Source organism: Triturus cristatus, chromosome 6 (assembly GCF_964204655.1).
Source record: "Triturus cristatus chromosome 6, aTriCri1.1, whole genome shotgun sequence".
Taxonomy (NCBI): Eukaryota; Metazoa; Chordata; class Amphibia; order Caudata; family Salamandridae; genus Triturus; species Triturus cristatus.
In genome coordinates, this window is record NC_140589.1 from 305,445,771 (window position 1) to 305,589,949 (window position 144,179).

General features: G+C 41.1%; 1 protein-coding gene across 1 annotated transcript; it reads right to left on the reverse strand.

Annotated features, from left to right (window-relative positions):
- Nucleotides 1–1,255: 1,255 nt before the first annotated feature.
- LOC146816783 (protein FAM204A-like) lies at nucleotides 1,256–120,025 on the reverse strand. The gene is made up of 3 exons (XM_085609569.1): nucleotides 119,905–120,025; nucleotides 105,822–106,260; nucleotides 1,256–1,406 (listed from the first exon to the last, which is right to left on the reverse strand). Exons 1-3 carry the CDS (start codon nucleotides 120,023–120,025, stop codon nucleotides 1,256–1,258), a joined length of 711 nt encoding a protein of 236 aa, XP_085465695.1.
- Nucleotides 120,026–144,179: the final 24,154 nt, after the last annotated feature.

The window sequence follows — 144,179 nt, forward strand, 5'->3', positions numbered from 1 at the left end:
TACCGACTTTTAGGGCCTCATTAATGAGGAATTGGCTTAGGGCAACGCATCAAGCCTTCTTGCTGTGCTGCCTTACGCCAATGTGAAAGGGCAGGAATGCACTGTATTCCTATGCTTTCCTCCAACACTGACACACCGTGTATGCACCTTTGTACCCTGCAAGGATGCCTATGTTGCAGGAGGGATTGTTTTTGTGCCGTAAGAGGCACCTTCCTGCACAAAAGCAATTCAGAGGGACACGGAGCTCTTTTTATGTGTGCAGCAGAAAGTAGCACACATGAAAACAGGAGAAACTGAGGAGAAATAAAAATATGTTCCCTCATTAAGCCTACTCTGTGGAGGCATAAGGTTTTGGCACTGCCCCAGGTTTATGTCAATCTGGGGCAGCATCAAAATCCATGGGTGTTGCATGGAAAACCCCACTGCAATGCCCATGGAATGCTTCCTTGGCACAGAGTAAGCAATACAGTGACTTGTGCTGCTTTGTCTTACTACATATCTATGAGGCCATGCAAAGCCACGCAGTCTAGCTTTGCGTGGCCTCATAGATATGACTGAGAGGATTGCGCCACAAGTTGCGCTCTGGCAGTGCAAGCGTCTCATAAATAAGCCACTGTGTGCATTTGAATTACAGTCTTGAAATGGGATCGTGTGTACAGATCTCTGAATTCCTTTATTTGTCTGCAACCTGCCATGTAGAGTTTGCTATTCTTCAAAATGTTGTTTTCTAGAGGTCAGCAGAAGGGCAGTACTTACACAAGATGCCATTGTTTTCTAGAATAAAGCCTTTAATCTCTTTTATGTAGGTTTCTATAGCTCCGTATATGAAACAAGTTTAACAATGCTGATAATAATTTAAGGTGGTGTTTTATCTGATCTCTTCTAGATGATAAGCCAAGTCTCTAATTTGATACGAGAGAAAACCTCCACTAATTATATGTGGGCTTGAGTTATCTATGTAAGTAAATTAATTTTATTTCGATTAATTGAAACCATAAGCATTTACAACACAATACAAAATAAAATTTGAAACGATTAAAAACATCAAAAAATAGACATCATTAAAAAAGTGGCTTCTTAAAGGTCCCATTATGAGTGCAACGCCAGCGTTTAATGTTATCATTCCTGGTTTTCCGTACCAAAATACAGAGATAATGATGGAAAGCACAGTATAAAGTGCAAAAGTAAAATAGTCATAAGGGCCTGACACCGCTAGCCGTGAGGCTACCTTATATTCTAACTGCTTAGTGATATGTCAGTTGGGTATATCACTGCATCTTTTATTGTCGCTTCCATAGTAAAGTGCAAAGGTGTTGGTGCAAGCCACACTATAAAGTGCAGAATTAAAGTTATAATACACTTGTGCAGATAACATTGCCACAACCATGTATTCAAGCTCCCTTTTCCTGAGGTAAGATACAGAGATATTAGTACAGACTGCATTCAGGTATGCATATATTAAAGAAGGTAACCAACCTGTATAGACAACTCAAATTGTTCATTATGCTGATTGCTGAAAAGCCATTGAACCTTCCACTGTCATCAGCCTGCTTACTTTTATAACACACTTTATAAAACATGCAATCACTTGAGGGGTTTCGCCCTTCAGGAAGAAGTGTAGATGGAGCAGATTGACTTTATTAGTTGTTAGACTGTTAAATACGATTATAGGAGTTAATAGACATGCATGCATGGCTGCTTTTGTTGAAATGTTGTTTCTCTCTATCCACTAAGTCCCCTTTATTTGTTTGTTTAGGGCTGATTTACAAGAATTATGAGGTAGGGACTGATCCCATAGCTATTTAGCTTTTAAGTCTTTCAGGGCCTACTCAAAGTCCTGGGTCCAGCTGTTTGTATTTGTTCGAAAACCTGTTTGTATTTCTTTCCATATCAGGAAGCACAATGTTGCCTGATCTGACAGTCTTAGTAGTGAACATGCAGTTGAGTATGGAGCTATTTTGTACTAGTGCTTGTTCGATTAGGCCAAATTCCAACTCGATCTGAGCTGAGGATGCGTTTGGGGAGAAGTTCAAGGAGACAGAAACCCTTGCTTTATACAGAGTTGAGAAAGAGCCCAAACCTTCCCGGGAAAAATTCTATTTCTAAGCTAATTTTTTTAAATTAACTTGGCCTTTATAACTGTGAGAAGAGGAGACAGAGTTGGGCTTTGCAACTTGCGTTGTAGGGACTGAAACGCTGCAATCAGAGAGGAGATCCTTGGCTTTATTGAATTTTGATGCAGACGATAAGAGATACTCTCTTGCAGCCAAACCACGAGGTATATGTAGCTTGTACTTTTAGAGACTGGGGTGCACCCAAAGACCGTTTTTTTCTTTTTGAACCTCCTTCCAAACACTACAACCTGAGTTTTTGCAAGGTTGACAGCAATTTATTTTTCAATGCAGTAGGTGTGACATTTGTTCAATAACCTCTGCAGACTGGTCCTAGTCAGATTCATGAGCACTACTTCACCTGCATATTACAGCGTAGATCTGAGATAAAAAGATTGGAAAGTGTAGGGGCAAGGACACAACCTTGCTTCAAGCCCCTCTTGATTGATATTTTAAACAACAGGCCTTTGTTCAGGCCAAGTTTGGTGTGTCCCTGTTTATTTGAATGTAATTGTTGGGTGGCACGAAGCAAATTTCTGGGTATATTCCAGCTGGGCAACTTTCTCTAGAAATGGTTTCTGTTAACGTGATCAAAGGCCTTAGAAAAATCCACAAAGCAGGTGTACAACAGTTGTTTTTTAAAGGGGGATTTCTCCATAATCATGAAATGCGCAAACAAATTGTCTTTAGAGCTAGATTTGACTCTGAATCCTTTTTGGTTGAACGGGATTAAACCATGGGTTCTCTTGCAGCCCATTCTTCCAAATTGGACAATCATAGACCGTCATAGTATTTTGAATCTATGTCCACGAAGGCAATCATACGATAACTGTCTGGGGTAGCGTAAGGACCTTTCTTGTAGATCGGTAAGAAGCGGGACTCGCTTCATGATTCAGGTATGGCCTCCGCAGATAGACAGAAATTAAACAGAGTGTGAAATCTGCCACTCAAGAAGTCACAGTCTTCTTTGAATGTGGCAGCTGGAAGCTCATCAAGATCCATCACCTCTACCTTTCTCAATCATCTCCATTATTTTCCCTGAGAGAAGGACAAAGTAGTTGTAAGTTGAACTTTAGATCCTTACTATGGCCGGTGAGAGAGTGTTCCACCTGACCCTTTGCCAGTGGCTGCCTAAGTCTTGTGTGCCAATGGTTCTCTCTGCTTGCACTCTATCATTGGATTTGTTTAGGCTGATGATCTACTGTGAGTGGTTTCTACTATATTCTAATCCACAACTTTGTTAGAAAGCTGGAGGGATACAACAGTTCAGTCCAGATTCTGCTTTGGGAGATATTGGAGAATCCCCCTGGCTACGCCTGTTGAGTGACTGGAGCCCAAATGCCTCGAAAGTGCATAGGAATTTGTGGTCTCATTTATTAATAGAGTTGAATTTAGAAATTTGGGATGCCCCAACTCATGTCTGCTCTGCTTAGACTAGCACTTCTTCTCAGATGACTGGCAAAGTTAAGATTAAAATCTCCAGTAAGTATTTATGGGATTTCTCAGTGTGAGGCTTCTAATTCTAAAAGGAGATTTCCTAACATCTTATATTACAAAGTTTTTGAGAGGAGTTTGGGTTAATGTATTCATTTAGAATGATAATTGGACCTGTAATGCTACCAAAATTCCAGTTATGTATTATTACACCGTGCATGTATGGCAACTGAAAATCCAAGCAGCTTAAATTGAAGGTCTTGTCCTGCGTCACATAAATCGAATGACCACTATTTGGATGTCCATTTGTCTTAGCTTTTTTGGCTCGAGTGAAGAATTTCATTTTTGCCCACAGTGTCAGCTCCTCCTCTTTCCAGGTTTCTTGAATACAGGCCACATCAAAACTCCCTAGAAGGTATTCCAATTCAGGATATTATTGTTGTAATGGACATAGACAGGGGTTTCTTATGAGGGGACTTGCCACTATGAGAGTTTATGGTTTGGGGGGCCCCACTCTTTGAAAGACTGTTGTACTGACTGCTTTATTTTGGTGATTGAGGCAGAAAATTGACTCGGGCAGCATCAGTCAATTTTGTTTTGATTCAAGCTGGAGGATGACCAGTTTCAGTCAGCTATTTGGGGGTTTGAGGGTTTGGATAGCCTGCAACAGCGACCATGAGATTTGTTCAATACTAATGTTACAGAGTCTATTGGCCGAGCGTGATTAGTTCTGCAAGCTCTTATTGCATTGCATTGTGGACGCTGTTGCCTGGCTCTGCTCTGCCTACCTGCATGACTGTCTTTCTCTGATTGAATCAGATTGTCTTCCTCAGCTAATAATACTGTGTGCTAATTCTCCTTAGCCACATATAATATCAATATTCCCAAGTCTGAGAAGCCTCTGTGCCTGATTTAGATCTTGGCATATTTGGTCCCGCCATCGTTTTACTGTCGGAGTCCTTGTCCGCCAGCTAAGTGGTCCTCTGGCATTATTTAAATGCTGGCAGGTCCATGTGCCAAAGACCATCGGAGTGCCACTGTCTCTGTCGGAATTTTCTACCCACGTTGACGGTGTCATAGGCAAAGTCGACTGTCAGAGGTAGTACAGCCAGTTGGTCCATTGGGGCAATCCCGATATGCCTTCCCTCCAACTCAGCTGTGGCGCGGAAACCTTAACACCTAAGATGGCAGATTGGAAGGGATGTAAGGCCGAAACCTATTTTCTCTCTGTTTCACGCTTCCTGTTCCATCATGACCCAGTTACAGCCCTGCCACTGCTGCTGATACTTGACCATGATGCAAATAAATCCCATTGTCACTGGAATCAAAGGTAAGCTGCTACTTTTAACTTATAAACCGGCAAGTCAAAAGACAACATTTGCACAGGGCTTGCTCATTTAAAAATCTCTCCCACAAGCAATAACATACCAATGTGTAAAACATATGTGTGTAGTGTTGATGTTTAAGAAATTTTAAGAAACACACCTGTAAAATATGAATGCATTATAACATTTGTTGCAATCTGCCTTCATGAAAATGGGCGCTTACACAAAATAGGACAACAATCGAAAAATCAAAAAGTGACCATACAGGTGTGTTTAATTAATTTTCGCAAACTATCAAATTAAAAACATATGCATTACACATTACTGGGCTAAGTCAAGTGTAATAAAATGTAGAAATTGCACTAGACAATGTGTAACATTTGTTTTGAAATAACTGTAAAATCACTGTCAGTCAAAAACGTAAATCAGATAATATATTAATTACTGCAACTTGTCCCCTTGTCTAGTGCATTTCCTGTATTGTATTATATTTCAATCCTCACTTTATTTTTTAAGGTTTCATTCATATGTGTTCATTATTAAAAAAAGTTTCAACATCTATTTGTTAGTGTAAGTGTCCATTATAATGATCAATTCTTGCACCAAAATGAAATGTCCATCACATACTATTTAAACTAGTGTATGGACTTTAACAAAATGTTATATTTCCTGTCCTAATCGTATGCAAAATATGTACTTCACATATTAATCAGTAACAGTTCTAGGAATCAAAGAATTGCAAATGAAAAATAATGTCACGACAAACTTGGTGAAATGAAAATATTTGTTTTATTGCAAAAGGAGATACTACTCACATGACTTAAATTTATGAGAATAAAAGAATAAATAGAACAACAAAAAATGTCCATAGCTGCACTGTTGTGCTGTTGCAGCAAGCTTGGGTGGGTTTGTGTTTGGAAGGGGTCAAGGAAAGGCCTGATAAAAATTATTCTGAACGAAGGGAAAAGGCAGGATGGGTGGGAGAGGATTGGGTTTGGGAGGTAGTGGAGGCTTCAGTGGGCAATGTGCATGTGTCTGTTGTTTTTGCAGTTGCATGTGGGTCTGGTCTATGTTGTCTACATTTGGGTGTGTGTTTCTTGGCAGGTATGTGTTGTTCGGGCATTTGGGTTTGGTGGATTTTTTTTTGTGTGTAGGAGTGCTGGTGTTTTAGGGTGTTGGTTTGGATGACGGTGCTGTTGAGGTGGTTTGTGTGGATGTGGTGCATGTGGGTGTATGTTTTGCAGTTGCATGTTTATGTTTGGATGTGTGTGATTTCTCAGGTGTTTTGTATTCAGGTGAGTGTGTGTGCATTTGTGTTTGGTAGGCATTGGTATCAGTCTGCTGTTGAGGTGGTTGGTGTGGTTGGTTTAGTGCTTGTGGGTGTGCTGGATGTTGTGAGTGTGGTGGTGGTTGTGGTACCTATGGATGTGACGGTGGTTGTGGGTGAGGTTGTGTTGCCTGTGGGTATAGTAGTGGGTGTTGTGCTGGTGTTTGTGTATTTACTTGTGTTTCTTTGTGTGTTTCTGTTTATGTGTGTGGGTGGGAATTTGGAACTGAGATGAGGAAGGGACCTGAGTAAGGGCACAAGGTAGGGCTGGTTCAAATGCTGCAGTCAGTGAGAAGGCTAGTCCTGTAAATGATTTCTGAAGGTAAGACATAGAACTATGAATGCCTTCTAGGTATGCTACCATTTGTTGCATTTGGTAACATTGGCACTGGATTAGTGGTGGGCAGTGAACTCTGCTCCGCCAGCTGAGTTCGCAGAATTTTTCTCACTCTGCGCTTCACTTGGAGCCCCACGTTCAGCAAAAACTCTGCCATCCACACACAGAGTGGAGTTCACCAGCACTTTCCACTCATCTCAGCTGATAATTGGTTTAATTCCTTATTCCCCACTGTGACTCTTCACTGACATTCCACCCAGCACGTAGCCCAAGTTGCATGTGCCACAGCATCTAGGTTGCCTTGAAGACTATATGGCCATGTCTCCCTCTTCTGTGCCTCTTTGCACAACATAGGTCCTGGAATGCATCTGCTCCATGTCTCGGTATGACTCACACTGACGTAGCGGGGAAGATAGATCCTCTTGCACGCATGACATCACTGCGGGCGCGAACTGTCGCGAGACAGCGCAAATGGCTAAAAACAATACAACATCTCATGGAGAACGCGACCGGATCAAGAAAACTTGTCGGCGAACGCAGGGATTCAGGTAAGGCGATCGCACGCGCACGAGAATGTATTAATTTACAGCGCGAGCAAGAAACAAATTATCGCCAAGCTGCGGAAACTGGAAATTTTGACATTTTCGCGCTCTCCGCGAAACGCGAAAATGTCAAATTATCGCAATTTCCGCTACCGGAACGTCATTTTCGCCCAGGCCTAGTTTTTATGCAACACCACGGAATACCACGTAATGCAACTCCACAAGCTCCCACCTCCCATACTCTGGATGGCAGTCATGAGTGTAGTCTGGCCTACAGAGATGCTGTGTAAGAGGTCAATAGCCTACTTACTCAGCCCTTTTAGGGGATCAAGTTAGGCCAACTAGGAGGTAGCAAGCGAGAGGGTGGAGATTGTACTCTGGGTTGTGGACAAGGATGCAGTTGGTACAGTTTCTGTAGGGTCTGCCACCAATAGGGAATGCTCCTCCGAAGATGATGTTGATGAGCTGGTGGCCTCCATTACAGTACCCTCACCCTACATGCCCCTGGGTTTGTGGTGTCTGTTGTTTCAGCACCAAAACCACAGTGACCAGCTGCTTCCCCACCTACGTGGCCAATGTCTCCTTTGCCTGGTCTTGAAAATGATGTAACTACATATGCAATGGTTTAATTGTTTCTGTGTAAATAAAAGTAATCAACAAGTTTTTTATTTAAACATTTTCCAGTTTCTCAGATTTCACCTGCTTCCAGGCTTTCAAACTCTTGTTGATTTTTATCATTATCTCATGCATGTAGGGAACTTCTTCAAAAAACATTTGGTTTCAGTTTTGTAATTTATGATCTTTTCACTTAACCATTGTCAAGTCTCTCCAGGAACTGTTTAAAACCTCTGAATGGTCCTGATTTGTTGACTATAATAGTAAATGTATGTCACCAAAAATGATACAAAGCAAAAATAAAATTGTGCAGTTTATGTACAAGGCAAAAAATAGCTGAATAATATTGATATATTGCATACAAATTAAACTATGAATCTATGTTTGTCAACAAATACTGCTATGTTGTTCCACTATTTGTATAAACTGACAGCCTTCACAATGGTAACACTTACTTAAAGTAACCTAAATATATTTCAAATGCTCAAAATATTATATGGATGCAGTGCAGAAGTTGCTTATCAATGTATCACACAATATGTACATACCTATGCTGTTGAAGACATGAAGAATTTTTTGGGGCGATTGACAAATGATTTCCACAAGATAAATAAATACATAGGTCTTGATACATTTATAATTCACTGTAGTACAGAGCAAAAACATTTGGATATCAGACTCCAAAATATCTGAACTTATTTCCAGTTTGTTTTACCATAGTGATTTCTATTGTAAATATACTGGCATTCACTTTAGGCCAAAATTGGTGCAACATTACAGTAAATATTGAATACACTGATTCATATATAATGTTTACTTCAAAAATAAAAATTGCAAAGCACATTATGCAACAGATTACACCTTGATGCATTTCCACAATTTTCGAATGCGTCATGTGTTGTGTCTGATTGTGATGTATCCAGACGGGATACTCCAACATTTATGTGACATAACATTTTATCTGCAAAAATCCCTTTAAGTATTCTATTTTTCTTCATCATTGATTATTTGTCTGAGCATAACAAAGGTCAGTTTACAAATGTTTGTGGGTATGTGTTACTTTGCCACCAATGTGTACACATACCTGTCTGTTGTTTCCAAAAATTGGATGCCTATCAAAATATTTTACCAACAAATAGAATGGATTACATGCATATCTGTGAAGGAGTAAGACATCATGCAAATCTGTCACTTTGAACATGAATTAAGTTTAATTTCTGATTCTGGGATATGTTTAAAATCCAAATTGTAGCCATTTATTTATATGTTTCTAGTCATATTGGCTCACATGCTAACTCTTGTTTAGCAATAATACCAACTCATCACTGCAATGTTTGGAGCATCCACGGTATCATGAGTGAATTTTATGATATGTCACCTGTAATAGGGCTAATGTAACATCATTCACAATAGTGAAGGAGCTTCACACCTGACACAATAATAACTTGTGGCTTGTTTGGTACACTGTCGCTTATCACATCAAAGAAACTCATGTATATTGTGGTATAGTTGCTCCAAACTGTCCTTTTGTAGTGATCTGAAATCAGGTGTCATCTTTGTTCACAATATAATATACAAAACACATCACCATAAACCTTGTACAATATGTGGCCTGTTTGGTACAACTGTCATTTATCAGATCAAAGAAACTCATTAGGCCGGCATAAGTGCTCAAAACTGTCCTTTTGCAGTGATCTGAGATCAGGTTTCATCTCTGAACACAATTTAATATACAAAACACATGATCATACATCATACATTATTGTTTACTGGGCTCAAAATGGGTTGGCAGCGGGATATAACACTACAGAATAATTTAGCCAGATGTAAGTCTAAAATAAATTTAGAATTGAGTAAAGAGATTGCTATTAAATATCAAACTTTTAGAAAAGAGTGCCATGAATATGGAGAGGCTACTGGACGATGCTTAGCCCAGAAATTGCGAATAAAAGAGGCTGAACACAGAATAACGGGGATTAAAAACGCGGCTGGGTTTATTGTGTCTGATCCCCAGGAAATTCTTAAAGTCTTTTTTGAATTCTATACAGAATTATATACAGGGCACGATACTGGGGGCTCTTTGGTTGATATGGGACTATCAGCCTCATTGTGGGGCCGATTGGCTCAGGTGGACGCTGCAATGCTTGATGAGCCTATTACTTTGGGGGAACTAGAACAGGCCATAAATTCTCTTGCACCAGGGAAAGCTGCTGGACCGGATAGACTCCCCCTGGAAATCTTTAATACCTTTTTCCAAGATATTAAAATTGATATGCTCAAAGTCTTTCAACCGGCACAAAAAGGGGACATGCCATTAACCTGGGCCGAGGACAATATTTGCATTTTTAAGAAAAAGGGCAAAAAATCTGAACTACCCGGGTCTTACCATCCAATTTCTCTTCTTAATGCTGACGATAAAATCTGCTCAAAAATTTTGGCTACACGCCAGGAACGATTTAAGATCCCTGTACTCTCTTTGTACACTTCTACTAATGCCACTGGAGAGCTGCCTTGGGTCTTTTGGGACCAGGTCGTCTCAGTTTGGGGAAGGAAGGGGATTACCCGACTTGGCGATATGTATCAGGCCGATGGGAGATTATATCTATTTGCTGAGTTGGCAGAGAAATACCATCTTGCCTCAACCCAATTTTACAAATACTAGCAAGTAAGGGACTTCTCACCACAAAGTTCAAAATTGTAGAAGTTATTAGAAGACAGGGAAACATCTGGGTAATTTATAAAACACTGCTAGAGAGTAGAACTGATGACCTTTAAAAGTGTAACATTAAATGGAGAACCAGGTTGGGGAATTCAGAAATTTCATTGGAGAAATTTATTGACTTGGCGGGGAGGATTTTTATGGCAGCTAATTTAAAAAGTCAACATTATAAAATGTTATTCAACCTGTATCATATCCCTGTTAAGATGATGGGAAATGTTTTTGTTGTGGAATAGACAGTGCAGACACCTTGCATGTGTTTTTTTACATGTACGGCATTGGACTCTCTTATAAGATCTATAGAGAGGCTTTTATCAGAAATTACGGGGGTTCCTGTTAAAATGTCTCAATCTATGATGTTGCTTGGAACTGGGGAAGACCTCCACCAGGGGAAGATATTGTATAAATATCGTTATTTAATTTTTATGGCCAAAGCGGTGGCTCAGTTAGCAATAGCGTCACTTTGGAGATATCAATAGGCCCCGTCTTTTGAGATGTGGCGTGCCAAGTTTTTCATTGTGTACAACATGAAATACAGTCTATATGCTGTCAAAGGTTATAGAAAAAGGAAACTAGGGTTATTGATCTGGGGGCTTTGAGGGAGTACTTGGCAGGTTAATGAATTTTTTTTATGTGTAACTCAGTTGGTATTTCATGCTATCTTGATGTCAGGGGACACTAGTTAGGACCTTGGTTTATTAATCAAATTAATGATGGATGTTTTGATGTACATCTTCACTTATGCATTATGCATTTCACTGCTATGGATCTCAAATAAAAAATGTTTTTAAAAAAATGTTAAACTCAAACAAGATGCTGCTGTTGGGCTCTCATCTGCCCATTAAGCTCCTTATAAGCCACCGTAAGTATGTGTGCCATTAGGGGGGTCAGTGTGTAGCACATGCACTTCCCAAGTTGGGTGGACTGTCCAAGCTGGACATCAGATGACTTTTTGGTCCTGCGTCATATGTTGTCCCACCTCTTACAACAATGTATGCTGCGCAACTTGTAGACCCCCCAGGGTCCACACCTTCTAGGCGATGACCTTCCATGTGGTCTTCTTCTGATGGGTTTTGACCAGAATGGATACAAGAAATGAAAAAAACAAAATGTTTTCTGTGAATTTTTGCTTGTCTGTAATGACGTAATACAATTTTTAGAAATCAATCACAAGCTTAGGCGAAAGTTACAACACAATATTTAGTTTTTATCATTCTGATAAAGTAAAAAATCACATTATAGTAACCTGTTGAGTACCCCAAGTCCCTTGTCATGTCCTAAATTTACTAACCAGGCCAGCCATATCGTATAGGCCCGGGGTCTTCAACATCTTCTTCAGTGAGAGCTACTTCTTATCAGTGAAAATGATTGTGAGCTACTGAAGGCTAAACAACTTGTGCATTGTTACCAGACACTTCCATGCACAGTTTCATAGACTTTAAGCCTAATGTCCATAGAGCCAGATACTATGGCTTTATCTAAATACTATGATTAAAATCACTATGAAAGGGCTGTCATGTGTGTGAATGGGAGCACTGTCTTTTTGGGGATGGATGGACATGTGAGCATATGAATGGGATATATTTGTACGTGTGACTGAGAGCCAGTATTGTATGTCCTTGCTGAACAGGACATACCTTTTGCCATATGTGACACACTTACATGTACAACACAAACATACAATAATTTCTTTAATGGGAGAAATTTAAAGTGGAGACAAATATTCAGCCAAATGTTAATAATAGAGAACATTTCTATGCACTTTAAATTTCTCTCATTATTAAAAAGAAGGCTGTGTTTTTCCATTACACTTATGGCGCAGTGTCTTCAGAGAGTAAGGGTCCTGCTGTTTGTAAATATGACACTCAGAAATGGTAGGTAACATTCTATGGTCATTTTCTACCATTTAAAGCATTTAGAAACATAATTTTGTTCACGGCTCCAAGATTCATTTGACAAGGACTTTTATTAAAGAATAAATTACATCTGTACTTTACTTGTTCAAAATCTGACTGAGCACTGCTCATTATCAGGCCTTGCTATCTGCAGACTAATGATAATAATTTAAAATGAACAAAGCCTTCCCTTAACTTTAAAAGTAAAACATGACCTTGTGCTTACTTGAACATTTACCGAAGGCTATGAGCTAATCTGAAGGTGTCTGGGAGTTACTGGTAGGTCACAAACTGCTGTTTGAAGAAACCTGATCCTGGCTGTGTGAATTGTGGGATAACACAAATAACAAATCCAACTTTTATTTGGAGTATATTTTACCTGCTGGCGGTCGCCAGTAGGTAGTTATAGTTAGGACCAAGTTTCCATAGGAAGAGCATTTTTTGTTTTGCTTAGAACTTTGGCGTCGTTTCATGAATCTTCATGAAATTTTCCAAACGAATTCTTTGTTCATATCAGCTCCTATGTGGGAAGTGTGGGGGTGATTCGTCAAGGGGGGGCTGAGAAAAAAGGGGGGTCCCAAAACATGTTTTCACACCTATGCACACAGTCTGATGTACCCCATCCCTCCCACAGCACTGCGCTCAACACGTGTCTGTAGGGCAGCGCTGCCCGCTGGCTCAGGCCTACAGTACGGTCCAGCAGGTCCTTAAAATGAGACAGATATGTGACTGAATGAGGTCAGAGAACACATTATTAAGCAGGGCAATATTGCTTGTTTGTACCTGCACACCCAGGCTGATGCACCCCAACCCTCCTGCAGCATCGTGCTCAAATGCAGCCCCTGTGCACCCAGGCCCCACTGCTCACCTGCTGTCATTGTTGTGTGTCCAAACACGACGGGCAGCAGTGTTCACAATTCAGGTGCATTGTTGATTGTGACAATGGTGTACGCCTTACGGATCCCTTTTTTTATTGTGCATTGTGAAATGCGAAGTGGATGCGGCCATATCATCTGAGGCAGTGTAGAAGAACTGGGACATGTGGCGTCGTCCTTATCCTATTTATACGTACGCAAAGTGGGCTGGGCTTGCATACGCCAGGCGAGCGTAGGGGTGTGAATAATGGTTACGGGGACCTGGGCGTTGTTCACTTCCTGCCTGGCCAGGAAGTATATTTATGTGTGTTTCTGTTGAAGTTTTGACATCGCAGAATTTGCAATTTACATTAATGCAGCATGTACCGGGAGGGCGGCAACTATCGCTAATGAGATGCTGTTCGAAAACATTGAATGGCCAACATCACATGTCATTGTCAAGGTTGTGGATATGCGCAGACACTCATGTCAATGGTGTGCGGTATTATTGAAAGGGTTGCTGTCGCGAAGTGCACACATGTGAATGTGCTCGGATGGAGGGAGGATCAGCAGTGAGGCTACGTCATAAATAGTGATAACTTTCATTATAGTCAAGCAATGCATGCCAAACCTGAATCTGAAAGTCTCACATATGACACACTCCTATACTGGTAAAGCCTGAAAACAGAGAATACAGCAATACAAATGTACACATTACTGTTTACTATTTGTCACATGTGATCTAGGATGTGCACTCTGCCCAGGGCTGATGATACCCCTTTGGGCCAGCAATACCCAGGCCGAAAGGCAGCACAATAATGTGCACACACACACACACCAGGGGCATTGTGTAACACACATTTGATTTTTGATGTAACGTTTGAGATGCATGGCCATCACACGTGGAAGGCTAATGTACAGACCATGAATATTGATCAAGATGATCGGTGTATGTTGTGTGTAGTAGAAGACATGTGTACACAGTAAAAAAACTTTTCAAAAAAGCTCTCTAAGCAGAAGGGGTGTGTCTCATCAAACGCTGTAGAGAGAATGACTAAAATGGGTGGGGTCCTCCAACTGTTACAATGGGAAATGTTATGAACTAATCAAATGCTTTTTTTTAAGGTCACATGGCAATCGCGCATCGAGGGCGCAAGGAGGCCGCACCCGACAAGATTTTGACAAAATATATTTATCCTAATATAAGTTTATTACTGTTAGAAATATATAAATGTTTAAAATATTTTAGATTATCGCTTGCTCTCATATACAGTTTAAAGTTATTTAGATATAGTTTTGAGACATAAAAAAACTGAGGGAATGACATACCCGGGGCGACACCATACGTCTATGATGTAACACAGGGCCTGGCAGCGTGCACTCGTCACATACACAACACGCAGCGGGCGCGACCCCATAAATACATGACGAAACGCATGGCTTGGTACTGCGTACCTGCCGGATACCTATGTAGCAGCTGGCGCAAACTCATACGTATATGATGTTACGCGGGACGTGGTGCCACAAATCCGTTGGATACGAAATGTGCATCCTTTACGAGTTAGCAATATGGCGGATAGGATTCACGTGGTGATGGAGCTTGGTACACTACTGGTATGGGAGTGCAGTTTTCATAAAAAAAAGATATACCTATTTTTTGGGGAGATAGAAAACATTACTTAATTTTTTAAGATAAAAAATGAAGTATAATAGAGTTCCAAAATATTACAAAAAAATAGAAAAAATATAGGTTTTATAAACATTAAAATATGAAATTAACATTTAAAAAACCTTCGAAATTCACTGCAAAAAAACATAGGTTTTACAGACATTATAGTTAGGAATTAGCATTTAAAAAACCTTTGAAATTCACAAAAGAAAACATAGGTTTCAGGGACGTTATAGTTAGTTGGACATTTGACTCGTATAAAACCAGAGAAATTCACCTGTTATAGTTAGTTGAGCTAACTATAACTCGCACGCCCGTAATGCACTACTGATGATGTCACATATTACATCACTCATGACATGGTCAATGACTTCACTGATGACATCACTGATGACATCTCAAATGACATCACTGATGGCATCACTGATGACATCATCCACGTGATAATCTGATGCACATACTGATGCCCTAATATAAACTTTGATACACCCATTCTAAATGTTTTAAACTATACACACAAGAATGCCATATACTACATACCATTCACTGTTTCCTAGGTCTACAAACATCCAGTCACTCATACATGTAGTTACTCATCAATACAGTAGTATAATATGCACCCATACATCTATACATGCAGTCACACTCTGCCGCTCATTCATAGAGTTACTCAGACACCTAGTCAGTATTGCAAAGAATCAATCACATATCCATTTACTCATGTATACAGTTATACACACCAAGTCCGTTATTTATAGACACACCATATCACTTATTTATAGAGATACTAACACATATTTACTGTCTTATACAATTACTGATACAAGCAGACACTCATTTATACACAAACTCTTCAAATAACTTACTCTCATGTATAGTCATTTATATACTCCAACACTCACATATAGTGGCTTAAAACATATGTAGCTAGTCACACATATACCACTGAGAAATTCATTCACTCACCAACACACCCATACACACAGTAATTTATCCATACAGCCCTTCCCAGATGCGCTTTTGAATCCATACAACTAGTGAATCACCCACTCAGACATCTCTGCACAGAGTCATGCACCCCCCCACCCACCCATACAGACATTCAGGGATGCATACAGATACTCAGACAGCAAATCAATAACCCATATAGATACTCATGTAGCTATTCAGCAATCCATTCAGTTGCTTACACACCAACTGAGAGACTAATACAGACTTTCACATAGTGTAGTCACTAACCCATGCATTCAGTAAGACACGTTCAATCACTCACATATACAGTCAGTCACGCAACTACTAAATAATTACTTCAGGCACTTGTAAATACATTCATTCTTCAATACTCCTTGGCATAGATATATATGAAAAATAGTTAAACTTTACAGAAACACACATTCACTGGATGATGTCATCAGTGATGTCATTTGAGATGTCATCAGTGATGTCACTGACCATGTCATGAGTGATGTAATATGTGACATCATCAGCAGTGCATTGCGGGCGCGCGAGTTATAGTTAGCTCAACTAACTATAGCAGGCAAATTTCTCTGGTTTTATATGAGTCAAATGTCCAACTAACTATAACGTCCCTAAAACCCATGTTTTTTTTTGTGAATTTTTTTTTTTTTATTTTTTTTTTTATTAAAGTTTCATCGCAGCAAGATAATAACAAACACTAATACAGCCAATAGCACTTATATCAAGACAACCATCATTATTACAGATTTAGGCCCCAATCCTAACCAATGTCCTCCACTTAGAATTGGATCAGAGATCCACTGTATTATACATGACAAACAAAATTACCGCGCCTTATACTCCCTCACCACCCCTATATCAATAATCCGAATTTCCTTTGCCTAAATCCCTTCACAGCGTATAAACTATATTCTAAATTATAAACATTGAGAAACTTAACACGCTACAGCTCAAAAGGCAGGGCCTCTTGCTGTAACCACAAAGAAGCAATTGTCAGCCGAGCAATCGCCGTGGCCATAAAGATTAAATACCGGTGCTTATATAATGGCTGCCCCTCCCCGACCTCCTCCCCTATACCAAGCAACATCATGGATTGAGAGATTTTAACCCCATCGCCGGTTATTTCTGTCAAAAACTTCTCTATAGATTTTATCAGAGGGTCCAGACCCTCACATGTATAAAATACGTGGACGATATCAGCACTGTCTTTAGCACAACGAAAACACTTCCCATCTTGCTGACCCCCCACATCATCATTTTACACGGGGTATGATATAGATTGAATATCATTTTATAATGTTGACTTTTAACATTAGCTGTGCACAAAGTCCTTCTTGCCAGGTCAATGGTTTTTTCAAGTGAGATTCCGGGGTTCCCCAACCAAGTTCTCCATTTCGAATTATATTTTTCTAGATCATCCAATCTACCCTCTAGCAATACTTTATATATAACCGCGATCTTATCATGCCATCTAATAGATTCTACAATTTTAACCTTCGTAGTACAAATAGGGTGTTTCCCCAGAAAATCCCTGATTTGTAAATACTTAAAAAAGTCCATAGAGGGTAGATGGAATTTATCCACCATCTCAGCAAATGCATAAACTCGCCCATCGTCATGATATAAGTCATCAAGTCGGGTTATCCCCCTCCTCTCCAGCCAATTGCCACCTGGTCCCAAAAAATCGAGGGGAGGTCTCCCACAGAGTTGATAGGGGTATACATAGAAAGTACAGGAATCTCACAGCTCTTCCGTACAGTATTCCACACTTTAAACAAAGCATTCAATACCTTAAAGCGTGTTCTTTTGAAATAGCTACCATCCACTCTATTAAAAAGACAGTGCTTTACCTCTGGTCCTAGAATCATCTGGTAGATTGAGGGGGCTTCAGCTAAGTTTCTAACCTCCTCTCCAGTAAGCATTAACCAAAATACATGAGTAATAATACAACGCAAAATTCGGTATGGACCATCCTCCCCTTTCTCGGGAGAGAGTCATAAATTGAGCCGCTCTACAAGGTTTCCCCGGGGGCCCACATAAACCTAGAACAAAGTGATTGAATCTGTTTATGGGGAACCTCCAGCGGCACTGCCCTGAAAAAATACATAACACGTGGTAGAATGTTCATTTTCAGGACATTCGCTCTGCATACTAATGACAAATGGAGATTCTCCCACCTTTCAAATTACCTTTTCAATCCAGAGATGATATCCCTCCAATTAACCTCAATAATCTCTTGAACAGAGGTGCGGATCTTAATACCCAAATAAGTGGTTTCCTTAGTACACCTGACATCCCCATCCATTACGTGGCTTGTGCATAATATTTGGGTTTTTGCAGTATTAAGTTTATACCCAGAGGCTGCCCCAAAGGTCTGCGCCAAAGATTCTATTTCAGATATAGCAAGCCTAGGATTAGAGGTGACAATTGCTATATCGTCGGCGTAGGCCAATACAGAATTGCATTCTTGTTGTACTATACAGGGCAAAATCTTTCTACTTTGTTCTAACATAAGAATAATATACAACGCAAATAAAAGTGGTGAGCAGGGACATCCTTGTCGTGCACCTCTGGAGATTGCGATGGCCTGAGAATAATGTCCCATTGAGCAGATTTTCGCCGACTGAAGATAATAGAGGGCATTTAGGGCGTGTATATAGCTTTGTCCAAAGCCCATTTGTTTCAGTCCCCACCAGAGGAAATTCCACGAAACCCGGTCGAATGCCTTTTTAGCATCGAGTAAGATCAAGCCAAGTTCACGAGATTCTACCTGTGCGATGTCAAAGAGAGTTATTACTCTATGCACATGATCTACCTTCCCTCTCCCAGGTATAAAACCATGCTGTTTTAGCGATACTATAGATGGTATAATTTTTGCCAACCGCCTGGCCAAAATTTTCACATAGATTTTACCGTCAGCATTGAGGAGAGAAATTGGGCGGCAAGACCCAGGTACTTCTGATGGTTTCCCCTTTTTCTTAAACACACAAATATTAGGCTCGGAACATGTTTGTGGAATCTCCCCTTTCTACATGGGTTGATACACTGCGAGCATATCATTTTTAATTTCATGAAAGAAAGTCTTGAATACTTCCAAGGGGAGCCTGTCTCGTCCTGCAGCTTTCCCTGCTACCAGTGAACTAATGGCCAGCTCTAATTCAAGCATTGAGATTGGCTCCTCAAGTCTTTTAACATCCGTTTGGTCAAACTGGCCCCATAAAGCAGCTGGCAGTCCCATATCGATTAGAGACGGGTCTCCAATCTGGTTCTTGGTATATAATTCTCAATAAAAGTCATGAAATACTTTAAGAATTTCCTGGGGATCAGATACGATAGCCTCCTCTGTATTTTGAATCCCCTTTATTCTTTGGTCGGACTTTTTAATTCACAATTTCTCGGCTAAGCACTGCCTGGTGGATTCGCCGTACTCATAACATTCTTTTCTGTATGTTTGATATTTTATGGCGATCTCCTTACTCCATTCAAGATTAATTTTGGCCTTACATCTCGCTTAATTAATCAGAGGTACAGTGGTATTATCTCCTACAGCTAGAGCAGTGGCTAGTTCCTCCTCGGCGGTCTTGAGGTCTTCATAAAGAGCCTGCAGTATCTGTTTCGCCATTTTACATTTTAAAAACCCAAAGCTCTGCGCTTCCCCTCTGAATCCAGCTTTAAATGTATCCCATATGACCCCCAGGATGCCGAATATCTATTAATTTGGAAAAATTCCTTTATCCACACTCTCATATGCTCAGTAAATTTTTCCTCCATCAAATGCTTCCTGTCAAATGTAAACATTCTCCGGGCTAAGCACCTAGCGATCATCGACATTTCAACTAACACAGTTGCATGGTCCAAGGTCACCCTTGGATATATACTAATTTTCAGTCCAGTAAACACTGCTGACGGAAAAAAACAATAGTCAAGCCTAACAAGCCAATTATGAGGATGTGAATAAAATGTAAAACCTGGGTTTTGTCTATGCAAACTGCTCCACACATCCAATAACCCATGATCAATTAATAATTGAAATAGGGCCCTATTATCCCAAGGATTCCTACCTTTATAGTTTCGCCCCTCATTTTGAAAATCTTCCATGTTCAAATTAATATTAAAGTCCCCACATAAAAAAAAGGGGTGGGGCATGTAGCAAGCTCCCCATTCAGATATTCCAATATTAGGGCTTCATCCAAATTAGACTCGTAAACTGTACAAAGAGTAAATGATGCCCCCCCTCGCCTACATTCCTCAATAGCCCAGCGTCTAAAGTATCAGCCAAGGTGTGCCCGGTAGCTTGGATATAGGGTCTTGCCAATATCGCCACCCCTCTTATCATACTTGACTGCCTTGAGGTTACTAATACCGTATAACCCAATTCTTCTAAGACCTTGCATTTAACCCACGGAATATGTGTCTCCTGTAGACACACCATATCGGGCCTATGGTTTTTTTAGTGAATTTCAAAGATTTTATAAATGCCAATTCCAAACTGTAATGTCTGTAAAACCTATGTTTTTTCAGTGAATATATATATATATATATATATTCACTGAAAAAACCATAGGTTTCAGGCACGTTATAGTTAGGAATTAGCATTTAAAAACCTTAGAAATTCACTGAAAAAACCATAGGTTCCAGGGGCGTTATAGTTAGCTGGACTTTTCACTCGTACAAAACTATTGAAATTCCCTCTTTATAGTTAGTTCAGCTAACTATAACTCACGCGCCCGCAATGTACTGCTGATGACGTCACATATTACATCACTCATGACATGGTCAGTGACATCACTCATGACATCACTGATGACATCTCAAATGACATCACTGATGACATCACTGATGACATCATCCAGTGAATGTATGTTTTTCTGAAAATTACATATGTTTTATATATTTATATCTCAAGGTCGATCGAAGAATAAATGGGTATATAACATAAGTGCCTAAATGGATGATTTGTTTTTGAAAAATTGATTGTATAACTGACTGAATAAGTGTATCTTAGTGAATACATGGCGTTGTGAGTAATGTTTAAATATGTAAATATCTCTATCAGTCTCTCACTTTGTGTAAAAGTGGCTACATGGGTTAGTGCGCAGCTACATGAGTGTCTATATGGGTTATTAGTTGTTTTTTTGAGCATCAGTATGAGTGTCTGAGTGTCTGTATGGTTCTGTGGGGGGTATTATGTAGTGCATAGGTGCATGATTGAGTGACTCACTGTTTATATATGTTGAAGACAGCATGTGTGCAGGACTGTATGGGTGGATGAGTGTGTGCTTGGGTGTGTTAGTGAGTAAATGACTGTCTCAATAGTGTCTTTATGAGTAACTACATATGTTTTAAACTAGTATATGTGACTATTGGTGTACATAAGTGATTATATGTGAAAGTGAGAGATTGAAAGAGTTCCTGTATGAATAAGTATGTGTTTCTATAAGTGATTGTTTAAAAGACTAAGCATGTGTAAGTTTCTGTAGAAGTAAGTGTGGTGGTGTGTGTATAACTGTATATGCAAGTAAATGGATGTTTGATTCTTTATTAGCATGAGTGACTATGTGTGTGAGTAACTCTATGGATGAGTGGCATTGTGTGACAGGATGTATAGGTGTATGAGTACATATGATGAGTGACTGTATAGGACTGTTGGTGAATGAGTGGATGTTATGTGGATGCTAGAATTACTGAATAGGTTGTTGTAACTGGTATTGGTATGTCCATTGTTTTGAAAATTTTAGTTTCTATTTTTAAATGTGTGTTTCAAAGGTTATATTAGGGTAGAGGAGGTCTGCCACTCTATCACAAGGATGATGTCATCAGTGATGTCATCAGTGATGTCATTTGAGATATCATCAGTGATGTCATGAGTGATGTCACTGACCATGTCATGAGTGATGTAATATGTGACGTCATCAGCAGTGCATTACGTGCGCGCGAGTTAAAGTTAGCTGAACTAACGGGGGAATTTCAATGGATTTGTACGAGTGAAAAGTCCAGCTTACTATAACGCCCCTGAAACCTATGTTTTTTTCAGTAAATTTCTAAGGTTTTTTAAATTCTAATTCCTAACTATAACGTGCCTGAGACCTATGGTTTTTTCACTGAATTTCAAAGGTTTTTTAAATGCTAATTTCTAACTCTGCCTACAGAGATAGGACATGTGAAGAAAGAAGAAAAAATGCACAGAAAGAAAAAAAAGAAATGTAGAAAGAAGCAACAGAAGTCATCAAAGACAAAGAAAAGTGCAGGAAAAAGGATAACGTGCAGGAAGAACAAACAGAAGAGCAGAAAGAAACCTTGTTGCAAAATCATCCTGTACCCTCAACTTTTTCAGACGGATACTGGTGGTAACTGAGTCTGACTAACCAGTCCTAGAGCCAGTGCTATGTTAAAAGACACTCAGAATACAGTGAAAACACCTACATACACTAGGGAACACTATGCGTTGGGGTCCCCCTGTGATTAGCATGACCTCCTCTGTAAGCCCTTAGTATATAATAGGGCACGGGATTAAAACTACCTCTTAAAACGCGCCACAGGGCGTGTTTGCACACGTCACCTCAGGCCCCGTCCCCTCACTTCCCCACTGTGTAAACATGCCCTGTGGCCGTTTTAAGTTGGGAGATTAAGTCCCCTTCAACCCTGAGGGACCCTAGGGTCCAACTAGACCACTAGGTACCTCCAGTAAGCGCCACAGAGCTGCGTTGCAGAGAGATGTAAAAAGGGGCACGGCCTAGACCACCTCTCTGCAACGCAGCACAGTGGCGCTTACTGGAAGCCCCTGGTGAGCTAGTTGGCCCCCAGGGTCCCTCAGGATTGAAGGGGAATTATTTCCCCAACTTAAAACGCGCCACAGGGTTTGTTTGCACACGTTAACTCAGGGCCCGTCCCCTCCCTTCCCCACTGTGTAAACATGCCCTGTGGCCGTTTTTTAAGTTGGGAGATTAAGTCCACTTGAATCCTGAGGGTCCCTAGGGGCAAAATAGCCCACTAGGTACGTCCAGTAAGTGCCATTGCAGAGAGGTGTAAAAAGGGGCACGACCTGCACCACCTCTCTGCAACACAGAGCAGTGGAGCTTACTGGAAGCACCTGGTGGGCTAGTTAGCCCCCAGGGTCCCTCAGGATTGAAAGGAAATTATTTCCCCAACTTAAAAAGCGCCACAAAGCGTGTTTGCACACGTCACCTCAGGACCCGTCCCCTCCCTTCACCACTGTGTAAACAAGCCCTGTGGCCATTCTAAGTTGAGAGATTAAGTCCCCTTGAATCCTAAGAGTCCCTAGGGTCAAACTAGCCCACTAGGTACCTTCAGTAAGCGCCACAGAGCTGCGTTCATTCTCACATGACTGAGAAAGATAATGTGAATTTACAGAAAATATGCTCTCAGTTTAGCTTATAGATCACCTTCCAAACCTCTGTGAGAAAAGTATGACAAAATAGTTTTCTCTCAAACATGATTCATGATATCACAGCAGAAGGCTTTTTCACATGGTAAAATCACCTCAGAACACACCACAATTCCTAAAATGAGTATGGTACCATCAACAAATGATTTATAATGTAACTAAAGTCTTAAAACCTTCTATTAACTGCAATGCTTTTTAATGAGGTGCTATCATGTATATTGGTCCCAAGATGGCTGCCAACACTTCTTGGATCAAGTACTGATAGCCAATCAGATCTCACGATGAGATGTGTGGTTAGGCTCCGCCCAGATATATCTATCTATTTAACTCTAATTTTCTCAGGAACTACTGAACGGATTTACACCATTTAAACAAAAGGCACGAGTCTGAACTGAAGACTACCTCTTTGCCAAATTTGGTGTAATTCCGTTCAGCAGTTCAGGCTGTAGCTGCATCAACAGGTCCTATGGGAAAATGCATGGGGAAAATGCGTTTTGGGACGCCCCATTTTTCTCAGCCCCCGCTTGATGAAACACTGTGAAATTTTGAGGATAGGAGCGGACCGGAGCTGGCCAAAAGTTTGGAAAATTTCGCGAAGATTCGTCAATCGGTGCCAACGTTATATATATATATATTCAGTGAAAAAACCATAGGTTTCACACACGTTATAGTTAGGAATTAGCATTTAAAAAACCTTAGAAATTCAGTGAAAAAACCATAGGTTTCACACATGTTATAGTTAGCTGGACATTTTACTCGTAAAAAACCAATGAAATTGCCCCGTTATAGTTAGTTCAGCTAACTATAACTCGCGCGCCCGCAATGCACTGCTGATGACGTCACATATTACATCACTCATGACATGGTCAGTGACATCACTCATGACATCACTGATGACATCTCAAATGACATCACTGATGACATCACTGATGACATCATCCAGTGAATGTGGGTTTTTCTAAAAATTAAATATGTTTTATATATGTATATCTCAAGGTCGATGGAAGAATAAATGGGTATATAAGTGTCTAAATGGATGATTTTTTTTTGAAAAATTGATTGTTTAACTGACTGATTAAGTGTATCATAGTGAATACATGTTTTAGTGAGTAATGTTTAAATATGTATATATCTGTATCAGTCTCTCACTTTGTGTATAAGTGGCTGCATGGGTTGGTGAGTAGCTACATGGGTGTCTATATAGGTTATTAGTTGGTTTTTTGAGTATCAGTCTGAGTGTCTGCATGGTTCGGTGGGGGGTATTACGTAGTGCATAGGTGCATGAATGAGTGACTCACTGTTTGTATGTGTTGAACAGACCATGTGTGCAGGACTGCATGGGTGGATGAGTGTGTGTATGGGTGTGTTAGTGAGTGAATGACTGTCTCAATAGTGTCTTTATGAGTAACTACATATGTTTAAAACTAGTATATGTGACTATTGGTGTATATATGTGAGTATATGCAAGGGTGAGAGATTGGAAGAGTTCCTGTATGAATAAGTATGTGTTTCTATAAGTGATTGTTTAAAAGACTAAGTATGTGTAAGTTTCCGTAGAAGTAAGTATGGTGGTGTGTGTATAACTGTATATGCAAGTAAATGTATGTTTGATTCTTTATTAGTACGAGTGACTATGTGTGTGAGTAACTCTATGGATGAGTGGCATTGTGTAACAGGATGTATAGGTGTATGAGTACATATGATGAGTGAGTACATGTATGAGTGACTGTATTGGACTGTTGGTGAATGAGTGGATGTGTATGTGGATCTTAGAATTACTGAAGAGGTTGTTGTAACTGGTATTGGTATGTCCATTGTTTTGAAAATGTTAGTCTCTATTTTTGAATGTGTGTGTCAAAGGTTATATTAGGGTGAGAGGAGGTCTGCCACTCTATCACAAGGATGATGTCATCAGTGATGTCATCAGTGATGTCATTTGAGATGTCATCAGTGATGTCATGAGTGATGTCACTGACCATGTCATGAGTGATGTAATATGTGACGTCATCAGCAGTGCATTGCGGGCGCGCGAGTTATAGTTAGCTGAACTAACTATAACGGGGCAATTTCATTGGTTTTTTACGAGTAAAATGTCCAGCTAACTATAACATGTGTGAAACCTATGGTTTTTTCACTGAATTTCTAAGGTTTTTTAAATGCTAATTCCTAACTATAACGTGTGTGAAACCTATGGTTTTTTCACTGAATTTCTAAGGTTTTTTAAATGCTAATTCCTAACTATAACGTGTGTGAAACCCATGGTTTTTTCAGTGAATTTGCAAGGTTTTTTTAAATGCAAATTATTATTTTTTTTTTTTTTTTTTTCTAACATATTTTTAATTTAATTATCTTACCTTTTATAAAGACTATGATTAAATTTTTAAAATTCTTTAATATGTTTTTTTAAATATATTTTTTAAAGTAAACATGTAAAATTTATTTGCAGTACTTTTTTTAAAAAAAAAAATATTTTTTTAGTACGCGTACCGTAAGCTCACGGTAAGCGTACGGTTTACGCAACGTCCGTAATCTATCTACGCTGCTTGCGTATAGTTACGCACTTTGCGTAGCCGCGCGTACTGCGCGTGGGACGCGTGCGCGCTTACGCTACACGCGCACGTTACGTGGAAGTGTCGGGTAGTGACTGTTATGCGCATTTACCACAACAACTTGCGTTATGACATGCAAGACATTTATAGAGGAGATGGTGTGCACTTCAATGATGAAGGGAACAGAGTCTTCCTCTTGAACCTTAGACTCTGCATCGGTACTTACTTGTAGGTACCACTAAAAAAATGACTTCATAAACACAACAGCTCTTTTTAGAGCTCCCTAATATCTAAACTCTTAAATCTGCTTTTCATTTATTTATTTTTATTTTTTTTACCGTACGCTTACCGTAAGCTTACCGTACGCGTACCCCGTGATTTTTTTTAAAATCAATAAATGTTTTTTTTGTACTTTTCTGTCCTTCTTTGACCCCCTTACAAATGTTAGGGGGTCTGTAACTCTCCTCATTGCCCCCTTTCCTTGTTTTCACTCTTTTTTTTCAGAGTGAAATACACAAAATGGCGGCCGCCGCTTCCTGGTTTCGACCGATTCGAATGTTTACTAAGATCTAAGAGCCAATCAGAATCGCGCTCGCGCACGCCACCGTACGCTTACCGTAAGCGTACGGTAAGCGTACCGTAAGCGGGCTCAGATATATATATATTGATTTAAAGGCTATTTTCTCAGAATCTACTGAACAGATTTACACCAAACCTACAAAAGGCACTTCCTTGACCTAGGGACTACCTCTCTGCCAAATTTTGAGTAATTCTGTTCAGCCGTTCGGGCTGTAGCTCGTTCTAAAGGTCCTATGGAAAAATGCATGGGAAAAACGCGTTTTGGGACCCCCCTTTTATCTCAGCCCCCGCTTGACGGATCCCCCCGAGACTTTCAGGGTAGGAGCGGAGCGTAGCGCCCCACCTATTTTGAGAAATTCGCGAGGATTCGTCGACCGGCGCCAAAGTTATTCGAAATAGAATGTTGAGGTTTTCCTATGGAAACGTGGTCCTAACTATAACTACCTACTGGCGACCGCCAGTAGGTAATATATATATATATTTATTTATATATATATATTACCTACTGGCGGTCGCCAGTAGGTAGTTATAGTTAGGACCCTGTTTCTATAGGAAAACCGCAACATTCTATTTTGAATAACTTTGGCGCCGGTTGACGAATCCTCGCGAATTTTTCAAAATAGGTGGGGCGCTACGCTCCGCTCCTACCCTCAAAGTCTCGGGGGGATTCGTCAAGCGGGGGCTGAGATAAAAGGGGGTCCCAAAACGCGTTTTTCCCATGCATTTTTCCATAGGACCTTTAGACACAGCTACAGCCTGAACGGCTGAACACAGTTACTTGAAATTTGGCAGAGAGGTTGTCCTCAGGTCAAGGAAGTGCCTTTTGTAAGTCTGGTGTAAATCTGTTCAGTAGTTCCTGAGAAAATAGCATTTAAATCAATATATATATCTGTGGCAGCTTACGGTGCGCTTACCGTGCGCTTACGGTAAGCTTACCGTACGCGTACGGTGACGTGCGCGAGCGCGATTCTGATTGGCTGTTAGATCTTAGTAAACATTCGAATCGGTCGAAATCAGGAAGCGGCGGCCGCCATTTTGTGTGTTTCACAAAGAAAAAAAAAGGGTGATAACTTGAAAAGGGGGCAAGGAGGAGAGTTACAGACCCCCTAACATTTGAAAGGGGGTCAAAGAAGGACAGAAAAGTACAAAAAAAACATTTATTAATTTTTTTTAAAAAAACGCGTGGTACGCGTACGGTAAGCTTACGGTAAGCTTACCGTACGCGTACGGTAGAAAAAAAAAATAAAAAAAAAAATAAAATTCAGATTTAAGTGTTTAGATATTAGGGGGCTCTAAAAAGAGCCGTTGTGTTTATGAAGTGATTTTTTAGTGTTACCTACAAGTAAGTACCGATGCAGAGTCTAAGGTTCAAGAGGAAGACTCTGTTCCCTTCATCATTGAAGTGCACACCATCTCCTCTATAAATGTCTTGCATGTCGTAACGCAAGTTGTTGTGGTAAATGGAACCCATACCATAGTCTCGGAGGAAAGCAGAAACAGATTTGTTGACGTGCTTTCTTGCTTTGTCAATCTGTCGACAGAAATGATTGGACCAGTTCCATTTTTGCCTTTGGCATATGTTAGAAAACACAAAGGCAGTTTTAGGGAAAAGTGAAAACTGTTGTGCAAAGGTCTCCTTCATAAGCATTTCCAGACCTACCCCAGTCAAAGTGCCTAGGTCATTGCCACCACAGTGCACTATTATGAGGTCAGGGTGTTGGATTTGCATGAAGGATTTCACCAATGGCATCAACTGGTGCCACTTTAACCCTCTCTGACCAATCCATTTAATGTCTACATTTGGTAAAGCAAGGTCTCTCACCATATCTGTTTTCTCTGCATACTTTTCACTCCAGAAGACATAGCTGTGCCCTACAATCTACACTGTGAACATCTTCAAAGGAGAACTGGATGCACTCAGGAGGTGTAATTCAGTAGAATGGTAAAAAGAAATGAAAGACAGTTTGGAAATGGAGGCATACATATTTTTTTTTTTTTAACTGATTGGCTGTTTCATACCATTCTAGAATAAAAACTAGGCTGTATGTGTAAATTTATAGAAGCATGTTTTGTATTGGTACAGAAAAATGTGTTACCAAAGAACAGTACTATGGATTTGCTGTTAGGTTTGAAAAGTCAAGCACTCCTGCTCTTTGGAAATGAAACATTGTTTGGTGAATTTCTGACCTGACTCTACACAGCAGTGTTTCAAGAGCTGTTGCTATGGTAGCAGGCAGAAGTCAAGTTGGGGGAAGGGTACTAGGCAGAAGTCAAGTTGGGGGAAGGGTACTTTTGGAAAAGGGTTGGTTTTCAACCAATAGAAATGTGTGATTACATTTGAAAAAAAGGGGGAAGCACTGAGATTTGAAATTAACATGTATATGTGTGGAAAAAGAGAGGGAAAGTTTGCCATTATCTGGTTCTGCTTAGAGGAGAGAGGTGTACAGAAGAGAGATCCTGGCTCTGATAATCTGCTGTTTGAGTGCCACATTTCTTTCACAACTAACTAATTTTAAAGGTGAGTTTAGAGTTTGAGAGGGGATGTATATGGTAAATTAAGAAATGAATAATGGAATTGGAATTCCTTTTGTTGAAGTTGTGTTTATTATTTTCTGTTTTGGGAGAAATTTAAATGTGAGGAACATGTAAAATAATATGGACTATGTTTTCACGAAAATTTAAGGTGTACTGGTAAAAATAAGGAATACTTTAAGGGTTTGAGGTTGCACTCAGTAATGCAAATACATTCAGCATCAGTGAGGCTGGTTGCCCTTGCTGGAGTGTAGTGAGTCACCCAGGTTACACATGTTGCTGGTCTCAGAAAGCTGTTTGGTATTGCTCTGGTGATTTTACATTTGCATTAGATGGAAAGGGGGAGGTTTTTTTTATGCAGAAGCAGACTCTTAGCACACAGCCAGCTGGTTATCCTGTGGAATCATGGATAGTATTCACAACCGAGTGGGGTTTGAGGTTTCAGTTAGTAATGCAAATACATTCAGCAATACTAAGGCTGGTTGCCCTTGCTGGAGTGTAGTCAGTCACCCAGGTTACACATGGTGCTGATTTCAAAAAGCAGTTTGGACATGTGCTGTTTTCAGAATCTGAAAAGTGGATTCAAAATGTGTCAGTCTGTAAAAGTGTTTATCACTTGCCAAAAAAAAGAGTAGTAAGTGTGCTTTCAAATTGGCAAAGAAATTTCGTTTTGTGACTAATATGAAAACATGACTCTGTGTGCAAATAGGAATTACAGGCAGAGATTTATTGCGTATTGCTCTGGTGATTTTACATTTGCATTAGATGGAAAGGGGAAGCCATTTTTTTGTATGCAGAAGCAGACTCTTAGCACACAGCCAGCTGCTTATCCTGTGGAATCATGCATAGTATTCACAACCGAGTGGGGTTTGAGGTTTCAGTCAGTATTGCAAATACATTCAGCATCACTAAGGCTGGTTGCCCTTGCTGGAGTGTAGTCAGTCGCCCAGGTTACACATGGTGCTGGTCTGAAAAAGCAGTTTGGACATGTGCTTTTATCAGAATCTGAAAAGTGGATTCATAATGTGTCAGTCTGTAAAAGTGTTTATCACTTGCCAAAAAAAAGAGTAGTAAGTGTGCTTTCAAATTGGCAAAGAAATTTCGTTTTGTGACTATTGTGAAAACATGACCCTGTGTGCAAATAGGAATTACAGGCAGAGATTTATTGCGTATTGCTCTGGTGATTTTACATTTGCATTAGATGTAAAGGGGGAGCCATTTTTTTGTATGCAGAAGCAGACTCTTAGCACACAGCCAGCTGCTTATCCTGTGGAATCATGCATAGTATTTACAACCGAGTGGGGTTTGAGGTTTCAGTCAGTAATGCAAATACATTCAGCATCACTAAGGCTGGTTGCCCTTGCTGGAGTGTAGTCAGTCACCCAGGTTACACATGGTGCTGGTCTGAAAAAAGCAGTTTGGACATGTGCTTTTATCAGAATCTGAAAAGTGGATTCATAATGTGTCAGTCTGTAAAAGTGTTTATCACTTACCAAAAAAAAGAGTAGTAAGTGTGCTTTCAAATTGGCAAAGAAACTTCGTTTTGTGACTAATGTGAAAACATGACTCTGTGTGTAAATAGGAATTACAGGCAGAGATTTATTGCGTATTGCTCTGGTGATTTTACATTTGTATTAGATGGAAAGGGGGAGCCATTTTTTTGTGCAGAAGCAGACTCTTAGCACACAGCCAGCTGGTTATCCTGTGGAATCATGGATAGTATTCACAACCGAGTGGGGTTTGAGGTTTCAGTCAGTAATGCAAATACATTCAGCATCACTAAGGCTGGTTGCCCTTGCTGGAGTGTAGTCAGTCACCCAGGTTACATATGGTGCTGGTCTGAAAAAGCAGTTTGGACATGTGCTTTTATCAGAATCTGAAAAGTGGATTCATAATGTGTCAGTCTGTAAAAGTGTTTATCACTTGCCAAAAAAAAGAGTAGTAAGTGTGCTTTCAAATTGGCAAAGAAATTTCGTTTTGTGACTAATGTGAAAACATGACTCTGTGTGTAAATAGGAATTACAGGCAGAGATTTATTGCGTATTGCTCTGGTGATTTTACATTTGTATTAGATGTAAAGGGGGAGCCATTTTTTTGTATGCAGAAGCAGACTCTTAGCACACAGCCAGCTGGTTATCCTGTGGAATCATGCACAGTATTCACAACCGAGTGGGGTTTGAGGTTTCAGTCAGTAATGCAAATACATTCAGCATCACTAAGGCTGGTTGCCCTTGCTGGAGTGTAGTCAGTCACCCAGGTTACACATGGTGCTGGTCTTAAAAAGCAGTTTGGACATGTGCTTTTATCAGAATCTGAAAAGTGGATTCATAATGTGTCAGTCTGTAAAAGTGTTTATCACTTGCCAAAAAAAAAGAGTAGTAAGTGTGCTTTCAAATTGGCAAAGAAATTTCGTTTTGTGACTAATGTGAAAACATGACTGTGTGTAAATAGGAATTACAGGCAGAGATTTATTGCGTATTGCTCTGGTGATTTTACATTTGCATTAGATGGAAAGGGGGAGCCATTTTTTTGTGCAGAAGCAGACTCTTAGCACACACCCAGCTGCTTATCCTGTGGAATCATGCACAGTATTCACAACCGAGTGGGGTTTGAGGTTTCAGTCAGTAATGCAAATACATTCAGCATCACTAAGGCTGGTTGCCCTTGCTGGAGTGTAGTCAGTCACCCAGGTTACACATGGTGCTGGTCTGAAAAAGCAGTTTGGACATGTGCTTTTATCAGAATCTGAAAAGTGGATTCATAATGTGTCAGTCTGTAAAAGTGTTTATCACTTGCCAAAAAAAAGAGTAGTAAGTGTGCTTTCAAATTGGCAAAGAAATTTAGTTTTGTGACTAATGTGAAAACATGACTCTGTGTGCAAATAGGAATTACAGGCAGAGATTTATTGCGTATTGCTCTGGTGATTTTACATTTGCATTAGATGGAAAGGGGGAGCCATTTTTTTGTATGCAGAAGCAGACTCTTATCACACACCCAGCTGCTTATCCTGTGGAATCATGCACAGTATTCACAACCGAGAGGGGTTTGAGGTTTCAGTCAGTAATGCAAATACATTCAGCATCACTAAGGCTGGTTGCCCTTGCTGGAGTGTAGTCAGTCACCCAGGTTACACATGGTGCTGGTCTGAAAAAGCAGTTTGGACATGTGCTTTTTTAAGAATCTGAAAAGTGGATTCAAAATATGTCAGTCTGTAAAAGTGTTTATCACTTGCCAAAAAAAAGAGTAGTAAGTGTGCTTTCAAATTGGCAAAGAAATTTCGTTTTGTGACTAATATGAAAACATGACTCTGTGTGCAAATAGGAATTACAGGCAGAGATTTATTGCGTATTGTTTTGGTGAATTTACATTTGCATTAGATGTAAAGGGGGAGCCATTTTTTTGTGCAGAGGCAGACTCTTAGCACACAGCCAGCTGCTTATCCTGTGGAATCATGCATAGTAATGACAACCGAGTGGGGTTTGAGGTTTCAGTCAGTAATGCAAATACATTCAGCATCAGTAAGGCTGGTTGCCCTTGCTGGAGTGTAGTCAGTCACCCAGGTTACACATGTTGCTGGTCTCAAAAAGCTGTTTGGACATGTGCTGTTTTCAGAATCTGAAAAGTGGATTCAAAATGTGTCAGACTGTAAAAGTACTTATCACTTGCCAAAAAAGTAGTAGAAAGTATGCTTTGCAATTGGCAAAGAAATTTCGTTTTCTGCCTAATTTCAAACCATGACTCTGTGTGCACACAGGAATTGTTTTTAGATATTTAATTTGTGATGGTGTTATTGTGATTTTCACTTGTAGGAAAGGGGTACATAGTATTTTAAGATTTGAAAAGATCATAAAAAATGTAGTAATATATTTAAATAAAATAAAGGATTTTTTTTTAGTTTTTTTCAGGTATTGCTGAAGAGCAGTGAACAAAATTTAAGATGCCTACAAAATCCAGACTAAAGAAAGACCACAAAAAAAACCTATATTTGAAGACAACTGGAGGACCTAAGTTAGTTGGAGATGCTCATGTTGGGAAAAAGAACAAATCTTCTGGTAAGCAGACAAAAGATTTTTTAAAGAACATCTTCAAAAAAAGGAAAAATGTACAAAATGTCTGTACTGGAAAGAATGTTTTCAATAGAAAAAAACAGGAAAAAATTGAGAAATTAGTTAATGCAAATATACCTTCTGCAACAACAAAGATTAACTTAAACAGAAAAACAGCGTTTAAAGAGATACATAGAAAAATGTTTCAGAGAAGAGTTATGTCCAATTTGATAAAGGATGTGAAGAAATATAAGCAAAAGGCAAAATATTACAAGAGAAAAAACAGAAATTGAAGCCATTGCAGCAAAGGCATTAGAATTAAAAAGGAAACTATTCATTTTAATTTTGAATAGGATGCGTACATTAGATAAAATGGTTAATGTACTGAAATCACAAAGCAAAAGGAAAAGAGTAGTGAACAGAACAAACTTTTGTAAAGTGTTTTTAGGAAAATGGATGCATAGTTCAAGTAGTGAACCTTTTTTTAATGAAGAGAGTTATTTTCAAAGTAATAGTTTGCTGCATGCAGTTGACACCAGAGGTCGTGCTTATGAAGTGAAAAATGGTTGCATAATGGAGAAGGAGATAATGGTTCCAAGAGATGAGGTACAAGTGATGGCGGATGAGGCTATGGGGAGACGTCCTAAAGCCCCAGTGTACACTTGGAATTGTAGTAGTATTTGCACTGTGCGTCAGGAATCTATTGATAAATTTCGTGAGTTTCTAAGAGAATATAGTAAAATAAGTGTAAAACAGAAGATTAAGGTGCTTCAAAGTCTAGATCCATGCAGAGTGAGAGAGAATACTGGTTTGCAGGGTCATTCTCTGGCTTGTCTATCTAGAAAAGTGTGTAATAGTGTTTTCCATCATTTTAGGATGCTGGCTGTTCATCATACTGAAATGAGAAAGTTTGTGAGACGGTTGTATTTTGCTAAAAGTCCAGCAATAAAGTTAGATGAATTGAATAGGGCTCTGTTCCGTGGATCGGTATCAGATGTAGAGAAGGTTGTTGATGAAATTCAGTTTTGTTACTTTGGTCCTGAACAAAACAGTGCAGAAAAGGACACAGTAAATGAGGAAGAAGTGGAAGAGAATGTAGAACCCTCTGTAAGTAAGACATTTAATGATCACATAACAAAATTTGAAAAAATCTCTAATGAAAGACCAAATATTACTTGTATTTGTTGCCGCAGAACTCATTATAGAAAACAAACTAGGAATGTTGATCTCTACAGAAAGAGTGAAAATGAAGATAATTATAAGTGGAAAGATTTTGCCACATATATATTTCTAGAAAATTGTTTTGAATTGGGTGAAGATCAGCGTATTTGTAAATACTGTTACAACAAGTTAGAGGAAAATAGAATGCCGACCAGAGCTGTACATAATAATTTAGAATTGGATGCTATTCCTGCTGAACTTTCTGAATTAAATACATATGAGTCTATACTTATTCAATGTGTTCATCCGTTCCAGACCATAGTACGTATGGAGCCCAAAACTGGTAAATTACCTCCTTCAGATTTACTGAGAGGTTTAAAAGGTAGAGTGGTGTATTTGCCCTTGGATTTGAAAAAAAATATGGAAACTATTGATGCGGATACTTTGGAAACTGAACCATTAGTTATTCTGGTTAATGGTGTACCTACAAAGAATAAGAAGATTTGGCAGGAGCTGGTAGATGTACGGAAAGTACAAAGAGCAAATTTGTATTTGAAAAGGAATAACAAATGGTATGAATCAATTTATATAGAAGAAGAAGAAGAAGATTTACAAGAAGACACAGAAACATCAACTGGACAAATTGAAAAAGTGGACAAGTCAAAGGAAGAAGAAATTTATGAACATTTTAGCATACATCCTCTTCATTCAAAAGAAGTTATGGGAGACAATATTGATCTGTTTCAGATGAAGAAAGCAAAAGGAACTCCCGTGAGTGTATGGGAGGAGAGCTTGGAAGCTCGATGTTTTCCTCAGCTGTTTCCTAAAGGAAAAGGAGGACGATACGATGAACGTCCAGAACAGATTCCAGCTTCTGAGTATCGGACTACAAGACTATATGCTGAAGATCCCAGATTTCGACAAAGTATTCCTTATTTGTTCCATCTTTTATTTGAAAGCGACTTGTCTGCACTGTCTTATGCAGTAAATCACATTTTAAAAAGTGGAGTACATTTACAAAATGTGTCTGCTAAGGATTTTATGGAGAAAGTGCAGCACCGAGATGATCATTTGGAAACACAACTGATCAATCTGATGGCTTGTCAGCGTGGGACAAATGAAAATTGGTACCGACGCCATGGTGAATTAAAATGCATGTTACAGAATTTAGGAACACCAATATGGTTCCTTACCCTAAGCTGTGCTGAGTACGCTTGGGATGATTTACTGGATTTTCTACGAGAGGCAAATTCAAACATTAAAAACATCGAACACAAAACAGAAGGAGAACTGTGCTCATTGGATCCGGTTAATGTTTGCAGATATTTCAATCATAGATTTGAGGCTATGATGTCCTTCATCTGCAATAAAAAAAATCCACCTCTAGGAGAAGTAGTGGATTTCTTTTGGAGAAAAGAGTACCAGGCAAGAGGTGCTCCTCATATTCATATGCTGTTGTGGATCAAGGATGCCCCAAAGTTTGGAACAGATGCTGATGAAGCAGTGTTATCTTACATTGAAGAATATGCAACATGTGCTATACCAAAAAGCACAGAAGAGAAAAAGTTAAAGGAGCAAGTTTTACGTTTCCAAAGTCATCGGTGTGGAAAATACTGTCGACGGAAATACAAGAGCAAAGAAAAATACTACACTAAATGTCGATTTGGATTTCCTAGACCTGTTCTTTCAAATGGAAGAGTAAACAGTTTTATGTCATCTGTGAGACATACTATCACAAGAAAATCACCTAAGAATACCTACAACCTAAAAAGAAAAGAAGAATCAAAAAATATAAATGACTACAACCCAGTCATTTTATCCATGTGGAATGCTAACATGGATATACAGTATGTAGCTGACAATTCCATTGCTGTTGCTCGATATGTAACGTCTTACATTACTAAATCTGAAAAAACTGAATTGAAAGAAATGTGGGAAGAGATTTCTCACGAGAAGACTGTCAGTAAGAAGCTGTACAGTTTCAGTTTAAAGATGTTATCGCATCGAGAAATTGGATCCTACGAATGTTCAGATAGGTTATCTTCTGCAAGTCTCTACTCGAAATCAAGAAGAATAATTTGGGCAAGTTTAGGCCTTGTAGCAATGAGAAATCGGGTACTGAAATCTGTTGGAGAAATTGAATATTTGGCCGAGAATGACCCAGAAAGTACAGATATTTTGAAATCAAACATGTTGGACACATATTATCCAAAAAGAAGTCATCATCTGGAGAACATGTGTCTCTATGAAGTGCTGCAGAACTACATTTATTCACGGAAAGCCGCAGAAGACATCAACAATGGAAAATATAAAGTCATTGGTGAGGAAGGATGTTTGGTGAAGCAAACAAAAGGAAGTTTTATAAATCACAGGAAGCTGAGTTGCGACACTACTGACAAAAAGGAATTTTACTACTTGGCTCTTTTACAGCTGTTTAAACCATGGCGTACAGAGGATGAACTACTGGGAGAATTTCAAAGCTATGAAGATTCATTTAATGCTTGCAAAGACAGCATACAATGCAGTACATTCACAACTTATCTGCAAATGTTAAATGAAGAAATTGAACAGGAAACTACAATTGCAGCAGAAGTAGCTAGAGACAGTTCTCAAGACAGCCAAAGTTCAGGAACACTCAGTCAAGATCCCCTAGGACAACCAATCGTTGAAAATGAAGCATCAATAGCCATGAATGAAGTGGAAACGGCTATGAATCAAGCTCAAGAAGAATTTATAGACTTACAAAATTTGGAAAGACAACTGAATGAAGAGCAGCAACAAATTTATGAAGAGATCAGAAACAAAATTGATCACGGATTTCTACATGAAAAAAAAGAGTGCTCATGCACATCATTTCATCCAATCAGGATGTATGTAAGCGGACAAGCTGGAACTGGAAAAAGTTTCCTAATAAAAGTCATCAGAAGCTACCTACAGCAAAAAACGGATTCTACTTTGTCTTGTGTGGTTACTGCTCCAACTGGGTTAGCAGCCTATACCATAAAAGGAATTACCTTACATCGCTTGCTAATGTTACCAGTGGAGCATGAGAACAAAATACAATACAACAAGCTAACTGGAGAAGCATGCTTGGAAGTTTCAAGAGTATTGAAGAAGATGCAAGTTCTCATTATTGATGAGGTGATCATGGTATCAAACTTAATGCTTGCCTTTGTGCATTTAAGAATGCAGCAAATTCTAAGTACAGACTATGACGTGTTATTTGGTGGAAAACATGTCATAGTTTTTGGGGATCTTCTACAACTTACTCCAGTTAAAGGACAACCAGTGTTTAATACTGTGACACATGAAGACACAAAGAAGTCATTGGGAAGCATCGGTAATGCAAATATTTGGTCCTTCTTTGAGTACAAGGAACTAACTACTAATATGAGGCAAGCAAACGATGAAGAATATGGAAGTATTCTGAAAGATATCAGAATTGGACTACTCACAGAAGTTGGCAAAAAAGCATTACAGAGTCGGCTGCTACATAATTTATTTCCAAAGGAAGAAATAGTTGCAGAGAAGATATACAAGAACTTTGCAGAAAAGAAAAGTGTCATCTGCTTAATGCCAACTCTAAGTGAATGCTCAATATTCAATGAGGAGCTTTTAAAATTGGAAAAGGAAGATATCAGGAAATTGGAAGCAGTGGACAAAATTGAGGATGGAAGAATTACTATCACATTAACAGGCACACTGAAAAATAAATTGGATTCACTAGAGAAGAACATTTCCAAAACAGCTGGATTAGAAAAAAATCTATATGTTTGCATGAACTGTAGAGTATTTTTAAGGAGAAATTTGGATGTTGAAAAAGGTTTAGTTAATGGAGCTATGGGAAGAGTTGTGGGTTTTATTAATTATCAGAAAAAGATGGAATTGAATGTTTAAAAATAAAATTTGATCAGATAGAAGAAGTTAAAGACATTTGTCGTTGTTCAGTTCGTTTCATGCTTGTGAAAGACTTATATGTACGTAGGAAGCAGTTTCCGTTTTCGCTAGCATATGCTGTAACTATTCACAAGTCTCAAGGATTGACTGTAGATTGTGCTTTTGTGAACATTGGTTCAACTGTGTTCAAAGAAGGTATGGCTTATGTAGCTTTGTCACAAGTGAAAACATTATCTGGTTTATTCATGATAGACTTTGATGACTCAAAAGTTAGTGCTGATACAAATTGTGTAAAGGAGTATAATAGATTAAGAAGAACCTATGCTCCTCATTTAGGTCAGTATCCTGTGTTGGAGAAACGCGTAGTTTCTCGTAAAAGGAGAAATGAGAATATCTGTAATGAAGATGTAGAGAGGAGGAAAAAAAAGAGGAGTGATGTAATTGCAAGCAAAACGAAAAAGGAAAATGAAGAACAGGGTGTAGGATGTCATTTTGAAAATAGCTCTGGTGTCAACTGCTACGCTAATGTAGTGCTGAATGTTGCATTTTATCTGGAAAGTGTGCAAGAGCAGATAATAGTAAATCAGGGAAAAAGATTCTGTTCTGAGTTGAGTCTCCTTTTTCAAAAGCTGAGTAATGATAACACTCAAATAGAAAGTGCTACTGAAATTAGAAAACTTTTAGATGTATGTTCAGGACGAACACAGTTTTCTCAAAATGTACAGCAAGACGCACAGGAATTCTTGATGTTTTTTCTTCAGGTACTGGAAGAAGAAGGGGTTCCTATTGAAAATTTGTTTGGTCTCTCTTATAAATGGGAACATAGTTGTGAAAACTGTTACAATATATGTGGCTCTAATGTTGATTCTGAAAGGTTTATTTATTTAACATTGCCAGAAAGTAAAACAGTCACTTTTGCTAAATTAGTTAAAGATGCTAATCATAGCATGGAATGCAGTGAGTGTAAATCTGAAATGTTTTCAACGTTAATTTTAAAGGAATACGGACAATATGTAATTTTAATGATGCAACGATGTAAAGCTGATGGTTCAAAATTAGATACTTTAATAAAGAAGTTTACAGGACAGCAATTATCAATTTCAGGAAAAACTTTTGTAACAGTTGCAATAATTTTCCATGAAGGACCTACTGTTACTTCTGGACATTACACAGTTTATCTTAAATGTGAAAAAGGCTGGACACTGTGTAATGATTCCCAATTGATTTTCAAGCAACGTTTGCCTTTTGATTTAGCAAATTCCTATCTAATCTTCCTGAAACCTAAATTTTAGAGAGACTTGGCAAGATGTGTACAAAACTATTTTACCATTTTATTGGATTACCATTGGAATTTAAAAAAAAAATGATTTTTCAAATTATCATTTGGCCTAATGGAAAGGTAACCAATTGTAATGTGGACTTTTTAAATTTTTAATGAAACTTTGGAAAACCAAAAATTTAGACAAAATCTGTAACATCTGCACAATTTAAATTTTGGAATGTTATTGGATTGCCATTGGAAATTTATTCAAAAAAGATTTTTAAAATTACTATTTGGCCATGAGGAAAGGTAAACAATTGTATTGTGGACTTATTTAATTATTAATTAATATTTCGGAAACCAAAATGTTACAGAGAATCGGTGAGATCGGTACAATTTAAACTTTTGAATTTTATTGGATTACCATTGGAAATTTAATCAAAAAAGAATTTTAAAATTACTATTTGGCCTAAAGGAAATGGAACCAGATGTATTGTGGAGTTATTTGAGATATATTGTTGTGATTATACTTCTGAAATAAAAATGTCAGACGGTATTTTAAAGAAATAAGTATTGATATTAGTTGATATTTTTTTAGAATATTATGCATTTCTATAATGTTATGTTTAAGTTAAAAGAGATTCTGGGCTTTTTTTATACAATCTTTGAGATTGTTATTTTTTTTTTGCCCGCTGTTAAATGATGAATGCAATTGCTTTCACAATTTATAGTGAAATGCAATATATTCTGAAAACAGCAAAAAAAAGGCAAACATTTTTTGGGGAAAAACATGTAAATACGTGTACTGTGTAATATATTGATTTATTAAATATTAATACTTTTTTCTTTTTTTTCAGATTGTGAAAGAAAATTTTCAAAAAAAACCAACCATTTTTTCAAGTAATTTCAATTACATTTTAATTAAAAATTAAATTGTTGGGTGGGACAGGTAACTGAGAAATTAGAAGGTCTCTTTCTTCCACTTTATCTCAAAAAGAGTTTTAGTATTTAGTTATTAATTCCTCAAGGATCTTGAGATGTGGTAATTGATTTTTAGTGTTTTTAAAAAAAAAAAAAAGTTTTAAAGAAAAAATAAAAAAAAGTTGAGAGGTAAGGTTGCCTCTTAAAAGAGCCGTTGTGTTCATGCAGGGACAGAGGAAAGGAAGTATGGGAACATTATCTGGTTGGACATTTGTGCTGATCTATTTTGTTGTTAATGAGGGAAACACTGGTCTCCCTATGAACAATTAGATCATGGCAAAATGAACACCGCATAGTAACCCTACCAAACCGAGGGTTCATTTCCAGAGGTTCAGAAAAAGGTGAATGTGCCCCCACAGATGAAGGGCTCTGCTGAGCTTCCGAAGAAGGACTCGGCTGAGCTGCTGTGGATGTGCTTGCTCGACTTACTGAAGGGTTGCCCCTAGTGTGTCGTGCATGTGTCCTAGGATGCACATCCTCAAGGTGTCTCAACATAGTGTGATTCCCGAAGGAATACTTCTTGTTGGGATTACCTCGCGAAAGTACACGCTGGCACAGCTTGCAAGTCACCAAGGCAGCATTGACTTTTTTCTCACCCTCTGGAAAACTGAAATACTCCCATATGAAAGAGCTCTTCTGTTTCCTCTTTCTCTGCCTGATGGTGGTGCTGCTAGCCTCACTCTCAGCAGAAGAGTGCTGTTCTGCCATCGTATCACAAAGAAAAGTCAGCTCCTTCTCCTAAGGGATCACAAGCAGAAATGAGGGGAATGGGTGTGGTGTAGGAGAGTTCTAGAACTGAAAGTAGTTTCAACCAATCAAAAGTTGTGTTTCATGATCACATGACCCACCGTGCGCGTACGTTACGCTTACGTTACGCTTACGGTGCGCTTACGGTAAAAGTGCGCATGCGCGTAAAAAAGACACGCGCTCGCGCGCTTGCGCAAAACAGTCACTCTACAACACTTCCGCGTAACGTGCGCGTGTAGCGTACACGCCTACGCGCCCCACGCACAGTACGTGCGGCTACGCAAATTGCGTAACTATACGCAAACAGAGTAGATAAATTACGGACATTGCGTAAACCGTACGCTTACCGTACGCGCAATAAAAAAAAAATATATATTTTCTATGTTATACTAATATATCTTACCTTTTTGGTAAAAAAAAAAGAGAAAACTTGATATATTGCATATTTTTTTTTAAAAAAACATAGTGTTTTAAGAGAATAAAAAGTTTAAAAAAACTTGTTTTTTTTTAAAAAAACACATTTAAGATAAGAATTTATAATAAAAAAATCATTCAAAATCAATAAAAAAAAATATGGGAATCACATATGTTATAGGTAAGAATTAGCATTTAAAAAACCATACAAATTCACCTGAAAAAACCATGGGTTTCACACACGTTATAGTTAGAAATTAGCATTTAAAAACCCTTGCAAATTCACTGAAAAAACCATAGGTTTCACACATGTTATAGTTAGGGATTAGCATTTAAAAAACCTTGCAAATTCACTGAAAAAAACATAGGTTTCACACATGTTATAGTTAGGAATTAGCATTTAAAAAACCTTGCAAATTCAGTGAAAAAACCATAGGTTTCACACACGTTATAGTTAGCTGGACATTTCACTTGTAAAAATCCAATGAAATTTCCCCGTTATAGTTAGTTAAGCTAACTATAACTCGCGCGCCCGCAATGCACTGCTGATGACGTCACATATTACATCACTCATGACATGGTCAGTGACATCACTGATGACATCACTGATGACATCTCAAATGACATCACTGATGACATCACTCATGACTTCATCCATGTGATGGAGTGGCAGATCTCCTCTCACCCTAATATAACCTTTGATACACACATTCAAAAATAGAGACTGAAATTTAAAAAAAAAAGGACATACCAATACCAATTACAACAACCTCTTCAATAATTCTAAGAACCACATAAACATCCACTCATTCACCAACAGTCCTGTACAGTCACTCATTCGTGTACTCACACATCATATGTACTCATACACCAATACATCCTGTTACACAATGCCACTCATCCACAGAGTTACTGACACATATAGTCACTCATGAAAAAAAGAAAGAAACATACATTTACTTGCATATACAGTTATACACACACCACCACACTTACTTCTACAGAAACTTACACATACTTAGTCTTTTAAACAATCACTTATAGAAACACATACTTATTCATACAGGAACTCTTTCAATCTCTCACTCTCACATATACTCACTTATATACACCAATAGTCACATATACTAGTTTAAAACATTTGTAGTTACTCATAAAGACACGATTGAGACAGCCATTCACTCACTAACACACCCATACATACACTCTTCCACCCATACAGTCCTGCACATATGCTGTCTTCAACACATACAAACAGTGAGTCACTCATTCATGCACCTATGCACTACGTAATACCCCCCACCGAACCATATAGACACTGATACTCAAAAAACCAACTAATAACCTATATAGACACTCATGTAGCTACTCACCAACCCATGCAGCCACTTATACACAAAGTGAGAGACTGATACAGATATTTACATATTTAAACATTACTCACTAAGCCATGTATTCACTATGATACACTTAATCAGTCAGTTACACAATCAATTTTTCAAAAACAAATAATCCATTTAGACACTTATATACCCATTTATTCTTCCATCGACCTTGAGATATACATATATAAAACATATTTAATTTTCAGAAAAACACACATTCACTGGATGATGTCATCAGTGATGTCATCAGTGATGTCATTTGAGATGTCATCAGTGATGTCATCAGTGATGTCACTGACCATGTCATAAGTGATGTAATATGTGACGTCATCAGCAGTGCATTGCGGGCGCGCGAGTTATAGTTAGCTTAACTAACTATAACGGGGAAATTTCATTGGTTTTTTACGAGTGAAATGTCCAGCTAACTATAACGTGTGTGAAACCTATGGTTTTTTCACTGAATTTGCAAGGTTTTTTAAATGCTAATTCCTAACTATAACATGTGTGAAACCTATGGTTTTTTCAGTGAATATATATATATGCCAGTAGATAATATTATATACATCTTCAAGTTTCCCCACGCATCACCGGCCCAGAGATGATGTATTCTGGGAGTTGTAGGACTTATTCAACTACATCAGGTGAGCAATCACATGGCAGGGGAGGTGTGCCTTTCCAATCAAGGGAGGACTGCAGAAGCATTTAAAAGTGGTGGCTTGAGGCCGATTCAGTGTAGCAGTGGCATCTGAGGAAGACATTAAAGTCGAAATGCATTATGCCAGAATTGCTTTCCAGTTAAAGATCTTCTCCTTGATTCCCTGTGTGGCCTCTTCCTTCTGCTTGCTGGAGGTTTTGTGTGGTATGTTATCACATCAGCCAGAGACGCATTAAGGGGCCCCGTTCTATCAAGCTGGCTGGTGTTATTAATGGTGTCTGCGCAAGCAGTTGTTCGTCGCCCAAGGTATTGGATTGCTCCAGCTCTCCTCCTGAGGACGGGTCAAGCAAGGGACGCTACCAGCTGGCAGCTTGTGACTTCACAAGGAGTTTTGGTTTATTAAATCAGCTCACGACCCGGTGGACTTGTGCCTGGGGGGGGTTGAACATATGCGGGGACCCAGGGAGGTCTGAGGATTGAATTCACACTGGATACAGCGCGCTCTGCTCTGCAGCACACCGAAGCCACATGGATTTTACATCATCAAGTTTCCACCACGCATCACCCGCCCGGAGATGATGTATTCTGGAAGTTGTAGGACTTATTCAACTACATCAGGTGAGTGATCACATGGCAGGGGAGGTGAGCCTTTCCAATCAAGGGAGGACTGCAGAAGCATTTAGTGGCTGATGTAATTACTGGTGTCTGCCCAAGCAGTTGTTCATCACCCAAGGTTTTGGATTGCTCCAGCCCACCTCCCGAGTATGGTTCAATCAAGGGACGCTGCCAGCTGACAGCTTGTGACATCACAAGGAGTTTTGGTTTATTAAATCAGCTCAAGACCCAGCAGACTTGTGCCTGGGGGTTAGAACGTATGCGGGGACCCAGGGAGGTCTGAGGATTGAATTCACACTGGATACAGCGCACCCTGCTCTGCAGCACACCGAGTCCACATGGATTTTACATCATCAAGTTTCCCCACGCATCACCCGCCAAGAGGTGATGTATTCTGGGAATGTAGGACTTATTCAACTACATCAGGTGAGCGATCACATGGCAGGGGATGTGTGCCTTTCCAATCAAGGGAGGACTGCAGAAGCATTTAAAAGTGGTGGCGCTAGGCCAATTCAGTGCAGCAGCGGAATCTGAGGAAGACATTAAAGTCAAAATGCATTATGCCAGAATTGCTTTCCAATTAAAGATCTTCTACTGGATTCTCCGTGATGCCTCTTCCTTCTGCTTGCTGGAGATTTAGTGTGGTATATATATATAAGATAAGATCAATGTTTTGGGATTTTATCCATGTTTACGCTGTAAGGCTTGTAAATTCAGTAAACAAACTACTACTTACATGGGAAGGCCAGGGGATTTTAGACCGATCAGAGTAATTAAAAAGCTTCTTAATTGTAACTCAGACTATGTGGTATACTGTCTAGAATGCCATGTCATAAACGCTACATTGGTAGTACGATTAATCCAGCCAAGAAGCGTATCCTTGAGCATATGTGCGCAATAACAAACAAAGATGCGAGCTATGCAGTGGCACGTCACTTCGAACAATTCCATCACAGTGACTGAGACCTCCTAAAATACTACTGTATAGATCAGATAGAGAGTGGGGAAAGAGGGGGTAATAGGACTAAAAGGCTACGTGTACTGGAGTCCAGGTACATCATAGATCTTCAAACAAAGGCCCCTATTGGGCTCAACAATGACAAAGAGCTTTGGGTGCATTTGGAAGTATAGGACATGAATTGAGAATGAATACCACTGTTGAAAAGATATTTCCGTAGAGAAGAATGTGGCTTATGATTGATTGTTTGATTAAAGCAGAACATTGTGGCCATTAAATCGCTGCTTGGTAAATGCCCATTGAGGGCGCAATTATGGGATTCCTGAATAATGTATTTTGCATAAAGATACATACTGTTTTATTTGCATAATGAATTTTTCATTTAGACATAACTTGGCGATGTAAATATCTGGGAACTTACATAAATTAAGATGGATCCCAATACATGACGATTTTAAAGTTTTATTAATTTTTATTATTTGGCACTTACTCACTATTTTGCTTGAAAGAGGCAGTATGAGATTCACACACTAAATACTATGCTACAAGATAGCCACCAATTGTTTAGCCTGTTGTAGTAGAATTATAGTGCAACATTTGTGTCAAGGACAAATCATGTGACACGCTGCTGTGTGAAATACTGCCAAGCCGGCACAGGGTAACTGACATCGAAAAAGCCGTAAGGGGAAAGGCGTTGGTCGGGGGGGGGGGGTCTGCACTAATAAAGTATTGGATACTTTAATCAACTGCTCCTGTGTGTGCTTTCCACTTGGTGTCGAAGATTTTCCGATACTTGTTGTTGCAATATATATATAGTGAACAAGGCATCACGCCGAAACGTTGGGCAAATGGAAGCGGGCGCCTGAAAATTCTGAAATAAAGCACTTCAATTGTATTGGGCCTCACTTTGTGTGTTTTCGATTGAGAGAAAGTAATGGGCTTCCCCATGCCCATCTGTGAGGCCGCCCCGAAGAGCCAGAAGCTCCGGTAACTGGGGAACGCCTTTGCGCTTCTTTAGAATGTTAATTGAGGAGCTAGGCTCACTCGCACCTCCCAGCCTACAAAGGATCGCCACTGGAGCAAACAAGGTTGGTGCGTGGAAGGGATTCTGGCAGCATTACAGGCTGTCGAGATCGTGCAATTTGAAGATGTCTTTTTCAAATTTTTAATATCTACTTGAGAAAAAGCGGCGAAATCACCCTTACCTGACTGTTCAAGAAAATAATTCCACTGTAACATTGTGCGTGTGCAAAGGAAGATTACCACCAAGGATTGGAACTTTGTAACTTTTACCGTGTATCATACCAACATGCACAGCACTATGGGAGTAGTAGTTCGATAATCACAGTCACGTGCTGCATCATTTTAAAAGCATACTCAATCGCACCTGGGCGCTTGTGTTTCCAGTCCGTGAACAAGGCATCACGCCGAAACGTTGGGCAAATGGAAGCGGGCGCCTGAAAATTCTGAAATAAAGCACTTCAATTGTATTGGGCCTCACTTTGTGTGTTTTTGATTGAGAGAAAGTAATGGGCTTCCCCATGCCCATCTGTGAGGCCGCCCCGAAGAGCCAGAAGCTCCGGTAACTGGGGAACGCCTTTGCGCTTCTTTAGAATGTTAATTGAGGAGCTAGGCTCACTCGCACCTCCCAGCCTACAAAGGATCGCCACTGGAGCAAACAAGGTTGGTGCGTGGAAGGGATTCTGGCAGCATTACAGGCTGTCGAGATCGTGCAATTTGAAGATGTCTTTTTCAAATTTTTAATATCTACTTGAGAAAAAGCGGCGAAATCACCCTTACCTGACTGTTCAAGAAAATAATTCCACTGTAACATTGTGCGTGTGCAAAGGAAGATTACCACCAAGGATTGGAACTTTGTAACTTTTACCGTGTATCATACCAACATGCACAGCACTATGGGAGTAGTAGTTCGATAATCACAGTCACGTGCTGCATCATTTTAAAAGCATACTCAAGCGCACCTGGGCGCTTGTGTTTCCAGTCCGTGAACAAGGCATCACGCCGAAACGTTGGGCAAATGGAAGCGGGCGCCTGAAAATTCTGAAATAAAGCACTTCAATTGTATTGGGCCTCACTTTGTGTGTTTTCGATTGAGAGAAAGTAATGGGCTTCCCCATGCCCATCTGTGAGGCCGCCCCGAAGAGCCAGAAGCTCCGGTAACTGGGGAACGCCTTTGCGCTTCTTTAGAATGTTAATTGAGGAGCTAGGCTCACTCGCACCTCCCAGCCTACAAAGGATCGCCACTGGAGCAAACAAGGTTGGTGCGTGGAAGGGATTCTGGCAGCATTACAGGCTGTCGAGATCGTGCAATTTGAAGATGTCTTTTTCAAATTTTTAATATCTACTTGAGAAAAAGCGGCGAAATCACCCTTACCTGACTGTTCAAGAAAATAATTCCACTGTAACATTGTGCGTGTGCAAAGGAAGATTACCACCAAGGATTGGAACTTTGTAACTTTTACCGTGTATCATACCAACATGCACAGCACTATGGGAGTAGTAGTTCGATAATCACAGTCACGTGCTGCATCATTTTAAAAGCATACTCAAGCGCACCTGGGCGCTTGTGTTTCCAGTCCGTGAACAAGGCATCACGCCGAAACGTTGGGCAAATGGAAGCGGGCGCCTGAAAATTCTGAAATAAAGCACTTCAATTGTATTGGGCCTCACTTTGTGTGTTTTCGATTGAGAGAAAGTAATGGGCTTCCCCATGCCCATCTGTGAGGCCGCCCCGAAGAGCCAGAAGCTCCGGTAACTGGGGAACGCCTTTGCGCTTCTTTAGAATGTTAATTGAGGAGCTAGGCTCACTCGCACCTCCCAGCCTACAAAGGATCGCCACTGGAGCACACAAGGTTGGTGCGTGGAAGGGATTCTGGCAGCATTACAGGCTGTCGAGATCGTGCAATTTGAAGATGTCTTTTTCAAATTTTTAATATCTACTTGAGAAAAAGCGGCGAAATCACCCTTACCTGACTGTTCAAGAAAATAATTCCACTGTAACATTGTGCGTGTGCAAAGGAAGATTACCACCAAGGATTGGAACTTTGTAACTTTTACCGTGTATCATACCAACATGCACAGCACTATGGGAGTAGTAGTTCGATAATCACAGTCACGTGCTGCATCATTTTAAAAGCATACTCAAGCGCACCTGGGCGCTTGTGTTTCCAGTCCGTGAACAAGGCATCACGCCGAAACGTTGGGCAAATGGAAGCGGGCGCCTGAAAATTCTGAAATAAAGCACTTCAATTGTATTGGGCCTCACTTTGTGTGTTTTCGATTGAGAGAAAGTAATGGGCTTCCCCATGCCCATCTGTGAGGCCGCCCCGAAGAGCCAGAAGCTCCGGTAACTGGGGAACGCCTTTGCGCTTCTTTAGAATATATATACATATATATATATATATATATCCACTGAAAAAACCATAGGTTTCACACATGTTATAGTTAGCTGGACATTTCACTCGTGAAAAACCAATGAAATTCCCCCGTTATAGTTAGTTCAGCTAACTATAACTCGCGCCCCCGCAATGCACTGCTGATGACGTCACATATTACATCACTCATGACATGGTCAGTGACATCACTCATGACATCACTGATGACATCTCAAATGACATCACTGATGACATCATCAAGTGAATGTGTGTTTTTCTGAAAATTAAATATGTTTTATATATGTATATCTCACGGACGATGGAAGAATAAATGGGTATATAAGTGTCTAAATGGATGATTTCTTTTTGAAAAATTGATTGTATAACTGACTGATTAAGTGTATCTTAGTGAATACATGGCTTACTGAGTAATGTTTAAATATGTAAATATCTTTATCAGTCTCTCACTTTGTGTATAAGTGGCTGCATGGGTTGGTGAGTAGCTACATGGGTGTTTATATATGTTATTAGTTGTTTTTTTTAGTATTAGTGTGAGTGTGTGTATGGTTCGGTGGGGGGTATTACGTACTGCATAGGTACATGAATGAGTGACTCACTGTTTGTATGTGTTGAAGACAGCATGTCTGCAGGACTGTATGGGTGGATGAGTGTGTGCATGGATGTGTTAGTGAGTGAATGACTGTCTCAATAGTGTCTCTATGAGTAACTACATATTTTTTAAACTAGTATATGTGACTATTGGTGTATATAACTGAGTATATGTGAGAGTGAGAGATTGAAAGAGTTCCTGTATGAATAAGTATGTGTTTCAATAAGTGATTGTTTAAAAGACTAAGTATGTGTAAGTCCCCGTAGAAGTAAGTGTGGTGGTGTGTGTATAAATGTATATGCAAGTAAATGTATGTTTCTTTCTTTATTTTCATGAGTGACTATGTGTGTCAGTAACTCTGTGGATGAGTGGCATTGTGTAACAGGATGTATAGGTGTATGAGTACATATGATGAGTGAGTACATGTATGAGTGACTGTATAGGACTGTTGGTGAATGAGTGGATGTGTATGTGGATCTTAGAATTACTGAAGAGGTTGTTGTAACTGGTATTGGTATGTCCATTTTTTCGAAAATGTTAGTCTCTATTTTTGAATGTGTGTATCAAAGGTTATATTAGGGTGAGAGGAGGTCTGCCACTCTGTCACAAGGATGATGTCATCAGTGATGTCATTTGAGATGTCATCAGTGATGTCATGAGTGATGTCACTGACCATGTCATGAGTGATGTAATATGTGACGTCATCAGCAGTGCATTGTGGGGGCGCGAGTTATAGTTAGCTGAACTAACTATAACAGGGGAATTTCATTGGTTTTTCACGAGTGAAATGTCCAGCTAACTATAACATGTGTGAAACCTATGGTTTTTTTAGTGAATTTGCAAGGTTTTTAAAATGCTAATTCCTAACTATAACATGTGTGAAACCTTTGGTTTTTTCAGTGAATTTGTACGGTTTTTCAAATGCTAATTTTTGTATTATTTAATTTAAAAAAAATAAATTTATATTAAAAATAAAATTCCTATGTATTCATTTATATATTATCTGTATCTTTTTATTTGTTTTTGCTTTTTTTTAAAAATTTCAATTAGGATAAAGTTTGCAATTAATTTTTCTCCACTTTTTTTTTTTATATATAAATTCTTGGGGTGCGCGCTCTGAGCGCGCTCCTAGTACAATTTCGTAAGTTTTTTATGAATACCGCCGTACGTTATTTACGTACGCAAATATACGTTCTAGTGCGCGCTGGGAGCGCGCACCCAGTACGTATGCGTACGTACGTACGCATGCGTGCGTGCGTCCTATGCGCTCCACGCGGTTTACTTCCGCATACGCTAAAATTACGCGCAATAACGGTCGCGTATAAGCGTGTTCAACGTATGCGCGCTACGTACGCGCATATGACGTATGCACATGCGCTCCTACGGTTTCGCACATACGTAATCACGAGGTGCGCGCTCGGAGCTTGCGCAGTGCGCGCACCTCGGGTATATGCATAATAAAACAGCACTTCTCATTGGTTATCATTACTTTCATTTTCTGATTGTTTCAACACCACACCCAATCCCCTCATGGCAAGTCATGTGATCAACAATCATCACTTTTGATTGGTTTGAAGTACTTTCAGTTCCAGATTCTTCCCAAACCACACCTACTCCCCTCATTATTAGTTCTGATTCCTTTGGAGAAGGAGCTATTCTGTTGTTGAGATACAATGGCTGAACAGCAACCATCTTCAGACAGTGACCAGGACACTCTTGAGAGGCAGAGGAACAGGAAGCAGAAAGACAGCTTTATATGGCAGTTTTTCACTTTTCCAGAGGGACAAAAAAAGGTAAATGCACCTAAAGTTACATGTGTACTTTGTCAAAAAGTCTTGTCACGTGGGAATCCTAACAAGAAATATTCTTTTAGCATTCACACTATGTTAAGGCATGTTGGCAAAATGCATCCAGTGACTTTTCGTCGAGCTTCTGGAGCAAACCCTCCACCTGCTCTCCCGACGACATCTGCAGCAGCTCAGCCGAGCACATCTTCGGCAGCTCAGCCGAGCACTTCTTCTGCAGTGGTGCCTTTGCCTTCTACCACACCTCTTTTTGGACCACCTTTTTGGCTAGGTTGTCCACACGCAGCACTGATTGTGGTAAACTTATTTCTGTGGGTGAGACCAGTCTTGATCTCATTCAGAGAAAATTTGATGCCCATGAGTGCAAGTAGGCCATAGATGTTTTTTCTTTTTTTTCGTTTTTCTCTTCCTGTTTCCCTCCATTAACTCAAGGGCTCTTTTAAGAGCCACTTATAAACCAAACCCCCCAAAAAATTTTGGGAGGGATTTTTTTTTTATTTATATTTTAGGTGCGCGCACCCTGCGCGCACCCAAGGGTTTTTTAAAATTGTTTTTTTTTTTTTTTTTTAAATTTAATGTTCATAAAGAGGTGAAGAAATGGAAGCATAAAAAGGGAGGATTGAGTAATACTAATATTTTTCACTTATTTAAAAAAAAAAAAAAAAAAAAAATTAAAATTTTTTACAAGTATTTTGCAAGGGAACAGAATTTTTTTTTAATTTTTTCTTTCCAGTTCTGCAAAAAAAGAAAAAAAGTATTAATATTCAATCATACATTACAAAAAGCATTACATGTTTTTACATATTTTACTAAGCAATTTTTTGCCCTTTTTTTGCTGTTTTCAGAATTTTTTATTTTTCACTTAAAATAGTGAAAACAATGGTATTCATCATTTAACAGCGGGCAAAAAAAAAACAATCTGAAAGATTGCTTAAAAAAAGCCCTAAATCTTTCCTCACTAAAATATACCTTGTTAGAAATATTACATATATATTACAAGTACTTCTCTAGATGAATACAAATTTTCTAGACAAACCATCTTTAAACCTTGTCGCAAAAGCACACATGCCAAAATAATTTCTGTCAAAGGAGTCCACAATTGTTTTTATTACTTTTCCTTTAGGCCAAATAGTAATTTCAAAATCCTTTTTAAGTGATATCTTCAATTATAATCCTTTAAAAATACAAAAAATGCTTTCTTCAGATGCAGTTTTTAGTTTTCAAAATTTAGGTTTCAGAAAAATTAAGTAAGAATTGGGTAAATCATAAGGCAAACGTTGCTTGAAAATCAATTGGGAATCATTACACAGTGTCCAGCCTTTTTCACATTTAAGATAAACTGTGTAATGTCCAGAAGTTACAGTAGGTCCTTCATGAAAAATTATTGCAACTGTAACAAAAGTTTTTCCAGAAATTGATAATTGCTGTCCTGTAAACTTCTTTATTAAAGTGTCCAATTTTGAACCATCAGTTCTACAACGTTGCATCATTAAAATTACATACTGACCATATTTCTGTAAAAATAATGTAGAAAACATGTCTGATTTACATTCAGAACATTCCATGTTGTGATTGGCATCTTTAACTAATTTACTAAAAGTCACTGATTTACTTTGTGGTAATGGTAAAAATATGAACCTTTCTGAATCAACATTACTACTACATGTGTTCATACAGTTTTCACAGCAATGTTCCCATTTGTAAGAGACACCAAATAAGTTTTCTACTTCTACTCCTTCATCTTCTAGTACACTCAAAATATATATTAAGAATTCCTGAGCATCTTGCTGGACATTTTCTTTAAACTGTGTAGAACCACAACATACATCTAAAAGATTTCTAACATCAGTAGCACTTTCCATTTCAGTTTTATCATTACTCAGCTTCTCATAAAGGAGACTCAGCAGAGAACACAATCTTTTTTCCATGATTTACTATTATCTGTTCTAGCAACTTTTCAAGATAAAATGCAACATTCAGCACTACATTTGCATAGCTGTTGACACCAGAGATATTTTCAAAATGGCAACCAACAACCTCTTCAACACTGTCCTTTTTCTTTTTCCTTGCTATCACATCACTGTCCTTTTTTTTTTGTTCTGTTCATCCACATTACAGATATTCTCAAATCTCCTTTTCCGACAAACAACATGTTTTTCAATCACAGGATACTGACCTAAATGAGGAGCATAAGTTCTTCTTAATCTGTTATACTCCTTTACACAGTTTGTATCAGCACTAACTTTTGAGTCATCAAAGTCTATCATAAATAAACCAGATAATGTTTTCACTCGCGACAAAGCAACATATGCCATACCTTCTTTGAACACAGTAGAACCAATGTTTACAAAAGCACTATCTACAGTTAATTCTTGAGACTTGTGAATAGTTACAGCATATGCTAGAGAAAACGGAAACTGCTTCCTACGTACATATAAGTCTTTCACAAGCATGAAACGAACTGAACAACGACAAATGTCTTTAACTTCTTCTAGCTGATCAAATTTTATTTTTAAACATTCAATTCCATCTTTTTTCTGGTAATTAATAAAACCCACAACTCTTCCCATAGCTCCATTCACTAAACCTTTTTCTACATCCAAATTTCTCCTTAAAATCACTCGACAATTCATGCAAACATATAGATTTTTTTTCTAATCCAGCTGTTTTGGAAATATTCTTCTCTAGTGAATCCAATTTATTTTTCAGTTTGCCTGTTAATGTAAAAGTAATTCTTTCATGCTGAATTTTGTCCTCTGCTTCCATTTTCTTAATCTCTTCCTTTTCCAATTTCAAAAGTTCCTCATTGAATATTGAGCACTCACGTAGTGTTGGCATTAAGCATATTACAGTATTTTTTTCTGCAATGTTCTGGTATATTTTCTCTGCAACTATTTCTTCATTTGGAAATAAGTTATGTAGCAACCGACTCTGTAATGCTTTTTTCCCAACTTCTGTGAGTAGTCCAATTCTGATATCTTTCAGAATACTTGCATAATCTTCGTCGTTTGCTTGTCTCATATTGGTAATGAGTTCTTTGTACTCAAAGAACGACCAAATATTCGCATTACCAATGCTTCCTAATGACTTCTTCGTGTCTTCATGTGTCACATTATTAAACACTGGTTGTCCTTTAACTCTCTTAAGAATTTGTTGCATTCTTAAATGCACAAAGGCAAGCATTAAATTTGAAACCATGCTCACCTCATCAATAATGAGAACTTGCATCTTCTTCAACACTCTTGAAACTTCGAGGCATGCTTCTCCAGTTAGCTTGTGGTATTCTATTTTGTTCTCATGCTCCACTGGTAACATTAGCAAGCGATGTAAGGTAATTCCTTTTATGTTATAGGCTGCTAACCCAGTTGGAGCAGTTACCACACAAGACAAATTTGAAGCTGTTTTTTGCTGTAGGTAGCTTCTGATGACTTTTATTAAGAAACTTTTACCAGTTCCAGCTTGTCCACTCACATACATCCTGATTGGTTCAAATGATGTGCATGAGCACTCTTTCTTTTCATGTAGTAACCCATGATCAATTTTTTTGATGACTTCTTCATAAATTTCTTTTTGTTCTTCATTCAGTTGTTGTTCCAGATTTAGTAAGTCGATTGAATCTTCCTGAGCTTGATTCATAGCCGTTTCTACTTCAGTCATGGCTACTGCAGCTTCATTTTCTATGATTGGTTGTCCTAGGGGATCTTGACTAAGTGTTACTGAACTTTGGCTGTCTTGAGAACTTTCTCTAGCTACTTCAGCTGCAATTTTTGCTTCCTGTTCATTTTCTTCATTTCACATTTGGACATAAGTTGTGAAGGTACTGCATTCTATACTGTCTTTGCTAGCATTAAAAAAATCTTCATAGCTTTGAAATTCTCCTAGTAGTTCGTCCTCTGAACGCCATGGTTTAAACAGCTGTAAAAGAGCCAAGTAGTAAAATTCCTTTTTGTCTGTAGTTTCGCAACTGAGCTTCCTGTGATTTATCAAACTTCCTTTTGTTTGCTTCACCAAACATCCTTCCTCACCAATGACTTTATATTTTCCATTGTTGATGTCTTCTGTGGCTTTCCGTAATTAAATGCAGTTCTGCAGCACTTCATAGAGACACATGTTCTCAAGATGATGACTTCTCTTTGGGTAATATGTGTCCAACATGTTTGATTTCAAAATATCTATACTTTCTGGGTCATTCTCGGCCAAATATTCAATTTCTCCAACAGATTTCAGTACCCGATTTCTCATTCCTGCAAGGCCTAAGCTTACCCAAATTATTCTTCTGGATTTCGAGTAAAGACTTGCAGATGATAACCTATCTGAGCATTCGTAGGATCCAATTTCTCGATGCGATAACATCTTTAAACTGAAACTGTACAGCTTCTTACTGACAGTCTTCTCGTGAGAAATCTCTTCCCACATTTCCTTCAATTCTGTTTTCTCAGATTTAGTGATGTAAGATGTCACATACCGAGCAACAGCAATAGAATTGTCTGCCACATACTGAATATCCATGTTAGCATTCCACATGGATAAAATGACTGGGTTGAAGTCATTTATAAATTTTGACTCTTCATTTCTTTTTAGGTTGTAGGTATTTTTGGGAGATTTTCTGGTTATAGTATGTCGCACAGCTGACATAAAACTGTTGACTCTTCCTTTTGAAAGAACAGGTCTAGAAATCCAAATCGACACTTTGTGTAGAATTTATCTTTCGTCTTGTACTTCCGTCGACAGTATTTTCCACACCGATGACTTTGGAAACGTAAAACTTGCTCTTTTAACTTTTTCTCTTCTGTGCTTTTAGGTATAGCACATGTTGCATATTCTTCAATGAAAGATAACACTGCTTCATCAGTATCTGTTCCAAACTTTGGGGCATCCTTGATCCACAACAGCATATGAATATGAGGAGCACCTCTTGCCTGGTACTCTTTTCTCCAAAAGAAATCCACTACTTCTCCAAGAGTTGGATTTTTTTTATTGCAGATGAAGGACGTCATAGCCTCAAATCTATGATTGAAATTTCTGCAAACATTAACTGGATCCAATGAGCACAGTTGTCCAGCTGTCTTGTATTCAGTGTTTTTAATGTTTGAATTTGCCTCTCTTAGAAAATCCAGTAAATCATCCCAAGCGTACTCGGCACAGCTTAGGGTTAGAAACCATGTAGGAGTTCCTAAATTCCGTAACATGCATTTTAATTCACCATGGCGTCGGTACCAATATTCATTTGTCCCACGCTGACAAGCCATCAGATTGATCAGTTGTGTTTCCAAATGATCATCTCGGTGCTGCACTTTCTCCATAAAATCCTTAGCAGACACATTTTCTAAATGTACTCCACTTTTTAAAATGTGATTTACTGCATAAGATAATGCAGACAAGTCGCTTTCAAATAAAAGATGGAACAAATAAGGAATACTTTGACGAAATCTTGGATCTTCTGCATATAGTCTTGTAGTACGATACTCAGAAGCTGGAATCTGTTCTGGACGTTCATCGTATCGTCCTCCTTTTCCTGTAGGAAACAGCTGGGGAAAACATCGAGCTTCCAATCACTCCTCCCATACACTCACGGGAGTTCCTTTTGCTTTCTTCATCTGAAACAGATCAATAGTGTCACCCATAACTTCTTTTGAATGAAGAGGATGTATGCTAAAATGTTCATAAATTTCTTCTTCCTTTGACTTGTCCACTTTTTCAATTTGACCAGTTGGTGTTTCTGTGTCTTCTTGTAAATCTTCTTTTTCTATATAAATTGATTCATACCATTTATTATTTTTTTTCAAATACAAATTTGCTCTTTGTACTTTTCGTACATCCACCAGCTCTTGCCAAATCTTCTTATTCTTTGTAGGTACACCATTAACCAGAATTACTAATGGTTCAGTTTCCAAAGTATCTGCATCAATAGTTTCCATATTTTTTTTCAAATCCAAGGGCAAATACACCACTCTTCCTTTTAAACCTCTCAGTAAATCAGAAGGAGGTAATTTACCAGTTTTGGGCTCCATACGTACTATGGTCTGGAACGGATGAACACATTGAATGAGTATAGACTCATATGTATTTAATTCAGAAAGTTCGGCAGGAATAGCATCCAATTCTAAATTATTATGTACAGCTCTGGTCGGCATTCTATTTTCTTCTAACTTATTATAACAGTATTTATAAATACGCTGATCTTCACCCAATTCAAAACAATTTTCAAGATATATATATGTTGCAAAATCCTTCCACTTATAATTATCTTCATTTTAACTTTTTTTATACAGATCAACACTCCTTGTTTGAATTTTATAATGACTTCTACGGCAACAAATACAAGTAATATTTGGTCTTTCATTAGAGGTGATAGTAAATTTTGTCATTTCATCCTCAAAATTTTTAGTAATAATGAGTTCTACATTCTGTTCCTCATTTTCCTCATTTACTGTGTCCTTTTCTGCACTTTCTTGTTCTGGACCAAAGTAACAAAACTGAATCTCATCAGTAACCTTCACTACATCTGATACAGATCCACGGAACAGAGCATTATTCAACTCATTCAACTTTACTGCTGGACTTTTAGCAAAATACAATGTTCTCACAAACTTTCTCATTTCAGTATGATGAACAGCCAGCATCCTAAAATGATGAAAAACACTTTTACACACTTTTCTAGATAGACAAGCCAGAGAATGTGCCTGCAAACCAGTATTCTCTCTCACTCTGCATGGATCTAGTGTTTGAAGCACCTTCATCTTCTGTTTTACACTCTTTTTACTATATTCTCTTAGAAAGTCACGTAATTTATCAATAGATTCCTGACGCACAGTACAAATACTACTACAGTTCCAAGTGTACACTGGGGCTTTTGGACGTCTCCCCATAGCCTCAGCAGCCATTACTTCTTCCTCATTTCTTGGGACCATTTTCTCTTTTTGCAACACACAACCATCCTTAACTTTATATGCTCTACCATTGGTGTCAACTGCATGCAACAAACTATTACTTTGAAGATAACTCTCTTAATTAAAAAATGGTTCAGTACTTGAACTGTGTTTCCATTCTCCCAAGAACACTTTACAAAAGTTACTTTTTTTCACTTCTCTTTTCCTTTTGCTTTGTGACTTCATTGCATTCACTAATTTTTCTAATCTACGCATCCTATTCAAAATTAGAATAAAAAGTTTTCTTTTTATTTCCAAAGCCTTACTTACAATATTTTCTATAAAAAAATTTTTTTAATAAATTTTGGTTTTTTCTTATATTTTTTCACATCCTTTAGCAAATTTAACATCACTCTTCTATGAATCATTTTTCGACGAATGTTTTTAAAATCTAATTTTCGTGTTAAATCTGTTTGACATACTTCTGATTGTACATTAGCTTTTTTTTTGCTGTTGACTGTGTTGTTGCTTAGTACATAAAACTCTCTTTATTTTACAGTTATTTTTGCCATTTTTTTGTTTTTTGAAAATCTTTTTTAAGAAATCTCTGCTCTGCTTACCAGTAGACTTTTTCTTTTTGCCATCACTAGCTTCTCCTGCTATTTTGTTTTTCCCAGTTTTGTCCAGATATACTTGTTGTTGCTTTTCTTTCCTTTTTCTTGTCCTTAAAGGCATTTTTTTTTTCACTGTTGCTCAGCAATACCTGCAAGGAACTAAAAAAAAATCCTTTTTGTAATTATAATTCATTAAAATATTTTTTTTTACTTTTCATTTATTTCAAATGTTTTTACATTTGTCTCTCATTCCAGATTTACTAATTTGTGCACAGTACTAACCACCACAGTTGAAAAAAAACAAGCTGCCCCTTTCCTGCAAGTGCATTTTTTAACAGAACAACTGCAACACAAATTATATCTGTGGCCACAATTCCTGTGCGCACTCAGCCTCATGGTGTGCTTCTAAGCATAAAACAGAATTTGATTCGCAAATTCAAAGCACATTTACTACTCTGGTAGATCAAGTGATAATTGCTGTTACAGCCTTACACATTTTACCTGGAAAATCACAGAGGCAGAAAAGAGCACATTTCCTAATAGCTACTTCATACCATAAGTATCTGCAACCCGGGTGAGTGTTTAGAGTAGAGCAAAGAAAATGAGGCCTTGGTGACGTTGACATTTTTTGCATTACACACGGACCTGAGTAGTACGCATGGGAGTGTTGGAGAAGCTGCTGCGTGTGTCCCAAGAGTGTGTTTCTGCAGACTATGTATTGTCAGCTGCAAGAGACATGAGCAAGGAGATTTCCAGAACTGCATGAAGACTACAGGGATGTACGTAACAGTGCATGTGTGCTAAGGGATAATTTGTGTAAACACAACAGGCTGCCCCTTTCCTGGGACTGCAATTCTTACTGAACAACAACTTCACAAACTAAATCTCTGCCCACAATTCCTGTGCGCACACAGACTCATGCTATGTTTTTTGGAACAAAACAGTGTCCCTGAATAGTACCAAATTACTGTTACAGCCTGACACATTTCCCTTATCATTTACAGAAGCAAAAAACAGCACATGTCCTAACAGCTCCTTAAGACCATGACCATGTGTTACAGGGTGAGTGATTAGACTAGATCAATTTAAATGAGGCCTTCGTGACGTTGAATGTGTTTGCATTACACAGTGCTATCTGAAACAGCACACAGAGCTGAGTACTACACATGAGAGTGTTGGAGAAGCTGCTGCGTGTGTGCCAAGAGTGTGTTTCTGAACACTGTGTATTGTCTGGTGCAAGACAGATGAGCAAATAGACTTCCAGAACTGCATGAAGACTGCAGGGATGTATGTAACAGTGCATGTGTGCTAAGGGATAATTTGTGTAAACACAACAGGCTGCCCCTTTCCTGGGACTGCATTTCTTACTGAACAACATCTTCACAAATTAAATCTCTGCCCACAATTCCTGTGCACACACAGACTCATGCCATCATTTTAGGCACTTAACACAGGCTGCCCCTTTCCTGGGACTGCATTTCTTACTGAACAACAAATTCATAAATTAAATCTCTGCCCACAATTCCTGTGTGCACACAGACTCATATCGTCATTTTAGGCACATAACACAGGCTGCCCCTTTCCTGGGACTGCATTTCTTACTGAACAACAGCTTCACAAATTAAATCTCTGCCCACAATTCCTGTGCGCACACAGACTCATGCTATGTTTTTTGGAACAAAACAGTGTCCCTGAATAGTACCAAATTACTGTTACAGCCTGATACATTTCCCTTATCAATTACAGAAGCAGAAAACAGCACATGTCCTAACAGCTCCTTAAGACCATGACCATGTGTTACAGGGTGAGTGATTAGACTAGATCAATTTAAATGATGCCTTGGTGACGTTGAATGTGTTTGCATTACACAGTGCTATCTGAAACAGCACACAGAGCTGAGTACTACACATGAGAGTATTGGAGAAGCTGCTGTGTGTGTGCCAAGAGTGTGTTTCTGATCACTGTGTATTGTCTGGTGCAAGACAGATGAGCAAAGAGACTTCCAGAACTGCATGAAGACTGCAGGGATGTATGTAACAGTGCATGTGTGCTAAGGGATAATTTGTGTAAACACAACAGGCTGCCCCTTTCCTGGGACTGCAATTCTTACTGAACAACAACTTCACAAACTAAATCTCTGCCCACAATTCCTGTGCGCACACAGACTCATGCTATGTTTTTTGGAACAAAACAGTGTCCCTGAATAGTACCAAATTACTGTTACAGCCTGACACATTTCCCTTATCATTTACAGAAGCAAAAAACAGCACATGTCCTAACAGCTCCTTAAGACCATGACCATGTGTTACAGGGTGAGTGATTAGACTAGATCAATTTAAATGAGGCCTTCGTGACGTTGAATGTGTTTGCATTACACAGTGCTATCTGAAACAGCACACAGAGCTGAGTACTACACATGAGAGTGTTGGAGAAGCTGCTGCGTGTGTGCCAAGAGTGTGTTTCTGAACACTGTGTATTGTCTGGTGCAAGACAGATGAGCAAATAGACTTCCAGAACTGCATGAAGACTGCAGGGATGTATGTAACAGTGCATGTGTGCTAAGGGATAATTTGTGTAAACACAACAGGCTGCCCCTTTCCTGGGACTGCATTTCTTACTGAACAACATCTTCACAAATTAAATCTCTGCCCACAATTCCTGTGCACACACAGACTCATGCCATCATTTTAGGCACTTAACACAGGCTGCCCCTTTCCTGGGACTGCATTTCTTACTGAACAACAAATTCATAAATTAAATCTCTGCCCACAATTCCTGTGTGCACACAGACTCATATCGTCATTTTAGGCACATAACACAGGCTGCCCCTTTCCTGGGACTGCATTTCTTACTGAACAACAGCTTCACAAATTAAATCTCTGCCCACAATTCCTGTGCGCACACAGACTCATGCTATGTTTTTTGGAACAAAACAGTGTCCCTGAATAGTACCAAATTACTGTTACAGCCTGATACATTTCCCTTATCAATTACAGAAGCAGAAAACAGCACATGTCCTAACAGCTCCTTAAGACCATGACCATGTGTTACAGGGTGAGTGATTAGACTAGATCAATTTAAATGATGCCTTGGTGACGTTGAATGTGTTTGCATTACACAGTGCTATCTGAAACAGCACACAGAGCTGAGTACTACACATGAGAGTATTGGAGAAGCTGCTGTGTGTGTGCCAAGAGTGTGTTTCTGATCACTGTGTATTGTCTGGTGCAAGACAGATGAGCAAAGAGACTTCCAGAACTGCATGAAGACTGCAGGGATGTATGTAACAGTGCATGTGTGCTAAGGGATAATTTGTGTAAACACAACAGGCTGCCCCTTTCCTGGGACTGCAATTCTTACTGATCAACAACTTCATAAATTAAATCTCTGCCCACATTTCCTGTGTGCACACAGAGTCATGCCATCATTTTAGGCACTTAACACAGGCTGCCCCTTTCCTGGGACTGCATTTCTTACTGAACAACATCTTCACAAATTAAATCTCTGCCCACAATTCCTGTGCGCACACAGACTCATGCCATCATTTTACACACATAACACAGGCTGCCCCTTTCCTGGGACTGCATTTCTTACTGAACAACAAATTCATAAATTAAATCTCTGCCCACAATTCCTGTGTGCACACAGACTCATGCCATCTTTTTACGCACATAACACAGGCTGCCCCTTTCCTGGGACTGCATTTCTTACTGAACAACATCTTCACAAATTAAATCTCTGCCCACAATTCCTGTGCGCACACAGACTCATGCTATGTTTTTTGGAACAAAACAGTGTCCCTGAATAGTACAAAATTACTGTCACTGCCTGACACATTTCCCATATCATTTACAGAAGCAGAAAACAGCACATGTCCTAACAGCTCCTTAAGACCATGACCATGTGTTACAGGGTGAGTGATTAGACTAGATCAATTTAAATGAGGCCTTCGTGACGTTGAATGTGTTTGCATTACACAGTGCTATCTGAAACAGCACACAGAGCTGAGTACTACACATGAGACTGTTGGAGAAGCTGCTGCATGTGTGCCAAGAGTGTGTTTCTGAACACTGTGTATTGTCTGGTGCAAGACAGATGAGCAAAGAGACTTCCAGAACTGCATGAAGACTGCAGGGATGTATGTAACAGTGCATGTGTGCTAAGGGATAATTTGTATAAACACAACAGGCTGCCCCTTTCCTGGGACTGCATTTCTTACTGAACAACATCATCACAAATTAAATCTCTGCCCACAATTCATGTGCACACACAGACTCGTGCCATCATTTTAGGCACTTAACACAGGCTGCCCCTTTCCTGGGACTGCAATTCTTACTGAACAACAACTTCATAAATTAAATCTCTGCCCACAATTCCTGTGTGCACACAGACTCATATCGTCATTTTAGGCACATAACACAGGCAGCCCCTTTCCTGGGACTGCATTTCTTACTGAACAACATCTTCACAAATTAAATCTCTGCCCACAATTCCTGTGCGCACACAGACTCATGCCATCATTTTACACACATAACACAGGCTGCCCCTTTCCTGGGACTGCATTTCTTACTGAACAACAAATTCATAAATTAAATCTCTGCCCACAATTCCTGTGTGCACACAGACTCATGCCATCTTTTTACGCACATAACACAGGCTGCCCCATTCCTGGGACTGCATTTCTTACTGAACAACATCTTCACAAATTAAATCTCTGCCCACAATTCCTGTGCGCACACAGACTTATGCTATGTTTTTTGGAACAAAACAGTGTCCCTGAATAGTACCAAATTACTGTTACTGCCTGACACATTTCCCATATCATTTACAGAAGCAGAAAACAGCACATGTCCTAACAGCTCCTTAAGACATTGACCATGTGTTATAGGGTGAGTGATTAGACTAGATCAATTTAAATGAGGCCTTGGTGACGTTGAATGTGTTTGCATTACACAGTGCTATCTGAAACAGCAGACAGAGCTGAGTACTACATATGAGAGTGTTGGAGAAGCTGCTGCGTGTGTGCCAAGAGTGTGTTTCTGAAGACTGTGTATTGTCTGGTGCAAGACAGATAAACAAAGAGACTTCCAGAACTGCATGAAGACTGCAGGGATGTATGTAACAGTGCATGTGTGCTAAGGGATAATTTGTGTAAACACAACAGGCTGCCCCTTTCCTGGGACTGCAATTCTTACTGAACAACAACTTCACAACTTAAATCTCTGCCCACAATTCCTGTGCACACACAGACTCATGCCATCATTTTAGGCACATAACACAGGCTGCCCCTTTCCTGGGACTGCAATTCTTACTGAACAACAACTTCATAAATTAAATCTCTGCCCACATTTCCTGTGTGCACACAGAGTCATGCCATCATTTTAGGCACTTAACACAGGCTGCCCCTTCTCCTGAGACTGCATTTCTTACTGAACAACAACTTCATAAATTAAATCTCTGCCCACATTTCCTGTGTGCACACAGAGTCATGCCATCATTTTAGGCACATAACACAGGCTGCCCCTTTCCTGGAACGGCATTTCTTACTGAACAACATCTTCACAAATTAAATCTCTGCCCACAATTCCTGTGTGCACACAGACTCATGCCATCATTTTAAGCACATAACACAGGTTGCCCCTTTCCTAGGACTGCATTTCTTACTGAACAACAACTTCACAAATTAAATCTCAGACAACAATTCCTATATACACACAGACTCATGCTGTGTTGGTAGGCACAAAACACAGGCTGCCCCTTTCCTGGGTTATCAATTCTTACAGAACTAATGCTTTTTTCAAATGTGCTGCCATTTTCCTCTCTTTTCTTTCAAAGTGATTTCTGCTAAATACTAACCATCACAATTAAAAAGAAGCTGTCCTTTTCTTTCAACTGCAAGTCTTAATTTTCAACAGCAACACAAATTAAATCTCTGTCAACAATTCTTCTCTGCACACAGACTCATGGTTTGATGGTAGGCACAAAACAGTATTCCTCATTGTTACCAGTACACATTAACTTATGGTGAAAACATACTCCATAATATTTTACATATTCAAAACAGTTAAATATCTCCGAAAACAGAAAATGTAAATCACAACTTTAAACAAATAATCACAATTCCTTTTTTTATATCTAAATTAACCACAAACACTCCCTCTCAAACTCATAACTCACCTTTAAAATTAGTTAGTTGTGAAAGAAATGTGGCAGTCACACAGCAGTTTATCAGACCAGAATCTCTGAGCTGAACACCTCTCTCCTCTCAGCAGAACCAGTTAATGGCACAGTTTCCCTCTCTTTTTTCACACATATACATGTTAATTTCAAATCTCAGTGCTTCCCACATTTTTTCAAATGAAATCACACATTTCTATTGGTTGAAATCTTCAACCCCTTTCCAGATGTACCCTTCCCCCAACTTGACTTCTGCCTGCTACCATAGCAACAGGTCATGGAACACAGGTGTGAGCAGAGAGGTCAGAAGTTCAGCAGACAATGTTTCATTTCCAAAGAGCAAGAGTGCTTGACTTTTCAAACCTAACAGCAAATCCAAACTAATGTTCTTTGTTCACACATTTTTCTGAACCAATACAAAACATGCTTTTTAAAATTTAAACATACAGCCTAGTTTTTAGTGTAGAATGGTTTGAAACAGCCAATGAGTTCTTTTTATAAAAAAAAGGATGTGTGCCCCCATTTTTCAACTGTCTTTCATTTATTTTTGCCTTTCTACTGAAAGACACCTCCTGAGTGCATCCAGATCTCCTTTGAAGATGTTCACTGTGTGGATTGTAGGTCACAGCTATGTCTTCTGGAGTGAAAAATTTGCAGAAAAAAGAGGTATGGTGAGAGACCTTGCTTTGCCAAATGTAGACATTAAATGGATTGGTCAGAGAGGGTTAAAGTGGCACCAATTAATGCCTTTGGTGAAAACCTTTCTACATCTCCCACAGCCTAACCTTATTATTGTGCACTGTGGTGGTAATGACCTAGGCACTTTAACTGGGGTAGGTCTGGAAATGCTTATTAAGGACACCTTTGTGCAATTGATGTCGCTTTTTCCACAAACTGCCTTCGTATATTCTAACATATGCCAAAGGCAAAAGTGGAACTGGTCCAACCAATTTTGTCCGCAGATTGACAAAGCAAGGAAGCACGTCAACAAATCTATTTCTGCTTTCCTCAGAGACTATGGTATGGGTTCTAAATGTTTACTGACATCTAATAACCAATCAGAAGTGCGCTCGCGCACGGCAAGGTGCGCGCACAGTACTTGCTCAGTGCGCGCACGGTACGCGCGTACAGATATATATATTGATTTAAATGCTAATTTCTCAGGAAATACTGAACAGATTTACACCAAACTTGCAAAAGGCACTTCATGGACCTTATGGCTACCTCTTTGCCAAACTTCAAGTAATTCTGTTCAGCCGTTCGGGCTGTAGCTGCGACTAAAGTCCCAATGGAAAAATGCATGGGGAAAACACGTTTTGGGACCCCCTTTTTTCTCGGCCCCTGCTTTACGAATCACCCCGAGACTTTCAGGGTAGGAGCTGAACGGAGAGCCCCATTAGTTTTGAAAATTTCGCGAGGATTCGTCAACCGGCGCCAAAGGTATTCAAAATAGAATTTTGAGATTTCTGATGGAAACACGGTCCTAACTATAACTACCTACTGGCGACCGCCAGTAGGTAATATGTATATATATATATATATCTATATATACATATATATAGATATATATATATATATTCAGTGAAAAAAACATAGGTTTCACAGACGTTATAGTTAGCTGGACATTTCACTCATAAAAAAACAATGAAATTCCCCCGTTATAGTTAGTTAAGCTAACTTTAACTCGCGCACCCGCAATCCACTGCTGATGACGTCACATATAACATCACTCATGACATGGTCACTGACATCACTCATGACATCAATGATGACATCTCAAATTACATCACTGATGACATCACTGATGAAATCATCCAGTGAATGTGTGTTTTTCTGAAAATTACATATGTTTTAAATATGTATGTCTGAAGGTCGATGGAAGAATAAATGTCTAAATGGATGATTTTTTTTCTAAAAAACCAACTAATAACCTATATAGACACCCATGTAGCTACTCACCAACCCATGCAGCCACTTATACACAAAGTGAGAGACTGATACAGATATTTACATTTTAAAACATTACTCACTAAGCCATGTATTCACTTTGATACACTTTATCAGTCAGTTCCAAATTAAATTTTAGAAAAAAAATCATCCATTTAGACATTTATTCTTCCATCGACCTTCAGATATACATATTTAAAACATATGTAATTTTCAGAAAAACACACATTCACTGGATGATGTCATCAGTGATGTCATCAGTGATGTCATTTGAGATGTCATCAGTGATGTCATGAGTGATGTCAGTGACCATGTCATGAGTGATGTTATATGTGACGTCATCACCAGTGGATTGCGGGTGCGCGAGTTATAGTTAGCTTAACTAACTATAACGGGGGAATTTCATTGGTTTTTTACGAGTGAAATGTCCAGCTAACTATAACGTCTGTGAAACCTATGGTTTTTTCACTGAATTTGCACGGTTTTTTAAATGCTAATTCCTAACTATAACGTGTGTGAAACCCATGGTTTTTTCAGTGAATTTGTATGGTTTTTTAAATGCTAATTCTTATATGTAATGTGTGTGAAACATTTTTATTTTTTTTTCTTTGCAATGTTTTTTACATCTTTTTTTTTTACTTTATATTCCCTTTAAACACTATGGTAAAATAAAATAAATTCAGCAATATATAATTTTTCACCTTTTTTTAACCAAACAGGTAAGAGATAGTAGTATAACATAGTGATTCTTTTTTACAATTTATTTATTTATTTATTTTGTCGTGCGCATACGGTAAGCTTACCGTAAGCGCACGTTTTGCTTTATGTACGTAATATTTCTACTATGTTTGCGTATGGTTACGCAATTTGCATAGACGTCCGTACTGCGCACGCGATGCGTAAGCGCATACGTTACACGCGTACGCGCGCACGTTACGCGGAAGTGTTGGAGTGTGCCTGTTATGCGCATGCACGCGTGCGCGTGTCTTATATACGTGCATGCGTACTTTTACCGTAAGCGCTCCGTAAGCGCTCCGTAAGCGTAACGTACGCGCACGGTTGGTCATGTGATCAAGAAACAACACTTTTGATTGGTTTAAACTACTTTCAGTTCTAGAACTCTCCTACACCACACCCATTCCCCTCATTTCTGCTTGTGATCCCTTAGGAGAAGGAGCTGAGTTGTCTTTGTGATACGATGGCAGAACAGCAGTCCTCTTCTGAGAGTGAGCCTGGTAGCAGCATCATCAGAGAGAGAAGGAGGAAACAAAAGACTTCTTTTGTATGGGAATATTTAACCTATCCAGAGGGGCAGAAAAAGGTAAATGCTCCTTTAGTCACCTGCTCACTTTGTGAGCGTGTCTTATCTAGAGGGAATCCAAGGAAGAAGTATTCCTTTGGAAATCACTCTATGGTTAGACACATTAAGGATAAACATCCCAGGACTTATGCTAGACATACTGGAGAAACATCTCCAGTAAGTCACCCAAGCACACCTGCAGAAGCTCAGCCGAGTACATCTTCGGCAGCTCAGCTGAGCTCTTCCTCTGCGGTGGGAGCATCACCCTTTTCTGGTCCTCTGGATATAAATCCTCGTTTTGGGAGGGTTACAATGAGGTGCACAAGATGTCATGGCCTTATTGTTCATGCGGAGACCAGTGTTTCCCTCATAAACAATAGGATAGACCAGCACATCTGTGGTCCTTGTTAGTATTCCCTTTCTTTCCTCTTTCCCTTTATGAACACAACGGTTCTTTTAAGAGCCAACCTTCCCTCTTAACTTTTTTAAAAAAATGTTTAAATGACTTTTTTTTCTTTTTTTTTACAGTACGCGTACGGTACGCGAATTTTTTTTTTTTTTTTTTTTTTTAAAACCCAAAAAATGTAATCAACCTACAAGGTCCATGATGGACTACTACACAAATGAGAAAAGCATAGAGAAGAGTAGTGAAAAAAAGTGAGCATTAAAGTAAATGTGTGATAATTCCAGAAATTTCTCACTTACCTGACAATGAAAATAACTTAAAGAAAAATAAGTGATTTATTTACCTTTCTATAAAGAAGTTTATTTTTATATTTCTCCTCTCAATCTGTAAAAAAAGAAAAAGGTATTAATATTTAACAATACATTTTAGAATACAGTGCACATATTTTCATATTTCAACAAACATATTTTTGCCCTTTTTTTGCTGTTTTCAGAATATATTGCATTTTACTGTAAATCGTAAAAGCAATTGCATTCATCACTTAACAGCGGGCAAAAAATAAAACAATCAGAAAGATTGTTTAAAAAAAGCCCAGAATCTCTTCTCACTAAAACATACCGTAATAGAAATGAAACATTTGCAATATAAATCTCACGTAAGAACAATAACTAATTTCAGTAAATATCGTCTGAAAATTCTGTTGCATAAGCATAATCACCAAAATAATTTGTGTCAAAGAAGTCCACAATGCAAATTATTAACTTTCCGTAAGGCCAAATGGTAATTTTTATAATACTTTTTGATGACATTTCCGATGGTAATCCAATTAAATTGTAATAATGTTTTCTACAGATGTTGCAATTTCTTTCTAAAATTTTGGTTTCAGAAAAATTAAATAGGAATTTGCTAAATCAAAAGGCAAACGTTGCTTGAAAACCAATTCAGAATCATTACACAGTGTCCAACATTTTTCACATTTAAGAAAAACTGTGTAATGACCAGAAGTTACAAAAGGCCATCATGGAAAATTATTGCAACTGTTACAAAAGTTTTGCCAGAAATTGATAATTGCTGTCCTGTAAATTTCTTTATTAAAGTGTCCAATTTTGGTCCATCAGCTCTACAACGTTGCATCATTAAAATTACATACTGTCCATATTTCTTTAAAAATAACGTTGAAAACATGTCTGATTTACATTTCAAACATTCCATGTTGTGATTGGCATCTTTAACTAATTTACTAAAAGTCACTGATTTAGTCTCTGGCAATGTTAAATAGATAAACCTTTCTGAATCAACATTAGAGCTGCATGTGTAGAAACAGTTTTCACAACTATGTTCCCATTTATAAGAGAGACCAAACATATTTTCTATTTCTACCCCTTCATCTTCAAGTACCAAAAGGATGTACATCAAGAATTCCTGTGCATCTTGCTGGACATTTTGAGAAAACTGTGTCCATCCTGAACAAACATCTAATAGATTTCTAATTTCATTCGCACTTTCTATTATAGCTTTATCAACACTCAGTTTCTCATAAAGAAGACTTAGCACAGAACAGAATCTTTTTTCATGATTTTCTATTATCTGCTCTTGCAAACTTTCAAGATAAAATATAACATTCAGCACTACATTTGCGTAGCAATTGACACCAGAGCTATTTTCAAAATGGCAACCACCAACCTGTTCAACATTGTCCTTTTTCTTTTTGCTTGTAATCACATGACTCTCTTTTTGTTTTCTCTTCTCTACATCCTCATTACAGATATTCTCAAATCTCCTTTTCAGACAAACAACACGTTTCTCCAACACAGGATACTGACCTAAATGAGGAGCATAGGTTCTTCTTAATCTATTGTACTCCTTAACACAATTTGCATCAGCACTAACTTTTGAGTCATCAAAGTCTATCATGAATAAACCAGATAATGTTTTCACTCGTGACAAAGCAACATATGCCATACCTTCTTTGAACACAGTAGATCCAATGTTTACAAATGCACTATCAACAGTTAATCCTTGACACTTGTGAATAGTTACAGCATATGCTAGAGAAAATGGAAGCTGCTTCCTACGTACATATAAGTCTTTCACAAGCAAAAAACGGACTGAACAACGACTAATGTCTTTTACCTCTTCAATCTGATCAAATTTTATTTTTAAAAACTCAATTCCTTCTTTTTTCTGGTAGTGAACAAAACCCACAACTTTACCCATAGCTCCATTCACTAAACCTTTTTCAACATCCAAATTTCTCCTTAGAAATACTCGACAGTTCATGCAAAGATATAGATTTTTTTCTAATCCAGCTGTTTTCGAAATGTTCTTCTCTAGAGAATCCAATTTATTTTTCAGTTCGCCTGTTTATGTAATAGTAATTCTTTCATGTTGGATTTTGTCCACTGCTTCCATTTTCTTAATCTCTTCTTTTCCAATTTCAAAAGTTCCTCATTGAATATTGAGCATTCACGTAGTGTTGGCATTAAGCAGATTACAGTATTTTTTTCTGCAATGTTCTTGTATATTTTCTCTGCAACTATTTCCTCATTTGGAAATAAATTATGTAGCAACCGACTCTGTATTGCTTTTCTGCCTACTTCTGTGAGTAGTCCAATTCTGATATCTTTCAGAATACTTCCATATTCTTCATCATTTGCTTGCCTCATATTGGTAGTGAGTTCTTTGTACTCAAAGAATGACCAAATATTCGCATTACCAATGCTTCCTAATGACTTCTTCGTGTCCTCATGTGTCACAGTATTAAACACTGGTTGTCCTTTAACTGGAGTGAGCTGCAGTAGATCCCCAAAAACTATAACATGTTTTCCACCAAATAGCACGTCATAGTCTCTTTTTAGAATTTGCTGCATTCTTAAATGCACAAAGGCAAGCATTAATTTTGATACCATGCTTACCTCATCAATAATGAGAACTTGCATCTTCTTCAACACTCTTGAAACTTCGAAACATGCTTCGCCAGTTAGCTTGTGATATTCTATTTTGTTCTCATGCTCCACTGGTAACAATAGCAAGCGATGGAGAGTAATACCTTTTATATTATATGCTGCTAACCCAGTTGGAGCAGTAACAACACAAGATAAAGTTGAATCAGTTTTTTGCTGTAGGTAGCTTCTGATGACTTTAATTAAGAAACTTTTCCCAGTTCCAGCTTGTCCACTCACATACAACCTAATTGGTTCAAATGCTGTGCATGTGCACTCTTTATTTTCATGTAGTAATCCGTGATCAATTTTTTTTCTGACTTCTTCATAAATTTGTCGTTGTTCTTCATTTAGTTGTTGTTCCAAATCTGGTAATTCTATTAAATCTTCCTTTGCTTGATTCATAGCCGTTTCCACTTCAGTCATGGCTATTGCAGCTTCATTTTCTACGATTGGTTGTCCTAGGGGATCTTGACTGAGTGTTCCAGAACTTTGGCTGTCTTGAGAACTGTCTCTAGCTACTTCAGCTGCAAATTGTAGCTTCCTGTTCAATTTCTTCGTTTAACATTTGGACATAATTCCTGAAAATACTGCATTCAATGGTATCTTTACACGCATTAAATGAATCCTCATAGCTTTGAAATTCTCCAAGTAGTTCGTCCTCTGAACGCCATGGTTTAAACAACTGTAAAAGTGCCAAGTAGTAAAATTCCTTTTTGTCAGTAGTGTCACAACTCAGCTTCCTGTGATTAATCAAACTTCCTTTTGTTTGCTTCACTAAACATCCTTCCTCACCAATGACTTAATATTTTCCATTGTTGATGTCTTCTGTGGCTTTCCGTGAAAAAATGCAGTTATGCAGCACTTCATAGAGACACATGTTCTCAAGATGATGACTTCTTTTTGGGTAATATGTGTCCAACATGTTTGTTTTCAAAATATCTGTACTTTCTGGGTCGTTCTCGGCCAAATATTCAATTTCTCCAACAGATTTCAGTACCCGATTTCGCATTCCTGCAAGGCCTAAACTGACCCAAATTATTCTTCTGGATTTCGAGTATAGACTTGCAGATGATAACCTATCTGAACATTCGTAGCATCCAATTTCTCGATGCGATAACATCTTCAAACTGAAACTGTACAGCTTCTTACTGACAGTTTTCTCGTGAGAAATCTCTTCCCACATTTCCTTCAATTCCGTTTTCTCAGATTTAGTAATGTACGATGTGACATACCAAGCAACAGCAATAGAATTGTCTGCCACATACTGAATATCCATGTTAGCATTCCACATGGATAAAATGACTGGGTTGTAGTCATTTATATATTTTGACTCTTCTTTTCTTCTTAGGTTGTACGTATTTTTGGGAGATTTTCTTGTAATAGTATGTCGCACAGCTGACATAAAACTGTTGGCTCTTCCTTTTGAAAGAACAGGTCTAGGAAATCCAAATCGACATTTTGTGTAGAATTTATCTTTGGTCTTGTACTTCCGTCGACAGTATTTTCCACAGCGATGACTTTGGAAACGTAAAACTTGCTCTTTTAACTTTTTCTCTTCTGTGCTTTTTGGTATAGCACATGTTGCATATTCTTCAATGAAATATAACACTGCTTCATCAGCATCTGTTCCAAATTTTGGAGCATCCTTGATCCACAACAGCATATGAATGTGAGGAGCACCTCTTGCTTGGTACTCTTTTCTCCAAAAGAAATCCACAACTTCTCCAACTGGTGGACTTTTTTTGTTGCAGATAAAGGACATCATAGCCTCAAATCTATGATTGAAATATCTGCAAACATTAACCGGATACAATGAGCACAATTCTCCTGCTGTCTTGTATTCGATGTTTTTAATGTTTGAATTTGCCTCTCGTAGAAAATCCAGTAAATCATCCCAAGCGTATTCGGCACAGCTTAGGGTTTGAAACCATGTAGGAGTTCCTAAATTCTGTAACATACATTTCAATTCTCCATGGCGTCTGTACCAATATTCATTCGTCCCACGCTGACAAGCCATCAGATTGATCAATTGTGATTCCAAATGATCATCTCGCTGCTGCACTTTTTTCATAAAATCCTTAGCAGACACATTATGTAGATGTGTTCCACTTTTTAAAATGTGGTTTACTGCATAAGTTAGTGCAGACAAGTCACTTTCAAATAACAGATGGAACAAATAAGGAATACTTTGACGAAATCTGGGATCTTCTGCATATAATCTTGTAGTCCGATACTCAGAAGCAGGAATCTGGACTGGACGTTCATCATATCGTCCACCTTCTCCTGTAGGAAACAGCTGGGGAAAACAACGAGCTTCCAAACTCTCCTCCCATACACTCATGGGAGTTCCTTGTGCTTTTTTCATTTGAAACAGATCAATGGTGTTTGCCATTACTTCTTTTGAATGAAGAGGATGTATGCTGAAATGTTCATAAATTTCTTCTTCTTTTGACTTGTCAACTTTTTCAATTTGCCCAGTTGGTGTGTCTGTGTCTCCTACTAAATCTTCTTCATCTTCATCTATATAAATTGATTCATACCATTTATTATTCCTTTTCAAATATAAATTTGCTCTTTGTACTTTCCGTACATCTACCAGCTCCTGCCAAATTTTCTTATTCTTTGTAGGTACACCATTAACCAGAATAACTAATGGTGCAGTTTCCAAAGTATCTGTATCAATAGTTTCCATATTTTTTTTCAAATCCAACGGCAAATAGACAACTCTTCCTTTTAAACCTCTCTGTAAATCTGAAGGAGGTAATTTGCCTGTTTTTGGCTCTATACGTACTATGGTCTGGAACGGATGAACACATTGAATGAGTATAGACTCATACGTATTTAAATCAGAAAGTTCTGCAGGAACTTCAACCAATTCTAAATTATTATGTACAGCTCTAGCTGGCATTTTATTTTCTTCCAACTTGTTGTAATAGTATTTACAAATACGATGATCTTCACCCAAATCAAAACAATTTTCAAGAAATATATATGTTGCAAAATCCTTCCACTTATAATTATCTTCTTCTTCACTTTTTTTGTAGAGATGAACATTCCTTGTTTGGATTTTGTAATGGCTTCTCCGGCAACAAATACAAGTAATATTTGGTCTTTCATTAGAGATGATAGCAAATTTTGTAATTTGATCTTCAAATTTCTTATTTACGGAGGGTTCTACATTCTCTTCCACATTTTCCTCAATAACTGTGTCATTCCCTGCACTTTCTTGTTCTGGACAAAAGTAACAAAACTGAATCTCATCAGTAACCTTCTCAACATCTGATACAGATCCACGAAACAGAGCCTTATTCAACTCATTTAACTTTAGTGCTGGACTTTTAGCAAAATACAATCTTCTCACAAATTTCCTGATTTCAGGATGATGAACTGCCAGCATCCTAAAATGGTGAAAAACACTTTGACAAACTTTCCTAGATAAACAAGCCAGAGAGTGTCCTTGCAAACCAGTATTCTCTCTCACTCTGCATGGATCTAGTCCTTGAAGCACCTTAATCTTCTGTTTAACACTCTTTTTACTATATTCTCTTAAAAACTCACGTAATTTATCAATAGATTCCTGTCACAAAGTACAAATACTACTACAATTCCAAGTATACACTGGGGCTTTAGGACGTCTCCCCATAACCTCATCTGCAATCACTTCTTCCTCATTTCTTGGAACAATTTTCTCCTTTTCCATTACACAACCATCCTTAACTTCATATGCTCGACCACTGGTGTCAACTGCATGCAGCAAACTATTACTTTGAAGATAACTCTCTTCATTAAAAAATGGTTCAGTACTTGAACTATGCATCCATTCTCCTAAAAACACTTTACAAAAGTTATTTCTTTTTACTACTCTTTTCTTTTTGCTTTGTGACTTCATTACATTAACTATTTTTTCTAATGTACGCATCCTGTTCAAAATTAAAATGAATAGTTTTCTTTTTAAATCTAAAGCCTTTGCTACAATGGCTTCAATATCTTTTTTTCTCTTTAAAAATTTTGCTCTTTTCTTATATTTTTTCACATCCTTTAGCAAATTGGACAACACTCTTCTCTGAAACATTTTCCTACGGATCTCTTTAAATGCTGATTTTCTTTTATAGCTTCTGCTTGTACATTAGCATTTAGTAAATTCTCACTATTCTCCTGTTGTTTTCTCCTTGAAACAGTTTTTCCAATGGGGGCATTTTTAATATTTTTCCTTTTTTTGAATATATTTTTAAAGAATTCCTTTGTCTGCTTACCAGAAGACTTTTTCTTTTTCCCAACATGAGCATCTTCAACTAACTTGGGTCCTCCAGTTGTCTTCAAATAAACCTTTTTTTTCTGTTGTTTTCTCTGTCTTGATTTTATAGGCATCTTATATTTCCTTCACTGCTCTGGAGCAATACCTGAAAGAAATTTAAAAAAAATACCTTTTTGTAATTTAAATATATTACTATATTTGTCATGATCTTTTCTTTTCTTATAACACTATCTATCCCTTTCCTACAAGTGAAAAACACAAGAAAACCAACACGAATTTAATCTCTAAGATCAATTCCTGTGTGCACACAGACTCTTGGTGTAATTCCAGACAGAACACGATATTTCATTTGCAATTCAAAAGCACACTTTTTTTTTTTTTTTGCAATTGTTAATTACTCTAACAGTCTGACACATTTTCTTTATAGTTTACAGAGGCAGAAAACAGCACATGTGCAATCTGCTTTTTTAGAGCATATACATGTGTAACCTGGCTGACTGACTGCACTCCTGCAAAGATAATGATCTTTGGTGATGTTGAATGCATTAGCATTTGTCAGGGGGTCCAAGAAGGCCATAACAGACTCATGCTGTGATTTTACGCAGAAAATGAAATTTGCTTGCCAATTTCAAATCACACTTACTACTGTCTTCTGTGTTTTTAGGCAGAAAATGAAATTTGCTTGCTAATTTCTAAGCACACTTACTACTGTTTTTTCCTGCAAGTGTTAATTACTCTAACAGTCGCATACATTTTCATTACAGTTTTCAGACACAGAAAACAGCACATGTGCAAACAGCTTTTTCGGACCATGAACATGTGTGACCTTGGTGACTGACTACACTCCAGCAAAAGAAATCAGCCTTAGTGATGTTGAATGTATTAGCGTTACTCACTGCTACCTGAAACACCAGTCACTTGTGAATACTCAGCATGATTCTACAGGATAAACTGCTGGGTGTGTGCTAACAGTCTGCTTATGCAGACTGTGTATTTTCAGTTGCAAGAGACATATGCATGGTTACTTCCCAAAAGAACCAGAGAGACATGAAATACATCTCTGACAGCAATTCCTCTGTGCTCACAGACTCATGCTGTGATTTTACGCAGAAAATGAAATTTGCTTGCCAATTTCAAAGCACACTTACTTCTTTTTTCTGTGTTTTTAGGCAGAAAATGAAATTTGCTTGCCAATTTCTAAGCACACTTAGTACTGTTTTTTCCTGCAAGCGTTAATTACTCTAACAGTCGCATACATTTTCATTACAGTTTTCAGACACAGAAAACAGCACATGTGCAAACAGCTTTTTCAGACCATGAACATGTGTGACCTTGGTGACTGACTACACTCCAGCAAAAGAAATCAGCCTTAGTGATGTTGAATGTATTAGCGTTACTCACTGCTACCTGAAACACCAGTCACTTGTGAATACTCAGCATGATTCTACAGGATAAACTGCTGGGTGTGTGCTAACAGTCTGCTTATGCAGACTGTGTATTTTCAGTTGCAAGAGACATATGCATGGTTACTTCCCAAAAGAACCAGAGAGACACGAAATACATCTCTGACAGCAATTCCTCTGTGCTCACAGACTCATGCTGTGATTTTACGCAGAAAATGAAATTTGCTTGCCAATTTCAAAGCACACTTACTACTGTTTTCTGTGTTTTTACGCAGAAAATGAAATTTGCTTGCCAATTTCTAAGCACACTTACTACTGTTTTTTCCTGCAAGCGTTAATTACTCTAACAGTCGCATACATTTTCATTACAGTTTTCAGACACAGAAAACAGCACATGTGCAAACAGCTTTTTCAGACCATGAACATGTGTGACCTTGGTGACTGACTACACTCCAGCAAAAGAAATCAGCCTTAGTGATGTTGAATGTATTAGCGTTACTCACTGCTACCTGAAACACCAGTCACTTGTGAATACTCAGCATGATTCTACAGGATAAACTGCTGGGTGTGTGCTAACAGTCTGCTTATGCAGACTGTGTATTTTCAGTTGCAAGAGACATATGCATGGTTACTTCCCAAAAGAACCAGAGAGACACGAAATACATCTCTGACAGCAATTCCTCTGTGCTCACAGACTCATGCTGTGATTTTACGCAGAAAATGAAATTTGCTTGCCAATTTCAAAGCACACTTACTACTGTTTTCTGTGTTTTTACGCAGAAAATGAAATTTGCTTGCCAATTTCTAAGCACACTTACTACTGTTTTTTCCTGCAAGCGTTAATTACTCTAACAGTCGCATACATTTTCATTACAGTTTTCAGACACAGAAAACAGCACATGTGCAAACAGCTTTTTCTGACCATGAACATGTGTGACCTTGGTGACTGACTACACTCCAGCAAAAGAAATCAGCCTTAGTGATGTTGAATGTATTAGCGTTACTCACTGCTACCTGAAACACCAGTCACTTGTGAATACTCAGCATGATTCTACAGGATAAACTGCTGGGTGTGTGCTAACAGTCTGCTTATGCAGACTGTGTATTTTCAGTTGCAAGATACATATGCATGGTTACTTCCCAAAAGAACCAGAGACACACGAAATACATCTCTGACAGCAATTCCTCTATGCTCACAGACTCATGCTGTGATTTTACGCAGAAAATGAAATTTGCTTGCCAATTTCTAAGCACACTTAGTACTGTTTTTTCCTGCAAGTGTTAATTACTCTAACAGTCGCATACATTTTCATTACAGTTTTCAGACACAGAAAACAGCACATGTGCAAACAGCTTTTTCTGACCATGAACATGTGTGACCTTGGTGACTGACTACACTCCAGCAAAAGAAATCAGCCTTAGTGATGTTGAATGTATTAGCGTTACTCACTGCTACCTGAAACACCAGTCACTTGTGAATACTCAGCATGATTCTACAGGATAAACTGCTGGGTGTGTGCTAACAGTCTGCTTATGCAGACTGTGTATTTTCAGTTGCAAGAGACATATGCATGGTTACTTCCCAAAAGAACCAGAGAGAAACGAAATACATCTCTGACAGCAATTCCTTTATGCTCACAGACTCATGCTGTGATTTTACGCAGAAAATGAAATTTGCTTGCCAATTTCAAAGCACACTTACTACTGTTTTCTGTGTTTTTAGGCAGAAAATGAAATTTGCTTGCCAATTTCTAAGCACACTTAGTACTGTTTTTTCCTGCAAGCGTTAATTACTCTAACAGTCGCATACATTTTCATTACAGTTTTCAGACACAGAAAACAGCACATGTGCAAACAGCTTTTTCAGACCATGAACATGTGTGACCTTGGTGACTGACTACACTCCAGCAAGAGAAATCAGCCTTAGTGATGTTGAATGTATTAGCGTCTCTCACTGCTACCTGAAACACCAGTCACTTGCGAATACTCAGCATGATTCTACAGGATAAACTGCTGGGTGTGTGCTAACATTCTGCTTATGCAGACTGTGTATTTTCAGTTGCAAGAGACATATGCATGGTTACTTCCCAAAAGAACCAGAGAGGCACGAAATACATCTCTGACAGCAATTCCTCTATGCTCACAGACTCATGCTGTGATTTTACGCAGAAAATGAAATTTGCTTGCCAATTTCTAACCACACTTAGTACTGTTCTTTCCTGGAAGCGTTAATTACTCTAAAGTCGCATACATTTTCATTACAGTTTTCAGACACAGAAAATAGCACATGTGCAAACAGCTTTTTCAGACCATGAACATGTGTGACCTTGGTGACTGACTACACTCCAGCAAAAGAAATCAGCCTTAGTGATGTTGAATGTATTAGCGTTACTCACTGCTTCCATAAAACACCAGTCACTTGTGAATACTCAGCATGATTCTACAGGATAAACTGCTGGGTGTGTGCTAACAGTCTGCTTATACAGACTGTGTATTTTCATTTGCAAGAGACATATGCATGGTTACTTCTCAAAAGAACCAGAGAGACACGAAATACATCTCTGACAGCAATTCCTCTGTGCTCACAGACTCATGCAAAATTCACCACATACATCCCCTCTCAAACTCATAACTCACCTTTAAAATTAGTTAGTTGAGAAAGAAATGTGGCACTCAAACAGCAGACCATCACAGTCAGAATATCAGAGCTGTACACCTCTCTCCTCTGAGCAGAACCAATTAACGGCAATGTTTCCCTCTCTTTTTTCACACATATACATGTTAATTACAAATCTCTGTGCTTCCAACTTTTTTTCAAACGAAATCATACATTTCTATTGGTTGAAAACTTCAACACTTTTCCAAATGTACCCTTCCCCCAACTTGTCTTCTGCCTGCTACCATAGCAACAGCTCATGGAACACTGCTGTGAGGAGAGAGGTCAGAAGTTGACCACACAATGTTTCAAATCGAAAGACCAAGAGTGCTTCACCTGTCCAACCTAACAGCAAATCCAAACTATTCTTCTGTGGGAACACAATTTTCTGAACCAATACAAAACATGCTTCTAAAAATGTACACATACAGCCTAGTTTTTAGTGTAGAATGGTGTGAAACAGTCAATGAGTTCTTTTTATTTAAAAAAAATATGTATGCCTCCATTTTCAAACTGTCTTTCATTTCATATTGCCATTCTACTGAAAGACACCTTCAGAGTGCATCCAGATCTCCTTGAAAGATGTTCACAGTGTGGATTGTAGGTCACAGCTATGTCTTCTGGAGTGAAAAATTTGCAGAAAAAAGAGGTATGATGAGAGACCTTGCTTTGCCAAATGTAGACATTAAATGGATTGGTCAGAGAGGGTTAAAGTGGCACCAATTAATGCCTTTGGTGAAAACCTTTCTACATCTCCCACAGCCTAACCTTATTATTGTGCACTGTGGTGGAAATGACCTAGGCACTTTAACTGGTGTAGGTCTGGAAATGCTTATTAAGGACACCTTTGTGCAATTGATGTCGCTTTTTCCTCATTCTGCCTTTGTATATTCTAACATATGCCAAAGGCAAAAGTGGAACTGGTCCGACCAATTTTGTCCGCAGATTGACAAAGCAAGAAAGCAAAGCACGTCAACAAATCTGTTTCTGCTTTCCTCAGAGACTATGGTATGGGTTCTATATACCACAACAACTTGCGTTACAACATGCAAGACATTTATAGAGGAGACGGTGTACATTTCAATGATGAAGGGAACAGAGTCTTCCTCTTGAACTTTAGACTCTGCATCAGTACTTACTTGTAGGTACCAAAAAACACTCAATGAACACAACGGCTCTTTTTAGAGCCCCCTAATATCTAAACACTTAAAATAGTTTTTTTCTTCTTTTATTTTTTTTTCTACCGTACGCGTACAGTAAGCTTACCGTACGCGCACCCCGCGTTTAAAAAAAAAATAAATGTAAATGTATTTTTCATACTTTTATGGTCTTCTTGGACCCCCTGACAAACGCTAGGGGGTCTGCAACTCTCTTCGTTGCCCCCTTTCCACATTCTCCTCCTTTTTTTTATCAGTGTGAGACACACAAAATGGAGGCCGACACTTCCTGATTTCGACCGATTCGAATGTTTACAGTCATGTAACCACCAATCAGAATTGAGCTCGCGCATGGCAGCGTGCGCGTACGGTAAGCTTACCGTAAGCGCTCAGAGCGCGCCTATAGATATATATATTGATTCAAATGCTATTTTCTCAGCAAATACTGAACACATTTACACCAGACCTACAAAAGGCACATCCCTGACCTGAGGACTACCTCTATGCCAAATTTCAAGTAATTCTGTTCAGCCATTCGGGCTGTAGCTTGGACTAAAGGTCCTATGGAAAAATGCAATGGGAAAACACGTTTTGGGACCCCCCTTTTTTCTCAGCCCCCGCTTGACGAATCCCCCCGAGACTTTCAGGGTAGGAGCGGAGTGGAGCGCCAAAGTTATTCAAAATAGAATGTTGCGGATTTCCTATGGAAACACGGTCCTAACTATAACTACCTACTGGTAGGTAATATATATATATATATACATATATATATATATATATATATATATATATATATATATATAGATACCAATCCCGATAAGTAAATAGGGGCTGTCAAAAAGGGCGGTCCTCGCACAGGGTATCGGTACCCTGAAATATAAAAGCTGCATTTTTCTGCTTTTTAATATTTTTATACAACTCATGTTTTGTTATTATATAAATTATTTCTCTCTTTTGTACATTTTCAGATGAGGTATTTCAGATCAGGCTAATCATGTTGAAGCAAGTACAAGGGAACACAACGTTCTAATTGGGTTGCCAAGTACAATTTTGCCCACTTGGGCTTGATTTCGATGGAATCTTGCTGGTATTTTACTCATGCAATCATTTGTACTCATAACTTGGGTGTTTGCAGTAATAATAATGCTTTGATATTTTGTGATTTGCAAATCCTGGGGACAACTCAATTATTTTCAAGACGATAGTCGGTTGTGGATAATTTTAGCCCACTGGGGCTTTATTTTCTTGGTTCTCTCTACCTTACTTTATTATTATCATTTAAGTAAGGATGCCTCCATGATTAGGAACAATCTTATTATTATTGTTTCTTATTATTATTGTTTTTCATTGAATCTTTAATGTTACAAGATGGCCACCATTGAAATGTACAAGTAAGAGCCTTAAAAGAGTGTGTCCTTTTACTTTGTTTATTACATGTTATGAAAATAAAAAAAGATGCTGTTTCTGCGTTAGCCACAGCGTGAACAAGGCGAAAGCTGAAACGCGTTGCTGGTGCAGTCGGTATTATTCACTGCATTCCAAGGTGTCCTTGCGTTCTTTTGTAAACTTGAAGAACTGTGGAGTTTTATATATATATATATATATATATATATATATATATATATTACCTACTGGCGGTCGCCAGTAGGTAGTTATAGTTAGGACCACGTTTCCATAGGAAAACCTCAACATTCTATTTTGAATAACTTTGGCGCCGGTCGATGAATCCTCGCGAATTTCTCAAAATAGGTGGGGCGCTACGCTACGCTCCTACCCTGAAAGTCTCGGGGGGATCCGTCAAGCGGGGGCTGAGATAAAAGGGGGGTCCCAAAACGCGTTTTTCCCATGCATTTTTCCATAGGACCTTTAGAACGAGCTACAGCCCGAACGGCAGAGAGGTAGTCCCTAGGTCAAGGAAGTGCCTTTTGTAGGTTTGGTGTAAATCTGTTCAGTAGATTCTGAGAAAATAGCCTTTAAATCAATATATATATCTGAGCCCGCTTACGGTACGCTTACCGTACGCTTACGGTAAGCGTACGGTGGCGTGCGCGAGCGCGATTCTGATTGGCTCTTAGATCTTAGTAAACATTCGAATCGGTCGAAACCAGGAAGCGGCGGCCGCCATTTTGTGTATTTCACTCTGAAAAAAAAGAGTGAAAACAAGGAAAGGGGGCAATGAGGAGAGTTACAGACCCCCTAACATTTGTAAGGGGGTCAAAGAAGGACAGAAAAGTACAAAAAAAACATTTATTGATTTAAAAAAAAATCACGGGGTACGCGTACGGTAAGCTTACGGTAAGCGTACGGTAAAAAAAAATAAATAAATGAAAAGCAGATTTAAGAGTTTAGATATTAGGGAGCTCTAAAAAGAGCTGTTGTGTTTATGAAGTCATTTTTTAAGTGGTACCTACAAGTAAGTACCGATGCAGAGTCTAAGGTTCAAGAGGAAGACTCTGTTCCCTTCATCATTGAAGTGCACACCATCTCCTCTATAAATGTCTTGCATGTCATAACGCAAGTTGTTGTGGTAAATGGCACCCATACCATAGTCACGGAGGAAAGCAGAAACAGATTTGTTGACGTGCTTTCTTGCTTTGTCAATCTGTGGACAGAAATGATTGGACCAGTTCCATTTTTGCCTTTGGCATATGTTGGAAAACACAAAGGCAGTTTTAGGGAAAAGTGTAAACAGTTGTGCAAAGGTGTCCTTCATAAGCATTTCCAGACCTACCCCAGTCAAAGTGCCTAGGTCATTGCCACCACAGTGCACTATTATGAGGTCAGGGTGTTGGATTTGAATGAAGGATTTCACCAATGGCATCAATTGGTGCCACTTTAACCCTCTCTGACCAATCCATTTAATGTCTACATTTGGCAAAGCAAGGTCTCTCACCATACCTGTTTTCTCTGCAAACTTTTCACTCCAGAAGACATAGCTGTGCCCTACAATCCACACTGTGAACATCTTCAAAGGAGAACTGGATGCACTCAGGAGGTGTCTTTCAGTAGAATGGCAATATGAAAAGAAAGACAGTTTGGAAATGGAGGCATACATATTTTTTTCAAAACAAAAAGAACTGATTGGCTGTTTCATACCATTCTAGAATAAAAACTAGGCTGTATGTGTAAATTAATAGAAGCATGTTTTGTATTGGTAAAAAAAAATGTGTAACCAAAGAACAGTACTATGGATTTGCTGTTAGGTTTGAAAAGTCAAGCACTCTTGCTCTGTGGAATTGAAACATTGTTTGGCGAACTTCTGACCTAACTCAACACAGCAGTGTTCCATGAGCTGTTGCTATGGTAGCAGGCAGAAGTCAAGTTGGGGGAAGGGTACTAGGCAGAAGTCAAGTTGGGGGAAGGGTACTTTTGGAAAAGGGTTGGTTTTCAACCAATAGAAATGTGTGATTACATTTGAAAAAAAGGGGGAAGCACTGAGATTTGAAACTTACAAGTATATGTGTGGAAAAATAGAGGGAAAGTTTGCCATTATCTGGTTCTGCTGAGAGGAGAGAGGTGAACACAACAGAGATCCTGGCTCTGATAATCTGCTGTTTCATTTCTTTCACAACTAACTAATTTTAAAGGTGAGTTTACAGTTTGAGAGGGGATGTATGTGGTAACTTAAGAAATGAATAATAGAAATGGAAATTGTTTTTGTTGTAGTTACACATGGTGGTTTCATAATGTGTCAGTCTGTAAAAGTGATTTTCACTTGCCCCGAAAAAAAAAAGAGCAGTAAGTGTGCTTTCAAATTGGCAAAGAAATTTCGTTTTGGGACTAATGTGAAAACATGACTCTGTGTGCAGAGAGGAATTATAGGCAGAGATTTATTGCGTCTTGCTCTGGTGATTTCACAGTTGCATTAGATGGAAAGGGGGAGCGAATTTTTGGGGGAAGAAGCAGAGTCTTAGCACACACCCATGTGCTTGCCATGTATAGTCATGCACAGTATTTACAAGCGAGTGGGGTTTTCAGGTTTCAGTCTGTAATGCAAATACATTCAGCATCACTAAGGCTGGTTGCCCTTGCTGTAGTGTAGCAGTCTGGACATGGGCTTTTTAAAAAATCTGAAAAGTGGTTTCATAATGTGACAGTTTGTAAAAGTGATTTTCACTTGCCCAAAAAAAGGAGCAGTTAGTGTGCATTCAAATTGGCATAGAAATTTCGTTTTGTGACTATTGTGAAAAGAAATGTAGTAATATATTTAAATACAATAAAGGAATTGTTACAGAGAATCGGTGAGATCTGTACAAATAAAACTTTAGAATTTTATTGGATTACCATTGGAAATTTAATCAAAAAAGAATTTTAAAATTACTATTTGGTCTAAAGGAAATGAAATCAGATGTATTTTGGAGTTATTTGAGATATAATATTGTGATTATACTTCTGAAACAAACATATCAGACGGTATTTTAAAGAAATAAGTATTGGTATTAGATGATATTTTTTTAGAATATTATGCATTTCTATAATGTTAAGTTTAAGTAAAAAAAGAATCAGGGCTTTTTTAATACAATCTTTGTGATTGTTATTTTTTTTTGCCCGCTGTAAAATGATGAATGCAATTGCTTTCACAATTTATAGTGAAATGCAATATATTCTGAAAACAGCAAAAATAAGGCAAAAATATTTTATGGAAAAAAATGTAAATATGTGTACTGTATTATAAAATGTTTTAAAAATATTAATACTTTTTTCTTTTTTTCCAGATAGATATAGAAAATTTTCGAAAACTACAAACATTTTTAAAACTATTTTTAAAAAAAACAAATGAATAAATATTTTTTCAGTGAGTATGGTAAGTCAATAATAATAATTGTAGTCTCTCAAGGACCTTGTAATGTGTTTATTGATTTTTAGTGTTTTTAAAAAAAAAAAAAAAAAAGTACGCGCACCGTACGCGTACGGTAAAAAAAAAAAAAAAAAAGTTTTTAAAAACATATGTAAAAAAAAGATGAAAGATAAGGTTGGCTCTTAAAAGAACCGTTGTGTTCATGCAGGGACAGAGGAAAGGAAGCATGGGAAAATTATTCAAAGCGACAAATGTGTTGATCTATTTTGTTGTTCACTAGGGAAACACTGGTCTCCCTATAGCAAATTAGATCTTGACAAAATGTGCATCGAATATCAACCTTCCGAAATCGAGGGTTGATTTCCAGAGGGCCAGCAAAAGGAGATTCTCCCCCCACAGATGAAGGGCTCACCTGACCTGCAAAAGAAGGAGTCAGCCCTACAGATGATGGTTCAGGCTGAGCTGCTGTGGATGTACTGGCTTGTCTTTCTGAAGAGTTACCTCCAAAAAGATGACCATGTGTCCTTCTGTGTACATCCTGGAGGTGTCTCTTCATGGTGTGATTCCCAAAGGAATACTTCCTGTTAGGATTACCTCTAGAAAGTACACGCTTACACAGCTTACAAGTCACTAAGGGTGCATTTACCTTTTGCTGGCCTTCAGGAAAAGTAAAATAATCCCATACATAAGAGGGCTTTTGTTTCCTCGATCTCTGCCTCAAGACAGTGCTGCTAGTGCTAGCCTCACTCTCAGAAGAGCTCTGCTGTTCTGCCATCGTATCCCAAAGACAAACCAGCTCCTTCTCCCAAGGGATCACAAGCAGAAATGAGGGGAATGGGTGTGGTGTAGGAGAGTTCTAGAACTGAAAGTAGTTTCAACCAATCAAAAGTTGTGTTTCATGATCACATGACCTACCGTACGCTTACGGTACGCTTACGGTACGCTTACGGCAAAAGTGCGCATGCGCGTAAAAAAGACACGCGCTTGCGCGCATGCGCATAACAGTCACTCCCGGCACTTCCGCGTAACGTGCGCGTGTAGCGTACACGCGTACGCGTCCCACGCGGAGTACGCGCGGCTACGCAAATTGCGTAACTATACGCAAGCAGCGTAGGAAAATTACGGACGTTGCGTGAACCGTACGCTTACCGTGAGCTGACGGTACGCGTACTAAAATTTTTTTTAAAAAAATAGAAAAAAAGTACTGCAAATAAATTTTACATGTTTATTTTAAAAAATATATAAAAAAAACATATTAAAGAATTTTAAAAATTTAATCATAGTCTTTATAAAAGGTAAGAAAATTAAAATAAAAATATGTTAGAAAAAATAGAAGAAAAAAAAAATTAGCATTTAAAAAACCTTGCAAATTCACTGAAAAAACCATGGGTTTCACACACATTATAGTTAGGAATTAGCATTTAAAAAACCTTGCAAATTCACTGAAAAAACCATGGGTTTCACACACGTTATAGTTAGGAATTAGCATTTAAAAAACCTTAGAAATTCAGTGAAAAAACCATAGGTTTCACACACGTTATAGTTAGGAATTAGCATTTAAAAAACCTTAGAAATTCAGTGAAAAAACCATAGGTTTCACACATGTTATAGTTAGCTGGACATTTTACTCGTAAAAAACCAATGAAATTCCCCCGTTATAGTTAGTTCAGCTAACTATAACTCGCGCGCCCGCAATGAACTGCTGATGACGTCACATATTACATCACTCATGACATGGTCAGTGACATCACTCATGACATCACTGATGACATCTCAAATGACATCACTGATGACCTCACTGATGACATCATCCTTGTGATAGAGTGGCAGACCTCCTCTTCCCCTAATAAAACCTTTGATACACACATTCAAAAATAGAGACTAAAATTTACAAAACAATGGACATACCAATAACAGTTACAACAACCTCTTCAGTAATTCTAAGATCCACATACACATCCACTCATTCACCAACAGTCCAATACAGTCACTCATACATGTACTCACTTATCATATGTACTCATATACCTATACATCCTGTTACACAATGCCACTCATCCATAGAGCTACTCACACACATAGTCACTCATGCTAATAAAGAATCAAACATACATTTACTTGCATATACAGTTATACACACACCACCACACTTACTTCTACGGAAACTTACACATACTTAGTCTTTTAAACAATCACTTATGGAAATACATACTTATTCATACAGGAACTCTTTCAATCTCTCACTCTCACATATACTCACATATATAAACCAATAGTCACATATACTAGTTTTAAACATATGTAGTTACTCATAAAGACACTATTGAGACAGTCATTCACTCACTAACACACCCATACACACACTCATCCACCCATGCAGTCCTGCACACATGCTCTGTTCAACACATACAAACAGTGAGTCACTCATTCATGCACCTATGCACTACGTCATACCCCCCACCGAACCATGCAGACACTCAGACTGATACTCAAAAAACCAACTAATAACCTATATAGACACCCATGTAGCTACTCACCAACCCATGCAGCCACTTATACACAAAGTGAAAAAATGATACAGATATTTATATATTTAAACATTACTCACTAAGCCATGTATTCACTATGATACACTTAATCAGTCAGTTACATAATCAATTTTTCAAAAAGAAATCATCCATTTAGACAGTAATATACCCATTTATTCTTCCATCAACCTTGAGATATACATATATAAAACATATTTAGTTTTCAGAAAAACACACATTCACTGGATGATGTCATCAGTGAGGTCATCAGTGATGTCATTTGAGATGTCATCAGTGATGTCATGAGTGATGTCACTGACCATGTCATGAGTGATGTAATATGTGACGTCATCAGCAGTTCATTGCGGGCGCGCGAGTTATAGTTAGCTGAACTAACTATAACGGGGGAATTTCATTGGTTTTTTACGAGTAAAATGTCCAGCTAACTATAACATGTGTGAAACCTATGGTTTTTTCACTGAATTTCTAAGGTTTTTTAAATGCTAATTCCTAACTATAACGTGTGTGAAACCTATGGTTTTTTCACTGAATATATATATATATACATACACACTTACCAGACACACTTATCTTTTCAAGAAGATGTCAACATCCCTTTGTTATTCTGTTGTTTATTATATGCCCCTGCTTATTCCCTTCTAGTTTTAGATGTTTTTCTTAGTAATTGTAAGGGTTGTTCAATTTACCAAATAATATTGATTTCTATAAAAGCTCAATCCTTCAATTTACTGAATGTGTGTGACCAATACACTGAGCCAATAATGCCCTTGTGGGCAGAGTTGTACAGCCAAATCTATACCCAATAAAGTGACTAAGTGCTAAATGGTACAAGGCACATACTAAAGAAAGTTTTGTTAATGAAATGTGCTGCTGTATATTCAGATGAAGAAATTCATTCTATAAACCTTGTTATTTATTGATTCAAATATCAATGATTTATAATGGTTTTATTAGTTTGGAAGGAAAATCCCTTGAGAAAACAGAACCAGTAAATTAATTTGTGATGAGGTTCTGCTGTGGTGGAATGTAGAAATGCTATCAAACAGCTTTAAAGGAATGTGTACAGATCTTCACTGGTATTAAGCCCATGTGGAGTTATGATGACTAAATATAAGATTTATCTAGTCTCCAACCTTCATAATATTGCTTCTTGGTTGCCCCCACACCTTAATTTGGGTACCATGTCTATCAAAAGGTATTTGAGATGACTAAGATTACTGTTGTGGATCTCCTTAAAATGTCGAGCCACTGGATATGAGGTATCTAAGTTGGTTATAGCTCATATGTGTTGTAATATCTGTTTATGTAACTGCAGTTTAGTGCTCCCTATATAGCGTAGTTCACATTTACATTCTAGGACATATACAGTAAACTCAGTCTTCCAGGTAAAAAATGTATCTATTTGATATTCCTATCATGGAATTGGTTATCATATTGTAATACACTGACACCAAACTGGACAGCCCTGCATGAATTACATTTAAAAAATCATTTTTTGGATAAGAGCCAATTACCTGTCTCTGTAACTTCCGGACTGCTATTGACAAGGGCAATACTCATGGATATGGCTCTTCTGAACGTGATCACAGGTTTTTTGGGGAGTACCAAACCAATAACAGGATCACTTAAAATTAGTTGCCACTGTCTCCTCAACATGGCTCTTAATGTCCGCTCTTGTTTACTGTAGGACAAAATGAGTCTAGTTTCCCCATCTATGGCCTTTGAATTGCCGTGTTTGATTTCACTACAAGATTGCCTATCAAACAGTAAACTTTCCCTGTTTATGCGTAAGCGTCTCACAGATTCTGTCACTAGTATTTTAACTCCTTTCTTTGGAGCTCTTAATGTGTCTCCGGCTTTTGCTCGAAGACAATCACGTAGTCAGTTCCCAGATTTCGAGGAACGAGAGAAGTTAGATTCTCTGGCACGAAGATGGATCAAGAAGGGTCCACAATATAGTATGTCTGATATTATGCCTACCTTTTTGCAATGGAATGCACCTACGCAAAGGTATGTTTTTAATGTAATGTGCAATATTCTCATTAAAGAATGGGAAGATGTGAGTTTGAGTCCGATCTCACAAGATTTATTAGATGTCCAAGCCAATTTTGAAAAAGTACTTATTGTAGGTTCCAAAGTTGCGGAAGCTGTAAGAACACTCATCTCTTATAGAACCTTATTGTTCTCTCAGATTTTTCTTGATTCTGATCCGTCAGTTAAACTGACATCGAAAAATTACCCTATGAGAGAGGTTCCTCCAATATGGAAAGAAGAGGTTCCAGCAGCAGGTGCTAATCCTCCTATTCCTGCTCACTTTCAGCGTATATGGGTACATGTACCATGGAAGAGATCTGAAGTTTTGGCCCTTAAGCAGACTCTACCAGATCCTCGTAAGAATCCTGCAGGTTATTATAAAGAATTATCACAGACAGTCAAAGCTTGTATTATGAATCTAGCAGATATTGATATGTTAATGGGTAATGTAGTCCCACAGACAATATGGGCTAAGATTCGTAGAGAGGATCATGTACTGGAACTGGGTGCTACTTGGGATGTCATAGCTAATACAGATAGAGACCAAGTGGGTGGTGCAAAGCCTGATGCTTTGATCTCGGAACTTCCTGGTAGAATCATTACGTTAATGAAAACTATGATGCCTGCTTTGAGAGTGAATTGGGATAAGCTAGCAGCATGCAAACAAAAGAAAGATGAAAGTGTCTCTGATTTCTTTACTCGTTTCGAAGAGACATTCATCGATCATAGTGGTCAGGACATGGCTACTGAGGGTGGACAGCGACTATTCGTGGACAAATTTGTATTCAATTTGCTTCCCGAGCTGTCACACAAATTAAAGGATTCAGAAAGTTCTTGGGCTGTTTCTTCTTCTGCCCAGATATTGGCTACTGCACAATATTATGAGAATAGAGACAAAGAAGAAAAAGAAAAGCAAGAAAAGAAAACGAAAGATTTAAAAACGAAGGTTCTCTTACAGCAAGCTTACCCTCCATGTTATGTTCAGCCTCAGACTCAGCAGCCGCCACAGTTTCAGAGATTGTACCAGAAACCTGAGCCATACATTCCGCGACCTTTATTAGGTCCTAATCAATGTGCTTATTGTAGAGAGGAAGGTCATTTTAAGAGCAGTTGTCCGGTTTTATTGCAGCGTAATGGAGCATTATCTGCTCCTCGAGGTCGTGCTGGCCTCCAGTCAGCAAACAGAGGTAGAGGTCGAGGTATGTCAACTCAAGAACAGCGTGCCCATCCTTCTCCTAATTCCATGAACTATTTTGATCAACAGACTGTGAGGTTCACTCAGTATTATAATGAGGACCATTATGTTGAAAGCGAGAATGAGAGTCTTCATGCCAACTAGGACAGCCACGGACAAAGTAGAGGAGTTGTGCCAATCCCAGTAGATCAAAATGGCCCTTATGTTAACGTCACTACAATGGGTGTATCAGAGCCATTTCTCCTAGATACTGGAGCAATGAGAAGTTCTATTATTCATTCTAAACTCCCTGGCGCACCTTTGCCTGGCTTAACGAATGTTTCTGTAGGATTTTCTGGAGCCCCTGTTCGCAATCCGGTTTCTTGCCCTTTGCCAATTTCAGTTGGTCCTTATGATTTGGAAGCTTCACTTTTGTTAACGAATGGTTGTGGTGAGAATCTGTTGGGTCTAGAACTATTGAAAAGAATGCATGCTACAATATATTGTTCTCCTTCAGGCGTACATCTCACCCTAGGTCAGAAGTTGATCTCCCCAATGTATCTGTCTAAAGATCAGTTCCCTCCTGAGTTGCTTTCTCTTCCGACAGCACTTTGGGCCACAGGTCCGAATGATGTGGGTTGTCTTGAGATACCGCCTTATGTTGTTACTCTTAAGCCAAATGTTGAATTACCACGCATCCCACAATACCGAATCTCTGTAGAGGGTGAAAAAGCGCTTTTGGAAATCATTCATGATCTTATTCGGAAGGATGTGGTTGAAGAAACGAGAGGCAACACATGCAATAGTCCTATTCTTCCTGTTCTTAAACGTACTGATCCTTCTCAACCTCCTGTGTACCGATTTGTGATTGATCTGCGAGAAGTAAACAAAATTGTGATTCCACAATTTCCTGTTGATCCAGATATCACTGCCTTGTTGACTATGATACCTTCCACAGCAACTTGGTTTTCTGTTATTGATCTAAAGAATGCCTTCTTCAGTATTCCAATTGCAGAAGAGAGTAGGGATATTTTTGGTTTTTCTCTTGGAGGCCGAAGTTTCCGGTTTAAGCGTGCACCTCAAGGGTACTGTGAAAGTCCCTCCATTTACAGCCAAGCTTTGAAATGTCATCTTGATACTTTTCATTTGCCGTCTGGTGCCGCTCTTATCCAATACATGGACGACTTGTTAGTCGCTGCCGATTCAGAAGATATCTGTAAGAGTGTCACTGTTGCACTGTTGTGTCACTTGTTTAAGCTAAATCAGTTCAGTTCAAAAGCTTTATTTCGACAGTTAGTCATAAAAGCACAACAATACAACACATATCACACAATAAATAAGACATAATACAATACAGTTACAAGATAAAATGATTATTAAATTCCATATACTGTCGGATATCTAAAAGTTTAAAAAAAGGATATTACTGTAACAGCTGTTTCCTTGCAGATCTTATCCTCCAAGCCCAACCCAAAAATTTAGCTAAACAGCAGGCAAAGAAGGGACGAGCGTCAGAGTGCAATATGCGTAAAGCTTCCAAGTATGATCTTGTACCTAGGCTCCTACATAAAGGCTTCAGCCATCTCGACCTAGGCACAGAATAAGCATGACACTCGAACAACAGATGAGCTATGGACTCGACCCTTAAATTACAAAAGGGACAGTAAGGGACAGTTTGGTATGGAGGTTTCCAGGTAGACGTAAAAAGACCTAGAGGAAGAACACCCACCCTGAATTTAAAGTATAATGCTCTATCACCTGGGTTGGAGATTGCATCCAAATAAGGTTCTCTGAAAGGGATCTCCTTGACTAACAAAAACTGGGCGACAGATTTACAATGATTGGGGTTACACAACCTCTCATTATCCACCCAGAGCCAATAGATCTTTTTGAGCAATTGTTTTGAGGGTGCTGTTCTATTGACCCAAGCATCTCCTAAATCCAGGTCATAGAGAAGTCGCTTAACCTCCCTGAGCCAGATTACCTTATGCCAACCGGATGAGGATAAGATTTCGCTCAGGGCATCTGCGTAACTACTCAATTCAGGGACATTCCATATCCTGGCCCATAATAAAAGGGGACGTAGCCTGGCTTGCTCGCTGATTGAGCGTGTGCCTGCGTCAAACAGGAGGGGAATTGTGGGGGTACTGTGGGGTAATTTCATAAGGTCTTTATGAAAGTTGTTTTCAAGGTGTGTCAAAATGTCAACTCTTTGTATACCCCACAATTCCGCACCATACAGAGCTGCACTCACCACCATTGCCCTGTATATATCAAGAAGTGCCCCAATAGGTTTTAAAGCTGAGGCACGTTGTTCCTTGAGCAGGGCCCCTGTGACCCTCTTGTGGGTCAAGAACACCTTTTGGTGATGCGCCTTCCAGCTCATATTGGCACATAGACGGATACCTAGATAGTCAAATTCGTTGACTCTATCAAGGGGAACAGAGTCCAGGGAAGGAGGAACAGCCGCTTTCCTGGGAGGGTTGAGAACAAGGAATTTGGTCTTGCTTATATTTATGGACAGGCCCTTGGTATCACAAAAGGCCTTAAAGCTAGAAAGCAACTTTTGGATACCTGCTGGTGACTTTGAAATTAGGAGGGTATCATCCGCAAAAAGGAGCGTAGGTACTTTTCTGCCAGCCAAGGATGGTGCATCTGACGGCTGTTGGAGCAGATGTTCCACCACTCCGTTAACATAAAGAGAAAACAGAGTGGGGGCAAGCACACATCCCTGGCGGACGCCCCTATCTACGGAGATACGAGATGTTTTCTCCCCCTGGGTACCCCACCTAATCTGGGCAAAGTTGCTTTCGTGAAACTTTATAAGCAAGGCCAACAAATAGGGAGGTAAACCCAATCTACCTAAGACATTCCACAGTTGGACTCGTGGGACCAGGTCGAAGGCAGTTCGCAAGTCTATAAAGACTAAATACAAGCTGCCCCCACCCAGCACAACCACTTTCCAATATATCATTAGAAGACGAAACGTCTGCTCGATGGTACCCATCCCTGCTCTAAAACCAGCCTGGAAGTCTGACAGAACCTGATTTTCTTCAATCCACTGCAGAATCCTACCTAGCACCACTTTGCCCGCAACCTTTTGTGTAGAATCAAGCAAGCTAATAGGACGATAATTAGCTGGGTCATCCCGACAACCTTTTTTGAAAATAGGGACGACCTCAGCACCCCTCCATGAGTCAGGGAGAGAACCTCCCGACACAACCTCATTCAATAGTGATGCAATTAACCTACTCCAGGGTAATGGGTATTTCTTCAGCAAGTCACCCGGGATTCCGTCCGGTCCGGCAGCCTTGTTAGAAACAATACAACTAATTGCCCTTGCAACTTCCTCAGTGCTGAAGGGGCAGGGATTAATGGAGGTCTCAGCTGATAAGCTGGCGAGAAGGCCCATGTTAGGATGGAGTACCCCACTTTGGGCAGAGTAGAGTTTAGAGAAGTGGGCAAACCAAAGATCGCCAGGAATATTGCAGGTAAGCAGGGAATCAAAAGGTTTGTCCCTAGCTCTCAGCAGCTCCCAGAACCCCTTGGTGTCTTTCCTGGAGCTTGCCTCCACTAAATCCCACCAAAAACTATAATCATGGGCCTCCTTTGCCTCAGCCATAACTTTTTTATAGCGTTTCCTCGCCCATCTAATGCTGCCTGCATCCTTACTTTTCACTGCAGAAATAAGTTCCCCCTTTGCGGCCCGACATTTAGAGGAATACCACTTGTTTCTTGCCCTAGGAGCACTTTTCACAGAAACATTCGCGCTGGGTTGGGGTATAATAAACAAATCACTTAACAGCGCAATGGTTTCTGTGAATAATGATGAAACAGATTGGCTGGTGGTACCCAGGGCTTCAAGGCGCGTGCCCGATGCTGCCATAGTGGTCCCTGCCTGTGCCATCCTTTCCTCATCCGCTGCTACTTTAGCCCACTTTAGGCGCCTGCCACAGCGCGAAGGAGCAAGCTCATGGGAGGTTTTCCACTTGTAGGGGAACTCAGCTATGTTCCCAGCCTGCCAGGGGGAAATCAATGTTAAGGAGAGAGGATTGTGGTCGCTATCGCAAGACGCAATAACCTCCATATCGTAATGGAGTGGCCACAAGTTATAATTCAACAGAACATAATCTATTCTAGAAGTGTGTCCCATCCTGTTATAGGTGTGCGCACCCAAAAGATCCGATTTGGATCGACCATTAGTTGATCTTAGGTCAAATTCCATACAGAGAGCATTGATGTCTACCGCGCTCTGGGACCATTTAGGGATCGGGTCTAGGGTCAGGGTGGGAATGCCTCTCCTTATATCCTCATCCCAGGTATCCAAAATATCCTCCCTGGCCAATGGCTCGAAACAGCAATTAAAGTCGCCTGCGAGAAGAATATAAGAATCAATACAGCAGGCGGAAAGATCGTTACTTAATCCTGTGGAGGATAGAGTAGAAGACCCGCCCCTAGCCCCCCTTAAGTAGAGGTTAAAGACCTCCAACTTCCTGCCCCCTGGGCAAAGGATGGATATCCTCTGGAGATCAGGAGAATGCGTCGGCTTTTGGGTTACACTTAAACCTAAAGCAATATTAACCCATATAAGAAGGCCACCCGACGGGCGGCCTTTACGTCCATATTGAAGGGAGGCTGGAACAAAGTAGGTCGTAAAGCCCACTCTGTGCTTAGGTTCAAGGCACCACGTTTCCTGCAAAAGACAGATGTTATAAGGGTCCAAAAAGGCATTCCATTCAGGGATTTCAAAGTTACGGGCGAGCCCTGCTACATTCCAATTTATAATCTTTAGCAAAGGGACGTCAGGGGTAATCTCCCTTGGAGGATTATCTAGTGTGGCCAGAATGGACGCAGGTCCTACCCCCTCCGCAGTAGATCTGTTTAGCCTAGGTTGTTGCTCAAACTGGTGGTGATAGGGTGCTATTGCTACATCAGACAACCTCCTGATTGATGAAACATTTTGAATTGGCAAAACATCCTGAATTGGAGGCAAGGGGATCGTACAAGATGGATTCAGTTGATCCCCTACTACTTGGGAGTCGGAAATACATGGCGTATACGTACTCTCCTCTATAGGTAAAACAGAAAACGTTCCCTCTAGACTAAGGGAGCTAACAACCGAAGGAACAGACACTACAAGAGAAGAGTCGTTGTGCCCCAAGGCCTGTAATAAGGGGACCTGGGGAACCGGTTGGCATACGAGTCAATCTACCTCCTCAAGCCCAGCAAACCGATTCGAGGTGGAGAAACCATACCAATTTATACATGAATCTTGAACTTTTTTGGGATGGCTCCTCCAGTTATGGTGGTGTACAACAGACCAATTCTCTTCCCGTGTTCAATTCAAATTCAAATAGACTTTATTCGGATTTCAAAAACCATCCATAAAAGCACAAAGTAAATTTTAAAAATACACATGTAATACTGCGATTTTATGCCACAACTTATTATTTACAAATATAATTTATAAAAACAACAATGAAAAACTCAAATGGCCTTTATACTATACAATGCATAGAACCACCTTAAATACAATATATAGCGGTGTATAGCAAGGGATAAATATAGTTATCATGAAAACAAGACAAATGCATTATAACACATTAGGTTAGTGCAAATCACGTTTTAAAGTGCAAAGTGCATATCTTGGTATAAAATTAATCAATTCTCAAGGACCTGCGAGAGCATACAATAGCATTAAGAAAATTGCTAACTCTAAAGATTAATTCATCAGATCCCAACATTAAAAAATGTCTATAAGCGTGATTGAGGTCGGTCAAATCATGTTTTCTACAATAGGGGATTAGATAGTGCCTTGTAAACTTCATGTAAAAACCACAGCCAAAAATAAAGTGTAGCATACTCTGGGTTCCACCACGGTCACATGGACAATTTAATTTTTCCAGATTTTTAATGTACCCCAATGGAAAACAAATTAGATTAATAATACTCCGGTCCCTGAATCTGAAGAGTAGGGTCCTCTTCCATCTGCCCAATTTTTTGCATAAATAGGGCTGAGGTAACATAGGAAGTTCAAGGGATAATTCCTGGATTTGTAGATAACTGATAGTAGATGGTTTCACAAAATCTACTTTTTCCCTCTCTATGTGATAATGCTGGTAGAGTGCCCTTCTCACTAAATTTTTGTGGGAGCCGTCAATCTGGTCGGGGTTTGTAAAAAGATGACCATAATTAACACTCATAAGGCTCTTCTCTACCGCATTAATCCAGGGAATTAAATTGACATTCTCGCAATTTAGACAGTCCATAATAATCTCGCGGGACAGGGAAGCTGCCGGGTTTTTCCAGACCCTTAACCAGAACAGTGCGGGTCTGGCTCTTATAAAATCCTCAACATAATGTAGTTTTAATTCATTATGACATACAGTAGTTGGTGCACAAATGACTCCCCCCAAAATTTTCCGGCAAAATCTGTTCTCTTCTCTCTGTAATTCGGAACAGTTCGAAAACCCCCAAACTTCAGCCCCATATGTGCCAGTTGGGAGACATTGGCTCCGATAAATTTGTAATAGGCTGGGAACCACGTCCGCCTGGCGTGGTTGGCGGAGAGAGATAACAGAGTTGATCGATTTTGAGAGTTTATTTCTCCCCATTGCAACGTGGGGTTGCCACGAGCCACTATTAGAGAATAGAAGGCCCAAATATGGGAAAGTGCAAATGCTTTTTAAGGAGTTTTGACCTATCACGATCTTTGGGATTTTATAGTTTTTAGGGCCACAGGTCATTATAAAAGATTTGCTGAAATTAGTGCACAAACCTAAGTCAAACATATAGTCGACGAATCCCGAAATTAAAATACGTAGGGCGTTCGGGGTGCGGCCTATAAGTACCGCATCATCCGCGTAGAGTAACGCCGGGATTGGTTTCTTATTAATCATAGGAACGTCTTTTGTCAGGTTGCATAAAGAATGGGTTAATTCATTGATGTATAATATAAAAAGCAAGGGGGCCAGAACGCAGCCCTGCCTGACCCCCTTGCCTATTAAAATTTCGTTTGAGACCTCGCCTTCATTATTTATTCGGACGCGGGCCTTCAGGTTGCAGTGGAGGTTGGCCAAAAAGTGGACTAGTGGTTCATCTAAGCCGTAGTTTAAGAGAATGGACCACAAGCGGGAGCGATTTACAAAATCAAATGCTGAGCTTAGGTCCATGAACCCAAGATACAGAGGGGATTGTTTAGCTCTTGTGTATTTGGCCATTATAAGGTTGAGGTTCAGGCATTGTTCCACCGTGCCAAGTTTGCTCCTAAAGCCTAACTGGCAACGGTGGATGATAGAGTTGTCATCTGCCCATGTGCTAATTCTATCAAATAAGACCCTGCCAAGGACCTTCATGGTATTATCGATCAGCGATATTGGTCGATAACACCCCGGGTCCAACCTGTTTCCCTTTTTGAAAATAGGTACAATAGTACTACTGGACCAAGTCGGGGGGATAGATTTCTTACTCAAGTTGTTAAAAAGATTACAGAGTAAGGGGGCCCAGAATCTTATATTGGATTTAATCTGGTCGATGGACAGGCCATCCGGGCCTGGTGCCTTATTACCGGCACTATTTCCAATGGCTTCCTCTACCTCCTCTAGTGTTATAACGATGGTGCTGTCTGGGAAATTATCCTCGGTATGATCACCATCTCCCGCGTATAATTTCGAAAAGTGGGTGACCCATGAGTCTCCTGTGATATTGCAGTTGATTGGGGTGATGTTACTTCCCAGGGCTCTCAAGTTCTTTACGTTTCTCCAAAACCCGGTTGAGTCTTTTAGGGCAGCAGATTTCGTTAGGTTATCCCAGTGACTTATTAAAAGCTCCTCAGTTCTGACTTTTAGTGCGTGTTTATATTTAAAGCGCAGTGAACTGACAAGGGGCACATCACGGGGTTTAACTGCCAAGGCCTTTCTAAGTTCTCTATTGGCCCTCGAGCAATTGGTGTCAAACCATCTTTGGTCGGTTACGTTATGTTCTTTTGACGGTCTGGATATTGCCCTTTTTATAGCTATGCATAAATCACAAAAAGACTTAATTATGTCGGGGCCATCGAGTGCTAAACATTTGGAGATCAACAGAGGATTATTCCTGATCACAGTAGATAGGATCTCACGGTTGTCGACCCCTCTCCAGACAATCCTAAGCCTGTCTGTAGAGACAGTGATATTTTGGGCTCCTGTCTCACAAGGGCCTATAGGTTTATTGATAGATTTAAGTTGGATTACTATGGGCAGATGATCACTATATGGGCTATTAACAACCTCAGAGCCAAATAACACTTCACTAAGGCGGGAAGAGGTGAACATGTAATCAATCGTAGATGAACTACCACGGCCAATGTAAGTAGGGGCCGGCTCAATTCCCTCGGAGGATCCACATAGGCTCATTACATCATCTAAATCCCTGCTATGTAATAAATCCAATAATTCGGTACCTCGTCTACAGGGCAATGATGTTTGGTGGATGTGGGCATTAAAGTCTCCACCAACACAAATGCCATCAAATTGGCCAAACTTTTCCCCATTTGCAACTTCATCAATAAAATTAAACAGTTCCAAAAAAGTAGGATTTGGATGGTTAATAAAATCATTATTATAAAAGTTTATAAGACAAATTCTTAACCTTGCAACATATTTCACAGCTATCAGATGTTTACTGACCACATGTAAAGGTTCAATTTTCACATCTTTAGAAACTTTTGCCCAGATGGATAAACCACCACTTGGTCGCCCCGAAACAGAGGGCAGAGCAGTAAGGTTATGGGCAAAAAAGCCCTCTAGTAATTGAGGACATGTACACCATGTTTCCTGCAACATTACCACATCAAAATGGCTTATCCATGTGACCCATTCTTTAATTTTCATCTTACTTGAGAGGCCAGCAATATTCCAACTAATGATACTGAGAGTATCAATTGGTGGATTAGTAATGCGAAAAGGCTGGGCAATGGGGAGATAGGGGCGTACTACAAGGGGTGAAATTAATCCATCTGGACAGGACTCAGAAGTGTTTATAAATTTTGCCCTTTCCAAAGGCATTGTACTAGTAGCCTTATCCAGTGTAGTGGAGAAAGTTAATAGTGGTCAATCTAGGCTGCCTAATTCAGATAGGGCGGAAAATCTGTTGAATAAAGGAATTGTGTTAGGGGCCGTTTGGAATATTCTGTGTGGAGGCCTATAAAAATGGCCCAGTGGGTGAAGAGTTATTGCAGTCGATGTATTGGCATAGGTATTATGTGTGTCTAAAAAGAATCTTACTGAACTCGGGTGTCGAAAGTTAATCACTATGCAGTCCCCACTGATATTTTTGTGTTGTGGGCCCACCCAGCTTACCCGACGAGTTGATATAATCTCATTAGATATGTTCCACCTTGCCCCTTTATGTTTAGTCAGCCAATCAGTGCATTTATTGTGCAATTGTTGCCATGACTCACTTTGGTTTTCATTAAGGGCTGGTACACCAGCTAGCACAAGAACATATGGGCAGGCTTCTGGGGGTAAGTGAAGTGATGGTCCTAAGTTATTAGTGGTGCTATTTCTTACTGTCGCACCTCTACTTGCGCTTACACTTTCCGGTTTATTGCCTGTCCTATCTTTTCGGGTTACTGATGGAGTGGTAGTAGGATTGGCGTCCGAGCTCACAGTGTTAGTAATAGCTCTTCCTGCTGCTCCAAAAGAATCATAATTTGGGCCCTTAGTCAGTGCGGGTTGGATATTGGTTGAAGTACTGCTAGAAGGAACGGCTTTAACCGCTGTTAAGCTTTTAGTGTTACTATGGCCAGAGTCATTAGTAATGGTCAAACCTCCCTCCCTCAGATCATTGCATAATGATTCTAATTTGTTCATAATTTTTTCACCCCGGGCGACATCCACACTCATAGTGCCTTTCCTTTTAATTTCCTCTTTTTTCACAAGGGTTTCAATTTTGTCCAGTCTTTTAAAAACGAGATTAAATTGCTTAGCTATTTGAATTTCGACTTGCTTAAAAATGGTATCAACGATAGTTTCAACCAGGTTACCATTGACTTTGGATTGGATATTGCGATCAGTATGCTCAGTCTGGGTACTGACCGAATTGTCAATCTCATCACATAGTCTAACGACCTCACATATACCCTTATCCCGGGCAGGAGGCTCTGGACTACAGGCAGGAACGGTAGGTCTTCCCGCTCCTTCATCCGATGGTAAAAGTTGCGAAGATAAATCCTCAATGGAGCCTGATAACACTATTTCACAGTCATTTCCTTTATTTTTGTTCCATAAACTGTGTGGGGTGGGTTGGTTTCTGCTGTGACTTGGTTGTTTCCTTTTGTTTATGGTACATTTCACTGGGCCTCTCTTACGTTTCTCCCTTGTTGTTGTGACAGGACGTGTTGTTTTGTCTGGTGCGGATTTCGCTAGTTGAACAGTTCCAGGTACAGTCACCAAGCTGGTTGTATCAGTAATGGAAGTTACATTATCAGTTTGTGCTGATGTTTTGATGACTGTTACTGTAGGGGAGAGGGGGAGACCCAAAGTAGGAGAATCATTAAGGGACTGGGAGTTTAACAGGGTAGTAGTAGGAAGTCCAAAGGACATCCTACGTTCGGTGTCCGCAATTTCGTTGGTAACCATGGTGAGGGCATTAGCCAGTAATACATCAATCGATGTGGGCAGCTCGATAGGGGTAGCAGTATTAGCAGGTATAGGTTTCGTGCGTTTCACCATGATTTATGTAAATACCTGTACGGCTTTGGCGAAGCAAGGGGGGGGCCCAGCCCAGCCTCGTCCTGCCCCGGACGGCCACAGACGGTCCCTTGTCCCGGGCTTCTCCCGGCGTCGCCCGCGCGCGTCCCGCGTCGCGGGGGTCGTGGTCGGTTAAGTAGCGCCTCCGGGCGCGCAAGATGCGTTGTTTCCGCTTCCGCTTCTGTGCCCCAGGGGAACCTGGGTATTGCAGTCCCTTCGTGCGCTCCCTCCACACAGCGATCGAAACTGCGGCCGATGGCGGGAGGGAGACGCGGCAGCCAGCAAGAAGCCTCACAGGTACGTTTCAGGAATCACCCTAGCGTGGTCAAAAACTCAGTACACAGCCAGTACAGAGAATGTACTTATCTCCAGTTGTGCAGCGTTCAGACTGTAGGAGCAGGATTCATAACCTGTTCTTCCTTGGTTACGTCACCAAGGAACGAGTTTAGTCGAGCAATGTTCTCCTGCTTCCCACAGCTCCTGAGCATCGACTGGAGTACAAAACAAAGGATCCTGTACAACCCCACGATATAGGTGTCCTCGTGTTCTGGGGAGTGCAGAAACTTAGCGCTAAAAAACGCGCCGTGGGGCAAGTGACTGGGAGTCTGTGCGAGCTCTTCTCCCTAACTGCGGGAGTTTGAACGTTCTCCGCTGTTCGGATGCTTCGCGTTAGCAACAACGCACTGTGGGTCAGGTGACAGGGAGATTGTGCGAGCGCTTCAACCTCGAAGCGGTTCTCCCAGTATTCTCAGCTGCGAGGAGGCGGTGAACAGGCGGCGCCCTGAAACGGCAATGAGAGCCAAGGTAAGAGGAGCCAGTACGCGCTCCCGGTCAGCACTCCTTTCATCATCAATGACTACTGTCCCCATAACCAAGACATGACACATCTGATGGTTGGTGGCAGCTGATATACACTTGGGTGGTACTGGCTTTTTTACCTGCACTCCCTTGGAGGATTATCTAGTGTGGCCAGAATGGACGCAGGTCCTACCCCCTCCGCAGTAGATCTGTTTAGCCTAGGTTGTTGCTCAAACTGGTGGTGATAGGGTGCTATTGCTACATCAGACAACCTCCTGATTGATGAAACATTTTGAATTGGCAAAACATCCTGAATTGGAGGCAAGGGGATCGTACAAGATGGATTCAGTTGATCCCCTACTACTTGGGAGTCGGAAATACATGGCGTATACAAACTCTCCTCTATAGGTAAAACAGAAAACGTTCCCTCTAGACTAAGGGAGCTAACAACCGAAGGAACAAACACTACAAGAGAAGAGTCGTTGTGCCCCAAGGCCTGTAATAAGGGGACCTGGGGAACCGGTTGGCATACGAGTCAATCTACCTCCTCAAGCCCAGCAAACCGATTCGAGGTGGAGAAACCATACCAATTTATACATGAATCTTGAACTTTTTTGGGATGGCTCCTCCAGTTATGGTGGTGTACAACAGACCAATTCTCTTCCCGTGTGTAACTAGGACACGGAGGGTAAAAAAAGGGCAATGGCCTTGGTGTAACAAGAGAACCTTCACCAGTAGGCCAGGAGCAGATGTAATGTGCCGTGTGAGGGTCCTCAAAGGTCACCACTATACAGTCCCCGGGACTAGATTTCTTTGAGGGGCCCACCCAGGGGGTTCTGCGTACCATCAAGATTCTACTTCTCTGTCCAATAGGGATTGGTCTATTCACGTTAAGCCAATGAACTGTCCAGTTCTTCAGAGACTCATAGTTCTCATGATGGCCACTTCCTAACTCAGGGACACCCGTCAGCACAACCACATGATCATTGGCCTCTGGAGGGAGATCAATGTAACCCCCTCTAAAGTTGTTCTTAGCAGGAGGGCTCTTAGATGAATGTAACGCCACTTCGCTAGGAGGGGGCCTACGCGGTGCACCAACTTTGGATTTAGCTAATAGTTGGGGGGTAGGACGCTTTAGAGCCTTAGGTATGGAGGCGGTGTTAGTAGGATCCACACCCACAGTCCCTGATGTAGGAATCAAACGTGCAGTGGCGGGGACAGGAAGGGAGGTTTGCGGGACTTGAGGGGTTAAACCATGGGGGGTGGCTCAACAGCAGGAAAACCCTGGTTTTCTAGACTTCTCAGGCCGAGAGTGGCCAGAGCAATGATGCTCTTTTCCATCTCGAGCAGATTATTCTCAATACGTGAGAGTCTAAGATCGAGAGGAGTAAGAAGTTTTTTGAGGGTTTCCCAAACTAAACCTATGAATTCTCCTTCATTACTTTCCCCATTCTCTACATGTAGGCCCTCAACCTCAACCTCTGACTCCGTGACCGTAGAAGCAGTCAAGGGAGCAGAGACTGGACCCTCTTTAGCTCCCACATGATGTGGTTGATCCCTGGGCACACGCCCTTCTATGGAATTTAATGCCGGAGCACTAGTCAAATTCGGGTATTGTGCAACCACAATTTTAGCCTTCTTGCGACCGTATGCAGACCGGGAGGTGCATCTTTTTTTGGGTTGATATTTTTTGTTAATAGAGCGCCTGAGTGGAAACATAGCAGAGGTAGAATTATTAGAACTAACATCCTGCTTAAAAGGCGTATTAAGAGAATTCATTGCACTATCCTGGGTCAATGTGGGGAGAACCGGGGTGTGATGAACATCAACCTGTGCAACTACACAGTGGGGGATAGGTGGGCGCACCGGGGTAACCACAGTAGCTATATGGCCTAGGGAAGATTTTTTTGACTGATCAATTACCTGGGACAATCTCCTAGCGGATGCCAGTTCCAGGGAAACTCGAGTCTGGAGTTTAGAAATCTCATAGTCTATGGCTGTGTTAGTACGAGTAATAAAATCGTCCATAGGACCAATGATTGAGGGGCCGCCATTTGCGGCCTTGCTCCGTGTTTGCCTTGTAGACATAGCTTGGTAAACAACAACGGCAACCCCCTGGCTAGACTGTGGGTAAGAAATAGTAACTAATCAACAAATAAGGAGCAACAGAACTGTTAAAATGATATACAAAAGAGGGTAGCCCCGACCTGACCTCGCTGACCTCGAACGGCCTCAAACGGCCCGCTCTTTGCCCGGTCTTCGCCCCGGGCTGCGTCCCGCGCGCGTCCCGCTAGCGCGAGTAGGCAGGGAGACGTTCATATAATGGAGGGCAACAGTATTGGGGGAGGAGTCAGGAAGAGGACCAGGTGTGGCTGATCTGCTTCGTGCACAGCACCCTGGTCCTCGCAGTCCTGAATACGCCGGTTCTTGCAGGGTCAGTGTCAGCACACCAGCAACAATTCCCCAAGTGACTGCAGCAGAGTCCCGGTCCCTCGAGCGGCACCCGCGAAGTGGGGGCTGCGAGGCGCGGTGTTGATTTCAAAAGAGCTGGGATGAAAGTCCAAGAAGTCCCTCCGATGGGCAGCAGCACCAGCCGAGATCACAGATGGAGCCCACGATCAGGGGGCTGCACCGCCTGTTTAAGGTGTTGGGGGAGGAGTCAGGAAGAGGACCAGGTGCGGCTGATCTGCTTCGTGCACAGCACCCTGGTCCTCGCAGTCCTGAATACGCCGGTTCTTGCAGGGTCAGTGGCAGCACACCAGCAACAATTCCCCAAGTGACTGCAGCAGAGTCCCGGTCCCTCGAGCGGCTCCCGCGAAGCGGGGGCCGCGAGGCGCGGTGTTGATTTCAAAAGAGCTGGGATGAAAGTCCAAGAAGTCCCTCCGATGGGCAGCAGCACCAGCCGAGATCACAGATGGAGCCCACGATCAGGGGGCTGCACCGCCTGTTTAAGGTGTTGGGGGAGGAGTCAGGAAGAGGACCAGGTGCGGCTGATCTGCTTCGTGCACAGCACCCTGGTCCTCGCAGTCCTGAATACGCCGGTTCTTGCAGGGTCAGTGTCAGCACACCAGCAACAATTCCCCAAGTGACTGCAGCAGAGTCCCGGTCCCTCGAGCGGCTCCCGCGAAGCGGGGGCCGCGAGGCGCGGTGTTGATTTCAAAAGAGCTGGGATGAAAGTCCAAGAAGTCCCTCCGATGGGCAGCAGCACCAGCCGAGATCACAGATGTATCCTTTCCATCTATTTGTCTCCCGAGTAGCTAACTGGTCACTCAGTTCCTCTGCTTTTTCAACGTCTCCTCCATCCACTGCTTGATCTATGCTGACTTCCAAGCCTGACTTTTGAAGAATCTTGTTGGTCACAGGTGGCTCAAATCGGTCATTTATGCCAAAGAACTGCTTGAGCTCCTCCATGGGGGCATCATCTTTTGATGGTTGGCTCTCACAGCTTCCTGTCTGAGATTCTTCAAGTTTACCTGTAACACCTTTTCTTCGACGTTTCCTTCTTCGACCTCGTACTCGAAAATTTGCTAGGCTTTTAATTTCAACATTTTTCTTCTGTAACTCTTGAAATTTATGCCACTGGTTTGCAGACACTCCAGCGGGGCAAGCCCTTGACTCTCCTAGCGGATGCTCAGCCTCTGAGCCACCTGTGACCAACAAGATTCTTCAAAAGTCAGGCTTGGAAGTCAGCATAGATCAAGCAGTGGATGGAGGAGACGTTGAAAAAGCAGAGGAACTGAGTGACCAGTTAGCTACTTGGGAGACAAATAGATGGAAAGGATACATCTGTGATCTCGGCTGGTGCTGCTGCCCATCGGAGGGACTTCTTGGACTTTCATCCCAGCTCTTTTGAAATCAACACCGCGCCTGTGAAGGTATAGGCTCCGCTTGGGGGACCTCGTTCTGTATAGTGGCCCCTGGCTCCTCCTCATCGATGTCGTCAGCTAAATCACAAGGTTTCACCTTCCAAACTACAGTATGTTTGTCGAGAGGTCACCTACCTGGGTCATCTCCTATCAAAGGAGGGACGACGATTTACACCAGAACGAATTCATGCGATTGCGCAAATGTCTGTGCCATCCACGCAAAGGGAAGTACGTGCTTTTCTGGGAATCACTTCTTATTGTAGACAGTGGATCCCTAACTTCTCTTTGATTGCCAAACCCCTGTTGGCACTCACTTTAAAAGATACGCCTCAGCCCCTTCCTTGGACTGACGAGTGCCAAAAGAGTTTCACTGATTTGCGTACTGCTCTGTGTTCTGCTCCTGTACTAGGTACCCCAGATTACACTAAGCCTTTTACGCTGTATGTTCACGAGAAAGAAGGTTGTACATTATCAGTCTTGACACAGCAATTCGGAGATAGACAGCGGCCATGTGCTTATTTTTCGGCTACGCTAGATCCCGTAGCTAAAGCATTGCCTAGTTGTCTCAAAGCCACAGCAGCCGCAGCGATTTCTATTCGTCAGTCCGCTGGGATAGTGTTAGATAACACTCTTGTGGTCATGGTGCCACATGCAGTGGATACTTTACTGAATAGGACAAAGACACAACATCTCACTAGTGCACGTTTAACTGGTTATGAGCTGACGCTATTGGCTAGTCACGTACACATCAAACGATGCAATACTCTGAATCCAGCTACCTTGTTGCCCCTTCCAAATGAGGAGAGTGTTGAGGATCAACATGACTGTTTCTTCCGTACTGAGGAAGAGACAAAAGGAAGGATTGATTTGAGGGACACACCGTTAGAGAATCCAGATGGAACTCTATGGGTAGATGGTTCTTGTTTTAAGATGCCTAATGGGGATACGGTTTCAGCCTATGCTGTAACTACCTTACATACGATTGTGGAAACTGCGCGTGTTAGACACAACTCAGCACAAGCAGCAGAGTTGATAGCACTGACGAGAGCTTGTGTACTATCAAAAGGGAAAAGAGTGAACGTGTACACTGACATTCAGTATGCCTTTGGTGCTGCATTCAATTTTGGGCGTCTCTGGAAAGAGAGGGGTTACCTAACTTCACATGGCACTAAGATACAGCATGGTCAGTTAGTGACTGATCTCCTTGAGTCACTTACTTTACCTGTCCAAATAGCGATAATGAAGTGTAATGCTCACAAGAAGATTACGGATGATGTTGGACGAGGAAATGCATTTGCTGATGAAACAGCAAAGAAAACAGCAAAAGATTCAATGAGTCGAATGTATATGGCAGATCCTGCAAATTGGGTCAGAGAGAGAGGAATGTGTGAGAATACAGTGGAAAGCGTGAAAACGATTCAGAAAGAGGTTATAGAAAGAGAACTGAGCTTGTGGAAAGAAAGTACGGGAATGTTAAATGAGATGGGTTGTTGGGTAGAATTATCCGAACACCAACGTTGGTTGTTACCGGATGCTTATGTACTCCCAGTGGTTACTATGGCTCATGGTCCAGCTCACCTTAGTGCAAAAGGCATTTGTAAACTTTTAGCTCCAGTTTGGCAGAATGAAAGCATCCCGAAATGTGCAGACAACATAGTAAAGCATTGTATTGTTTGTCTAATCTATAATCCAGGAAAGGGAACCCCCACTCCAGCAGGTCACTTTGCTCCTCCGACATACCCATTTGAAGTGTTGCAAATCGATTACATTCACATGGATCGATGCAACAACCTCAAATATGTTCTGGTGGTAGTATGTGCCTTTTTGAGATGGATAGAAGCCTACCCTTTGAAAGACAACACAGCTTTGTCCACAGCCAAAATCCTCCTAACAGAATTCTTTCCCAGATTTGGATTGCCGCGCATTGTCTGGAGTGACAATGGGAGCGAATTTGTTGGCCAAGTCATGCAGAAAGTTTGTGCAGGTCTTGGAATCAAGCAAAAGTTCCATGCGGAAAATCATCCCCAATCATCAGGTTTAGTGGAATGCTACAATGGGACCTTGAAACTAAAGTTAGCGAAAATTCAAGCAAGTACGGGACTTAATCGTCCTGATGCTTTGCCGTTAGCTTTGCTATCCACCAGAACTGCGGTACACTCTCGTCTGGGACTTAGCCCATACGAAGTGGTGTTTGGCCATCCGGCCAACATATGGGGAATACCTCCTCCTAAAAAGTTCTCAGATTTGCCCTACCCAATGTTAATTGACTATCTGCATGACCTTACAACTAAATTGCATGTCCTTCATCGACAGGTTCGGAGTGCTTTGCCGGAGGCTTCCACAGATCCAGGTCACTCCATCCGTCCAGGTGACTGGGTCTGCATCCGCAATTTTCAGAGGAAGAAGAATTTGGAGCCCAGATGGCGGAAGCCCCGAATGGTCCTTCTTACCACGAGGACAGCAATTAAAGTTGAAGGAAAGAAAAATTGGGTTCACGGTGTGCACTGCAAGAAAGTACCTTTGCCCTTGCCTTTCGATCAGTGGGTTCGCAGAGGGATTGGTGACTGCGAAGGCGAAACAGTTCCACGATTCATACCCTTTAGCGATGCACACCTGAATGGGACATTGTCTGAGAAAGAGGACGACGACATTTTACAGGAAGCGATTCCATTGCATCGTCGCTTAAATACGACTGAACCAAGAACATTGTTTCAAGATCAGAGTGTTCTAGGGAAAGAGCGTTACCATCTTAGGCCCCGGCAAAAGAACATTTGAGACTTTCTTCTCCTTGTGTAGTGTTCTGTTTAGGTTGCAGGGTCATGGAAGGAGTCTAGGTCACGACCTGAGTAGTGACAATAGGTCTGCAGGATCTTTCAGTGTCATAGGACGGTTGAGCATCGTGATTTTAGTGATTGAGGAAGATTGCCGTGAGCATCCACTAGTGAAAATGGAAACTACACCCAGTATTGAAGAGAGAAGAAATGAAATAAAGAAAGCATCTTGTAATATAATGTACAGTCGTTACAGTATAACCCTATGTATCTTGATATCATTATGTATTGCTCTGGCGATTATTGGTTGGATAGTTTTGCAGCCAAGACACACCACCCCTTGCTTTTCTATGCCTTCTTCTACTATCTCTCCACACCTTTTCCATACTTTCCCTTCACATGAACTTGTCAGAAGAACCGAGTATTACAATAATTCTTTTGTTCAACTATTACACCAGCATCAACTAGTAGTTAACACAACTGATTGTTGGGTATGTGGTCTTATGCCACATACTACTGAAAAAAGGAATACCATATTTAGCTCTCCCTTTCTCCTATGAGGGTTCCGCTTGGGCATTCTTCGTTATTTTCTCAAATGCGTATCAAAGTAAATTCAGACGGTCTGTTGCTTCACAAATTAATTATCCGGATTTCAGTCATAGTTCTTTGATTAAGGGTATGGTGGTTATGGCTAAAATCATGGAGAATAGCAAGATTTCTATTGATGAGAGAAAAGCATACACCAATTGGAACGTCACCCAATACATGTTGAGTCTTAATAATAAAATGGGAAAAGAGAAATCGTCACCAATCTGGACTATACCGCACCAAGGTAACTTCTGTTTAAAAATAAACGATCGCTCTTCTGACACTGCACCAAAGAGTAACTGCTCCTACACATGCATTTATTCCTCCCTGAACTCGCCTCCTCTAGTACCGTCCCAAGGCACCTATTTCATTTGCTATGATAGAGCTTATACCTGGTTGCCAACGGGTTTCTCTGGTACCTGCTACATAGCTTTCCTTCTTCCTCCTACTTACACTGCTTCTGCCAATTATCACCGAACCCGTCTCAGCCGAGGAATTATTGACTCCAAAGACACCACGGGACAAGAAGGAGGAGATTTCCTTAAAGGTTTTCTTCCTTTCTGGGGTCCAATGGCCAACAGCAGAAATATAAGGCAACTGGTCCGTGTTGTAGAGACTACAATAGACATCACTGTAGGAGCCTTGAGTAATATCACGGCGGAACTACAGGCGGATCGTCTTATGACCTTACAAAATCGAGTTGCCTTAGACTTTATTCTTGCCGATCGTGGTGGAGTATGTAAATTGATCGGGTCACGCTGTTGTATTTTTATTCCTAATGACGCTCCAACAGTATACCAAGCGATTTCCAAGTTGCATATAATCTCCGAGTCTATTCGTCAGGACGAAGGAGATTGGTCCTTAACGGAATGGTTTTGGGGACTACTGTCCAAATGGGGTTGGAAAGTATTGACATTCCTTGGAGTGATTTTGACAATCATATTTTCCTATTGCCTTTGTATGCACTGTGGTCCCGCTATCTGTGATCTTTGTGCCACTATGTGCATTTCAAGACCCGAACCTCAAGTAGCAGAAAACATAAGGATGATGCTACAGCTTGATGATCTCATGGCTATTGATGTGGACTCAGATTAACGTGAGTCTGTCTTGCCTGAGTTCTGGCAAAAGGAGGGTCTGAGGAACTTCGATTTTCAATCACGATCGAATCGACCCGCCATTTTGTAACCCGCCGCCATTTTGTGTTGCCATCACTCAGGCAGCACGGCGAACGAGGTCTATTCTGCCTTTCCCGAAGCTTGGTGTCAAAATACGTCCTCGGCCTTGTTTGCGAGGCTGGTGTTTGGACTTGCCGAGTACACTAATCCGTGTCTGGCTCTCCTAATCCCTGTTTCAACTATCTGTAGGCTCACACCATTCTTTCCTGATCATATCTTATCGACTGGCCTTCACTGTCTCCTGCTAGCATTCTCTTGTGTCATGCCCGTCCTCCAATACACACAAACGTATCTCACCACCTGCAAGTCTGTTAATGAATCAGTTCGGGGGTGGGATGACAAACATAGTTGGAGGAGCGGACTCTTCTTTTTGTTTTCGAACCTTTCTTACTGGTTCTGCTTTGTTTTCCACTTACCCTATTGGCTCTTTTCTTCTTTGCTTGGGGCGTGTGTTTCGTTAATAAATCTGTATTGTATAGTATTTAATCTGATGCGCCACAGAGTAAAGTGGCAGTCTCCTGAGAACCTACTTGTGTACTTCTAGGATAACTGTACTAGCTGCAGCTAAATAAATCCAATCTTCTAACGCCGACAGAGTGTCCCGTGTCTCTGTGTATCGAAGCAGGTGAACCCAGAAGACGGAGGGCGTACCCTGCGCCGCCAGGTCCAAAAGGTTCTGGTTCTTCAATCTGCAACGGAAGATCCCATAAATCGCTGATGATGAAGACCATGAATAACCATTGCATGAGGATGTTGAAATGCAAAATGAAGATGATGATGGTGAAGAGGAAGGAAATGAATTACGCCAAGATGTTATTGACAACTGCATCACATGAGTGTGAGTAAATATTTACAGTTTTTGAAAATACTTTCAAACCAACTTTCATTCTAATGATGATGACAATCTGTGCTGGACATTTTTTAGAAATGGCAAGTTAAGGAAAACCCTGGGCACAAAGATATTTGTTGATCAAAGTTTTGACACATTGAATACTGTGTCCATTTGCATTGTTTATCTTTGTTTGTTCTTAGAAAAGGTGCCCTCTAAGTAATTAATTTGTTATGTGAAAATTTGATAATGTAACCAACCAAACTTTGGACATTTCAATGTTTTGGCATTTGCAGTTCTATGCTGGGTTGATCCTATGAAAGAGACGCACATACTTTGGATGTACAAATCTGGTACGAAGACAACTTGCATTGTAATTGAATGGAAATCTTTAAGATTGCATTGTACTTGTTTTCTGTTGACTGTTGCCAGCAAAGCAATATGTGCTAATGCATTGCTCTAACCCCATGTGGTAGGCCTCCCAAAGCATACAAATCTCCCTTCACATAGGCTAAATCCACATTTTGTGCTAACTGTATGTAGCTGTTGATGTGTCTCATTATTAAAGGAAAAATATCTTTTCGCACATTGCTTAAAGTTGGTTGTGACATTCCACCAGATACTGCAACCAGGTATTAGAATGTTCCTTTGGTCACAGAAGGGAGTACTGCCATTATTTTCACTAATGATGTTCTTGATGGGGGTTTCCTATCATGAAGCCAAAGATCTGGCTTCAGCTGATGACATCCATCAAGAAGAGTTTGGCTATTTTAGCTTATTTATTTGGTTATCTCCTGTTTTTCCATGTTGACAAAGTTTGGAACTGTAAAATAAAATATGGCATGACTTTCGAAAATATGCATAGGTTATAATGTATTAGGAGAAAATATGAACGTTTATTTATTTCAATTAAATTATATTTTAGTTTTTGAATTTCGTTCTTTGTCATTTTTTTATCATCTTACTAAAGAAGTGAAGTCCATTACCTACAAGGGTTTATTTATGAATAGTCAATCTTTTTAATTGAACTTTTTAAAATGTATGATGGGATTATAAAAAGTTGAAAATTGAGAAAAGAAATACAACAACAGTCTTTGACTTTGTTATTTTTTATTTTATTCAACAAAACCAAATAAACTAAAACAGGCGGAAAAGAAAAACACATTTAAATTATCAATCCTGGTTGATGAAATGTTTGTTGAAAAGCCAAAATTATTTAAAGGCCAATGTACAACTGGCATCAGAAAGGTTAATGTGTCCAGAAAATAGTCCAGAAAGTGAATGGTAGTCACAAACTGGAGGAAGTTAGGTTCTGCATCTCTTGCTGGTGCTGATGGAGGTCTTGCCGTTCTCGCCTGCTGGTCCAGATGAACGTGTACACCGTGGCAGGGGGGTGGATCCACAGTTGCAGGGACTAAGGTGGGTGCAAGTGTTTCCTCTTGAGGCAGGGCCACCTTTTCTGTGGCAGAGGCAGATGTTGTTGCCCCAGATGTTGTAGGACCACAGAAAGGGGAAGATGGTGTTAGAAAATCCCAACATTTATGGGTAAAAATGTCATGTAGCACCCCAGTCAGGGAGCCAAATTGGAGTTCAGGTTCTCCATCTGTATACTGTGCTACCTCTGCATTTGTTTCATCTCCTGGAGCTCTGTAAGGACCTGGCCCATCATATCCTGGGACTGATTTAGGAATCCCAAGACTTGGCTGATGGTGGCCTGGGTGACAGTGAGCCCAGTGGCCTCACTTAGCTGGCCCACAGATTCCCTTCCATGGCCCATACTCCCACTACCCTGTGCCCTTAACTCAGTGTGCCCCATCCCACTGGTTCCTGCCTAAACTGGAGGGGGTGGTGCTGGAACAACAGCAGCCAGGACTGGGGGGCACAAAATTGGGGATATGTTGGTTTGGACACAGAAAGTACAGTGATCCATAGGCTGAGGTGTGGTAACAGCTGTGGTGCAAGATGTAGGTGTGGGCCAATTGACACTCACTGGAGAACATCCAGACCCACAACCTCTGCATCCCCAAAATCCCGTCCCCACCTGAGAGTGAGAAGCGGTGCAGTCTCAGTGGCATGTCTGCTCCCGAGCCATGCTCTACCAGGTGTTCATGCTTCCACATGACTAGCAATGATTTGCCGTTAGTCCCACAACACAGTGATGCTGATAAAGCACCAAACCCAAGGGGTCGTAAGAAGTGACTCTCTAGACACTCAGTGTGATGAGTTGCATTTGTGTTTTTAAAAAACTTTTTTCCTTTGTTGTTCCTATGTTAAGAATTTATCATTCAGAAGGATGCAGTGAATTATTGCTTGCAGCAATGTTGCAACCACCTGAATAAAAGTTGGTCACTCAGTTGTGCAGCAAGCACTACCATCATGTGTGATGTCTCATTCTTAGAAGCTTTTAAAATCTCTTACCTCAGAAATATTTGTTTGTTATCTCTGTGCATCATGTGCATCCCTCTGCTGCAATTGTACCCTCCTGCTGCACCTGTAGTGATGATAAGTCATCATCGGAGTCAGACACTATGGAGATGTCTTGCAGACCCTTCCTCATTGCGATATTGTGCAGTATGGCACAAGTGGAGATTATTTTACAGCATTAGAAGTAGTGTCACCTTAAGGAGATAAGAAGGTTCAGCATTAGGTCACATTATATACACCGTCCTGGCCACTGTATGCATTGAGTTTGCAACTCTCTTACCTAGTAGGAAGCCATTACCATATTCACCCTGTGCCAATCCGGTATGTATTCCACAGTGACGGAACATGAATGAGTCTTGGGTTGTGCCTGGGCATCTGGTAACAAGGTCGGTAATGATACAGGTGGCATCACACACTACCTGCATATTGAGTGAGTGTGAAATTTTTCTGTTTGTATATATGTAGTCATTTGCGGAGGGGGGACATATGGCAATATGTGTACCATCAACACAGCCAATTACATTTGGGAACTGCGTTACCGTGTAGAACATCAGTTTGGTTTGTTGCAATGAATGTGAGAAGGGGTATTGGGGAATGATATATATTGGTTGACATTGCTCACCATGATGTCCAGGAACCTGTGAAGGAACCTGGACAGGGCACTTTTTAACATGGTTCCTGCCTCCCACCACTGCTATGGCCACCTGGTAATTGCCAGAGGTTAAGAGGGGTAGGCAGCACAATACCTGCACACGTGGTGGGACCTTGTTGCTTCTGAGTGTTGGGACTTGTAGCTGATGTTGTAACTCAGCAATTCAATCAAGTATATCCTGACTACTGAATCCGTACTTCTCATGGATATTCTCCTCAGTCTATCCAAACAGGGTGACCCTCACCCTAAATATCCTCTTCTGTCTCCTCCTCCTTCTCTGCATCACAGCCAAAACATACAGGGTGGCCATCCTGAAAGAGCCAGATGCATTTTGGGTGCTTTTTATTGTTTGCACCTTGGAATCTCCGGATAAAATTTAATGGTAATTGCATTTCCTAAATGGCCATTTTGCAACTAGTTGCAATTAGGAAATTCCGTTGTGCATGCGCTTTACAATTCACATTTGGAAAACGCTATTTGCGATATCCTATTTTGCCATTACCAAAATGAGAATTCTACTTGGTAGGAATCTCTTTTTGCACCACCGCAAACGCATTTCGTACATCCCGATGTGTCATTTTGCATTTTCTAAAAGGCCCGAAATAGCGATTCACACCATTAAGAAATGCAAAATGCCTTTGTACATATCGGCCATTGTGCCAAAATCACAAATGCCACTCATTTAATTGTTGAACATTTTCACAAATAACCACAGAAGTTCTCCATAAACTCTCCAACAAATTTATATTTAATAGTCCCGGAGTAACATTTGCACATGTGTAAAGGTTTGACCTGCTGATATTTAGCAAAGGGTGAGGTATTTAAAGCACCCAGGGGCATATAAGCAACGCTTTGCGATAAATATCGAAAAACCTGCTTAGCACTCATTTTTTTAATCGCAGGATATCACTGGATTTTACCGCCGAGATAGTGCGTTATTAGCAACGCGTATCTCCAAGGCGATATTGAATCCAGCGATAGCTATGATAACATGCTTTATCGCGGGAAAACAAGCAATGATTTCCCTGCGATACTGCAAACCTTGCTGATAGGCAGGCATGGACTCAGCCATGCAATCCACCTCCCTTGTTAAAGATGGCTAAGTTGTATTTTTAGCAGGTGTTAAAAACCTGCGATAAAGGGGGCTTATCTCTGCTTTCAAGCTCCCATCGCAGGTCTTGTGCAGACTTGCTAATATCCCGAAGCTGGGTCAGCGAGTGCTTGTCAAGGAGTTGTGTGGAGGAACGCTCACTTTGCATGTCATTAGCGATAAATATCGCTGACATGTAAAGCGGCACCAAAACGGTTGCTTTCTCCATAAAGCTGTCGCTAACAGCTGTTAGTGTCACCTTGGTAAAAGGGCGCTAGAAATATCGCCGCTTTAGCGGCAAAAAGTGCCACTAAAGCGGCGATACCGCCCTTGCTAATATGCCCCCAGAGTTTCCAGGTGTAGTTAATATCACAATTCTCAAAATTCTAACTCCTGTGTAAAAATGGGATTGGCCAGGGGTTGGAAAACACTGACCCATTCAAAATCAGGATCCATGTCTTTTGCCACCTAACTGGTGGATAGAAGGCCCCACTGCTTGCAATAATGTCCAGGGCCCACCTGCTACACCACTGAATGAAACCAATCGTGCTACCTCTGCAGCTCAGCCAAGTGCAGAAATCACAACCGTTTGTTGCCATGTACTTCTGATATGATCACTGAAAGCCTACAGAAGTTTAATTTACTGTGGAGCTGGCACGACACAGCGTATGGCAGATTGTGTCACTTCTCCTCCGTGCCGGAATGAGCAGTGCAGCGTCGATGCTCTGGGACTGCACAATCTGTAGGAAGAAATAAAGCAGAACCAAAAGCATTCAAAGAGGCTTTACATTTTTTTATGACTAACTTCTCAAAAAGCCATTAACTTTACAGCAGCGTGGAGATACGAGGGCTGCGAGATTATTAATCATTGTTAAGCTTCATCTGATTCTGCCTTGGAAAATAACTGAGGAGGACACTCTGTGCTGGGTTCTGGTGAAGTGTGAGCTGTGTGCTCTTTGAATACATTGCTGTGATCACATCCCTGCCATTGTCCCACAGCACTGTACAAACACTCCTTCAAAAGCTAAAAAAAAAATATGAACAGTGGATATCTGCAGGCAGAAGGCGCTGCGGAAATATTGGTGCATTCATCAACAGCCACAAAAATGCCTGTTCTGCAAAGCCGCCTCTGAAATGGTAATTAATATGCACCTACTTCTGCCACGTCTGCTGCTGCACTGGCTGCTGCTTCGACAAAACATGCTGGCTGGCATGGTGGCTGATCAGGCGAGACAGGCCCTGCATTCGGATGCCTTCCCAGAACTCGTAAATTGAGCTCGTCAGGATTTGAGCACTCGAAACAAAAATGCTGGTGTAGAATTTTGTACAAGATTGCAGAAATGTAGATCATTAGAATTCTTTGTTACAACTTTGAAAATGCAATTTGCTTACATTCACCCAGTTATTTATTTGATTAGTCCTCGTCCAACAGCCTTAAAAAAACAGTTTGCCTTGCCCTTTGACCCTAACAACGTCCTAACCTACGTACATCACCTAATCTATTGGTATTCAATTGATGTACACAATTCTGAATTTCTCCCTACGGCACTCTTTACAGTGCTGTGCCGGAGCCCAGCGGGGGTTAGTCTAATTAAATATCAATACCATCTACTAATGTAATGGAAAAAAAAAACTTCTGAATGCAATTTGATGATATATTGATGACACTTTTCAGATATGCTCAGGTCTGCTTATTTAATGCATGCACTTGTTATATCACGCGCACAGGGCCATGGAGCATCAACGCGCTTTACAGAGTCATACAATAGATTTTCTCCTAGTAACAAAACAAACATTGATAAGGTAATTCGCAGGAGAATAAAAAAAAAATTGTTATCATTCAAGCTGAATGTTAAGTTCTTTAAGGATCCAAAGATAATCAGTTAGAGGAGACACCTATGGAATCCCTGATGAGATGTATGGAACCACTGATGAGATGTATGGAACCCCTAATGAGATGGAAGGTGTGGGCAAGTAGTGCTCAAAGAGACAGCATCTGAGTTCTCGTTTGAAGATAACAAATGAGGTGAGGGAACAAACAGATGATGGACGGCATTCCAGATTCTAGGCGCACACAAGAGGAGGATTGGTTAAAGGTATATTTTCTGTTGAATACTGAGGTTTCTAGCAGCAGAGCATCTAAATTATGACATCGCTTGGAATCCTCCAGAGATCTTTAATACGTTTGTCATATAGTGCTGGTTGCCCATATTAAGAAATATGTTGAGGAGCCAAGAAAGTTTGAAAGTGGTCTTGCTATAGATAGGGAGCCATCAGAAAGCACACAGTATAGGGATGATGTTTTCAGGATGACCTGGAGAGTAGGCGTGTTTCAGATGCAGGAATGCTTTTAGTGGGGCACAGCGAGTGCTGACAATGTCAGAAAGATTTGAGTTTCCATAGCGAGTTCCTATTAGAACCAGCGCTTGAGTCACAACTTTGAGATCTTGAGCCACAAAAAGGAGTATGATTCAGAAAATTAAATGACTTTGGTGGTTAGCATTGTTGTCTAAGAAATTAATCTTTGTCTGAAGGTTTAATCATAAAGGAAGGACGAAACCCGGAGATTTGACAAAATTACACCTTAGGATACTGGAAAGGGAGAATTGACTCCTGACTAGGGTGGAACAAGATTGAGAAGAGATGGGGGCGCTAGAGGGCGCACAAGCAGCATGGCCGCACTCATGTGAGGCACCTGCAGCCTGGAACAGAAATCCTACACTTATCCTCTTCAACTGACTGCCTTCCCGACAAAAACCATATACGGGTGTTGCTGTCCTCTTCCTGCAGCCTCGGTGAAAGTTTGAGTGCCGTGGGACCTGCCGTGACAGAGCTAGGGGCAGCGCGAGTTGGACCGCACCCTGGGCTGCCGAGTGGCGGAGTGAGCGGCCGGACCTCGGATCTGCGCTAGGCCGGGGCGCACCACGAGGCAGGTGGGCCCTGGAGGGAGGATCGCTGGTGCGGGACCCCCTGGATTTCGAGGGCTGATTGCCGGCGGCGAGCGGAGGGTGCCGTGCAGACGTGGGACACGACCTGAGCCTGGTCCCCCCCCCGGAGGGCATGCAAGTGTGATCGGCCACGGATCGGAGGGGCTTGGAGCTTTCGGTGAGCGTTACTATCGGGGAGGAGGTCTGGCCCCCCCCTGCCTCGCCACGTTGCATCCACGGCCTGGGGGGCGCGTCTGTGTCGGGCCGGTGGCATGGTGCCTGACCTCCCTCCTCCCCCCCGCCGGACTGAGAGAGCGAGGCGGCTGGTTGGTGGATGACCGGCGCCCCCCACACTGCTGAGTCGGACATCGCTGCGCATACCTGTGTGGCCAGTGGACGCTGTTGTGCTGTGGCCGGCCCCGGACCTTCGGGCCCCCCAGTGCTTGCAGGCTGAGAGCGCGGCGGGCCGCCGCGCTGGGAACGCAGATGTGGTGCGAGGAGGAATGGTGGCTGCGACATTGCTGCGTGGAGTTCGGCTCGCGAGTGGTGGAGGTTGTGGTTGAGGCACGGGGGCGCAGACCTGACTGTGTGGGCCCTATCGACGGCTGAGAGCGGGGCCCTGGGTGGCACTTGGGCACGTCTTGCCCCTTCGTGGCCCCTGCTGAGGCCATCCGTCTCCCTTGGACTACTTCCGAGCCCTGGTTCCACTGCTGTTGCCGGGGGTTGGTGGCCACTGGTCCGGTGGCCCAGGGCGTAACAGACTGTTGACGAACCGTGAGTGGGGCGCCCGCCTCGCCGCCTGTTCGCTCGATCGGCCCCCTCGAGGGCATTCCTAACATACGGAGGTGCAGCGACGGCAGGCGGGCTCTGACTACGTGGCCGCTCTCCCGCTTCGGGCGAAGCAGATGTTGCTGGGCAGTGGCGGCATGCACTCCCCGTATCGGCGGGGATAGATGACTCACTCCTTACCGGTCTTTGCCTCAGTGTGCCAGCCCGGGCCCTCCGATATACGGTTGTCGGCTGTGGCTGGGGTGTGCCTGGGAACTGGCCTTTGTTCGGCCTGAGTGGACTGCGGACTTCGCCCCCTCATCATTGCAAGCACCTCTCTACAGAAGGCCCACGATGGGTAAGCAAGACAGTAGGCAGCCTAAGCTTACATTTGATGCCCCAGCGGCTAAGAAGGGGCTGCGGAGTACGCAGGAGGCGGGGGGCTCCCACAGCCCGCCGGCGGCGGACGCAGGCCCGGGCTCGCCGCCGTCGGATCTACAACAGCTGATGCAGGAAATGAGGCAAGGCTTTGCTACTATAGTTGACAAGGTGGATCGCCTTTCATCGCGAATGGATGCTTTTGCGCAAAAATAGATGTACATGAAGAGCGTATCACTGAGGCTGAGAGGCGGATCTCTGATACTGATGACACCACTGCCTCGCATACTACGCAACTTTCGAGAATGGATAATGTCCTGAGAGTTATCGCTGCTAAGAATGAGGAGTTGGAGGCTCGCAGCCGGCGGAATAATATCCGCGTGGTGGGTGTGCCGGAGTCTACCAACACTGGGCGCATGGAAGAATACGTGGAGAAGATACTCCTGGCCTCCATTGGATCAGAAGCGTTCTCTAAGCAATTCATCGTCGAGAGGGCGCACCGCTCACTTGGGCCGCGGTCCAGACCAGGAGCTCCACCTAGGCCCATCATTGCACGGCTTTTAAATTACCGAGATCGGGACGCTGCACTGCGAGCCGCACGCCAGACCCAACAACTCTCATGTGATGGTGTTAGCTTCACCGTTTATCCGGATTTCACGCCTGTCGTCCAGGAACAGCGGCGTAAATTCATTGATGTAAAGAAAAAACTCCGTGCCCTCCAAATTGACTACGCGTTGCTGTATCCAGCAAAGTTGAGAGTCACTCATCAAGCAAAGCAACATTTTTTTATGAACCCGCAACAAGTGGACGATTTTTTGAAGACCCTGAGGAATGCACGGGCTGAGCAACGAGTTGCGGAAGGAGCTGAACATGAGGATGAACAGTGACTGCTTTCCTGTTGATTTCTAGGGCTGGCCTCTGCGCTTGGGGGCGGTCCGGCTGGCGCTAGTCTGGAGGTCCACCACACAAGCCCATTTGAGAGACGGCATCAGGGCTGCACAGGACTGCCCTGGTCGGGTAGTGGTCGGTGGTTGGTAATGTATTCCAGGCACCACCCTCCCCCGTTCCCTTGACTGTGATGGCGAGCCGGGCGCAGAGGGCGGATATGTGTGTCCCCTGGATGACCCCCATAGGGTGTACCCCAATGAACAAACTGACTACATTGCTCCTGTTGAGCTGTTTGGTGGTAATCTTGGGAGGGGGGGGGCGGGTTGAGATTTCTGGCAAGTTGGGGCTGCTTCAGTGAGTTGGGGGTGGGGTAGGGGGTTACGTGCCCGCTTTGGTATCTTACATTTCCGTTCATTGTACTGATGTCTCATTTTCCTCATTCTATGGGATTGGTAATCTCACATCACCAGATAGCAGTGAAATTGCAACTGGTACAAGTTGCATGGTGGGGATATCTGAGGGGAAGGGTGGGGGGATATTATTTTTTGTAAATGTTTTTAAGATGTTTGGCGCAGCTGATGACACAAGGATGCTATTCACAGAGTTGACTAGGTATTATGCTCAGGGATTGCGAAGCAGTCCACTCGTGCGGCATGCAGTACACACAATTGCTGGCTGCTTGGTAGGAGTAGGGCAGATGACGCGCATGCCTATTCAGGGTAACGAGTTCGTAAGTCCTTTTCCAGTGCGCCATATTTCTTCTTCTTATCAGCCTGCCTATGGGAGACACTGACCTGAACATACTTACATGGAACGTTAGAGGCCTGGGGGACCCGAGGAAACGGAGACAGATCCTCTCTTATTTAGACCGCCATGCAATACACATAGCGCTTCTCCAGGAGACCCACTTTAGGGCGCAGGCTACTCAGGCCTTTGCCTGCAGATGGGCGAAGTACACTGCTTTTTCCTCCTATTCTTCATACTCTCGAGGTGTTGCAATACTGGTAAAAAAGGGGACCCCCTTCATTATGACAGGTACTAAGAGCGACACCCAGGGCAGGTACTGTCTGATGTGGGGAAGACTAGGGCATCTAGCAGTTACCCTGGCTTGCTGTTATGGCCCCAACGTAGACGACCCACACTTCTTCGCAGACCTCGGGGCAGTCATAATAGGCGCAGGCCCGCAGCACCTCATATGGGGGGAGATTTCAACACCACACTCGATCCGCAGCTGGACAGGTCCCACCTGGCCCCACACCATGATACCAAATCCCGCGGGGTGCTTTTAGAGATACTAGAGGAGCATAGTTTGATTGATACATGGAGACACCTTCACGCTGCTGTGCGGGAAGGTACACACTTCACGGCGCAAGCGAAATCATGGGCACGGCTTGACTACGTCTTCTTGGCCCCACGCTTTCATGCGGCGCTTGTTCGGGCACACCACCTCCCACATACCTTTTCGGATCATTCACCGGTACGGGTTAGCTTGAGAGCTTCGGACCTTGGCCCCCCGCTGACGGCCTGGCGCCTACAGCCCATGATGCTGTTGGATGCTTCCTTTCAGGAGGAGCTGCGGGAAGACTGTTTAGATTTCTTTCAGCGTAACAAGGACTCTGTGAAGGATGTTGAAACTATTTGGGATGCATTTAAGGTGACTTTACGGGGCGTGTGCATTGCCAAGGAGTCGGGTGTACTGAAGAGTATACTAGCGCGGCTGCGTACCCTGGAAACTGATCTTAAGACACTTGAGATGTCATTGGCTGACAACCCGGACGATGCAGCGCTAGCACGCATTCATGACAAAGTCACAGAGCATACTGACGAAGCCGCTAGAGAGATGAAATTTAGAGGCAAACACTGGATCGCCCGCCGGTATGGCGAGGGCGAGAGGCCGGGTAAAGCCCTGGCCGCAACGATGAGGCTGATGCGGCCTACTAACACCATCATGGAGCTCGAAGGGGAGGACGGCACACTATACAGAGACACTGCGCAAATTCTTAATGCGTTCGTTGCGCACTACCACGAGTTGTATACGTCGGCTAGGGCTGGGGAGCTCCACTTGCATGAATACCTAGAGGATGTGTCCCTTGGCTGGCTTAGTGATGCGCAAAGAGTGTTTCTAAGCTCCCCTTTTGAATTAGACGAGGTGCAGGAAGTCATTATGCACATGCGGTCGGGCAAGGCTGCCGTGTTAGATGGGATACCAATCGAATTCTATAAGACCTACATTGACTTTATGGCGCCGGTCTTGAGGGAGGTGTATGAAGATGCTCTGGAGGTAGGCCATCTGCCTCCTTCGATGCGCATGGCCCTCATCACGTCCCTCCTTAAACCCGGAAAAGCAGGGACTAAATGTGACTCCTACCGGCCCCTCTCATTGCTCAATTGTGATGTGAAAATCCTTGCTAAGCTCATAGCTACTCGTATTAATTTACTACTCCCCAACTTGATAGTACCCGACCAGGCTGGGTTTGTACCCGGACGGGCGACGTCCCATAATCTGCGCACGTTCTTTTCAATCCTCAATTCGGTGCATGACGACCTGCCAATGGCCGCTGTCTTCCTTGATGCCACGAAGGCATTTGATTCCCTGGAATGGGATTATGTATTTCAAGTGCTGGAGCGCATGGGGTTCCCTGGCATATTTATTTCATGGATCAAGGTACTATATACCGACCCTAGAGCCAAAGTACTGGTGAACGGCCAGCTTTCTGCTGCGTTCCCCATTACCAGGGGCACCAGACAGGGGTGCCCTCTGTCACCGCTGCTGTTTGCTATAGCCATGGAGCCCCTGGCTGCAAAACTGCGGCAACACCATAGAGAAAAAGCGCTGAGATGCTTTCAGAGGCAGATATTAATATCTATGTACGCTGATGATATCACTCTGTATATACGCGATCCTAGGGATTCTTAGGGAATTTATCCAATTCGGCAGGTTTTCCGGGGTCCAGATCAACTGGAGCAAGTCTTGTTTGTTCCCCCTAACGTCCCCTACTGGGCGGTTTGTGTTGGACTACCCCCTCGCCTGGTGTGAAGGTGACTTTAAATACTTGGGCATACACATAGAAAAAAACAGGGAGGAGCTCCTGAGGGCTAATTATGGCATGGCGATGACTCGCATTACGAACTGCATTACGCGTTGGAACACTCTGCCCCGCTCCATGGCTGGCAGATCATCACTGATTAAAATGGTAATATTGCCGCAGTTGCTGTATCTCTTCCTGAACATTCCTTTTTACCCGGGCGCCTTCTTTTTCGGCAACTACGCACAGAGCTCATTAGACTCGTTTGGGGCGGTAAGTCGCCCCGGCTCAGGTGGGAGATCCTCATTAAGCCGTACAATCAGGGCGGTTTTGGTATCCCCGACTTTGAGCTGTATTATCGAGCAACCCAGGCGCATTACGCCTATTTCTGGATACGACAACCTAGATACATGCCCCAACTTGCTGCCGAACACTGGCTGGCACACCCGATCCCTATAGAAGGCGCGTTGTATATCCTGCTGACGGGGAGAGATAAAACGCCTATGACAGTGAGCAGCACGGTGACTGCATGGAGCCAACTGACTGCCACGTTGGGGCTTGACTTGTTGTATGCCCCGCTCTTGCCCCTTGCTTACCATCCTAGTATGCCCCTACTGCAGGAAGCAGGTTTTCGGAAGCTATTTCACACCATCCACGTGTTGACGTGGGGGGACTTGTACCATAATGGCACATTCCGGTCAATGGACCACCTTTATGAAGGCATACAGCCTTCTCCCCTTGACGTTTTTCTGTACCTCAGGCTTCGACAAGGGATAAGGGCGCTCACACCCAGCTTTCCACAGGAGCCCCCGCATATGGCACCGTTGCAACGCATCCTCCAGGATAAAGCCCCGGCCAAGCTAGTTTCTACAATATACAGATCGGTGCACTCGTTAACAACCGCGCCGCAGTTGGCAGCTAGGGAAAAGTGGGACCGGGAGCTGCAGGCCCCGCTGACGGATAAACAGTGGGAATTCTGCCTACTGCAGACGGAACGCATCTCCTCCAGTAGTAGATTTAGGATAATACATTATAAATACATCCACAGATTATATTATACCCCTGCTCGACTGTGTAGCTTTCAGCTTTTGGATAATGACCGGTGCGATAGATGCCGGGCTCCTGGGGCAGATTTTCTGCATCTAGCGTGGGCGTGCGAAGCGGTACACCGCTATTGGTGCCAAGTGTTCGAAGCGCTCTCTAAAATGATCAACACAGTGGTGGAACCCTCCCCTCTCCTTGCTCTGCTGGGATATGTGGAGCCCATACGTGCAGCACACCGCAAATTCATCGCGCTAGCCTTTTTGCTTGCTAAGAGAAGAGTTGCGTGCCGATGGGGCAGAGGCAGGGCCCCGAAGTTCATGGATTGGGTGCGGGACCTTGCCTACTGCCAGGAACAGATCAGTACTTATTCTGAACTTTTGCCGACAACGTCACGTCCCACGGATATCTGGGCTCCGTTACGATGCTACCTCTTGGCTGGGGAGGCTGCTGCGGACGATGGGACGCCTGCATAGTGTTCTTTTGCAGACGCCCTCACGTGCTCTTGCGGGTGGGTTGCCTGAGACCATTGCCCTCTGGGTATTTGTTGGGTGGACACTGCGCCTTGCGGATCTCCACGCGGATGAGCTGACCATGGTATGGGTGGGTGGGTAGCTGGCAGAAGGGCTCCTCTGGGTATGGTATAACCTCTGTTGACTCTATAGGTACCCCACTGCTTGATTTATTGCACTGTTTTGATGCTCATGTCTGCACTGACAGTGCCTGCTTGGTCCTGTCTTTTCCTTCTCCCTACTCCCGATGTATTAACTATGATGGTAATGTGTACTAATTGTCGCACCTTTTGATTGACGCTGTATGTTTGCTCAAAAGTTCAAAAATAAAAGTTTTTAAAAAAAAAGATTGAGAAGAGATTAGTAAGAGGTGTGTTTTGTTTGCAGTGAGTTTGAGCTGCTGGTTGATTATCCAGGTTTAGATGTTCTCAAGTGTTTTTGAGACAAATATATATATATATATATATTCTCATTGAAAATTGAAAAAATGCGTGGCACCCTCCTTGAATATTTCAGTTATTTATTCAGATCATCTCTCTCCGCTTTCCCCTACGCGTTTCGACCATCGTGGTCTTGATCACGGCAGTAAACATAGTCCTCTGTTTATTTTCACAATTTATACTTGGTCTCCATGTTGCCCATTTGGAGGCATTGTTCGACTCGTAGTTTTTCAAATACAATTTCAATTATGCAGTCTTTGAAAATCACACAAGTGATGGATTTGGGTGATCCCAGTCATAACCCCAGTAGTTATGGAGACAATATTATGGCTTATGGTGACTGTTAATTATAACTTGTCGCACATTTTACAAGTTTAGTCTATTTGCATCCTACTCACGCTATCTATTATCGCAAGGGTGTCAGCATTTAATATGTTGACACCTATCATGTTGCATTCACATTATTAAGACAGACAGACAGATCATCTAAGTCTTATACTGTGTTGGAGTATGCTCAGAGAACATTTTTCTATGTTTAAATTTGCCACAAATCTCGATATATTTTGTAAATGAAGGATGGTGGACCACTTGGCTCCCTTACGTGGGCCATTTTTGTCCCCGAGGGCCCCATCCCCTGGGACCTGCCCCATTTATTTTCTTTTTTTTTTTAAATAGGTGGGGGCACACTTTCTGCATTTAAAACATTAAAGACTGCGAGGGGAGCCTGAAGGCAATGTGTCTGTTTCCCTGCTCACTTAAAGGCAGGCAGGGAAACAGACACTTGCTCTGCTTTCAGCAAGCGAGAGCATGCCCTTGCTTGCTGAAATCAGAAAGTTTGCCACTACTCCCACCAAGCCATAGCAAGCTGCAATGTCCCGGTGGTGGGTACCCCGGGATGTTGCTGGAGCTAGCCCTGGAGGTCGTTGGTCCCCAGGGCTCCTGGAGGGGGGCCTTGCGGCCCCCTTCCTTTGTTAAAATATTCCCCGGGAGGTGGTATTGCCCGGGGCTGTGGTTTGTTTTCAATAGTGCATGTACCCTGGGGAGGTGGTGGGCCCCCTGCATTTCTAATATGTTTGCCCTGCGGAGGTCACGGTCACCGGTGCTGCGGGTAATACGGTGACCATCAAATCATTAAAACATTAGCCCTAGGGAGGTGGCGGTATCCAGGGCATGAGTGTTGCCACAAGGGCAACCCCCACAAAAATAGATGCCCCAGGGAGGTGATGGTGCTCCGGGGAGGATGGCTTTAAGCATTCCAGGAGGGGTCCCTTGCGCCCCCTCCTACTTATTTACATATGCCCCTGGAACCTGGCCCACCTGAGAACCTATATTAAATGACCTCCCCCAAAAGGCCTAGGGGGTCAGGGTGCTTCTACCCTGCCACCTTTTCTTTTTTTTAAAAGTTTTTTCTTGTGACTTTGTTCAACCGTGTCACAAAATGGCTGCCAAGACTTCCTGGTTCAAAGTGTTGGCAGCCAATCAGATCTCAGGCACGATATCAAGAGTGGTTGCGAATCCACCGCAGCATCAATTGTATATGTAAATTTATTTTTATATTTCTCAGCAACTACTGAACGGATTTACACTATTCAACAAAAAGGGTGCTTTCTGGACCAAGAGCTACCAAATTTCATTCAGCAATTTGGGCTGTTAGCCATGTCTAAACTTTCCTATCGAAATTAACATGGAGAAAAAGCATTTTGGGACCCCCCTATTTTTTCAGCCCCTGCTTGACAGATCACCCCGAAATTTTCAAAGTAGCAGCTGAAGTAAGCGTCAAACTAGTTTTGAAAAGTTTACAAAGAGTTGGCAAATGACGCCAAAGTTATTGGCAAGTGAAAAAACGTTCTTCCACTGAAAACTACATCCTAACTATACCTACCTATAACCACCAGTTACTGTATGTATATATAAACTCACCTTGAGGCCCACTGAGGGCGGTATGGTATTTATTGGTAGATGGATGTCAGCTGTGTTTTCATTGCCTCACTCAACATGGCCTGTGAAAAAGAACTGCTGAAGTTCGAAATGCATAAGGCCTGTTGCATGAATCTGATTACAAATGCTGGCTTTCCTGTGGAGTTATGAGGAAATAACTGTTAGTGAGTGCATCCTCACTAGGGGTGGTTGGAATTTATGTAGTCATGCTATGCAAGGCTCCGCAAAACAGTAAAAAATCTCTGCGAACACGCAGAAATTCCGCGAACAAAAGGAATTGCTTGCTTGCAATGCTTTTTTCCTGTTCGCGAACGCTCTTTGCGTGCTCGGTGGGAAATATCTCACGCACACGCATTTTGAGAACGCAAATAAGCGAAAAATTCCACGTAGCTGTGGAACACAGAATTTTGGGCAATTCGGCATTTTCCGCGGAACGCAAAATTACCCAAATTCCGCAAATTCCGCGAGCGAACGGAATTTACCGCCCAGGCCTAATCCTCACCTAGGGTAACTTCTTTTCATTCATATATATGTGGCTGAATTCAAATAAAAAAAAAACATAGGTTTCACACATGTTATAGTTAGCTGGACATTTCACTCGTGAAAAACCATTGAAATTCCCCCGTTATAGTTAGTGCAGGCAACTATAACACACGCGACCGCAATCCTCTGCTGATGATGTCAGATATTACATCACTGTATTTAGACACTTATTTACCCATGTCTTCTTCCATCAATTTTTAGCTATACATATATTACAAATATTTTTTTTTCAGAAAGACACATATGTCATCAGTGATGAAATATCTGACGTCATCAGCAGAGGATTGCGGTCGCGTGAGTTATAGTTGCCTGCACTAACTATAACGGGGGAATTTCAATGGTTTTTCACGAGTGAAATGTCCAGCTAACTACAACATGTGTGAAACCTATGGTTTTTTAAGTGAATTTGCAAGGTTTTTTAAATGCTAATTCCTAACTATAACGTGTGTAAAACCTATGGTTTTTTCAGTGAATTTGTACGTTTTTTTAAATGCTAAGTTATGTATTTTTTTTTCTTTTAAAGGTTCTTCACCGTGCGCGTACCGTACGCTTCGCGCACCGCGCGCCCACGTTACGCAGTTCGCAGAATTTTACCGTTTATACCATACACGCACGCTACGCGTACTCCGCAATTTTTCGCAAACAAATTAAAGGAAATTTTGGCCCTTGGGGGTCCTTCTGGGACCCCCTGACAAAGGCTAGGGGGTCAGGAACTGTCCACCCTGCCCCCTTTTCACGTTCTCCACCTTTGTTTTTCACCCCCTCAGACTGAGAGAGACAAAATGGTGGCCGACACTTCCTGGTTTCGACCGATTCGAATGTTTACTAAGATCTAACAACCAATCAGAATCTCGCTCGCGCACGGCAGCGTGCGCGTACCGTAAGTTTTACCGTACGCGGACGGTGCGCGCTTATAAATATATATATGCTTTTAAATGCTATTTTCTCAGGAAAGACTGAACAGATTTACACCAGACCTGCAAAAGGCACATCCCTGACCTGAGGACTACCTCTCTGCCAAATTTCAAGTAATTCTGTTCAGCCGTTCGGGCTGTAGCTTGGACTAAAGGTCCTATGGAAAAATGCATGAGGAAAACGCGTTTTGGGACCACCCCTTTTTTTAACGAATCCCCCCGAGACTTTCAGGGAAGGAGCGGAGCGGAGCGCCCCACCTATTTTAAAAATTTCGCAAGGATTCGTCAATCGGCGCCAAAGTTATTCCAAATAGAATGTTGCGGATTTCCAATGGAAACACGATCCTAACTATAACTATCTACTGGCGACCGCCAGTAGATAAAATATTCACTAAAAAAACATAGGTTTCAGAGACGTTATAGTTAGAAATTAGCATTTAGAAAGCTTGGAAATTCACTGAAAAAAACATAGGTTTCAGAGACGTTATAGGTAGAAATTAGCATTTAAAAAACCTTAGAAATTCACAGAAAAAACCATAGGTTTCAGGGATGTTATAGTTAGCTGGACATTTCACTCATACAAAACCATAGAAATTCCTCCATTATAGATAGTTCGGCTAACTATAACTCGCGCGCCCGCAATGCACTGCTGATGATATCACCTATTACTGTATATCACTGTCTCTGTTGTTGTATAACACGCTGCATCACTAACTACATGAGTGTGTATATTAGTTATTGATTAGTTGGGTGAGTATTTGTATGGGACACTGAGTTTGTGTGTGGTTGGATGGGGTGTGTGTAACTCTATGCATAAATGTGTGAATGGTTGATTGACTAGGTGTATTGGTTTAAGAGTGCATGTGGAAACAGTTGTTTGGGTAACTGAGTGTATTTATTTTTGTGTTTCGTGAGCGAATATATGTTTTAGTTGTATACCTTCAAAAAAATAAAAAAAATAAAAGCATTGTATGTGAGAGTTGGTGTATATAAATAAGTAAATATGAGTCAGTGATTATGAGAGTAACTATATGAATGAGTGTATAATTGTAATGGTGATTTTTTAACATACTAACTATGAGTTACTATGTGTTTGAATACATGAGGTGCTGTGTGTATAATTGTGTAAGTGAGTAAATGAAAGTGTGATAAAAATATTTCATGAGTGAGTAGGATGAATGCATAACCGACTAAGAAGACTGCTGATGTGTCAATGTCTATATATGTGTATAAGTGCATTTGATAGTGTTCTATCAATTAGTGGCTATATGTATAACCTCTTCCATGCTCATGATGTCTCCCGGCCGTCATGAGTCACAATGGGCGTATGCGGACGACAGCCGGGAGACGTCATGACCATGCCCACGAATGGAATGTCCAGCACTGCGGCAGCGCTGCGGCGGAATTTGCGCCGCAGCGAAGAGGTTAAGTGATTCTGTTGTTGAATGGGTAGTTGTGTGTGTAGACTTAGGAATCAGTGAGGGGGTACGTAGTAACTGGTATTGGTTTTTCAATGGTTTCAAATATGGTACTCTGTATTTTACAGTGAGTGATGAAAGGTTATACTAGTCTATGATGAGGTGTATCAGATTGTCACGTGGATGATGTCATCAGTGATGTCATCCATGTTGTCATTTGAGATGTCATCAGTGATGTCACTGACTATGTCATGAATGATGTAATCTGTGACATCATCAGCAGTGCATTGCGGGCGCGCGAGTTATAGTTAGCAGAACTAACTATAACAGAGGAATTTCTATGTTTTTGTTCGATTGAAATGTCCAGCTAACTATAACACCCCTGAAACCTATGGTTTTTTCTGTGAATTTCTAAGGATTTTAAATGCAAATTTCTAACTATAACGTCTCTGAAACCTATGGTTTTTTCAGTGAATTTCAAAGCTTTTTTAAATGCTAATTTCTAACTATAACGTCTCTGGAACCTATGGTTTTTTCAGTAAATTTCAAATGTTTTTTAAATGCTAATTTTTGATTGTAGTTTGTACTGATTTTCTACAGTTTTTCAACTGTTTATTTATAAATATGTTATTCATTAAATAACATTATATATTTTTCTGAAAATTGCACAAAATAATTTTAAAAAAATTAAAACTGAAATATTGTTTAATTTTTTTGTTTAATTTTTTTATTTTAATATATTTATAATATTTTCTTTTTAAAGTTTTTTTCTTTCCAAATCTTTTTCGGAGTCGCGCACCCAAAGCGTACACATCACAGTGGGTGCGCGGACTCTAGCCACCATTTTAGAAACGTCGTGAAGGATCCGCATACTGGGTATTGATTTTCCCCTTTGAGTTACATTGAAAAAGACTTTTAAATTATTTGTTATCTTTATGTTTTTTTATCCAGTTAACCACTTGATTAAATGTGGTGTTACTTCCAGAGCTGCAGACTTTGCAACTGGGGAACCAGGTTGGAGTTTCTGCTTCAGTTCGACATTCTGTGATTCTGGTCAAATCACTTAATCTCCCCGGGGCTGATTCACAGAACTAACTTATGACAAAATCCTAAACTTACTACTTTTCGTATTCACAGAAGTTAGGATTTTGTCTTAAGTTTGTCTTAAGACAAACTTAAGACAGACTTAAGACAGTCTTCAGACAGACTTAAGACAAACTTAAGACAACATCTTAACTTAAGTCTGTCTTAAGTCTGTCTTAAGTTTGTCTTAAGTCTGTCTTAAGTTTGTCTTAAGTCTGTCTTAAGACTGTCTTAAGTCTCTCTTAAGACTGTCTTAAGTTTGTCTTAAGACAAACTTAAGACAAAATCCTAACTTCTGTGAATACCAAAATTAGTAAGTTTAGGATTTTGTCTTAAGTTAGTTCTGTGAATCGGGCCCCCATGTCTACAACCAAAATGAATTTGTTCTTGTGTGATGTAACCAATGCTCACGTAAAGCACTCTAATATCGGACAAGTCTGCACTATAAAAAACTGCAAAAACACAAAAAATAAAAAGTGTTTTGCACACTTCTGTCATTGGGCTACATGTGGGCTACATCTGGGTGATATTTGTGTCTGCATTTGGGCTCTTTTGTCTCTGGTGGCCATCTTGGGAGATGTATTTGTTATGAAGTTTCCTAATTTCCTCATTTACTGCAGTCTCCTCAGTAGGAAATGCTTTCAGTTTTTTACTTTGATTCCATCAAGAAGGTATTCAGATATGTCACACATTTGCCATAGATTCTTAATGTTAGCACTCTAGTTGCTCATTGGATCACTGTAGTAAAGCTACTGCTCACCACGGAAGTCTGCTGCTGGTATTAAAAGTGCATGTTTCAGTCTGCATGTCAGAATTTTTAATAAAATAGAAGAGGATTTGAGAAGTCACTCAAAATGTGCCCTAATTTTTCTTTCTTCAGCACTAATCATAATTGCTATGGCAAAATGAACCCCCTCATTGTGTTCCTTTTTAAATTAAATGTTTTAAGTGTTACCAGTTTATTCCAATCAAGATGGGTTCAGGTATGCCATACTTTTGGCATAAGTAAGACATTAAGCGCTCTAGTTGTTCTTAAGAACACTCTGGGACATTCTGTCATTGGGCTATACTTGGGCTACATCTGGGTGATATTTGTGTTACATTTGGGCTCTATTGTCTCTGGTGGCCATCTTGGGAGACTTATTTGTTATGAAGTTTCCTAATTTCCTCATTTACTGCAGTCTCCTCAGTAGGAAATACTTTCAGTTTTTTACTTTGCTTCCATCAAGAAGGCATTCAGATGTGTCACACATTTGCCATAAATTCTGAATGTTAGCACTCTAGCTGCTCATTAGATCACTGTAGTAAAGCTACTGCTCGCCAGGGAAGTCTGCTGCTGGTATTCAAAGTGCATGTTTCAGTCTGCATGTCAGAATTTTTTAATGAAATAGAAGAGGATTTGAGAAGTTACTCAAAATGTGCCCTATTTTTTCTTTCTGCAGCGCTAATCATACTTTCTGTAGCAAAATGTCCCCCCTCATGTTGTTCCTTTTTAAATTATATGTCTTAAGAGTTACCACTTTCTTCCAATCAAGATGGCTTCAGGTGCGCAATACGTTTGTCATAAGTAGGACTGTTAGCGCTCTAGTTGTTCTTTAGAACACTCTGGGAAGCTGCAGTAGAACACAAAGGAATCAACTGAAGTCTCTGCCCTTGTTGGATGTACATGTTCAACTGAGAATGTCAGACTTCATTTTCACTTGACTGAGACAGATAATGTGAATTTACAGTAAATATTTTCTTAGTTTAGCTTATAGATCACCTTCCAAACCTCTGTGGGAAAAGCATGACAACATAGTTTTCTCTCAAACATGATTCATGATATCCCAGCAGAATGATTTTTCACATGGTAAAATCACCTTAGAACACACCACAATTCCTAAAATGAGTATGGTACCATCAACAAATGATTTATAATGTGACTAAAGTCTTAAAAAAACCTTCTATTAACTGCAATGCTTTTTAATGAGGTGCTATCATGTATATTGGTCGCAAGATGGCTGACAACACTTCTTGGATGAACTGCTGACAGCCAATCAGATCTCATGGTGAGATGTGTGGTTAGGCTCCGCCCAGATATATATGTGATTGTACTTTTGATTTTCTCAGCAACTACTGAACGGATTTATACCATTTAACTAAAAGGCATGAGTGTGAACCAAGGACTACCTCTTTGCCAGTTCAGGCTGTAGCTGCGATTAAAGGTTCCCATGGAAAATGGCAAGGGGAAAACGTTTTGGGACCCCCTTTTTTCTCGGACCCCGCTTGACAAATCACCCCGAGACTTTCAGGATAGGAGCGGACCGGAGCGCCTCACCAGTTTTAAAAATTTCGCAAAGATACGTCAACCGGCGCCAAAGTTATTCCACATAGAATGTTGCAGATTTCCTATGGATAATAGGTCCTAACTATAACTACCTACTGGCAACCGCCAGTAGGTAATATATATGTATGCATATATATATATATATTTATTTTTCTCCACATAATTTACATGTGTTGATTTTTTGACTATTTTAGATAGCTTAAATAATTTAAAATACCCTACCTCCATTATTTACTACGGAAGGCTGTTACAGCACCTGTGGTTGACTGTTTGTGGTGCTGGATTTACTACTGTTTTCTTCATAAGTTACACATAGATTTTGTGACTAATCGAAAAGTACTAAACTTACTCAAAAGGGTTACTAGGCGGAATATGTTTGTAGGGGATAAAAATAAGTTCCTGTTATTACGCCTGCATGTATGCACACCTATGATCCCTATCATTCAGGACCTCAATATAAAGAGCATAGACCATCAGGCTATATTGAGAACATTGCTATTCTGGGTCCATTTGTGGACCACAGAAAAACTCACAAATTATAAAAAGGTGCTGATTGAGATTCTGAGACATGACCAGCATTTTACCCTCCAGTGGGTTTGGCACATGCGATCATGGTTTTGTAAACTAGGATTAAACCACTATTGGGATCGACACAATTTATTAAAATCACTCTCGAAAAAGATCTTGAAAAACACATTTTGGCCGTTTATGCAGAATAGTATCCATCATGTTACAATATAGGTTGGCTAACCTCGCAGCTCCTGCTAATAAATCCACTCCCCCTTTTGGATTACTTTGATTGGCGCTACTTACATTCCAAATGAATGAGGGAATGCTTGCTTCTTGATTGGAACTATTAAGTATGTACGTATTGTATAATGTGCATCTTTTGGACTGAGTTCAACCGGAAATGGCCAAGTCCCTGTCCATGAATTTCTGTTTCGATGTCTTGCAGATTAACTATAACACAGCAACATGGTTATACAAAAATAGTGATGATAGAGAGGTCCACTGCCATCTATTTAAACTGAACTCAGCTGAAAATGACTCCCATTTACTATTTTTTTGTCCAGCGTATGCCATTCCAATGAAAAAATTGATAAAACCCATCTTTCAAAAGTTTGGGGAATTAGGTCACATTCAGGAGCCATTAGGACTTTAAAAACTAATACATCACAGAAAATAGTTTTTAGTGTAAGCAGATAAATATTTGCTGTCAATTTAATACATAAGGGAAAAGACATGACATTTTTATTTTGATTGATGCTACTTACATTCCAAATGGTTGTTTCTTGATTGTAACTATTAAGTATGTAAGTATTGTATAATGTGCGTCTTTGATGGTTTTTTAAACCAAATAAAGATTACCGAATGAATGAATGATACTTAAAAGTGTAAATTACTTATTAGTGTAAGTTTGCTTCCTATATATATTCACTGAAAAAAAACATAGGTTTCAGGGGCGTTATAGTTAGCTGGACTTTTCACTCGTACAAAACCATTGAAATTCCCCCTTTATAGTTAGTTCAGCTAACTATAACTTGCGCGCCTGCAATGCACTGCTGATGACGTCACATATTACATCACTCATGACATGGTCAGTGACATCACTCATGACATCACTGATGACATCTCAAATGACATCACTGATGACATCATCCAGTGAATGTGTGTTTTTCTGAAAATTACATATGTTTTATATAAGTATATCTCAAGGTCGATGGAAGAATAAATGGGTATATTAGTGTCTAAATGGATGATTTGTAGTGTCTGAGTGTCTGTATGGTTCGGTGGGGGTATTACATAGTGCATAGGTGCATGAATGAGTGACTCACTGTTTGTATGTGTTGAAGACAGCATGTGTGCAGGACTGTATGGGTGGATGAGTGTATGCATGGGTGTGTAAGTGAGTGAATGACTGTCTCAATAGTGTCTTTATGAGTAACTACATATGTTTTAAACTAGTATATGTGACTATTGGTGTATATAAGTGAGTATATGTGAGAGTGAGAGATTGAAAGAGTTCCTGTATGAATAAGTATGTGTTTCTATAATTGATTGTTTAAAAGACTAAGTATGTGTAAGTTTCTGTAGCAGTATGTGTGGTGGTGTGTGTATAACTGTATATGCAACTAAATGGATGTTTGATTCTTTATTAGCATGAGTAAATGTAAATTGATACTTGTATAGCGCACTACCCACCCGCAAGGGTCTCAAGGCGCTTGTACGAATACCGCTGTGGAACCCATCCTGGCTTTCCCTGTGAGGCGTCCACTCCTGGGCAACCCCAGGCATCCTTAGCGTGGTGGGGGCCGTTGTGGAGATTAAGCAAGCTATTGCCCAGAGTTGCAGAGTGGGACTCCATGATTGGAATAGGCACAGAGGCGAGAATTATCAGGTCCGTGGAATTTTAAGCCCAAGACCCGCCGAGGCGGGGAATTGAACCCTGGTCCCGGGCTAGACCTCTGCATCAAGGTCTGCCGCTCTAATCATTGAGCCACACTTCTCCACCTGAGTGACTATGGGCCCGATTCACAGAACAAACTTAAGACAAAATCCTAAACTTAGTACCATTTTGGTATTCACAGAATGCACTTACTACTTCTGGTATTCACAGAATGAACTTACTACTTTTGCGATTCACAGAATAAACTTACTACTTTTGCTATTCACAGAATGGATTTACGACTCCTAACTTTACGTCCGCACTCGGGCCGGAAATTCCGGCCCGGAGGCGGGGCTTCCGGCCCGGAGGCGGAGCTTCCGGCCCAGAGGCGGAGCTTCCGGGCCGGAGGCGGAGCTTCCGGCCCAGAGGTGGGGATTCCGGCCAGTGGCGGATCTCCGCCACTGGCCGGAATCCCCCACCTCCGGGCCGGAAGCTCCGCCTCCGGCCCGGAAGCCCCGCCTCCGGGCCGGAAGCTCCGCCTCCGGGCCGGAAATTCTGGCCCGAGTGCGGACGTAAAGTTAGGAGTCGTAAATCCATTCTGTGAATAGCAAAAGTAGTAAGTTTATTCTGTGAATCGCAAAAGTAGTAAGTTCATTCTGTGAATACCAGAAGTAGTAAGTGCATTCTGTGAATACCAAAATGGTACTAAGTTTAGGATTTTGTCTTAAGTTTGTTCTGTGAATCGGGCCCCATGTGTGTAAGTAACTCTATGGATAAGTGGCGTTGTGTAACAGGATGTATAGGTGTATGAGTACATATGATGAGTGAGTGCATGTAGGAGTGACTGTATAGGACTATTGGTGAATGAGTGGATGTGTATGTGGATCTTGGAATTACTGAATAGGTTTTTGTTACTGGTATTGGTATGTCCATTGTTTTGAAAATTTTAGTTTCTATTTTTGAATGTGTGTATCAAAGGTTATATTAGGGGGAGAGGAGGTCTGCCACTCTATCACAAGGATAATGTCATCAGTGATGTCATTTGAGATGCCATCAGTGATGTCATGAGTGATGTCACTGACCATGTCATGAGTGATGTAATATGTGACGTCATCAGGAGTGCATTGCGGCACGCGAGTTATAGTTAGCTGAACTAACTATAACGGGGGAATTTCAATGGTTTTGTATGAGTGAAAAGTCCAGCTAACTATAACGCCCCTGAAACCTATGGTTTTTCAGTGAATTTCTAAGGTTTTTTAAATGCTAATTCCTAACTATAACATGCCTGAAACCTATGGTTTTTTCAGTGAATTTCAAAGGTTTTTAAAATGGTAATTTCTAACTATGCATACAGAGATAGAACATGTGAAGAAAGAAGAAAAAATGCACAGAAAGAAAAAAAAGAAATGCAGAAAGAAGCAACAGAAGTCCTCAAAGACGAAGAAAAGTGCAGGTAAAAGGATAACGTGCAGAAAGAACTAACAGAAGAGCAGAAAGAAGCCTTGTTGCAAAATCATCCTGTACCCTCAACTTTTTCAGACGGATACTGGTAGTACCTGAGTCTGACTAACCAGTACTAGAGCCAGTGCTATGTTAAAAGACACTCAGAATAGAGTGAAAACACCTACATATCCTAGGGAACACTATGCGTTGGGGTCCCCCTGTGATTAGCATTACCTCATCTGTAAGCCCCTAGTATATAATAGGGCAGGGGATTAAAACTACCTCTTAAAACGCGCCACAGGGCGTGTTTGCACACGTCACCTCAGGCACCGTCCCCTCCCTTCTCCACTGTGTAAACACACCCTGTGGCCGTTGGAAGATTAAGTCCCCTTGAATCCTGAGGGTCCCTAGGGTCCAACTAGACCACTAGGTACCTCCAGTAAGCACCACAGAGCTGCGTTGCAGAGAGATGTAAAATGGGGCACGGCCTAGACCACCTCTCTGCAACGCAGCGCAGTGGTGCTTACTGGAAGCACCTGGTGGGCTAGTTGGCCCCCAGGGTCCCTCAGGATTGAAGGGGAATTATTTCCCCAACTTAAAACGCGCCACAGGGCTTGTTTGCACACGTTAACTCAGGCCCTGTCCCCTCCCTTCACCACTGTGTAAACACGCCCTGTGGCCGTTTTTAGTTGGGAGATTAAGTTCATTTGAATCCTGAGGGTCCCTGTGGTCCAACTAGCCCACTAGGTACCTCCAGTAAGCGCCACAGAGCTGCGTTGCAGAGAGGTGTAAAAAGTGGCACAGCCTGGACCACCTCTCTGCAACGCAGCTCAGTGGCGCTTACTGGAAGCACCTGGTGGGCTAGTTAGCCCCCAGGGGCTAGTTAGCCCCCAGGGGCCCTCAGGATTGAAGGGGAATTATTTCCCCAACTTAAAACACGCCAAAGGGCGTGTTTGCACATGTCACCTCAGGCCCCATCCCCTCCCTTCCCCAGTGTAAACACGCCCTGTGGCTGTTTTTTAAGTTGGGAGATTAAGTCCCCTTGAATCCTGAGGGTCCCTAGGGGCAAAATAGCCCACTAGGTACGTCCAGTAAGCACCATTGCCGAGAGGTGTAAAAAGGGGCATGGCCTGCACCACCTCTCTGCAACGCAGAGCAGTGGCGCTTACTGGAAGCACCTGGTGGGCTAGTTGGCCCCCAGGGACCCTCAGGATTGAAAGGGAATTATATCCCCAACTTAAAACGTGCCACAGGGCGTGTTTGCACACGTCACCTCAGGCCCCGTCCCCTCCCTTCATCACTGTGTAAATGCGCCCTGTGGCCATTCTAAGTAGAGAGGTTAAGTCCCCTTGAATCCTAAGGGTCCCTAGGGTCAAACTAGCCCACTAGGTACCTCCAGTAAGCACCACAGAGCTGAGATGCATAGAGATGTAAAAAGTGGCATGGCCTCTGAACACCTGTCTGCAACCCAGCTCCCTGGCGCATACTGGAGATTCCTGTTGGGCTATTTGGCCCTCAGGAACCCTCAGTATTGAAGGGGAATTAATTCCCCAACTTACAACTGGCCAGGGGGCGCGTTTGCAGAGTGCTGCAAGGATGGGGCGTGGCCTCCGGCACGATGCCAGTCTTTTATTTATTTTATTCTTTTAAGAAGGAGGGCTGTGTGGCCCCCCTTAATTTTCTAATTTATTGGCCCTGGGGACCCCATCCCCAGGGCCTGCACCCTAATTTTTTTTGTTGAAAAAAATAAATTTGGCCCTCCGAAGGCCTTAATCGGCCCCGGGGGACCCCAGCCCCCGGGTCATCGCCTTTTTAAAAAAAAAAAATTTAGGAGGGGGTCTGCGCTGCCCCCTCCTCAGGCCACTTATGGCCCCGGGGACCCCATCTCCCGGTGCCGGCCTTTGTTTTTTATTACTTTTAAAAAATATATATTTATAGAAACACCTAGGACATGCTGGACAAACCGTATGTACCTATCACCATGACGATTTGCGTGATATTCATTAAAAGGCGACTATGCATACAATGAATCCACGTGGAATGTATTTACACCGCTAGTGAAGCTCTGACATGTCTGACGCCCTACCGTGCCTAATCCCGGCGCCCCCGCCGGTGGGTACTCTCCAAGTAGACACCCTTTTATTTATACAAACATGGGTAGCTATTGACGGACACATTTAATACACACGCACACCAAGTCATTCAAAGGGGATTCAACAAAAATTCGACCAAACTATACAAGAAAACCCCCTCACAGTTAATAAAACACACATCCACCGCCGGATGTGTAATACTTTTTATTTTACTCTCTGGAAAGGAGACGGACCTCACTTGAGAGTCACAGCGTGCTCCTGGCTGAGCCCAATGCTGTGTTACACCCACCAGTGCCCGCCCAGTGCCACACACCTCTGTGTTGTATTCCACCAGCTAGTGCGTGTGCTATGACACTCTTTAGCCCATGTGCACTGTAACACCACCCCATGAATATGTCATGCCACACTTGCCTTTGCATGGGTTATATTGCCCCATCTAACGTGCCTTCCTCGATGCCTATGTTATAACGCACAGCGCTATGCCATGCATCTTACAATCTGGGATCCATATCTTTGTCACAGTCCATATGCAACGTTACACTCCCCAGCATATATTTTATATTACAACTTTATAGACTAGTTAGGTTACACAACACTGGCCTGTGCATATTACACTCCAAGGCGCATATCGCATAGCACGCGCTAGTGCCTGTGCTACCTCGCGCTCTCAATGAATCTATCATTGCGCACAATGTATTGCATATTATATTTCACGCCCCGGTTCATCTTATATCACACTTTTGGTGCATAGTTTATACCATAAACTATATCTAGTTTTCATTTTCAACCGTGCTCTCAGGACTATGTTCTATATAACACTGCGTCCACCTACCCTTTTCTCGGGTATTACATTTTGCGATGGGGGGTGGAGGGTCAGGAGGTGTTTCTGCCAAGTGAGCCCGGAGTCACAGTCACAAACATCCTCTTCTTCCTGAATAAAAGTGAGATTATGCTGCATACTTGTTCATATTTTAAGTAGTTCGCACAGACACACATTTAAATACAATAAAGTTCCTAATACCCACCTTCTCTGAACAGTTAGCTTGCTGCCCCATCCACCTCCTCCCTATCCTCAGTTGTCTGAATTCATGGACTAGCCTCCTCCCTCCTGTCATGCATAGGTTGATGTGCTGCCACTGCCCTCCATTTAGCATGATGTACCAGTGCACTCCTCCTGCCCTCCATTGCCCAATTCTATGGCCCATCATTGGCCTCCTGCTTAGCCTCTGTGCTTAGCTTGCTGCCCCTATTCTCCTTCCTTCTGCCCTCCGATATCTTTGTGCATGCCCCTGCTCCATACTTTTTGCCCACCATGTTCCATGAACCTGCCACTCCTATCTACTCTGAGTGTTCTGTTGAGGTGCCACTCCCCTCCCAGCTGCCCAGCATTGTCAGATGTCTGTAACCTGTCCCTGCGACCTCCACCCTGCCTGTCCACATGCCATGCCCCTATCCCCTTAATCCTGTCCTCCATGGTCCATTTTACTGCCACACCCTTCTGCCCTCCCTGGTCTGTTGTGCTGCAACTGCTCCTCCTGCCTGCCCCGTGCGGTCTGTTGTGAGGCCCCTTCGCCTGAACTCTCTTGTCTGTGCCAAGGTCCAGACCCTCCCTTCTATCCTCCACGGTTCTTAGTGCATGCCCCTGCACCCTCCACCCTCCTTCTTGCCCATCATAGCCATTGTGTGCCACTAACCCTCCCGCTTGCCATGCATGGTCTTCTGTGCTGCCATGGACCCTCCCACCTTCCCTGTGTGGTCAGCTTGCTGCCCCTGACCCCCTCCCACCTGCTCTCCATGGTCTGTGTGTATGCCATCATAGTCTCATTGTTGCTCTCCATGGTGTGTCTTGTTTCTAGTGCCCATCCTGCCTGACCTCCATGTTCATCTTCCTGCTCCTGCCCTGCACCCTTGCCCACAGCCCTCTGTTTCCATGTGCAGACCCCTATTCCCTCCCTCCTGGCTTGTCTGTTCCATTGTAATGCCCCTGATCCGTCCCTCCTGCCCTTTATGGTCTGTTATGCTGCAGCTTTCTCTCCTGTCTGTCCATTATGGTCAGCTAGCTACCATTGCCTCTTCCCCTCTGTTCTCTGTTGTCCATGTGCATGGTCCTGTCCCCTCCCTATTGCTTTCTATGGATTGTTGTGCTGCACTCCCATCCCGCATGCCCTGTGTGGTGTATTGTGCTGCTGCAAACCCTGATGCCTGCCCTGTCGGGTCAGTTTGGTGCACCTCTCCATGTCCCTCCTGTCCTCTGTTATCCGAGTCCATGTCCCTACCCCAATTCCTCCTGCCAACCATGATCCAATGTACCATACTTGTGAACATTTTGAACTTGGTAAGAGGGAGATTTTGAAAAATAACTGGGGTATTGATTTTCCCCTTTGAGTTACATTGAAAAAGAGGAGATTGTAGACAGGAGACAGATCAAAAAAAGCCCATTTGAGCTTAAAAACATTGGACGTTTCCTGGCTGAAATGGGTCTGTTGGCATGTATGGTTGTTCTACCACTGCCTCTTCCTTTTACCCACAGCCTCTCTTGCCAGTCCTGTATTGTTGGTTTGTTGCCCCTGTCCCCCTTTTCACTGCCCTCCATAGTCTGTTATGCTGCCACTGCCCTTCCTGCCTGCCCAGTGTGGTCAAATTGTTGCCTCTGCACTCTCCTACCTGCCTTCAATTTTTAGAGTCCGTGCCCCTGGCCTCTGCCTCTCAACAGTATCCCAATGAACAACTAGATTGCTGACATTCTATGTTTATTACAAAAGTGTGGAACGCCTGACGTCATCTTGATGTAATCAAAACTGTAATACCTAGAGCATTTCCTTTAGAAATTACATATATGAGAGGGTCTTATTTGCATCAAAATTATGGTTAGTGCTCTAAAAAACTAAAATGAGGACATATTTTCGGAGTTTTCAAATAGCGACAAAGAACTTTTAAATTATTTGTAATCTTTATGTTTTTTTATCCAGTTGAGCACCTGATTAAATGTTGCACCTAGGGGAGAGGATGGTGTTACTTCCATAGCTGCAGACTTTGCAACTGGGGAACCAGGTTGGAGTTTCTGCTTCTGCTCAACATTCTGTGATTCAGGTCAAATCACTTAATCTCCCCATGTCTACAACCAAAATGAATTTGATTTTGTGCGATGTAACCAATGCTCATGTAAAGTACTCCAATACCTGACAAGTCTGCACTATATAAAACTGCAAATACACAATAAATAAGTGTTTTGCACACTTCTGTCATTGGGCTACATGTGGACTACATCTGGGTGATATCTGTGCTGCATTTGGGCTCTTTTGTCTCTGGTGGCCATCTTGGGAGATTTATTTTAGGCCTGGGCGTAGTTCGCGAAGTAGCACTTCGCGAAGCTACGCAAAGTGAAGTTCGCACTACGCGAGCTACGCGTAGCACTTCACGAACTGCGTAGTACCTTGTTCGCACTGTGCCAGATGTCGTTTTCAATGATTGCCCTGTGTGGACAAGCAACCGGCACTGTGCAATCATTGAAAATGGCATCTTGCACAGTGTGAACTGTAGTTTTCTGCTGCTCGAGTAGATTTTTATTCGAGCTTCAGCTTTCTCAACGCAAACTGGTAGTTTCTCATCGCGAGCGGTCGCGAGCATACGCGACCACTCGCAATGAGAAACCTGACCTCCTCGCGTTGGGAATCTCGCCGGGAGGTTTATTTTCCATGCTCGCGATCGCCAACTTGAAGTTGCTGATCGCGAACAAGGAAAAAGTCTCACCGGGATGTCATTTTGCTTGCTCGCGGTCGCCAACTTGACGTTGAGGACCGCGAGCAAGCAAAAAATGACCGCAGCACTACGCAACACTACGCTACGCGTGTTCGCACTGTGCTACGTGCAGTTCGCGTAGTGCGAAGTAGCGCGAACTTCGCAAACTACGCGAGCGTAGCGTAGTGCTTCGCCCAGGCTTAATTTATTTGTTATGAAGTTTCCTAATTTCCTCATTTACTGCAGTCAGTAGGAAATGCTTTCAGTTTTTTACTTTGATTCCATCAAGAAGGTATTTAGATATGTCAC

Excerpts from the sequence above, each read along its gene's own strand:
- LOC146816783 (XM_085609569.1), bottom strand. The coding sequence starts at position 120,025 with ATGAGGGGGCGAAGTCCGCAGTCCACTCAGGCCGAACAAAGGCCAGTT. Across the intron at positions 106,261-119,904 it reads GCACACTGAGGCAAAGACCG|GTGGCTCAGAGGCTGAGCAT; the intron begins GTAAGGAGTGAG and ends TGTTGGTCACAG. Across the intron at positions 1,407-105,821 it reads TACATCTGTGATCTCGGCTG|GAAAAGGGAGCTTGAATACA; the intron begins GTGCTGCTGCCC and ends ATCTTACCTCAG.